General features: G+C 42.9%; 5 protein-coding genes and 1 non-coding gene across 19 annotated transcripts in view; 3 read left to right on the top strand and 3 right to left on the bottom strand.

The window, feature by feature from the left end:
- The window catches only part of LOC118386102 (NGFI-A-binding protein 1-like), a 16,892-nt gene extending 2,849 nt beyond the window's left edge, over positions 1-14,043 (top strand). The window contains exons 2-8 of one of the 2 annotated variants that reach the window (XM_035773523.2): positions 1,496-2,334; positions 2,601-2,734; positions 3,421-3,472; positions 5,599-5,718; positions 6,554-6,737; positions 10,423-10,587; positions 10,794-14,043. In XM_035773523.2, the coding sequence (XP_035629416.1) occupies positions 1,496-2,334; positions 2,601-2,734; positions 3,421-3,472; positions 5,599-5,718; positions 6,554-6,737; positions 10,423-10,587; positions 10,794-10,882 (1,583 nt within the window). In that variant the 3' untranslated portion in view covers positions 10,883-14,043. Of the gene's footprint in view, positions 1-1,495; positions 2,335-2,600; positions 2,735-3,420; positions 3,473-5,598; positions 5,719-6,553; positions 6,738-8,765; positions 9,548-10,422; positions 10,588-10,793 lie in introns of those variants that run through there. The other variant, XM_052522073.1, reaches the window with a different exon arrangement.
- Positions 14,044-36,121: 22,078 nt separating this feature from the next.
- On the top strand, positions 36,122-86,095 carry gpm6bb (glycoprotein M6Bb). 3 transcript variants are annotated; one of them, XM_035773520.2, is made up of 7 exons: positions 36,122-36,281; positions 76,484-76,670; positions 79,201-79,357; positions 79,853-80,021; positions 80,566-80,639; positions 81,061-81,126; positions 83,409-86,095. In XM_035773520.2, exons 1-7 carry the CDS (start codon positions 36,278-36,280, stop codon positions 83,556-83,558), a joined length of 807 nt encoding a protein of 268 aa, XP_035629413.1. In that variant the 5' UTR covers positions 36,122-36,277; the 3' UTR covers positions 83,559-86,095. The 3 variants fall into 3 exon arrangements, with proteins under 3 accessions (XP_035629413.1, XP_035629412.1, XP_035629414.1); XM_035773519.2 differs by lacking the exon at positions 36,122-36,281 and adding an exon at positions 60,808-61,212; XM_035773521.2 differs by lacking the exons at positions 36,122-36,281; positions 83,409-86,095 and adding exons at positions 60,816-61,212; positions 81,763-83,001.
- Positions 86,096-86,214: 119 nt separating this feature from the next.
- On the bottom strand, positions 86,215-98,386 carry ofd1 (OFD1 centriole and centriolar satellite protein). The gene is made up of 22 exons (XM_035773518.2): positions 98,097-98,386; positions 97,813-98,013; positions 97,175-97,243; positions 97,057-97,084; positions 96,860-96,967; positions 96,637-96,773; positions 96,368-96,541; positions 96,113-96,219; positions 95,890-96,009; positions 94,697-94,770; positions 94,503-94,594; positions 93,000-93,189; positions 91,848-91,978; positions 90,699-90,810; positions 89,408-90,175; positions 88,880-89,042; positions 88,694-88,794; positions 87,493-87,618; positions 87,100-87,257; positions 86,803-86,988; positions 86,607-86,680; positions 86,215-86,378 (listed from the first exon to the last, which is right to left on the bottom strand). The coding sequence occupies exons 1-22, from the start codon at positions 98,190-98,192 to the stop codon at positions 86,339-86,341; spliced, it is 3,255 nt and encodes a 1,084-aa protein (XP_035629411.1). The 5' UTR covers positions 98,193-98,386; the 3' UTR covers positions 86,215-86,338.
- Positions 98,387-102,185: 3,799 nt separating this feature from the next.
- Positions 102,186-104,411, top strand: LOC118386101 (uncharacterized). The gene is made up of 2 exons (XR_008139690.1): positions 102,186-102,273; positions 102,364-104,411. It is a non-coding gene; the product is annotated as an uncharacterized LOC118386101 (transcript).
- A 291-nt stretch (positions 104,412-104,702) lies between these two features.
- On the bottom strand, positions 104,703-109,494 carry LOC118386096 (ras-related protein Rab-9A-like). 9 transcript variants are annotated; one of them, XM_035773509.2, is made up of 3 exons: positions 109,381-109,494; positions 107,415-107,499; positions 104,703-107,220 (listed from the first exon to the last, which is right to left on the bottom strand). In XM_035773509.2, the coding sequence occupies exon 3, from the start codon at positions 107,174-107,176 to the stop codon at positions 106,571-106,573; it is 606 nt and encodes a 201-aa protein (XP_035629402.1). In that variant the 5' UTR covers positions 107,177-107,220; positions 107,415-107,499; positions 109,381-109,494; the 3' UTR covers positions 104,703-106,570. The 9 variants fall into 9 exon arrangements, with proteins under 9 accessions (XP_035629402.1, XP_035629406.1, XP_035629408.1 ...); XM_035773513.2 differs by having other exon boundaries at positions 107,415-107,549; positions 109,381-109,473; XM_035773515.2 differs by having other exon boundaries at positions 107,415-107,463; positions 109,381-109,466.
- Positions 109,495-109,871: 377 nt separating this feature from the next.
- Positions 109,872-129,416, bottom strand: LOC118386095 (epidermal growth factor-like protein 6). 3 transcript variants are annotated; one of them, XM_052522069.1, is made up of 13 exons: positions 128,995-129,416; positions 124,572-124,678; positions 124,084-124,176; positions 122,896-123,015; positions 122,602-122,721; positions 122,026-122,160; positions 121,818-121,940; positions 119,606-119,674; positions 117,852-118,106; positions 113,473-113,550; positions 113,285-113,380; positions 112,774-113,036; positions 109,872-110,598 (listed from the first exon to the last, which is right to left on the bottom strand). In XM_052522069.1, the coding sequence occupies exons 1-13, from the start codon at positions 129,066-129,068 to the stop codon at positions 110,491-110,493; spliced, it is 1,641 nt and encodes a 546-aa protein (XP_052378029.1). In that variant the 5' UTR covers positions 129,069-129,416; the 3' UTR covers positions 109,872-110,490. The 3 variants fall into 3 exon arrangements, with proteins under 3 accessions (XP_052378029.1, XP_052378030.1, XP_035629399.1); XM_052522070.1 differs by having other exon boundaries at positions 113,473-113,547; positions 128,995-129,415; XM_035773506.2 differs by lacking the exon at positions 119,606-119,674 and having other exon boundaries at positions 128,995-129,415.
- Positions 129,417-144,179: the final 14,763 nt, after the last annotated feature.

The following is a 144,179-nucleotide window of genomic DNA, read 5'->3' as shown; positions in this document are numbered from 1 at the left end:
GTGAACACTGAAGCCATTTATCACTGTCCACAAACACTTAGTCCACATGAAACAAGGGACTGTTCACCTGTGCCGGTCTCAGTGTTCTGTTTCAAATTCAGCTTCTAAGGAAGGACAGAAAAAAACCTGTCTGTTATTGTAAACTGCAGCGTCCATCCTGTGTGTCTTTGATCGGTAGTGTGCTCGGTAAAGGTGTGTGTGGTGTGGGTAGGTGTGAGGCACGCTCCATCAGGGGTTAAAAAAAAGGAAGCCCCTTTCGGGCACGTGTTTGTCTGGATAAGGCTGACTCGCGGACAGGGAGAAGAAGAGTTACAGAGTGGGGAAGAGAGTAAATGTGTTTTAAAAACAGACTGATAATGGGGGGGTCTGCAGCCAGGTGTTATGCTGACATTAGGCTTGTGCGAGCTGCACTCATCCTCTAGCCTTCACACCCTGCCGACTGGGCAAAACGGGCTGAATCAGTGTTGTTTCCACATCATTTCACCCAAGAAATTCATTGTGATGATGTTGAATCAACGTGGAAAACTGCAAAAAGTAATCAGTTTAAGGGAATTGTATATTTTTGTCACCCAAATGTTCAACTAAATCCAATGGCACGGGGAATTCTTCTGTTGATTTCACGTTAGTTGACAACTCAACGAAATGTAAAGCAATACTAGATGTTGAACTGGCGTCTGTGCCCAGTGGGTGTCCACTTTTTTAATCGAGTTGTCAACAGACTCCATTCAGTACTGGGACACAGCCACAGAGTGTGAGAGGAGGCACAGTGTCACAGTAATGATCTGTTGATGAGTGGGAAAACACTGGCTACTGGGTATAACTAGCAATAACAAACATTATATGGCTGGTCCAAGGGATGGAGCTAATTAGAACTGCACATCGGGATAGGCAGAAGTGTGTGTGCGTGCGTGGAGGGCATAGCTTAAGTGGAGGGTGAGTCAAATCTAAATGGGCCTCTGTGCTAGCCAGCAACCTGCCCTGTATCCCACTGTCACCCTTGCTCTATTTCACTCCCCTCACTGGCTGTGTTAGGTAGCTATAAAATGTACTGGGGACAGGGAGTGGGGGAAGAATGCACACACGCACGCACAGTGGTTGACTCCATGCTGAGAGAGAGAGAGAGAGAGAGAGAGAGACCACCTACGTGTGCTGCAGAGGTGGCGTCTGGTATGTGACTCTCCCTCGTCTCCAGGAGTGTGGCAGGCTGGGCTCTCCTTAAGCTGTGTTCAGATCTGCCCGTCTGACTAATAATGCACCATTATCACAGCTTCACATTCTTTATTCTGCTAATCTAGCGCAACTACTTTATACCTCACACCCGGAAATGCTAATCTACAGTACTTATTGGTTAGGCTGTAGTAGTATGTGTTTTTTAAATATTTTTGCTGTGTTTGTATGTTCATAGACTATTTATGATTTATTTGTATTTCAAGGTTTCAGATCTGAGCTGTGCTTTGTTTCTCTGGAGGTTGATTTGCCTGTGTGTTTCGGTCAGGGATGGCGGCGGCGTTGCCCAGGACCCTGGGGGAGCTCCAGCTCTACAGGATCCTCCAGAGGGCCAACCTGCTGTCCTACTACGAGGCCTTCATCCAGCAGGGCGGCGACGACGTGCAGCAGCTGTGTGAGGCGGCCGAGGAGGAGTTCCTGGAGATCATGGCCCTGGTGGGCATGGCCAGCAAGCCCCTGCATGTGAGGAGGCTCCAGAAGGCCCTGCGAGACTGGGTCACCAACCCGGCCCTGTTCAACCAGCCCCTGGCCTCTCTCCCTGTCTGCAGCATCCCTGTCTACAAGCTAGAAGCTAACGGTAATGCTAACGCTAGCACCCACGTCAAAGTGCCAAAACTTCAGGCGTCAGCGTGTGTGGGTGAGCCCAGGAGAGGCGAAGTGTCGGCGTCAGTGGTGGGGGGCGAGGGGGGAGGGGGTTCGGCCTCAGGGTCTCCACTGCAGAGGGTCAGTGAGCCCCGCTTCTGGGCCTCCTTGTCCTCCCACGGCGGGGGAGGGGGAGCGGAGAGCGAGCGCAGCCTGTCCCCAGCGGAGTTGACCCCGGGTCTGGCTTCCCCCTCGTCCCCCCGCGGCGAGGAGGTACTAGATGCCGCGGCGTTGCGGTCGGTGGTGGAGTGTGTGGAGCGGCTGGCCCAGGCGCTGCCCCGGAGCGATCCGGCCGACGTGAAGGAGGGGCTGCGGGGCAACAAGAAGCTGGCCAAGATGATCTGCCACATCCTGGACATGGACGAGGACGACCCGAGGAGGGCGGAGGAGATACGCAAGTACAGTGCCATCTACGGACGCTTCGACTCCAAGAGGAAGGATGGCAAGCAACTTACGCTGCACGAGGTAGAGGGGGAAGAGGGTGTGTGTTTCTGGCTATCGGAGTACAACATTTTCAGATGTTTGTTCACTGCTGCTCTGCTTTAGATACGTTTGACCACGTGGTGTCAGAGAACCTGCTTTATAACTGCATAGAACAGTATCCTTATACCGCCACTCTCTTCTTCTTCCCTCTTCTCCTCCCCCTCTCTTCCTCCCATACCTCTTATTCCGTCTCTCTCTCTCTCTCGCTCTGTCTCTCTGTCTCTCTCTCTCTATCTCTCTCTGTCTAGCTGACAGTGAATGAGGCAGCAGCTCAGTTGTGTATGAAGGAGGTGTCCCTGCTGACCAGGAGAGATGAGCTGTTTGGTCTGGCTAGACAGGTCTCCCGGGAGGTCACCTACAAATACACCTACAGGACCAGCAAGTGAGAACAGCTACCACACACACACACACACACACACACATCTTGAGGATGAATGGTAATACTTTAATGTAACTTCACTGGGTGAAATGCTTCTCATGAATGGTTGATGAACAAAGTTGAAGTAAAAAATGTCACCTGCTTTATTGAGTATCAGATATGGTGCTCCATCCTCGTAGTTGCCATCCGGGAAGTGTGTTTGCTTGTGTGTTTGCATATGTATTTCTGTGTATGTGCTTGCCACTTCCCTCTCACTGCTTCTAGATGACAGGTTTAATCTGACATGCAGGTGCTTCCTGACTGGCAACCACAAAGATGGAAAATTCCACCCAGCGCCACATGTCTCTCTCACTTGTTCTTGTAATGATGATGTTGCATGTTGATTCATAAATCATTCTTTTGGAATGAGCATTCATTGGTGTTGCATCAGAGGTTAAAGGGAAATGAATAAACATTTTACAATGTTTTACAGGAGTTTACATATTTAAAATTATTTTCTTGAGGCATTACAGATCAAGAAACGGTTATCCTGTACACTATTAGAAGGGTTATGCTCTTTGAAATGTTCATCTTCTGAATTCTCTCTCTCTCACTCTCTCTCCCTCTCCCTCCCGCTCTCCCTCTGTCTTGTTCTCTCTGTCTCTCTTTCTCTCTCTCCCTGTTTGTCTCTACCTCTTTCTCTCCTGTAGGTCCCGATGTGGTGATAGAGATGAGATTTCTCCCAAGAGGATTAAAACAGAGGTGAGCCCATCTCTTTCTCACCGCATGATCCAACGACCACAGAGCTTTCCACAGAGTTTGACCTTATATAAGTTAAAGCTCACTCCTATATACCCAGTTTCCTAACACCTGTGTGCTGTTAGATTAGAAAGGGTAAATCCCTTAACAATCCCGGATTCCCACAGACCGATAGTGCATGGTTCTGGATGGGTGTGTCCAGTGCCTTTTGTTTGCATAGCTGCCTGTCAGCCAGCTTGGCCGTGTATATGGGGCTCGGCGGACAGGGGGCGTGTCCCTCAAGACTACTGGGTGTCATAATGCAGGGGAAAGATCAAAGTTCACCGGAATAAAAACTTCCTCTGTCGAATCGGGTCACCTCCTCCTCCACGCCTTACGTAACGCCCTGAGGACCCACAGTGAGAGATTGACTGACACACCTCGCTGCATCCACTCCTTGTCTTTTGAAGTGCGTTGGATACCGCGAAGTAGAGGGCTTTGTCTGTCAGTGTGTCAATGCTTCTCTAGTTCCGTTCCTCATCGTGTGGTGCAGGTGTTGAGTAAAGAGTTCCCCCAGAAACTCCTCTGAGTTGTTTTTGAGTTGTTCAGTAAAGAGCGTCTTTGTGTAGGGAACTGTTGTGAGCTGAGCTTATGGCAGCTGTCCATTCATCTCCCTCCAGTGGTATGTTTGATGACGGTCCAAATCTCTGATGTGAGTGAGCTTCCCCTACGCCTCCACAGACCAGGGGTGGGCCAGGGTGAGACGAGCTAGCAGGCCCACGCCCCCCCCATCACCTTCCCCCTGTTTCTCAGTCCTCCGGGGCAGCCACATAGCAGACCTTGGTAGAACAAATACAGTTATTTGTTTGAATGAATTAATGTGTTGAAGTGGATTGTTTTCATCGAAAATATATTTCCTGGAATTTATTGGAGACTACTGAAGATATTTGCAACAGATGTAGGATCTTAATTTGATCACTCTTTTGTTGCTGCAAATGTTCCTGCACAGCAGGCAATGTAAACCCATAGTGTATACAAGGTTAAAAAGGCTTCTAAATGTTGTAATTTACACATTAAAATGCCCTAATAAATTAATTATAATCCACATTATAATTCAACATTTCCTGTTGTTGCAGAATTATTTTCCTGCTGTAGAAAATGGCCTCAAGTTAAGATCTGTACATACATGACACACCTTTTCAGTTTTTCAAATATTTTTGTGGCACTTTTCTCTTACTAAAGGCGAATTATTCTCACAACCTGGTTGTTTTCTTTTAACAACATGTTACTATGTGTCCTTGGAGATGAAGTTTTACATATTTATCTCCACAAAGGACTTAACTGGAGTTAACCATGGAGAGTTAGAAAATTAATCCCCACCCACTGTTCTGCCCTACCCCCGTCTCACACACACACACACACACACACACACACACACACACACACACACACACACACACACACACACACACACACACACACACACACACACACACACACACACCACTGCCACCCTCCCATTAAGAGCCAGCCACACGCCCACATGGACAACACAAAAGCCCAAATGAGCTCAGTCACGCCTACCTATAGTCCTGAGGTTTACATGACATCACCGCATGGGCGCGCTCAGAACCACCCACCCCCATGCACTTGCGCAGTTGGGTTGTCCTCACACACGATACTCATGCTCTTTTTCTCTCTGTCTCTCCCTCTCTTTCACATACACACATTCTGACTCCACACCTTCTGTGGGTGCTGTGAAGGTGTGATAAATCATAAGGTGTGGCAGTAGGGTGAGCTCAGATTTATGTCACTTGTAGACATGCGTTAACCTTCCCCCTACATCCTCCACAAACCCTGTACAGAGATGAGGGACAGCCCCCTCAACCCAACCCATACTGGCAACCCACTGTCTCCTTATTCAGACCTCAATTTCAACTTCAGAATCCGATAAACAGATCTAAGGGTAGACATGCTGAAAATATAACAGTTATTTTTCACAGGAGATAAGTGTGACAAGCATCCCCTGGTGAGACTGGGTGACATTATTTCAGCTAGACGGCATCATGAGTAGAGTATAAAATGAGAGAAAATCTGAATGGGACCATGGTCTGATAGTGGCATTCCTCCCTTTCTCTCTCTCGTGTCAGGAGGGCTTCTTTGACCTTCAGGAGGCCCTGCAGGCCATCCACATGAGACAAGAGACCCTGAGGGAGCAGCTGGCCACAGCCAAGTCTAAAGGAGAGGAGACCACAGGACGCAACATCCAGGTGACTACACTACCACTCTCTGAGGGATGGCTGGACAGACTGACGGACAAACAGACATAAAGACTGGCTGGCTAGCAAACTGCTTGGCTGCCTGACCGACTGTATGGCTTGCTGTCTGACTGACTGACTGGCTAGTTGACGTCCAATCTGCGGGTGGTGCATAGGCTGGGTCATACCAATTAGAAGAAATGTGAGAAAGTGAAGATTCACCACTGCATATCACCAGCAGAGTTATTGACAAGCCATTTTGTTTGATAATACAGTTTATATCCTCGTTTCTCATTTATAATTGAGGGAAAAAAACAGAATAAGTAAAGCAGTAGCCCGTCCATTCCCTCTTTGTCTGTTATGACATCATCACCAATACTCACCCAATTATCCCTCATCAAATTGTAGGCTTATTTTCTGTTGTTTTGGAGAAACAGACAAGACCGTGTAGATGCTGGAAATGGCTGACATATTTTTTTATTTAACGAGGCAAGTCAGTTAAGAACACATTCTTATTTACAATGACGGCCTACCGGGGAACAGTGGGTCAACTGCCTTGTTCAGGGGCAGAATGACAGATTTGTACCTTATCAGCTCAGGGATTCAATCCAGCACCCTTTATGGTTACTGTCCCAACGCTCTAACCACTAGGCTACCTACCACTCCAAAAGATACATGGAAACAACGAGTATCTAGACTAGAGAAGGAACTTAAGATTGTGCTGTCCTTTTAGATGGTCTTTGATAGAACTCCAGGCTCAGTTGTTTGTGTGTTATGTGTTTTCTAATGTGTGTGTAACAATAGACATGTATCTTCAACTGATTATATGCATCTGTGTGTGTTGTAGCTGCAGCTGGAGCATCTGCTGGCCAGGCAGATGGAGATCCTCCACGAGGCCAAGGCCCAGGACAGACTTCAGACCCTGGAGTGGAGGGTTCCTATGGGGGGCTTCAAATTTAGACACAGCACAGACCCAGAGCACCGCCACCATACCAACGGAGGCTCCCCTGATAACACCAGTCTACAACCAGGTCAGACATTAGACATTTACAGTTGAAGTCTGAAGTTTACACGCACCGTAGCCAGATATATTTAAACTCAGTTTTTCACAATTCCTGACATTTAAACCTAGTAAAAATGACCTGTCTTAGGTCAGTTACGATCACCACATTCTGAAAAATCAGAATAATAGTTGAGATAATGATTTATTTCAGCTTTTATTTCTTTCATCACATTCCCAGTGGGTCAGAAGGTTACATACACTCAATTAGTATTTGGTAGCATTGCCTTTAAATTGTTTAACTTGGGTCAAACGTTTCAGGTAGCCTTCCACAAGCTTCCCACATAAAGTTAGGTGAAATTTGGCCCATTCCTCCTGACAGAGCTGGTGTAACTGAGTCAGGTTTGTAGGCCTCCTTGCTCGTACATGCTTTTTCAATTCTGCCCACAAAATTTCTATAGGATTGAGGTCAGGGCTTTGTGATGGCCACTCCAGTACCTTGACTTTTGTTGTCCTTAAGCCATTTTGCCACAACTTTGGAAGTATGCTTGGGGTCATTGTCCATTTGGAAGACCCATTTGCTTCAATATATCCACACCATTTTCCCTCCTCATGATGCCATCTTTTTGTGAAGTGCATCAGTCCCTCCTGCAGCAAAGCACCCCCACAACATGATGCTGCCACCCCCGTGCTTCACTGTTGGGATGATGTTCTTCGGCTTGCAAGCCTCCCCCTTTTTCCTCCAAACATGGTGGTCATTATGACCCAACAGTTCTATATTTGTTTCATCAGACCAGAAGACATTTCTCCAAAAAGCATGATCTTTGTCCCCATATGCTGTTGCAAACCGTAGTCTGGCTTTTTTTATGGTGGTTTTAGAGCAGTGGCTTCTTCCTAGCTGAGCGGCCTTTCAGGTTATGTCGATATAGGACTCGTTTTACTGTGGATATAGGTACTTTTGTACCCGTTTCCTCCAGCATCTTCACAAGGACCTTTGCTGTTGTCGTCTGAGACCAGCCACCCAGACAGCTGATTAAACTGTGGTTTTGCACAACCAACAAATTTCTGCACAAACTGTCAGAAACCGTCTCAGGGAAGCTCATCATCTTCACCAGGGTCTTGACCGGACTGCAGTTCGGCATTGTAACAGACTTCAGTGGGCAAATGCTCACCTTTGATAGCCACTGGCGAAGTATGCTCTTCATGGATGAATCCCAGTTTGAACAGATGGCAGACGGTGTGTATGGCATTGTGTGAGAGAGCAGTTTGCTGATGTCAACATTGTGAAAAGTGCCTCACGGTGGTGGTGGGGTTATAGTATGGGCAGGCATAAGCTACATTCAACGAGCACAATTGTATTTCATTGATGGCAATTTGAATGCGCAGAGGTACCGTGACAAGATTTTGAGGCCTATTGTCGTGCCATTCATCCAACGCTATCACCTCATGTTTCAGCATGATAATGCATGGACCCATGTCGCACAGATCTGTACACAATTCCTGGAAGCTGAAAATGTCCCTGTTCTTTCATGGCCTGCATGCATGTAGATTTGACCTAGATAGTTTGGGCTTATCTATTGATATGTAGGCTTCGTGTTCCATTTTTAAATGTCTGTATTTCTAGCCTTGGGCTGTTCCTGTCTACTAATGTTCTGTATTGTCATGTTTCATGTTGTGTGGATCCCAGGAAGGGTAGCTGCTGCTTTCTCAGCAAATCCTGTAGCAACATCAAGGGCGTGGCGTTTCTACGTCACCAAGTGCAATAACAAAACATGCACCAGTAGCACAAAGCGAATGCAAAACGGAAGTTTATTAGGGATTTTGGTACAACGGGGAAAGAAGTGGGAATTCACCAGTCACCTCACAGTCCACAAGCCGTTCTCTTTGTCCATCCCGTTTCCCAGGGGTAATCCTCACACTCGGGTCCTCGGCCAATCCGGTACACAGCAGGAGGGGTGGGGGTTGTCCAACAGTCCAGGTCACACCGGGCAATCACACAGATTTTGCTCTAATTTCTCTTCATACTTCTCTTGTCTCTCACCTCTGCCCTTTTGTGCAGGCTGCTTCCTCCTTTATCCCCAAGCACTCCCTGGCTTAATGACCCACAGCCTTTCCTCGTTGGGGCAGGAAGTCCCTATTAGGCTTGGTGGGTGGATCCAGCTACCTGCAAGATCTCTCTCCTCAATTACCACTCCCCTCACCTCTCCCTGCCGGCTGCCACAATACCAATACCAAATATGAACTGTAACTCAGTAAAGTCTTTGAAATTGTTGCATGTTGCATTTATATTTTTGTTCAGTGTAATCAAGTGTTGAAGTTAGGTTTAGGAACGAGGGTTAGGTTAAGGTTCAGGTTAGGTGTAGTTTCAGTGACGTTTAGGAAAGGAAAATGCATAAAAGTTAATATTGGTTAAGCGTACCACCATCCGACACAATTATTTTTGCACTGGTTAAATATTTTGCCTTTATGTTTAGTTTCTCAGTCAAATTTGTATTTCTTCCATTCATTTGTCAGCTGTTTGTGGAGATTTTGGGGAGTTTCAGGAAGGATCCACTTGTGTGTATGGTCCTCAGATAGGGGAAAACAAACTTATATAACCAAAAATGCTATGAGTTGCTTTAAGCTTGCTTTGAGTAGCATAGGCTGCTATTGTATTGATCTGAAGCCCTCTTAAGAGTGCATGGTGAACACAGAGGATAGAGGGTGACACCTTTCACACCCACAACCTCACGCAGTCAACAGCATGACACTGCTGTGTTAATACTGCTTATTCTCTTTCCCTTCAAGCACACACACACACACACACACACACACACACACACACACACACACACACACACACACACACACACACTGACACACACAGAAATACAAACTGAAACACACACACAGAAATACAAACTGAAACACACACACACACACACACACACACACACACACACACACACACACACACACATACACACTGAAACACACACATAGGCACACACACACACACCAGTGGAGGCTGATGAAGCGAGGATGGCTCATACACACGCACACACACACACATGTACACACACACACACACTGACACACACACACAGAAATACAAACTGAAACACACACACACACACACACACATACACACTGAAACACACACATAGGCACACACACACACACACCAGTGGAGGCTGATGAAGCGAGGATGGCTCATACACACGCACACACACACACATGTACACACACACACACACTGACACACACACACAGAAATACAAACTGAAACACACACACACACACACACACATACACACTGAAACACACACATAGGCACACACACACCAGTGGAGGCTGATGAAGCGAGGATGGCTCATACACACGCACACACATGTACACAGCATGAGTTATCTTCCTTTGTGCTCTACCTCTGGCTGATCTAATGGGTCTTCATTGACAGCATTGACAGCAATGTGGCGTGACTAACACCTTTTTATTTTATACACAGTACACACACCGCTCTTTCATTTAACAGCCTCTATTCATTACAGAGCGAGACATAGATAATGGCATTTTTTTTTTACAGAACAGACACAAATCATTATTTTGAATAACAGTGTTTTAATGGCTTTTTATGAGTTAAATTGAATGCTAGTATAGAATGAAATAGATAAGTACTGTATTGTCATTCTGTTTTTATAAAATGTTTGGCCTTACCTAGCTGTGTGTTCCTATAGGGGAGAGGCCACTGAACCTGCGTGTGGCGGGTCAAAGGTCAGATGGAGACATACCCCTGGGGAAACAGCTAGCCAATGAGCTAAAGAGGCATCACAGCAACGGGGAGGGAAAGACGCCGGCGACGAGTCACCATGGCAATGTCGAGGACAAAACTTTGGCCACAGGTCTGCACCTAGAGCTTCTCTATTGTAGTTAATTCACAATGAATCATTTGATATGGAATCAGCTCAAAGATTCCATCACATTTAACCTTCATTCTGAATCATTTGATACTGAATCAGCTGGTTAATTCTCTGTCATAGTTCACTCATGCTGAATCATCTGATAATAATCCAACTCCTCCTATGTTGTTTTCTCTTTCTCATTCCAGAAAATGGGAACGGGGCCGACTTCTCCCAAGGGGCTCTCAACCTTTCCGACAAGAAGACCATCAAATCAGAGCCAGAGGATTCCAGATAGCACCTCTTCTCCTCCAACTCCTCCTCCTTCCTCATCCCTCTCTCATAACATAGTCGTCATCGGTCAATACTAAAAAAGCACAGCTGCAGTAGAGCCTTAACAACCAATGTTGCCTCAAGTAAAGGGATTTTACTTTTTGTTTATTTTTTGCCAAAGCACCTAGAGAGCCTTTATTTCTTTCCTTGTAGAAGCCCAGTTTTTTGTGTTTTCACTGGCTGTGCTGATTCCCCCACCCCTCTCTCCTTTCTTACTATCAAGACTGATGGCGAGTGGTCTGTAGATGTCGTTTTTGTACATACATAATTCTGACTCTGAAAAGTGTTTGTCGTTAATGTTATTTAAATATGTGCTGTGTATAATAAGGAAACATATTTCTGGTGGACTATAGGATGTCAGTTATGTCCAGATTGGGAAGATGGATGTCCCTGTTGTTACGGGGACAGGTTTGGCTCGGGTTTGTTAAGAGTGTACGAGGACAACACCAGAATATCCTGGTAGTATTCCCTTTCACTTCAAGTCAACCAGGATTTGGCTCAGAAAAGTCTTATTTAATTTGACAATGTGGTCCGATTTGATCAAAGCACAAACAGTAGGGTGTCGGAAAGTATTCAGACCCCTTGACTTTTTCCACATTTTGTTACATTGCAGCCTTATTCGAAAATGGATTACATTTAAAAAAGAATGTCCCTCATCAATCTACACACAGTACCCCATAATGACAAAGCGAAAACAGGTTTTTAGAAATGTTTGCCAATGTATATAAAAAAACAGAAAAAACGTATTTACGTAAGTATTCAGACCCTTTGCTATGAGACTCCAAATTGAGCTTGGATGCATCCTTTTCCCATTGACCCTCCTTGAGATGTTTCTACAACTTGATTGGAGTCCATCTGTGGTAAATTCAATTGATTGGACATGATTTGGAAAGGCACACACATGTCTATATAAGGTCCCACAGTTGACAGTGAGGTCGAAGGAACCTGCTCAAGAGCGCAGAGGACCTCAGACTGGGGCGAAGGTTCACCTTCCAACAGGACAACGACCCTATGCATACAGGCAAGACAACGCAGAAGTGGCTTTGGGACAAGTATCTGAATGTCCTTGAGGGGCCCAGCCAGAGTCCGGACTTGAACCTAATCAAACATCTCTGGAGAGAGCTGAAAAAAAGCTCTGCAGCAACGCTACCCATCCAATCTGACAGCTTGAAAGGAACTGCAGAGAAGAATAGGAGAAACTCCACAAATACAGGTATGCCGAGCTTGTAGCGTCATACCAAAGAAGACTCAAGGCTGTAATCACTGGTAAATCTGCTTCAACAAAGTACTGAGTAAAGGGTCTGAATACTTATGTAAATGTGACATTTGAGTTATTTTATTTTTTGATATTTTCAAAGATTTTGAAAAACCTGTTTTTGCTTTGTCATTATGGGGTATTGTGTGTAGATTGATCAGGAAAAAAAAACAATTTCATACATTTTAGAATAAGGCTGTAATGTAACAAAATGTGGAAAAAGTCAAAAGGCCTGAATACTTTCCAAATGCACTGTATATGGGACGACAACTTCATGTGATAACTTTGGGTGGGTATTATAGCCATCAATAATAAGCACAAGTATTTTCAAATGTAGACGTTGACCTTCTCGATTTTACCAAATGGAGGGAATTTAAAATGGTGTGAACCGTAAACCAGTAATAACTGAATTTGAAAGCAGGGTTTACCATCACACCATCTCACTTTGATTCATACAGTACCAATTGTGTGTTTAGTGGAGCAATACCAACTAGCTGTTGTTGAGGAACCCAGTGCAAATGTCTAGTTGTCCCAGTTTTGGGGATCTTGTTCACTGTACAGTTGTTTAATTTCTTGTTGACTAGCGTTAGCTATAGTCCTAGGTAACACCCATCCTCAAGATGACCTGAAACAGATATGCACTATTGTTTGATTCTAAAATGCATCGTCATGTTTTCAGATTTTCCATCAAAGTATTTTTCTCCCGTGAGAAATTATGTGCTGTACATGTTATGTATAGCAACGTTTGAGTATTGTAGTCAATGACATGCATTTCTGGGGTACTGGGGTCCCTCTATTAACGTGACTTTAGATCAGGCAATTTTAGAGCCACCATCATATGATGTCATTTGTCAGGTTTCCCTCTCAAATTTATATTTTAGTCACGTACCAGTTCAGCTGTCTCACTAATTGTATTGATGTTTAAAATGATTACCTCTTCTTTCAATTACACTGATCGATTGTGTTCTCTATTCTCATGTAATATTTCAAGGGACAATTCACTAAAAATTGAAATTGTATGATTTACCACTAAATGTGTTTAATGTTTTTAGAGCACAGCATTCGACGACAATGCCTACAAAGGTGTGTTTAGCTTTTGGTCAGGGGAGGCTATCCAAAGCATGCTGACACTTACACAATAACTAGGATAAGCCCTGAACAACTGTCGGGTTGATCATTTGCAACACCATGGAGTAATTTAAAAAAAATATTTAGTGAACAACCAAAATGTGAGGATAAAATATACATTTTTACAATCTATTAGATGGATGCATTTTTGTTCAGAACACCAATAATTTTTAGCATGCAAATCTTTGTTCATTTACCTAAGTGGGGATTGCTATTTAATCGCCTATGGGATGTCTACATTCACCCTCATTTTGAAAACCGTATTGTTAAGTAATTCGAATGTCTCAATTAGATTCCCCCTACGTCATGGAAATATTTTGGCAGTATGATTTATTCCGAAATGTTTACCTAATTCTGCACCTGACTGTATCTGTATTCAAAAGAGCGATCTCTAAATAAGTTAAGGCAAGTCACAAGTCTGCTCCAAAAGAAACAGATCAGGTGATCTGAACCACCGTAGCTCCCTGTGAGTTCCTGTTCCTCTGCAACACCTACCTTTGCTCTCACACTCTGTTGAACTTGTAAAGACTTTTGCATTTATACAGTAGAATTATACATTTATAACTGTGGGATGAAACCGTGTTTGTTGTCGATAGAAGGCGTTCTTATCACTGTTGTTGTTGGTAAAAAAAAAAAAAGAAGACGTAATTAGGTTATGCATTATTGTCATGCACCCAATTGTTTTGTAAACACTAATATATTTACTTTGTGATACACGAACATTAAACTTTATTTTTTTTAGATCTGATGGTGGATTACTTTTCACGCGGGTGTCCTTTTTCCAAAAAAATAATAATTGATGTGCTTTATACTGAACTAAGTTGGAACAAAAAAAACGAGTTCTTTGTGGAGAGCCCAGAGTTCTGAGAAGTTCTTAGCTTGACAAGCCAAAACAACTTCTGAGAACTCATTTGAGGTAAAATGGGAGGTAAATGTCCTCTACCCTGTGATATAGGGTTGCGGAGCCTCTCTCTGAATCGAGATAACAACCTGAGTAGATGAGGTTTTGGGCGACCTTTTGTTGTCCTCAGGAAATACCGTGCTAGTTTTTTCCTTCAGAAAACCCCAAAGAGGTGGATGTAAAAGCGTCTACGAGGGTGTACATAGTGAAAAGGCAATTCAGCCTGCACAATTCTCCATCTCTTTCAAGTCCAAAAAACAACCTACAAAAACTACATTTGCATACAAGGTTTGGAAATTCTGCCGCTTGCAGGGCTTCTGAACAGAGTGATTCGGATTCTTCAGCATCCAGCGTATTCCAGCTCAACCTCACAAACCTCTGACTCTCAACACCATCTTAATGTCCTTATTCATGCGTAGCCATTTAAACTCAGTTAGCATTTGGATATTTTTTAAATACTTCAGAGAGGAAAGTTTCAAGTCACTGCTATGTGCTATGTTCTAAGAACCCAGCAGTTATACACAGCATGTATATAGGTCTGATAGGGCCTATCAGATGCCTGGGTGTGGCTGTGTTACACATAGATATAGGACCCTGATATATTGTATATACAGTGCCTTGCAAAAGTATTCAGACCCCTTGGATTTCATCAAATTTGTTGTGTTACGAAGTGGGATTAAAATTGATTTAATTGTCATTTGGTTGGTCCACATCTACACAAAATACTATGTCATGTGAAAGTGGAAGAAACATTAAATGTTATTTTAAGATAAATAAAAATGGTATAACTAAACTATAGTTGTCGTATAAGTTTTCAGCCCCTTTGTTTAGGCAAGCCTAAATGAATTCAGAAATAATTTTCCTTAACAAATCACAGAATAAGTTATACGGACACCCTCTGTGGGAAATAATAGCGGCTGACCAGATTTTTGAATGACTAACCCCTCCCCTGTCCCCCATACATACAACATCTATAAGGTCCCTCAGACAAGTATTGCATTTCAAGGACAGATTCAACTACAAAGACCAGGGAGCTTTTCGAAAGCCTCGTAAAGAAGGGCAGTGATTGGTAGATGGGTAACAATAACAAATCAGACATTGAATATCTCTTTAAGCATGGTCAAGATAATAATTATGCTGTGGATTATGTATTAAACCTGCCCAAACACATCAGAGATAAAGTTGCCCTTTTGAACTAAGCTGCAGGACAGGAATGGAACTGTTCATGGATGTTCCCATGAGGCCATTGGTGATTTTAAAACAGCTACAGAGTTCAATGGCTGTGATGGGAGAAAACTGAGATTGGATCAACAACATTATAGTGACTCCACAATACTGACCTAAATGACAGAGTGAAACGAAGAATACAAATATACAGAATACAAATATTCCAAAACATGCATCTTGCATGCAACAAGGTACTAAAGTAATACTGGGGGGGGGGTGACGACACAGCAAAGGAATACACTGTCTGGCATAAATGTTTGGGGCAATTCCAACACATCACTGAGTAACTGTCTCCTTATTTCCAAGCATGGTGGTGGCTGCATCATAGTATGGGTATGCTTAACATCGGCAAATACTGGGGAGTTGAGCTAAGCACAGGCAAAATTCTAGAGGAAAACCTGTTTCAGTCTGCTTTTACGCCAGAAACTGGGAGAGAAATTCACCTTTAAGCAGGACAATAACCTACAACACAATCCAAATCTACACTGGAGTTGCTTACCAAGAAGACAGTGAATGTTTCTGAGTGGCCAAGTTACAGTTTTGACTTAAACCTGCTTTAAAATCTATGACAAGACTGGTAAATTGCTGTCTAAGCATGAATCCCAACATCTTGACACAGCTTGAATTTTGAAAGGAATAATGGGCAAATATTGCACAATCCAGGTGTGCAAAGCTCTCATAGACTTATCTAAGAAGACTCACAGCTGTAATCAATACCAAAGGTGTTTCTAACATGTATTGACTCAGAGAGCTGAATATTTATGCAACAAACAATATTTGAGTATTACATATGGATTAATATTTGTTTTATTTTTATGAATTATTCTTCCACTTTGACATTACAGAGTATTTTGTGTCGATTTTTTACAAAAAAAATATAATTACCAACAATTTAATCCCACTACAATAAAATGTGTAGAAATCCCAGGGAAATCCCAGGGAAATCCAACGAATAGGATTGCAAGGCACTGTAGTGTTACACAGATATCTAGTAAAGACACTCCTGTCTGTTTGTCTTCCTAAAGTCTTATCAGTCTATCACTTTGGTGTAATGGTGGACTCTATATGTCCAAATTGCATGAACCTTCTATCCTCTGACACATACAGTGGCTTGCGAAAGCATTCACCCCCCTTGGCATTTTTCCTATTTTGTTGCCTGAAATTAAAATGGATTTTGGGGGGTTGTATCATTTGATTTACACAACATGTCTACCACTTTGGAGATGCAAAATATGTTTTATTGTGAAACAAACAAGAAATAAGATTTAAAAAACTGAAAACTTGAGCGTGCATAACTATTCACCCCCCAAAGTCAATACTTGGGGTATGTCTCTAAAAACTGCTCCAACTCCTTCAAGTTGGATGGGTTCTGCTGATGTCCAGCAATGTTTAAGTCATACCACAGATTCTCAATTGGATTGAGGTCTGGGCTTTGACTAGGCCATTCCAAGACATTTAAATGTTTCCCCTTAAACCACCCGAGTGTTGCTTTAGCAGTATGCCTATTGTCATTGTCCTGCTGGAAGGTGAACCTCCGTCCCAGTCTCAAATCTCTGGAAGACTGAAACAGGTTTCCCTCAAGAAGTTCCCTGTATTTAGCACCATCCATCATTCCTTCAATTCTGACCAGTTTCCCAGTCCCTGCCAATGGAAAAACATAGCATGATGCTGCCACCACCATACTTCACTGTAGGGATGGTATTCTCGGGGTGATGAGAGGTGCTGGGTTTGCGCCAGACATAGCGTTTTCCTTGATGGCCAAAAAGCTCAGTTATAGTCTCATCTGACCAGAGTTCCTTCTTCAATATGTTTGGGGAGTCTCCCACATGCCTTTTGGCAAACACCAAACGTGTTTGCTTATTTTTTTCTGGCCACTCTTCCGTAAAGCCCAGCTCTGTGGAGTGTACGGCTTAAAATGGTCTTATGGACAGACACTCCAATCTCCGCTGTGGAGCTTTGCAGCTCCTTCAGGGTTTTCTTTGGTCTCTTTGTTGCCTCTCTAATTAATGCCCTCCTTGCCTGGTCTGGGGGTTTTGGTGGGCGGCCCTCTCTCTCTTGGCAGGTTTGTTGTGGTGCCATATTAGTTCAATTTTTTAATAACGGATTTAATAGTGCTCTGTGGGATGTTGAAAGTTTCTGATATTTTTTTAATAACCATCCCAGATCTGTACTTCTCCACAACTTTGTCCCTGGCCCATTTGTAGAGCTACTTGCCCTTCATAGTGCTGCTTGCTTGGTGGTTCCCCTTGCTTAGTGGTGTTGTAGACTCTGGGGCCTTTCAGAACAGGTGTATATGTACTGAGATCATGTGACACTTAGATTGCACACAGATGGACTTTATTTAACTAATTATGTAACTTCTGAAGGTAATTGGTTGTGCCAGATCTTATTTAGGGGCTTCATAGCAAAGGGGGTGAATACATACAGTAATGCACGCACCACTTAAACAAAAAAAAACATTTTCCCATCACCAATTTGGACTATTTTGTGTATGTCCATTACATAAAATTTCAATAAAAATCCATTTAAATTACAGGTTGTAATGCAACAAAATAGGAAAAACACTAAGGGGGTGAATACTTTTGCAAGGCACTGTACATTTTTACCAAGTCTTCTTAATGCTTCTTAATGTACAACAGCCTCTGTTATTGATAAGGCTATATGGAATTCACATAAAGGGGTCACTGTGCAAAAGCTTGAGTCTTTGTGGTCCTTTGACATGTCACATCATATCATCACATTATGAAACTTCAAAATGACTCATCTCTGACGCACTGACTGTCTCCCTACGCTTCACATGCGCTTGGACTGATAATAGAATAGTCCCCTCCGCCCACTGCAACCCACAGCCCTGTGTCTACATACACACACACACACAAGCCACCATGGCGTGACTCGGGGACACACCGTCGAGCCTAGCAGAACTGAAAAAAGCGGGCACGTCGTCATGCTCATTTAGAAGGCGTTAAACTGACATTCGAGAAAGTATGGGCGGTGGTATATTATCCTGTCCTCTTTAAGAGGACTTTTTTTTTTAACTTATCTGTTACAGATTAACCTGAGCAGTGCAGTTAATGATTGCTCATTAGAAACCTCCACGACCTTTTAATATTAGACATGTGCAGGCAGGCATCTGCAATGTAGTCAGCCCGAAACACAGCCATTGTGTTTGACACGTGTTATTTTCCACAAGATTTTATTTTTGGTCTATTTTTTGATTATTTTAGTGCATAATTCTCCCTCTCTTTTCTCACGATAGGCTATGTTGGCGCCTGCCAAAAGCTCTTTCATTATGGTTGTTGAAATTGATATGAATGCATTTCAAGTGTCAGGGTTTACAATTTCACAAGCAATGTTATAACTTGGTGTAATAGCCTTCTAGTGGAAAGACTGCTGTCATTACATTAATGGATGTACTCTATATGGTTTTGTCCCCCCCCCCCCAAATGCTTCCATAAATGTTATTTTCTCTGAAAGAATCTGAGCTCCAGTCTTACGGTCTTGTTCACAATTATGGTGAACAAGACCAATCAGGACTTGAATTACTATTGAGGACCAATCAGGACTTGAATTACTATTGAGGACCAATCTGGACTTGAATTACTATTGAGGACCAATCAGATACAACCCCGGCAACTATTTTCTTTATTCATTTAGAACGTTTCAGATTAGGTGATCTAATTCTGACATTATTACACATTATTGAGATGTTTTTATTATTTAAAAAGGTATACAAATGTACTATAGTAATGTCCCCATTGTCCTGTATTATTATCACTTATTAGCACAAATGTGTATTTGTCATCAATCATCAATACCACGTCTGTAATTTGCTGTTGTAGGAAAAGATAAGTAATGGGTTTGGGTGTAATTCAATATATTTGATACTTGAATATTAATCCCATTGTCCTTAAACGGACATATGTTTTCAAACTCTCTTCTGTACATCACATGTATTTGTTCATGAGTCACAACAGAGGTTCAGCATCATTACAATGAATGACAAAGCTGACTGACAAAAAATATACAACATAATTAGCAGTATGGAATCAACCACCAGATGGCAGTATAGACTTGTGGACCAAAAATACGTTTTGCCCTCTGAAATGGCTAAATTTATGTCCAGTTAGAATATATATTTTTTCCAGTTAGAATATTATAATGCCTAACGCTTCTCTTCACTCTTTGCAGAAAGGAAAGACATTGCCGAAATAAGAAAAGCCAAATAAATAATTAACATATTCCCGCATTTTCCTTGATCTGGGTTTTAGACTAGGCTGTAGATACACTGCAACCAACACACTCCCACAGACTCCAAAACATTAGCTACTCAATGTTCTCACTATTTAATTGTCCAGTTGCTAACAGATAACTGGTGTAGCTGCCTGCCCCTGTGAAAAACATAACATATCATTGATCTGTTAGAAAGGACTACTTTGTCAGGTTGCCTCTGCCCATGGCCATCTTCGCCAAGTTATAAAGGGTACAACAGTAATGTATTCAGTGTGTGTTTGTTTAAAAACTAGGCCAATCTTTGGGCTTGCCTGAGCAAGCTACCCTCGCTACCCTTGATTGTCTTTCTGGTTGTGGTCCATACTCATTTGGCCGGCATATTTTGTTCCAGGTAATGTCTAAGTTCCAGGGAATGTCTAAGTCAGTACCTCGGCATACCTCCTATATCAGAGTTGATTGATTGATTTTTATTTTGGGTAAAACAATTTGTACAGTTTAAAAACAGTTTTTTACAATAAATCCAGAGGATGACACATGAACGCATAAAACCACTTATTTCCAATGTGATCCCCTGTGTAGGACAAAAACAGGACATAACACACAGAAAAATACAGTTGATCTACTTTTCATTTTGACTAGCCTGATGAGGACATCCAACCAGAAGGACAGTCGTCCTCTATGAGGACTCTACTATACTAGATAAATGCCTCCTTTATTCTGTGTCTCCTCCAATGTCAGCTAGTGAGGTTGGGAGAGTTGCAGTGACCCAATTATCTTTGGAAGCAGAGTCACAAGGGTCCGCTTAGATGCTCTTTGTTTTCCACTTCTCAGAACAAGGCTGTCTGATTCCGTAGAATCTGGCCGCGCCGAGGCTCTTTCCCCCTAGAACTCTGCCACAAATCAGGGGCAGCAGATGCGACAGGACTTACCGCTCGGCTCTTCTCTATTTGAATATGTCTGTCTTTCTCTTTGAATTTGTCAAAATGTACAGAGAGCAACCAATAACTGTAAAGAACTGATACATTGTATTTGTTGTTTGCCTCTAGAGGTCTAAAAAATACCCAAGCAGCCAAAGAAACAATGATTTCCATCATATTCTCATAGTTTGCAAGCCTACTTTTTCTCTTCGCAGCATATTGCTCCTTTTCATCCCCGGGTTTCATAACAAAGGTTTCTTTGCTTCCCCCCTTTGTTCCATGGGCCCTCGAAGAGATAGTTGTAGATATGACTTCAACCTCCCTTCCCTAGCCCCCAACTGTTGAGCTGTTTTCGGAGTGCCCTCTCCCTGGGGCCATAGGGGTGATAAATTACATGAGCTCAGTTCAACACACACATTGGCCACATCCACTGACATCCCTGAGTAGGTCGCAACAGCCGCACAGCCCTCCCCCTCACAACTGTCTGTTTTGATGTTAATGGAAAGTCCGTCTGTTGCGTAGCGATCCGCAATGTAGTGTCCCTCTGTACCCTGTTAAATAAATGACAGAAAACATTCAAATATTCATGATATGTTATTCTTCTTCTCACATCCCTGACTTATTTTTTTACATCTGTATGGCAACTTTGCATAGTGAATCTTTTTCCCTCCGCGTTACAGTGCGTGATGTGTAGTGACTCGTGTATGAGACGAATCACTCTAGTCATTTGTAAGAATATCAAAATGAACATCAGAGGAATCCTTGTTTGGCTGAGGTTAATAACTACCCTTGGCTGCCTCTCCTGGTTCCTAAACTGGAACTGTGATCGCATTACCCCAGTGAACCAATGTGGTCTGCTGTTCTATGTGTTCCCGTGGTGTGATTGTCCTCTGGTTGATCCTCAACCAATCTCCATGTAAGCTACATGGTCCCTACGAAGGTGCAGTGAGGTCCAGTACAGACCATAATCACGTATGTTACACTCTTGTTCCACGCAAAGCAGACAGAGAGTTGACAGACGGACTCTAAAGCGTGAGGTTCAATGAAGCATAAAGACATTTAAATTGAAATTGTTTGAACTGTAGGATTAACTGATGCTTGAGTACAGCAGAGAACAGCTAGTCAAATTCCACAATGCCTGAAGTAGACACACAGCCATGCAGGCAACAGATGTTTTCCTTGGTTTTTATGTCTCATCCTAGTGCAAAATGTAGTTGTACAGGCATTCTTGAAAGGGATAACCAACATGGCAAACTCTTTTGATAGGCGTCTTGTGGTCCGTGGTAAACAATATGGTTCCTGTATATCTGGTTTCAGATGGGAATGTTACCTCCAATTCTATAATGTTAAAACAGACGTCAGTGTTCCATGACTATACCTCACGTTGCTGACTTCAAAAACTAGGTCAAAGGTTTTTGCAGTGACATTTCTGTTGGAATGCAAAATGAACCAACTAATAGTTACATCTCTATATTTCACCATAATTATTCCAACCCTTCTTCATTTTCTATTCAATTATTATTATTGTTATTATTGTTATTTTTTTTTATCCAGATTAGCATTCATGGCCCTTATTGAATTTCAGATTACAATTCATTTAGTTTTTCATAAAATATTGGATTGACGTGATGTAGCATACATTGGAATGAGCTACCCAGCTTCAATTTGCTGAGGTGATTTAACCCCAAATTGAAACCTGTTCCAGAGAGAAAAAGCTGCTATTATATAGTATGCTGTACATGTACTGGGACGACAACATGGTGTAGAACCATTCTAGAGAACAATGTAAATCACTCCAGTGAAGGTCACCTAAGTCATATGTTGGGGTTTCTGCTGGATTCACGACATGACAGTCCAGTTTAGTACGAGTTTCCTCTTTGTTCTCCCTTGGTCAGCCAGTCTTCTTTCCAGATGATCCAACTAAGGGAAAAACAGCGAGCGACAAAATGTAGAATATATTGTTGTGCAAGTATGATATGGCAACTGAATACGTCAGATTCTGAAGCAATTTTGCACTTACTTCACCGTAAACCCTGACTCATTGCAGCACAAAGGGTGTGCAAATGAGAACTAATTGGATCTGTCATATGGTTCATGTTGCAACATCAGCGCCTGTTGGCGCAGCCAAGAAATTCACAAAAAGATCTGAAACATTTCAGAAGAATGAAATTGAAATCCATTGCATTTGAGTCATAGATTAGCACACATATTTTCAGCCTTTGATAATAGAAAGCGAGGGCATCTGTTGTCTCTTTGGGGCTGTATTGAAACTAAATCCTCATCCTTGACAAAGATGTTTGAGTTTACAGTTTTTCTGTAATGTCATGTTATTACCATACCCTTGTCAGAGTCTATAAGCAAATTCATTTTCTTTTTCCTCAATCACTTTTTCACATTTGATGTAAATACTATCAAGTTATGCACTGTCAAGTCTGACTCCAAGGCAAGTAAAATGTGCATCATTAACACCCCCCCCCCCTCGTAATACTTGAATTTGTTTGTTTTAGAGGAATAATACTGGAGGATACCGTGAAAAGGTTTGAAAATGGTTCACTAACCAAGTTTCCATTCAACCTTTTTATGTGAGTAAAGTGCCTTTGGGATAAAAAAAAATGTCATGACAGGCCAGATAGAAACAGAAAATCTAGACAAAACACTAGACACTAGATGTTCTGTTATAATCTTCACCCGGCACAGCCAGAAGAGGACTGACCACCCCTCATAGCCTGGTTCCTCTCCAAGTTTCTTCCTAGGTTCCGGCCTTTCTCTGGAGTTTTTCCTAGCCACCGTGCTTCTACACCTGCATTGCTTGCTGTTTGGGGTTTTAGGCTGGGTTTCTGTACAGCACTTTGAGATATCAGCTGATGTAAAAAGGGCTTTATAAATATATTTGATTTGATTTGAAGGTGGGATCTCTTTGTGCTGGTAAAATGTCATTAATGTTAACTTGTATTCATTATAGGGTACATGGGAATTTAACCGCAAAAGGTATTTTTGTGTACACTACATCATCACGCACAGCTTTTTATACACATCTCTGGTGGGACAATGCACATTGTTGATTTTTGAATATTCGCATGAAAATCTGTCGCCAATTGGATGGAAAACTTGCTATTGACAGACATTGGTAGCAGCATTACGTTTCATAGTTCCTCATAGGAAGGGAAGGGATGGTTATTCTAGGGTTTTTCAGAGACCATGTCACCATTGACGTCTCAACAAATTGGATCATTATTTTGGTCTACTTGTGAATATAAATGGATGTCATTTTTTAAATGATATCTACTGTAGCAACAAAGAGACTTCTGTACAGATGATTTGCATGGATCACCAACTTGGTGAATGAGAAAGAAGTGTTTAAATGGCAACTTGGTCCTTGGCCCCTTCCTTTCAGAAGGTGTGCTGGCCGGCATACTAAGTAGCCTGGATTTATTTATTGTTCATGGAGACGTTTGACAAATGTCTTATTGATGTTGTCCAGGAGCCGTCTCTCTATTTTTGAATGGGAAATCAATTAGAGGTGGCAGAGTCCATGTCCTGAAAACCTCTAGATAACTTGGAGCTTTCAGACCTGCCATCTCTCCTTTGTGTCACCCAAATCCAGAGACTTAGACCTTACACTGTAAAAACCAAGGCATTGTTTTGTGCGAGCGATTAGTACTTTTTGAGGCCGGTTCAGTTTTCGATATCGGTTTCGAATATTTGTCATTTAATTACTTTATTATTTAATTCCATGTCATCATCTTTTCTCCATTGAGCTGCTGCCTATGCTGTCTGACAAGATCACTGTTTTAATAGTTCTTCAAGGTAAATAAGGCATACCTTTATGAAAACCAACTACCAATCACTTAGATCATGTATTTTCACGTAGAGATGCAGTACCTCGCGAAGGAACAGCTTTCTTTCCCTCTTGATTGCGCATTCTCCGTGTCGATCCTCTCTGTGTCAACCTGTTGGAAATTACAACTTCCAAGTACATCGCACAGTTCGGGCTGATCGATTTATCTCTAGAGAAACTACACAATGTGTGCCAATTGAGCTCACAGAAAAATCTAGAAGGTAATAGAATTCAAGTAATTGAACCTATGTCCATCAATTAGTTGTTTAATTACGGTTAATCGCTCAGCACTAGAATTTGTAAAACAAATACTTTTAGTAAGGTGAAGTCAAAGTAATTGTAAAGTAATTATTACTTAAAATTTGTATTTGGTACTGACTACAAAACTAAATGAGAAGTAACAGCAACTCCCTTTTTGGGATTTATGTTAACAAATCAGTTTTTTACCCAGCATGCTATAATGCGGGTTGTTTTTTTGGAATTGTTTTTAATATATGTGTTTTTGTGTATACATTTCTTTGTTTATTTAACCTGGCAAGTCAGTTAAGAACACATTCTTATTTACAATGACTGCCTTGTTCAGGGGCAGAATTACAGATTTTTGACCTTGTCAGCTCAGGGATTTGATCCAGGAACCTTTTGGTTGTTTTGTTAATCTGTTAATCTGTCGGCCCCAGCCTCGAACTCAGGCCCTGTGTGTAGTTAACTGACCCTCTCTGCCCATTCATTGCCATTTTATCAGTTGTTGTTGTCTTAGCTAGCTCTCCCAATCAACACCTGTGATTGCATTATGCCTCGCTTTATCTCTCTCTCTAATGTCAATATGCCTTGTATACTGTTGTTTGGGATAGTTATCATTGGTTTAGTTTACTGCGGAGCCCCTCGTCCCACTCTACTTGCCTCAGATAACTTTTTTGTCCCACCTCCCACACATGCGGTGACCTCACCCAGCATAACTAGTGCGTCCAGAGATGCAACCTCTCTTATCGTCACTCAATGCCTAGGTCTATCTCCACTGTACCCGCACCCTACCATACCCTTGTCTGTACATTATGCCCTGAATCTATCTTACCACGCCCAGAAATCTGCTCCTTTTATTCTCTGTCCCCAACGCACTAGACGACCAGTTTTGATAGCCTTTAGCTATACCCTCATCCTACTCCTCCTCTGTTCCTCGAGTGATGTAGAGGTTAACCCAGAACCTGTACCCAGACGCTCTCATTTGTTGACCGTCAAAAGCCTTGGTTTCATGCATGTTAACATCAGAAGCCTCTTCCCTAAGTTTGTTTTACTCACTGCTTTAGCACACTTCGCCAACCCTGATGTTCTTGCCATGTCTAAATCCTGGCTTAGGAAGGCCACCAAAAATTCGGAGATTTCCATCCCCAACTACAACATTTTTGTCAAGATAGAACTGCCAAAGGGGGAGGAGTTGCAATCTACAGCAGAGATAGCCTGCAAATATCTGTCATACTTTCCAGGTCTATTCCCAAACAGTTCAAGCTTCTAATTTTAAAAATGAATCTCTCCAGAAATAAGTCTCTCACTGATGCCGCCTGTTATAGACCCCCTTCAGCTCCCAACTGTGCCCTGGACACCATATGTGAATTGATTGCCCCCAATCCATCTTCAGAGTTCATTTTGTTTGGTGACCTAAACTGGGAAATGCTTAACACCCCAGCAGTCCTACAATCTAAGCTTGATTCTCTCAATCTCACACAAATCATCAAGGAACCCACCGGGTACAACCCTAAATCCGTAAACATGGGCACCCTCATAGAGGTGGTATCACAGGGTTCAATTCTCGGCTGACTCTTTTCTCTGTATATATCAACGATGTCGCTCTTGCCTTGATCCACCTCTACGCAGACGACATCATTCTGTATACACATGGCCCTTCTTTGGACACTGTGTTAACAAACCTCCAAACGAGCTTCAATGCCATACAACCCTCCTTCCGTGGCCTCGAACTGCTCTTAAACGCTAGTAAAACCAAATGCATGTTTTTCAACCATTCGCTGTGATAGACTGGATGCAGTCTATCACAGTGCCATCCGTTTTGTCACCTACTCTCCAAATACCACCTACCACAGAGACATGTATACTCTCACTGGCTGGCCCTCGCTACATATTCTTCGCCTGACCCACTGGCTCCAGGTCATCTATAAGTCTTTGCGAGGTAAAGCTCCGCCTTATCTTAGCTCACTGGTCACCATAGCAACACCCAACCGTAGCACCCGCTCCAGCAGATATATCTCACTGGTCATCCCCAAAACCAACACCTCTTTGGCCGCCTTTCCTTCCAGTTCTCTGCTGCCAATGACTGGAACAAATTGCAAAAATCACTGAAGTTGGAGACTTATATCTCCCTCACTAACTTTAAGCATCAGCTCTCTTAGCAGCTTCCCGATCACTGCAGATGTACACAGCCCATCTATAAATAGCCCATCCAACTACCTACCTCATCCCCATATTGTTTTTATTAACTTTTTTCTCTCTTTTGCACACCACTATTTATACTTGCACATCATCATCTGCACATCTATCACTCCAGTGTTAATTTGCTAAATTACTTCGCCACTATGGTCTATTTATTGCCTTACCTCCTTACGCCATTTGCACACACTGTATATAGACTTTTCTATTGTGTTATTGACTGTATGTTTGTTTATTCCATGTGTAACTCTGTGTTGATGTTTGTGTCGCACTGCTTTGCTTTATCTTGGCCAGGTCGCAGTTGTAAATGAGAACTTGTTCTCAACTGGCCTACCTGGTTAAATAAAGGTGAAATAAAAAATAAAAAAAATAAACCTGGCCGCCTAACACTAGGCTACTTGCCACATTGAGTGATTGATTGACTAATCTTACGCAACAAAAATATAAATAACATACATTTTTCTAAACAAGATTTATTTTTAAACTGTTACTGAATTGGTTGTTCCAGTTTAAATGGGTTAGGTAGTCTCCTCACACTATTCCAAACCCTGGCAGTTATTATGAATGCAGGTTGTGGGTAAATGAAAAGTCTAACTGTTGGATATCCTAATTCCAATAGGTTTTACACATTGCTTAGCAAGACAGCATAATGTGACTTGCAGGTAGGGTTGTAAAATTCTGGTAAATTTCCCAGGTTTTCCAGAACTCCTGGCTGGAAGATCCCTGGAACCTCCTAACAGGATTTTTTTACTGGAAAGTTATAGAATTTTGCAACCCTAATTGTAGGCCTGATGTGGCCTGTAAAACCATGAGTTTCCGGTCACTGTAAGGGTAAAGCATGGCCTCAAAATAAGGACTAAAAGATATGTAGTGTTGTACAGAGTTTTATTATAATGATAATATTCACCTAGGAACGCACTTGGTGAAGATCCCAGGCTTGAACAAATTCAACAACCATGTCTCTGTCACTAACTAATACAATCATGGGTAGTAACTGCAGTTCACTTGAAAAGGCATAGCACACTGGGAAATTGTATTTGAGGTGTAGCTTACTGGGGGCGTTAGTCAAAAAATGTCAAGCTGATACAACTTAAAACTGGACTCCATATAGGGTCACAGTATCGGTTTGAGTAGTGACTACAAAATCACTTTAAGTAACTGTACTCAGATATATTAAGTGCAACAGGTTTTCTCAAAAGTTTTGAATAATGACAGCCCATTGAGGTTTACAGTGATCAAGTGCTCATTTGGCAAATGCCTAGATTCTTGAGATCTGTGCAGTTGAGAAAGGAATGTTTGGCAGAATTGACTCCTTCCTCATTACTCTGGGTTAAGGGAACCACGGCCAACAACAATAGTTCCATTGGGTAAATTTACGATTATGTTCAGAGAAATTTGGAGATTGGTTTTGAACTATTATTTTTGAATCGTTCTATGATGTAAATACAGATTTTTAATATGAATAGATTTTTACCAAAGTGTATTTTTTCCATGGTAACATATGCATTTAAAATGGAACATCAGATTTGTAACATACCTACACAGAAGACCTTCAGCTAAGGGAAGCTAATTGAAAAATACTCTTGTCATCCCCATAGTGACACTGAAGAGCTAGTCAACTATCCTGCCATGCAAACTAGCTCCCTTAGCTCCTTCTCTCTCTCCTTATTCTCAACAAGCGGCTGATTGTAGTCTTACAAGTCACACAGATTCCCCAATAACACCACAGTCAACAAATGGGTTTTTAACAAACAATTCCACAGGAAGTGAAGGTCTAAGCTGCTACTGTTGAGCAAAGGAAATATTTCTGAACAATTAAATGTGTATGTACCTGTGAAATGGGGCACCCTGCTACCTCTACACAGTGGTGAACCTCTTATGCAGGCCAAAATGGACACCTGTAAAAGGAAATATTACTTCAAAGGTCTGGGATTGATTTAACATAAGTGTTGACTTGCTGTCTATAGACATCACCAGATGAATTTGATGTGTGTGTGTGTCCACTGTTTTAACAGTTGTCTATCTGTCTGCTGTCTGTCTGTCAGCTGCTGTTCTACCTGACCAGCAGGCACTGGAATGCTTCCCTTATTGACTTAGACACATGCAGTAATGTATACAGACATACAGAATCAGGGTGTTACTCACATACTAGCGTGTTCTAGAAGGTTTGCTCATGATTCATGAACTCTGTAGATATCCCTGTTGACTGAGCCTGATGACAATCATTTACTCAGAAACAGCAACTACTCCAAAACACAATATCAATTCCTTTTTTCATTAAATATAGTAAACAGTAGATGTCCCCTCGCTCTCAGTGATACCAAGAAATTCCCTTTTCTATTGGTTGTCCTTGCCATGTTGGGCGGAAGCCCTGCTTGACCATTAAGCGGCCCATTGAGAGTTGGCCATTTGGCCGACAATGAATAGACTGGGCCTGGAGAGCACTGTGGCCTCCTTGGATACCAGATAGCAATGCACTGGATCGATGGTGAATGGCAATGTGTGCTTCCCCACAGCAGCCCCTCTTTATTTTTTATATTTTTCATTTCACCTTTATTTAACCAGGTAGGCAAGTTGAGAACAAGTTCTCATTTACAACTGCGACCTGGCCAAGATAAAGCAAAGCAGTGCGACACTAACAACACAGAGTTACACATGGAATAAACAAGCATACAGTCAATAACACAATAGAAAAAAATTGTCTTTCTACAGTGTGTGCAAATGGTGTGAGGGGGTAGGCAATATATAGGCCATAGTAGCGAAGTAATTACAATTTAGCAGATTAACACTGGAGTGATAAATTAGCAGATGATGATGTGCAAGTAGAGATACTGGTGTGCAAAGGGCAGAAAAGCAAATTAAAACAATATGGGGATGAGGTAGGTAGATTGGGTGGGCAATTTACAGATGGACTATGTACATCTGCAGCAATTGGTTAGCTGCTCAGATAGCTGAGGTTTAAAGTTAGTGAGGGAAATATAAGTCTCCAGTTTCAGTGATTTTTGCAATTCGTTCCAATCACTGGCAGCAGAGAACTGGAAGGAAAGGAGACCAAAGTAGGTGTTAGCTTTGGTGATGACCAGAGAGCTATACCTGCTGGAGCGCGTACTATGGGTGGGTGTTGTTATCGTGACCAGCGAGCTGAGATAAGGCAGAGTTTTACCTAGCAAAGACTTATAAATGACCTGGAGCCAGTGGGTCTGACAACGAATATGTTGTGAGGGCCAGCCGACTAGAGCATACAGGTCGCAGTCACCCCGCTCCTCCGCTCTCTCCACTGGCTTCCAGTTGAAGCTCGCATCCGCTACAAGACCATGGTGCTTGCCTACGGAGCTGTGAGGGGAACGGCACCTCAGTACCTCCAGGCTCTGATCAGGCCCTACACCCAAACAAGGGCACTGCGTTCATCCACCTCTGGCCTGCTCGCCTCCCTACCACTGAGGAAGTACAGTTCCCGCTCAGCCCAGTCAAAACTGTTCGCTGCTCTGGCCCCCCAATGGTGGAACAAACTCCCTCACGACGCCAGGACAGCGGAGTCAATCACCACCTTCCGGAGACACCTGAAACCCCACCTCTTTAAGGAATACCTAGGATAGGATAAAGTAATCCTTCTCACCCCCCCCCCCTTAAAAGATTTAGATGCACTATTGTAAAGTGGCTGTTCCACTTGATGTCATAAGGTGAATGCACCAATTTGTAAGTCGCTCTGGACAAGAGCGTCTGCTAAATGACTTAAATGTAAATGTAAATGCAGTGGTGGGTGGTATAAGGGGCTTTGGTAACAAAACGGATGGCACTGTGATAGACTGCATCCAGTTTGCTGAGTAGAGTATTGGAAGCTATTTTGTAGATGACATCGCCAAAGTCGAGGATCGGTAGGATAGTCAGTTTTATTATTATTATTATATTATTACTAGGGTAAGTTTGGCGGCGTGAGTGAAGGAGGCTTTGTTGCAAAATATAAAGCTGATTCTAGATTTGATTTTGGATTGGAGATGTTTAATATAAGTCTGGAAGGAGAGTTTACAGTCTAACCAGACACCTAGGTATTTGTAGTTGTCCACATATTCTAGGTCAGAATCATCCAGGATAGTGATGCTAGTCGGGAGGGCGGGTGCGGGCAGCGAACGGTTGAAAAACATGCATTTGGTTTTACTAGCGTTTAAGAGCAGTTGGAGGCCACGGAAGGAGGGTTTTATATAGATTATTTTTTTCTACTATGTTATTGACTTGTTTATTGTTTACTCCATGTGTAACTCTGTGTTGTTGTCTGTTCACACTGCTATGCTTTATCTTGGCCAGGCCACAGTTGCAAATGATAACTTATTCTCAACTAGCCTACCTGGTTAAATAAAGGTGAAATTAAAATTAAAATAAATAAGGGAATCACCCGCAGCAAGAGCGACATCATTGATATATACAAAGAAAAGAGTCCGCCCGAGAATTGAACCCTGTGGTACCCCCTTAGAGACTGCCAGAGGTCCGGACAACAGACCCTCCGATTTGACACACTGAACTCTGTCTGCGAAGTAGTTGGTGAACCAGGCGAGGCAATCATTTGAGAAACCAAGGCTATTGAGTCTGCCGATAAGAATGAGGTGATTGACAGAGTAGAAAGCCTTGCCCAGGCCGATGAAGACGGCTGCACAGTACTGTCGTTTATCGATGGCGGTTATGATATCGTTTAGCACCTTGAGTGTGGCTGAGGTGCACCCGTGACCAGCTCGGAAACCAGATTGCACAGTGGAGAAGGTATGGTGGGATTCGAAATAGTCAGTGATCTGTTTGTTAACTTGGCTGCGGAAGACTTTAGAGAGGCAGGGCAGGGTGGATATAGGTCTGTAACAGTTTGGGTCTAGAGTGTCTCCCCCTTTGAAGAGGGGGATGACCGCGGCAGCGTTCCAATCTTTAGGAATCTCGGACGATATGAAATAGAGGTTGAACAGACTGGTAATAGGGGTTGCAACAATGGCGGCAGATAATTTTAGAAAGAGAGTGTCCAGATTGTCTAGCCCAGCTGATTTGTACGGGTCCAGGTTTTGCAGCTTTTTCAGAACATCTGCTATCTGGATATGGGTGAAGGAGAAGCTGGGGAGGCTCGGGCAAGTAGCTGCGGGGGGTTGTTGTCTGGGGTTGGGGTAGCCAGGAGGAAAGCATGGCCAGCCGCAGAGAAATGCTTATTGAAATGTTCAAATATCATGGATTTATCGGTGGTAACCGTGTTACCTAGCCTCAGTGCAGTGGGCAGCTGGGAGGAGGTGCTCTCGTTCTCTATGGACTTTACATTGTCCCAAAACTTTTTGGAGTTAGAGCTATAAGATGCAAATTTCTGTTTGAAAAAGCTAGCCTTTGCTTTCCTGACTGACTGCGTGTATTGGTTCCTGACTTCCCTGAACTGTTGCATATTGCGGGGACTATTCGATGCTATTTCACTCCACCACAGGATGTTTTTGTGCTGGTCAAGGGCAGTCAGGTCTGGAGTGAACCATGGGCTAGAATAGAAGCTGTTCTTAGTTCTACATTTTTTGAAAGGGGCATGCTTAGTTAAGATGGTGAGGAAATTACTTTTAAAGAATGACCAGGCATCTTCGATTGACGGGATGAGGTCAATATCCTTCCAGGATACCCGAGTCAGGTTAGAAAGGCCTGCTCCCAGAAGTGTATTAGGGAGCGTTTGACTGTGATGAGGGGTGATCGTTTGCGGATGCGGATGCAGGCAATGAGGCAGTGATTGCTGAGATCCTGGTTGAAAACAGCAGAGGTGTATTTGGAGGGCAAATTGGTCAGGATGATATATATGATGGTGCCCATGTTTATGGATTCAGGGTTGTACCTGGTGGGTTCCTTTATTATTTGTGTGAGATTGAGGGCATCTAGCTTAGATTGTAGGACTGCTGGGGTGTTAAGTTTTTCCCAGTTTATGTCAACCAACAGAACGAACTCTGAAGATAGATTGGGGGCAATCAATTCACATATGGTGTCCAGGGCACAGCTGGGAGCTGAGGGTGGGTCTATAACAGGTGGCAACAGTGAGATACTTATTTCTGGAGAGATTATTTTTTTAAATTAGAATAATTTGTTTGGGCATAGATCTGGAAAGTATGACATGACTTTGCAAGCTAACTCCCCCCCCCTTTGACAGTTTAATCTTGATGGAAAATGTTGTAGTTGGGGATGGAAATCTCAGAATATTTGGTGGCCTTCCAAAGCCAGGATTCTGACACGGCAAGAACATCAGGTTTGGAGGAGTGTGCTAAAGCAGTGAGTAAAACAAATTTAGGGAAGAGGCTTCTGATGTTAAAATGCATGAAACCAAGGCTTTTTCGATTACGGAAGTCAACAAATGAGACTGCATGTGTCACGTTCGTCATACGAATGAGACCAAGGTGCAGCGTGGTATGCATGCATTCTAATTTATTAAAAAAAGGAACACTGAACAAACGAACAAAACAACAAAACGAACCGTGAAGCTAATATGAATAGTGCAGACAGCCAACTAAACATAGAACAAGAACCCACAAACACCAAAGGGGAAATGGCTACCTAAATATGATCCCCAATCAGAGACAATGATAAACAGCTGCCTCTGATTGGGAACCATATCAGGCCACCATAAACATACAAATACCTAGACCTACAAAACCCTAGACATACAAAAACCCTAGACAATACAAAACCCCTAGACAATACAAAAACTAGCGTATCCACCCTAGTCACACGGTGACCGAACCAAAATATAAAGAAAACAGAGATATCTCAGGTCAGGGTGTGACAGCATGGGGACACACAGAGCCTGGGTTAACCTCCACATCACCCGAGGAACAAAGGAGGGGTAGGATGAGGGTACGGCTAAAGGCTATCAAAACTGGTCGTCTAGTGCGTTGGGGGCAGAGAATTAAAGGAGTAGATTTCTGGGCGTGGTAAAATAGATTCAGGGCATAATGTGCAGACAGGGGTATGGTGGGGTACGTGTACAGTGGAGGTAAGCCCAGGTGCTGAGTGATGATAAGAGAGGTTGCATCTCTGGATGTGCTGGTTATACTGTGTGATGTCACCGCATGTGTGGGGGGTGGGACAAAGGAGGAATCTGAGGCATGTAGAGTGGAACTAGGGACTCCACTGTAAACTAAAACATTGATAACTATCCTAAACAACAGTATACAAGGCATATTGACATTTGAGAGAGACATAAAGCGAGGTATAAAGCAATCACAGGAGTTGATTGGGAGAGCTAGTTAAGACAACAACGGGTAAGACAACAACAGCTAATCAGCTAAGACAACAACAACAAGCAAAATGGCGATGAATGGGCAGAGAGGGTCGATTAACTACACACAGGGCCTGAGTTCGAGGCTAGGGCCGACAGATCAACAATAAAAATAAACAAAATGGAGAACCGTGATAAATGAACAGTCCAGCATGCATCAGCTATGTAGCCAAGTGAATATAGGGTCCCGTGAACAGCAATAGATGGAACAGGTAAGCCGCGGAGTAGTCATTACTACTCTAGTACGCGGGAGACACAGCATTTAAAGGCAGCAGGCCGGGGTAAGTAGAAGCGTCTGCTCCGACGTCTGGCAACGGCTGGTTGAGGGCACAGTGGATGGAATTACATCTGCGGACCAGTCGTGGTGGTATGCCGGCCGCCGTGTCGATAAAGGGTCCGGGCCAGATGGAGAAAGAGGTATTGTAGTTGTAGTAATTTAGTTTGCTAGCCAGGAGATGCGCCTGGCTCACAGCTAACTGGTGTTAGCTTCGGAGCAGGGGAGTTAGCCACTATAGCCACTCGGTAGCAGCTAGCTAGCAGCGATGATCCGCTGTAAAGGTCCAGAGCTTACGGCAAGTACCCGATGGAGTAGTGGATTCTAGCCGTGTCCGGGAGGCTGGGTAGCCGGGTGATCACAGAGTAGGCCGTGCGGTATGCCTGGATCAGGGCTAGCTTTGGGACTAGGTCACTCGGTGGCAGCTAGCTAGCTGTGATGATCAGGAGTAATGGTCCAGGGTTTACGGCAGGAATCCGGCATTGTATTGGAGAAAAACAGTCCGAGGCTGGTAGGTATTATCCAGGTAAAAAAAAACTGTTGGTGCCTGTGCAATAGGTAAAGGCCGCTAGCAGTGGCTAATAATGACTAGATAGCTAGTAGCTAATTAGCTGGTTAGCCTCTGATGGCTAGCTTCTGATGGAGGTTCTGGCTATAAGGTCTAAAAAAAGGTGAGGCGGCGTACCGGAAGGTATATTTAATTTAAAAATAGAAAAGAGATTGAAAATAAATTGAAATATATACAAAAAAAAGATGAAAATTGCAAAAAGTAAACGAGAGGACGACAAACCATGTCTGCACTGCTACGCCATCTTGGGGGGGGGGGGGATGATTAAAGTTAGTGAGGGAGATATAAGACTCCAGCTTCAGGGATTTTTGCAATTCGTTCCAGTCATTGGCAGCAGAGAACTGGAAGGAAAGGCGGCCAAAGGGGGAGTTGGCTTTGGGGATGACCAGTGAAATATACCTGTTGTAACATGTGCTACGGGCTCCAGAAACAGAAGGACTGGAATTTACACCAGTGGACAGCAGGTTGGATTCACTGACACTGCAAGTCGGTGGCTAACCTAATTTAGCAGGCGTAAAAGAAAAGCCTGAGCGGAGTTTCCACTTTGAGTTTTCATAGGAAAAGGAAGCTAGGTTGAAGATAGCTGTATCACTGGTTGGTGGCAAATCGGCTAAGGGTGGTCTGGGGCTAACCTCTGATCTGTCATTGGTTCCTTGTCCTTGTTGTCTTTCTTGCACAGGACAGCCTAGCTGACCTGACAATTTAACACCTTATCCAAAATATTGGATTACTGGGAGTTTCAGGGGTACATCACAGGATACTGCAGCATTGAGAATAAGCCTTGGCTTACCCTGCAGTGCTAAACCTCTCTCACCAGACAAATATAATTTTTGGGGTATAACTTGTTGTGTTATTTCACTGGAATTACACGTTTATTACATTCCCTCAAAACATCTCAGCTAAGGCATTATGTGGATAATTTAACCCAGGTATCATCTTTACTCAGGCAATGGCACATTTTCATTGATCTAAATTTAGACCAGTGGTCTTTTATCTGGACCACCATAAGAATGTTGTGCATGCTGCATAACAGGGCTGAACACAGATAAAGTATCTGGGGTTGAATGAGCAACAAACGTTTCACAGTTGTCCTCTGGAGGGTTAAGGGGCCATTGCACTACGCTGTCCTGTCCTACCCAGACCTACACACTAATCCTCCGGTGGTGACGTCACTCAGCCTGTCTCCAAATGGGACGCGGTGCAGCAACAACTTTGTGGACGAGTTAGGCGTTCGTTGTGCATCTCCCGACGCAACATCACCCGTTAGCTGATCTTTTAACAGACTCCTCAACTTCGGAAACTCTGGGAAACTAAAAATGGGTAGGTTTCAAAATGAAATATAAATAAATGTTTATGTTTGACGTATACGTTTTAGATTGACCACTTTTTCCGTGATTGTTGATTATTTTTGGTCCTCCAAAGTGATCTCTCCGCGCAAACAACATCTAAAAGTGTCATGTTTACAATACTTTCCACCCAATTTATTTTTATCTGACCCGGTTTAGTAGGCTATCAGCATTAGAGTAGTTGACCAACTCGACACAAGACGATTAAAGGGAGATAAGTCTGGAAAGATTTCCCTACTACCAGGCGCAACTCGGCATGGGCTGAGAAGTTCCGACTGGAGTTGATAACCCACATCACTATCAGCTGTCTGAGGAAGTACATTCCTCATATTTCTCTTTGGTTTCTCAACCACTAACTAAATGAGTTATAAATGAGTAAATGAGTTTCACAAATACATGTTTATAATGCCATCTTGTATGAGCAACTTTCCAGTGTAGATTGGTTTTGATTGAAGAGATCATAATGTTTTGACTATATCATTTAGTTGATGGATTGGAAATGCATTCTCCAACAGCTTATATAGAGATGTTTCAGATTGTTATTGAATAATTGATGGTGTAATATCCGTGGAGCTTTATTTGCAGCTACATCTGGGTTTGCAATTCAGTATGAATATATTGAGCTGTTACTAGCGAGTTTGAGAGTTGTGTAGGCGGACAGTGGATGAGTTTCAGTTTTAGTCTATAAACAAAAACCTATATTATGCTATAGCATTTGGGTATCAAAACCAACGTAGAGTCCATAGACTATACACCCTCCATCAAGTTTCGACACTTGTCTCAGGCAGGCTAGGCAAGTGATGCAGTGTCGTGCCTGTGAGGGGCTGGGAGTTGTACTGGGGTGTAATTCCTGTGTCCTACTTGACTCTCTGACTCAGTCCCAAGTGTTGACCATCTGTGTTTCCACCCAGGGGATGCCTGCCTGGCAATAGGGAGCTAGGCGCCAATGCTATGGATATCCAGCAACTTCTTAAAGGCTCGCAGCGGACTTATGGGCTTTGGGGCTCTAAGAGGCTGTCGGCCAGATGGGACAGACAGTATAGATTGAGAAAGAGCACTCTCATTTACCGCCGAATTGCCTATGAGACTGTTAAGCTATAGTCAGTGTCTTTTGTGTTCTTAATATCATATCACACCGTCCTTCAATAATAGGAGTAGAATCATTCTCATTCATGCACAAATAGATTGTTGATGCTCTCCAAGGCAGGCCTATATGTTGCTTTTTTTATTGGGGGAACTGAGCCTTCCCTCTCACAGGATAGATGGATTCTAAGAAAACAAATGGAATAGAGCTCTCACATAAGCCTGTTGATTTGCAGTGGTGCAGCTGAGGCTATGGGGGGACTGGGAGGAGAGAACACTGTCAGTGTGAGAATGTGTATCAGCATTCATTAATTCCCTATGAAGCTCCCACAGTGGCCTCTTTGTGTTCCTAATTTGGCCCTTCTCCTTTGTGTGCGACTTTAGTGGCTGTTGATGCCGAGGGTAGTTCACTGAATTGCAAGTTGCAGAGTAGACTGACCCCCTGTGAAATAGGCCCCTCATCCTCTCTCTCTCTCTCTCTCTCTCTCTCTCTCTCTCTCTCTCTCTCTCTCTCTCTCTCTCTCTCTCTCTCTCTCTCTCTCTCTCTCTCTCTCTCTCTCTCTCTCTCTCTCAGAGGATATTGCCTTGCATTGCAATTGACCATTGTCCACTGCCTCAAGGCTCTGTTCACATTCATATGTCTCTCAGTAGGACATTAAGACAATAGGTCCCCAAGGAGGGATAGGGATGAGAAGTTACCATTGAGTGTAGTAGTGCTGGTGAGCTTCTTATAATGAGGTATTGGCTTTGGTTGTTGAACGTTTCCCGAAGATGTTATCCCTAACGCACGAGAAAGACTAATAAGACGTGATCTAACAGCCTGTAATGTGTTGTTGACTATATTATCACTGTGGAACTGTGGCAAACAAGCACGAGGATCTTTCCAGTGGTTCTGATGGTTGACCTGTTTTGCATAATGAAATGAATGTCTTACAGCTGTTTAGGGATATGTTTTGTTCTACGTGCTTCATGGGAATGCAGGCATGGACTGGTGACTACATCCCAAAAAGTACAGGATGCCTTGAGGACACGGAGAATAGATGATGCCCTTCAGACATTAGACTGTAGGCTACTGGCACTGTCTAAATGGATTCACTGGTGACTTTCTCATGGAGGCGGTGTCACATTTAAAACATTCCCCACTGTTTCTCTGATGCCTCTATGGTGTTAAAGAGGTTTTATAACAGTGGATATATGGACAATGAGGGAGGATGCTTGGCTCTGACTGGGACCTCTGAAGTCCAAGACTTAATTCAGTGAGGAAGCAGCATGGAGTTAGATGTTCCAGATGTTCTGCCAACTTCTACTCAGCTCTATAGTCATGTGACTCTCACCTGTTTACTCAGCATCGGCCTCTGTTGCTATGCATCTCCTCCATGCCAACAGCCCAGAGTAGAGATTGTGGACTCATGCAACACTATTATGGGATCTAAACTATCACGCCTTGGGAAATTACCATGATATAATTGAGGAAGGATAACTGTTTATAGTGCTTGTGAGGATCATGCATGTTTATGCAATACAGCAGCTAAGAACTTACGTTTTTGTTTGCAACACAGGGGCCTACGAGTGGCTTCTAGCTGTTTCATTAGTCAAAGTACTTTACAGATGGGATCATTATGTTTCTGCCATTTCTTGATCTACTGCTGGTTTATAGAAACTCTGAAAGGAGAGAAGGGGCAGATGCGAAAAGGGGAAACTTACAAGCCTGTCATTTTCCATTTTATAGAGACAATTTAATTATATGCTTGTTCACATTTAGGGCTGTCTTGTGACTGCAGGAGTTAAGGCTAATCAAATACAGCGAATTATGGACTTACTTGACTCCGAACAATTCCTCTCTGAGCCAGAACTTGATAGCCAAAAAAATAAAAATAGTTTTTCCTGCATGGAAACTCTCGAACTCCAAAAACTGTTTTGATCTGTACTTAATTGTTCTCTGGAAAGAGTGATTCACCACTGGCGTCAAACCTCAAGATTTAAACATTGCACCATTGTTTATGACTGTAATCGGAGAAAGAGAGAAAAAAATCACTTGATTGCTAACCCAAATCAATAATGTAATTTTAAAAGACTCATTTGATTAAACATCTCATGGGTGCTGTTGTCTGTCATCCGATTGGCTTATCTCTATTACTCATGGTTTACGGGTAGAGTTTAGTGGTGACATAAGTCTTGTGCCAAATGTTGTTAATCTCCCTTAATCCCAAAGTCAGTGTCTCCATTGACTGTAATTTCAGAATGTCATTGTTGACTACATTGACACACCAACAGAGAAAACAGACATATAGTTTTTTTCTGCTTCATGGAAATGATCTATCTCAGATGTTGTCCCTCCTTGGGACTTTTTTTGAACGGCCTGTTTGCCTGGTGTTTGTGCAACCATCTGGGATGTCTGGAAGGTGTCAGATTGTTTTTGTCACACCAAGCAGGGTTACTCTGACATGGTTATATACACAGTGCACACGACTGTGCAGTGACCCTGCATCCTGAGAGGGACGAGAGGAAAGGAGAGGTTCCACATCTTTGAACGTCATGCCACTGGGCGAGTGTTTTTTTTTGCTCTCAGAATCAGCGGCTTGTCAACCGATGCCTGAGCAATAACAGAGGGTGAGATCATTTGTCCCCATGCTCTGATCAGGATTCAAGGTTATCTCTGTGTTGTGGGAGCACAGCTGGTCCATGCCAGGCCCACTCCAGATAATGGATACTGGAACAGGGGACAGCTCATGAATAACGTTTACATCAACATTTTTGTGAAGTCTGCAGAGGCGTAGTTTGGCTTGTTTTCTGTTCAAATACCTGGTATTCTCACATGTGACCGCTGTCATTTTAGCACCTGTGTAGGAATGATGACGTTAGAAAGGATGATGTAATAACACATTTACTCAGACACTGATGCAACCATTTGTTTATTATGTTTCACCAACCACAATTTCACCCCCGTCTCTCCACATACTGTATGTTTTTGTTGTTATTATTTAGACAATTTCATTTTCAGCATTTACCATTTTTCATTACTCTTTATTATGGGTTTGCGGGCATCAAATATGCTTAATATCCATGTTAATGAGGTATTTGTTGAAATAATTTAATGATTTCTGGGCTTCTCTCCATTTGGCAGAGGATCTTACCGAGCATCTTTGGCAATTAAGCAGCAGATGAGGCCCACATATCCTCTCAGACAATCTGAGCTGCTCTGATGTGAAACCACTTAGTCCAACCAAATAAACTCTGCTATTCAATCCCTTTCTCTTTCTCTCCCCTCCTCTTTCTTCTCCCTGTTCCACCTTCCCACCTCTCCTGCTGTCTGTCCTCCTTCTCTTCTTTTCCTTCTCCCCTCTTCACTGCTCATTCTCTCCACTCGTCCACATCTCTTATCCTCTCTTCTCTGTCTTCACTGTGGATGGTTGATTGCCCGGCACCAACATTGCAGCTCCGTCCAAGCGCTCATGTTAATTTGTTGAGCTTAATAAATCCTCCTCCTGTCACAAAGAGGGCCATTGTGTATTGTGATATGAAATGATAGGAACAGAAGTTCCTGAGTGGGAATGCTTGCTCAAGCATGGCCCGTCCCCCTCACTTTTATTAAGGGCCTATTCACTGCTCCACTGTGATGTGTGGGGGCGCGGGGGGGGATTCACTGTGCTAACCTCCAGAGTTCACCCTTGTTAGAGAGTTGTCACATTGGTGCTGGAAACAGGGTGGAATCAGAATGCCTAAAAATATCCAGGATATGTAAATGAGTACATCCTGCCTCCTCCAGAACACTTGTTCCGTTTGACATAGTCGGTCATAATAAAGACATTGACTGTGAGATTTTTTGTTGTTGAGCTTGTTTAAAAAGAAATTAAACTGTGAGTTTTTGTTATTGAACATTACCTCCAGAGTAACAAAAACTTTTTTACAATAGCCTTTTTATTAATAATAATAAAAAATGCATCCTGATAGTATGAAGTACCTTATATAACATGAACAAACCCATGATGGACAAAGTGTCTTCAGATACTCTGTATGCTGGCAGTGGCCCGAGCCTAGCTGAGGGGATATTTGTCATCCCTGTCTGTGGACAAACAGTCTGTATCAGTGTTTTTTTGTACAGCACAGAATGTGTGGTCCACACAAACATTTCCAGAAGGCCTGGGTGAAAGCCGACAGTGGCCACAGACCGACACAAAGCAGACAGTGGGCCACAGACCGACACAAAGCAGACAGTGGACCACAGACCGACACAAAGCAGACAGTGGACCACAGACCGACACAAAGCAGACAGTGGGCCACAGACCGACACAAAAGCAGACAGTGGACCACAGACCGACACAAAGCCGACAGTGGGCCACAGACCGTCACAAAGCAGACAGTGGACCACAGACCGACACAAAGCAGACAGTGGACCACAGACCGACACAAAGCAGACAGTGGGCCACAGACCGACACAAAAGCAGACAGTGGACCACAGACCGACACAAAGCAGACAGTGGACCACAGACCGACATAAAAGCAGACAGTGGACCACAGACCGACACAAAGCAGACAGTGGGCCACAGACCGACACAAAGCAGACAGTGGACCACAGACCGACACAAAGCAGACAGTGGACCACAGACCGACACAAAGCAGACAGTGGGCCACAGACCGACACAAAGCAGACAGTGGACCACAGACCGACACAAAGCAGACAGTGGACCACAGACCGACACAAAGCAGACAGTGGACCACAGACCGACACAAAGCAGACAGTGGGCCACAGACCGACACAAAGCAGACAGTGGACCACAGACCGACACAAAGCAGACAGTGGCCCACAGACCGACACAAAGCAGACAGTGGACCACAGACCGACACAAAGCAGACAGTGGGCCACAGACCGACACAAAGCAGATAGTAGCCACAGACCGATTCAAAGCAGACAGTGGGCCACAGACTGACACAAAGCAGATAGTAGCCACAGACCGATACAAAGCAGACAGTGGGCCACAGACAGACACAAAGCAGACAGTATCCACAGACCGACACAGTGCTGATGTGCATTCACACCCTCATTGAACAGGCCAGCCTACGCTTGGGGACTGTATCGATGCGACGGAAATCAATAACCATTTCCAACATGACCCAGAACTATTGCCAAGCTTCGGTTAAACAAATAGCCTACACAGATCATAAAGTATATAGGCTAGGGCATAACAGTCACTTTGTTTCAGGGTCAGGAATAGTGGCTTGACATAATTGGTATATAGTGATAGACAGCATCATGCCTAGCTACTGATACCAGGGGGCAGAGGTATCTGTAGGTTGTGACATCATTTCCTATACTAGTAACCCAGAGGCCCCAACCCTTCAGTACTCGATCAGGATCTGGGCCAGTAAATTAGCTAGTAGGTCAGAGGGCGAGATGGGGGTTAGTGATTGTGTCGTCAAAAAATGGGGCTGATGCAATTAACAAGACAGACTACTTCCTTTGGATTTGTATCTTAACTTTGTGGGAGCAACAGTATTTTAATGATACGAGTACGAAATCGTACTGTATCTCTGCAGAGAAAGAAAAATAATCAAATCCAATAGGACCGAAGCAGCCCCAATAATCTTTCACCTTCCATTTTATAATGTGCCTGAAATAGACAACTGGCAGACCCTTTGAGGTGTTTTCGCTGTCAACAGCTCAAGTGAAATATTGGAGCCATTCAACACACTTCAACATACTGCGGTCAGTATCTCTCATCGTCTTCTGACCTTGTTCAAGACCACCGCTTGAACTTCTCATGTTGTAGCCTTGATCTGTTTTGTTTGTATTTTAGTTCAGTTTTTTATGGATATATATATTTTTTTAAATAAAAAAATAACTGTTTGACTGTGGATGGCAGTTAGGGTAGCAGCAACAGAGTTCAAGTGAGTCCAAATGATTTGGAGCTTCCAGCTAATGCCCTCCAGGGTCATCTGCAGAGAGCCAGAGAGAAAATACCCCCAGAACACAGTACGCTGTGGGAGACTGGGAATGGATTGTGGTGGTGGAGGACTGTTATATACCTTTCATACCTAGACGTTTTTCCGCTTACTTTATCATGCCACCTACTTTTTGACACCTTTTCTTTATATCTGAAAGGTATTGCAACAAAACCTGTACTTTTATTACTGCCAACCAACCAAGCCATGATTGCGGTAATGTATTTAAAAGTCCCGCCAACCCCTCGCCTTTCATCTTACCGTCTTTGGCACACATTGAATTATGAACATTCTGTTGTTGTCCGACATCAAACTTGTCCTTGTCGACCACAGAAATGCTTTGAATGCATTTTTTTCTCTCCATTTAAATGTATGTAGTTCTGTCCTTGAGCTGTTCTTGTCTATTGTCACAGAAATGCTTTGTAATTTAGCTTGGGGGAATGCACACTGCCATTTCATCTTTTTTCTCTTGACTTTGATGGGTAAATATTTAAAGGCAAGTTTGTGGTCATACGCACATCTTTAAAAACATAGGTGCTGGGCTAATAAAGAATAGTAGTACAGAAAAAGAAGGCCCTCACACTTTTAAAGCTCCCAATTCACCGCTTTTCGATTCTAAACGGATCTTCGTCAAGTATTTAAAGTCTTCATCTCCAGCACCACCCCAACATCAACATACTGTTGGCGGACCTACTGGTTAACGTAGCCTGACTAATCAGCCTAAACACAAAACAGGTGAAACCAATAAACAGAAAGGGGGAAAAGGATCAGTGGCAGCTAGTAGGCCGGTGACGACAACCACCGAGCGCCACCCGAACAGGAAGGGGAGCCACCTTCGGTAGGAGTCATCAACCAATTAGCAGGCAATGCCTACTCATAATTGGTTGAAATCATACGACGCACACCAATGATGTCATTATCTTTCTCTATTTTCTTTACTACAAAACATAGAAGCGCACAATTTTCACTTTGATGTTGGGGTGGTACTGGACATGATGAATATGACATTTCCCTTTAAAGGCCCTTATATTTAGCTAATAGATTCTGGGTTAAATATGCTCTATGTAGAAATCGCTCCGCCATTTCCTGGTTGCAAAAATTCTAATAAATCGCCTAATTTCAGTTTACGTGACAAAACAAGCAAGTATAGTGTATAATCATTGTGCCATTTAAACTGCTGTTAAATATATTTTCCATAACCAAAAATATATTATTTTCAAGTTTGAGGCTTATGATAACTGGAAGTAAAAGACGCAAAAACTAAATTTAAGGACGGGAAGCATAGAAATAGCTCACATAGAACAGATCTACCACTTCTTAGGCTTGCTTTCACAGAGAAGGACAGATCTATAGCACACCTTTCTATGCAAATTTGATTGGGTCGCCCAAAAAGCTACGTATTGCAGCTTAAATACTTAATATGCATAAGTTTCTAATTTAAACTACAAATCGCTAGTAATCGCTAATCTGTCATCAGCCAAAATAGCTGTTGGGGAGTTTGAAAGAAGATTTTGTGATTACATCCAATGTGGCAAAATAATGAAATAAAATCCAATGGGACCGAAGCAGCCCCATTGTGCTTTCTGAAATCATCCTACAGAGTTTCGTCCAGGTCAGAGGTTTTTATTCTGGACATGATCGAACAGAGCAGATTCTAATGCGGTTCCAAATATTATTTCAATTATATTCTGTTATATTCCTTTATATTAATTCTTATCAATAAAGTATAGGCCATATGTGTGTTGATTGTGATCAGGGCAGTGGAATGTAGGCTAAGTGTGTCTCTTGTCTGTTTAAAAAAATAACTATTGATTTCATTTGCATGGCGCAGCAGACCAGTAACATAATAAACTCAAATGCTATGCTATTCTTTTGAAAATACATTTGATTAGTCTTATAATGTTTTTGAGGACCTGCATGAACAAATGAATAATGGATTTCTTTGTCTAGCCTGCTCATATAATTACCAGAACATAGAATGTTTTGAGTGGCCAACTTTATATTCACCATAACAGGAAAATCAAGGTCATTAATTACTAATTATTTACAAGTAGGCTATGACAAGCTGCTAACCTACCGTTGTGAATGTGAAGAAATGAAAGCAGTGGAATGTCAGACTTTAAATAGGGGAATAGAAACTACAGCTGTCAGGTTAACGTATCTTGCTCCTTTCCGGGCGAAAGCAATGGCTATATAAAAAGAGAATGCCCACAAGATAGAGGTAAAAAATAGGGCTGTTTAAAAGAAACATTGACCAGTTGTTTTTACAGGCAACATACTGTGAATCCTATGTGCAAGCAAAATTACAGAAGGAGGCTGTAGGACCAGCCTGTTGGCCAGGTGCCCATGGAGAATATTAAACAACTTCACAGATAGCTCTTTGTGCTCGGCTCCTTTAGCACTGCTGCTAAACAACCCGTAAGACAAAGGCGTTCTGGGGTTCCCCCAGTGCAGCGCTAAGAGGTGTTCACCATATGAAGAGGCATGCTGGCCTGCCCCGGGCCATTCACAGGCAGCCAAAAGGGTACGCTGTATCGAGCAGACTTTTAAATGCAAACTAAATTAACCCTTTCATACTTCCTCTGGGCCTCTTCAGGACAACATGAACAAGAATACTTTTGTGAGATCTGGTTTAACAGCCCTTTAACACGTATCTGGTGGTGTTTACCTGCTGCATAGCTGCGGATGGATACTGCTTCTGGCATTCTGATGGAATTTGCCAATGGCTCGATAGAGTGATATCCTCTTCTTTTGACTCGTTTTATGTGAATAAAGAGAACTCCGTTTAATATTCATCAAATCCAATCAAGCAAATTCCAACCCCCCAAATACTGTACACAAATGTTCAATGTTTACGGAAAGATGTCAAATGAAAAGACACTAATTAGACCAACGTCCTTATAACCAGGTCATAATTGATCACTGCTATTCAAAGATACGTTTAAGAGATAAATCAGTTGAACTATTCCAAAGGTCATCATGTACACACGTTGCCCAACTCTTTTTAATTGAAGAATATTCTTAGCACATCTTAGATGTTACAGAATGTACACATGATGACCCCCCTCCCCCCCAGTGTCTCAGAGGGTTGACCGTGTTAGCCGAATTGTTCTGCTAGGAATGCTTTTCCTGTGGAATGAATGAAGGCTCTGAGTCAAGCTCACATTGTCCACCTGTCATCCTCCTAGGATTATCTTGATAGACATAGAAGACACCTCTGCCCGGCAGATGAAAATATCCAGAATAGCGGAGCATTCTGTCTGGATAAAGCAACAGCTGCAGGAAACCCATTAGCTTGTGTATCCAAGGATCACATTTGCCACTAAGACTGTTTGGGGATTGAAAAATTGGAATAAAGAATGTAGTTTACAGTATCTAGACGCATGACTGAGCCTCATATTCTCTCAACACAAATATGAGAGATGTAGAAAGATATCTGGTGTGTTGGCTGGTAAAGAATGATCAATATTATTGGTAACATTTATATCTTGACCAAACTATACCGGAAGCATTTTTGCTGGTGTCTAGCTAGCATCACTATGGTTCTTTGGTTAATGGGACAGTATTTAAGCTGAGAGGATTTTGTATCCTTCTAGTTCATTTAGGAGGAAATGAGAAGCGAAAACATTGAGAACAGTGTGAGAGCTGCAAAGCCCTGGACTAAGAGAATGTCAATGAGAACGAAGCTTCAGGGCCTGGGAGAGGAAATCCCAGATGTTCCTGTCTGAAAAACAACTTGACCCCCGTAACTGTGTTCAGTGAGCAACACAGACCAAGGGAGACCAGGGGAGAGGAGTTAGCAGTGCTGTATGATATTTAAACTGCTGCTATGTCTCATAATTCATTTCAATGTCGGACATCTGCCCTATAAGAAACTAATGCTGTAACAATAGAGAGGCCACAGCTGAGATGAAAAAAAGAATGCAGTGAAGGAGAGAGAACATCTGGAACATAGGGAGCGACCAGCTTCCTGGTTTACTGTTACCCAAACAGGTTTGGGACCAATTAAAGAGCTTTGTAGAACCGTATTGGGGATACTGGACCTTATTAACCAGATGTGCATGAGAAGTGGGATTCAGTGTTTCCTCTCTCCTCGTGCCAGTGTAACGGATGTGAAACGGCTAGCTTAGTTAGCGGTGCGCGCTAAATAGCGTTTCAATAGGTTACGTCACTTGCTCTGAGACCTTGAAGTAGTAGTTCCCCTTGCTCTGCAAGGGCCGCGGCTTTTGTGGAGCGATGGGTAACGATGCTTCGAGGGTGACTGTTGTCGATGTGTGCAGAAGGTCCCTGGTTCGCGCCCGGGTATGGGCGAGGGGACGGACGTAAAGTTATTCTGTTACACCATACTCACTGCTTTATGAACAGGGTGAGACGTCAGTGTGTGTGTGTGGGGGGGTGTGTGTGTCATCTATTTGACTTGACCAAGCTCAAAGCTGCTGGTTTCATTTAGGCTTAACAAAAGCTGTTTAAGTCGCCTGGCTGGCTTTTCAGCTGTGGTCAGTTTTTTTCTGAACATAAAAAATGGGATGATCATTTGCTATGTTTTTAGACCTGATGTTTGGCTATTGGCACTGGAATTGAGGGATGTCTGTGTTTTTCGTCTGTGGTTCACAATTGGACGGGTGAATCTAATGAGGAACAGCATGGCTTCAGGACATATTGAAGTATGCACTGTCAGATGCATGAGCCGAGCAGTTGGAAATTGGAATTCAGCTTGCAGACTATAGTGTCTATAAAATGATGTCTGTTATTTTTCACATTCAGATATACCAAACAGTTGATTAAAACTGTGTTGTGTCCTTCAGGATAGTTTAATGTACACATTCAGCTACAGCTGAGAGCAGGAGACATTTCGAAGTACACTACAGAGGCTGATGGCATAAATGGGTCATCCACAGTCTGTGTTTTCACTACTGCTCCCTCTACTCTACCAGTGGGTATTTTGGGACCCTACTTGCGGTCCTGTATGAACTGGGGTACAATTATGCACTTATAACTAAAAGTACAAAGGATGACCTTACAGGGTACCACTACAGTGACAAGTGAATGGATGAATGCAACAACCATCTCTCTCACTAACAAATACAGTCATAGGTGTTAACTCTACAATTGACCCGAAAGGCAGGGCACTCCCATATACTCAGTGTTAAGTAATAAAGCCTTATTACTCTAAGTAGTGTGCTCACTTAACACTGAGTATATGGGTCCACCTACTCCTACTCTTTGAAAAAAATAACACTGGAGAATTCTCTGTGTAGAGTAATGTAATGATCCACTTAATAAAATAGATTAGTTTCCATCTTCATCTTACAACCTGTGTGACCCTATATTCACTTAGTCCGAATGAAATAAAGGATAACTGGTCAACGCGTCTCCTGGTTGGTGCCTGAGGCCAGCAGCGGGGTGGGAATGCCAAGTTCAGGTTGCAGCAGGTCTTTGTCCTTCCAGGATCCAACTCCAGGATGCAGATCATAGCTCACATAGCCGGGTTAGGAGGGTTAGGAGTGCTGCGTGGCAGAACAAAGGCATTAAAGCGAGCTGCCCCATCCATTCCTCTGTTGTCATAGCGCTGCTGATGAATCCTGACACTCCTTTAGATGCCTGGCCTGTGGAGATAGAGAGAGAGGGGGGGGGGGGGGCTCTGGCTGGGCTGAATGGAGAAGGAGGTCCCCGTGTTAAAGATGTCTGGGAGCCTCGAGCCCCGGAGTTAGAGTAGGGTAAACTGTTGGGTCAGGGGTGAGAGGTTGGCAGCGTGATGCTGGAGACAATAGGTATGCCGATACGGAGACCGCTGGAAGAGAAAGAGTTCCCAGCAGCTGTGAGAGAAGGAGGGAGGAGGAGGGAGTAGGGGGTGGTCATGGGAAACCCCCAAGATTAGCCTGAGAGTTTTGTCCCTGTGTTTCATTATGTCTCCATGTGTGTGTGTGTGTGTGTGTGTGTGTGTGTGTGTGTGTGTGTGTGTGTGTGTGTGTGTGTGTGTGTGTGTGTGTGTGTGTGTGTGTGTGCGCATGTACTCTTGTGCATGTCCCTACCCCCTGTGTGACAAGTAGCAAAATTAAAGACCTGATCAGAGATAATGTTATGCACAATCATAGCAGCTGCAGCATGGGAACTTCTGGAAAGTGATTATAGTCTCATTGGAAATCATTGGTACACAAGTAAAGCACTTTTCTTTGAGATACTATCTGAACAATAAGTGTATTTTTGCCCTTAATAGAATACAGGCTTATATGAAATTTAGAGCATGAGCAACCTCATGCTTTCATACATGCAAGGAATATTAAATTCATTATAATTCCTTGGCCACGGGCAATGGCCAAACTGTATGATCCATACTAACCTTCTCATAGATAGCGAGGTAGGCCTACTTATCAATTCAATTCCAGCACTTTTATATTGAATTCTATAGGAGCAGCTGTTGTTACTAATGAATATTCATGTACACAGTTGATTTCTCAAGTCTGAGGTTATTCACATGGCTGGCTAACAATGTCAAGTTTGTGTGCCTCTCGTTGCCTGAAGGACATGTTCAGATGTACTGAGACGTGAGAAAGTAGCATAAAGAGGGCAAGAAAACAGTATTCAAGAGTCAAGTAACACAGTATTCTCACGATGGAGATACAGCAGATGGCTGGCAATATTAGTGTTTACTGCTGACTAATTACAGCAATGAGTTTTTGAATTATATATGATACAAGTAGCAGTACCATGAACCTTGTGCTGGGTTAAATATACAAGGCTTATGATGATGAACATTGTATTTAGGAGATTAAGTTCACTGAGGTGAGGTTCTGTTTCGTGCTGTATATGGCTCAGCTCCAATGAACAGCACACACTTCAGATCTGTGCTTATTGAGTCTTCTCTGAAATTATAGATCAGCAGAACAAGTGGGTGCAATTTCAGTTCCATTATCGTTTGTCATCACGGAGACTTAGAGCTTTATTAGCAGGGCTGGGATGTGTCAATGTGCCCCTCTCTTCCCCAGATAGAGAGAGAGAGAGAGAGATACAGTGAGGACGGAGGGGACAGATTGACTCAGATTAGAGGGATTTCATCCACCCGTGCGGCTGCCTGACTAATGCCTTTACCAAATGTGTCTTCAGACACACAGAGCTTACACCTGGAAACAGTTTCTCTGAAAGGGTAGATCTAGCCTGATGATCAGCCTGTTTGTACTTTAGTCAAAGACAATGATAGAAGAATTGTAGCACCAATTTTTTTTATGTACTGCTCAATGTCAAATACAGTTTGTTATTGTCACTTGGTGACAAAGAGGGTTGTGCCAATTGCTTTTTAAGAGTTCTGTTCATGACCTTTTCTCTGTGAAGAGCCTCCCTCCCTCTCCAGTTTAAATAATTCCCAGACCTTTCTGGAGAAGATGGAATGGTTTCTGAGCAGAGAAAGGAACCCATGGCTCGCCTGTGGAGTGGAACATGTAATTCCAAATGCTCCTATTAGTGGCTTCTTCTATTCCAGAATAATTATTGAATGAGCTGCATTTACCCCTGTGAGCCATAGTGATGTGTTTTGTTTTGATTTAAAACCCAAATTGTTCGAGTGGCCCATATTTTCTGGGGTAACGAGAGTGTCTTACTGGTTCGTATTCTTTCAAAACTATAAACATACAGTACATATAGGCCAATGGGACCTATCTATAATTTGTATTTGGTAGTATTGCCTTTAAATTGTTTAACTTGGGTCAAACGTTTTGGGTAGCCTTCCACAAGCTTCCCACAATAAGTTGGGGGAATTTTGGCCCATTCCTCCTTACAGAGCTGGTGTAACTGAGTCGGGTTTGTAAGGCCTTTGCTCGCACATGCTTTTTCAATTTTCTATAGGATTGAGGTCAGGGGTCATTGTCCATTTGGAAGACCCATTTGCGACCAAGCTTTAACTTCCTGACTGATGTCTTGGGATGTTGTTACAATATATCCACATAATTGTCCTCCTCATGATGCCATCTATTTTGTGAAGTGCACCAGTCCCTCCTGCAGTAAAGCACCCCCACAACATTATGCTGCCACCCCCGTGCTTCACGATTGGGATGGTGTTCTTCGGCTTGCAAGCCTCACCCTTTTTCCTCCAAACATAACGATGGTCATTATGGCCAAACAGTTCTATTTTTGTTTTATCAGACCAGAGGACATTTCTCCAAAAAGTACAAACTTTGTCCCCATGTGCAGTTGAAAACCGTAGTCTGGCTTTTTTTATGGCGGTTTTGGAGCAATGGCTTCTTCCTTGCTGAGTGGCCTTTCAGGTTATGTCGATAACCTGTTTTACTGTGGATATAGATATTTTTGTACCTGTTTCCTCCAGCATATTCACAAGGTCATTTGCTGTTGTTCTGGGTATGATTTCCACTTTTCGCACCAAAGTATGTTCATCTCTAGGAGACAGAACGCGTCTCCTTCATGAGTGGTATGACGGCTAGGTGGTCCCATGGTGTTTATACTTGCATACTATTGTTTGTACAGATAAATGTGGTACCTTCAGGAGGGATCCTTAACTTGTGCCTCTGGCCTGGACAAGGCTCTTTGTGGTAAAAGCGACGCTTATCAAGTCAATTAGCAAGTAGCGAGGTATACATGTAGCTCTCCAAGTTCAGGTCCAGATGACATGGACGGACCATACTACTTGAGTGTATGTAAACTTCTGACCCACTGGGAATGTGATTAAAGAAATAAAAGCTGAAATAAATCATTCTCTCTACTATTATTCTGACATTTCAGAATTAAAATAAAGTGGTGATCCTAACTGACCTAAGACAGGACATTTTTACATGGATTAAATGTCAGGAATTGTGAAAAACTGAGTTTAAATGTATTTGGCTAAGGTGTATGTAAACTTCCGACTTCAACGGTACATGTACGCAGTTCTAACCCAGCCTTGTCCTGGTGGCAGCGTTAAAATGAAGACAGGGTCCTGAGGCTTTCATCCTCTTCGCTATCTGCATTCTGCCCAGCCAATGGCTCTTCTAGCCTGATGGCAGTTTCCAAGGTGGAACAGACAGGAAGCACGGGTAATGTGAAACATCTGGTGCTGCTCACCACAGCCAATCCCAAAGGCCCGCTGGAGGTGCCAGCTCTGGGAGTGTAGAGTCACATGAGAGGCGAAACGTGGCTGCCAGGCATCCCCCAGTGTGGCTTCTCCCCTTCTCTTCTTTCCTCCAGACCTAAAACGACAGCAACACAAACATGCAATTTGAGAAGCACTGAGTCAGACGTCCGGGGGATTATTTAGTCAAACACTAGCTTGCAATTACACCAGGCAGAGAATGTCTCCTAGACCAGAGAGAACAACACAACGAGTGGTGTGTCAAACATCAAACTAACTTCAGCAGATATGGGTTTCTAAAGAGAAGCATAGTATCTATGAAGAAGATAGCTAAGGTTAGCTAAGGTGATGAACTTTCAAACACAGCCAACATGTTGACATGGTGTAAACAACGCCTGTCAGGCTACTGGAGTTTTAAAGCACAAATGCCTAATGTGTTGGTATGCATGACGTGATTGTGATTTACCACACAATGACCCTGTGGTTTGTTTGCAAGAGGTTGACAATATATCAAACTGTGGCCCCTGAAGTGTCCCCTCAAGCAGTTGAAGGAGTTTGGACGTATTCCATGTGTTTTTGATCAGCATTCAAAGGCTACCGGCTTGAGGTGTAAACAACATGGTGTTGTGTGAACGGAATTTATTTCCCCAGTTCTTTAGTTGTGGATTTGTGTACATTTGAATTTTACAAAGTTGACTTTATCCAATCAGCTGTTATAGCTAGCATGTCAGTTTCACTGTAAGCTCAAACGTTTTCACGAGTGAAGAGGTAAACAATGCTTTCAAACTATGATTGCATTTCTATTCTGACCATTCAGTCGTGAGTTCCACATTTGTCCTAGCCCGTTGCCTTAATGAGGCTCATTACTGACTGAAAGCCTGTTGTTGTATCCTCCTCCCTACATGAATCTCTCTGTAATGAATGAGGACATATTCTTAAACAGCAGCTTTACAGCCATAAAAGAGAGGTATTTCCCAGAGGAGGCAGGTTCAAGGGCCTCAGACGGTACATCAGAGCATCAGAACAATGACTGGGCAACATTAGCTACACTACTGGGGTTAATTGGACACATACACGTTGAATAATGCTTTCTTAAAGACCTTAGCAAGGTCTCCTTTACATGGACATGCGGGCTGCATTTTGTTATGGGTTTGGTACATACGCTGAGTATACCGAATGTTAGGAACATCTTCCTAATATTGAGTGATTCCCCCCCCTTTATTTGTCGGGGCATAGACTCTGCAGGGAGTCAGAAGCGTTCCACAGGGATGCTGGCCCCGTGTCGACTCCAATATTTCCCACAGTTGTGTCAAGTTGGGTGGATGTCCTTTGGGTGGTGGACCATTCTTGATACACACGGGAAACATGAGCATGAAAAAAACAGCAGTGTTGTAGTTCTTAACACAAACCTATGCGCCTGGCACCTACTACCAATACCCTGTTCAAAGGCAGAAATCTTTTGTCTTGCCCATTCACCCTCTGAATGGCACATATGCACAATCCATGTCTCAATTGTCTAAAGGTTTAAAAATCCATCTTTAACCTGTCTCCCCTTCATCTACGTTGACTGTAGTGGGCAGCAGGTAGTGGTTAGAGCTTTAGACTAGTAACCGAAAGGTTGCAAGATTGAATCCCTAAGGTGAAAATCTGTTGTTCTACCACTGAACAAGGCAGTTAACCCACTGTTCCTAGGCTGTCATTGAAAATAAGAATTTGTTCTTAACTGACTTGCCTAGTTAAATAAATGAATTTGACCTGGTCAGTCTATGTAATGGAAAGAGCATATGTTTTGTAGACTCAATATATGTGTGCGCTGCACACTAGGCTAACTATAAGTGGTAGGTTGAGACTTGTTCAGCTAGATAAACTACAGGGCTCAATGTTACATGTGTTGCATTTGTTCTTGTGGAGCCACTTACATTAAATGGGTCAACAAACAACAGAATGGATATGCAAAACAAATCAATGACATAATGGACGGTGCAGCATGCCAACCATGCCGTCAGAAATATAGAGCATGTTGACTTATGAAGTCCTCCCAAAAAATTAGGTCAACACAGTCTACTGTGGCGTGAAGTTATCTGGGGTTATTGCCAACCGAAGCCTGCCTCATGGTTTCCTGGCATAAAAGTCTACCAGAATGTTTGAATATTTCCACCCTGGCCTGCTACGCATAACTCACAACTCATCAAACTTGATTTTTCTCTGTCCCGTCTGTCATAGACAAGGGACAGGATGTTCACAACTCCCTGCGCCCCACCCCACCCTCCTTGACCCAGTCATCAGTCCCAGTAAAAGGAGATAGTATGTTGAGCCTGAGCCTGTTCTGTTGTTAGTGTGTATGAATGAATGGTGTCGGGGCTGAGGCCATAGGCTTAAGGCTTGGGAACTCCTTGGTCCATGAGAACGCCTTCCTCGGGAACGGGCCAAGCAGGGCGCAGGTCTTTCACGGGTGAGTGAGCACTCAGGGAGCATTCAGGGCCAGTCTCACGCCATAATGACTGAGCCACAATGACCGAGCCATAATGACTGAGCCACAAATGCAGCTCCCTGCATTCTACTGTGCTTCATCAGCGTTCAGATTGTGCCCTTGACAAGGGGGCTGGCACACACTCTTAACACTGGTACTGAGTACGCAGTGACGCCCTGCTTTGTCAAGTATGGCCGACGGATCTTCTCACAGTCATTTAGGCCGTCAAAGTAGTGTCAAAGTAATGTTTCAGGCAGAGATACATATTTGGTAGTGTTGAGATTGTTCTCACGGAAAGCTTTTCCACTGGTGCTTTAAGAAGATAAACACACAGTAGCATTTCAGGCTGATATTATATTTATATCATATCAACTTGTGCACCGCAATAGTTTGGACCCTAATTACGACAACTGTTCACTTTCTGCCTCTGAAATGTCCTGAAGTCCACAAACATGTTTGTGGTGTTGGGGTACAGAAAGGATAGAGACATGTGGTTCGAATGTGGAACGTAAAAGGGAGGGAGTTCATGTTTGGAAGCTGGTACTTACAGAAACGTGCAATGTCCTCACAGTCAGGGTTGCACAGGCCCTCCTTTTGTGTTTTTCTCTTCTCTTCCACGATCTGGCCTCTTTCCTCGACTAATGTTTTCTCTGGTGGAAATAGGAATTGATTTTTCTGCGGCATTACCCTAGGACAGTAACACATGAACTTGAGCAAATGATGTTTCCCTGTTCCGATCTGGTCTTGAGTGAAATTGGCAGTTCTTGGAAAAATAGCATTCTGAGATGTCATTTAGACACTTTAGAATGCGATTGTTTTGAACAGTGGCCAGAGATGTAGCGTTTGTGCATGCAAAAGTAATACAACAATGACGACCTTTGCTGCATAATGTTACATATTGAGGATGATTTATGTTAAAACAACAGTCAACTGCTGATGACCTGATTAAACAAAGCCCTATTTGGCCAGGGGGAGACACACACACACACAGAGAGAGAGAGAGAGAGAGAGAGAGAGAGAGACTGCTTTCACATACGATGGCTGTGTACGAAAAACCATACTAGTTTACTACATATTAAACTGCATACTATGTATTCATCATCGCATACTATTTAACTTGTACCGTTTAGTAAAAAGTATGCTGAATGCCACAGCCACAACGCAGTATTTTACTTTATTTATTGAACCTTTATTTAACTATGGTAGTCAGTTAAGAACTAATTCTTATTAACAATGACGGCCTACACCGGCCAAACCTAGACGAGAGACAACACAACACTACATAAAGAGAGACCTAAAGACAACAACATAGCAAGGCGGCAACACATGAGAACACAGCATGGTAGCAACACAACATGACAATAACATGGTAGCAATACAACACTGTAGCAGCACAAAATATGGTATTGGGCACAGACAACAGCACAAAGAGCAAGAAGGTAGACACAACAATACATCATGCAAAGCAGCCGCCACAACTGTCAGTAAGAGTGTCCATGATTGAGTCTGAATGAAGAGATTGAGATAAAATTGTCCAGTTTGAGTGTTTGTTGCAGCTCGTTCCAGTCGCAAGCTGCAGCGAACTGAAAAGACGAGCGACCCAGGGATGTGTGTGCTTTGGGGACCTTTAACAGAATGTGACTGGCAGAATGGGTGTTGTATGTGGGGGAGTGAGGCCTAAGAGGGTTTTATAAATAAGCATAAACCAGTGGGTCTTGTGACGGGTATACAGAGATGACCAGTTTACAGAGGAGTATAGAGTGCAGTGTTGTGTCCTATAAGGAGCATTGGTGGCAAATCTGAAGTCCGAATGGTAAAGAACATCTAGCTGCTCGAGAGCACCCTTCCCTGCCCATCTATAAATTATGCCTCCGTAATCTAGCATGGGTTGGATGGTCATCTGAATCAGGGTTAGTTTGGCACCTGGGATGAAAGAGGAGCGATTATGATAGAGGACACCAAGTCTAGATTTAAATTTAGCCTGCAGCTTTGATATGTGCTGAGAGAAGGACAGTGTACCACCATCTTACCAGACGACCTCAAGCTCTAAACCCTAGAGGTAGTAATCACACTGGTGGGGAGAGGGGCATTCTTCTTACCAAACCACATGACCTTTGTTTTGGAGGTATTCAGAACAAGGCTAAGGGTAGAGAAAGTGCTGTAACATATATCACTTAAATTAAGTAGCCTAGTATACACACCAAAACTTTTCAAAAGTTCAAATCAAAAGGCTATTGCACAGTCGGATGCATCGCAAATTCAGAACCGCTGGATAGCAACACAATAAACTAAAGAACTTATCATTGGGAGCGAGATCAGAATGACTGCTAAGACTTGATCCATAAATTAAATAATTAAAGGGGTAGCTTAGCCTACAAAACTAAAACAATCCATATGTTCAAATAAAATACTATAAAACTATAATTTTTGTCGCATACTCAAATGGCCTACTATTTACGTTGTTGCCTTTGTTTCACACAGACCTATTTTGACCTCTTTCTTGTGCCGGGAAGGAGCAAGAGGCATTCAACTTTGACCCTGTGGTTGCAACTGTTGTCACGATAACCTGAAAGGTAGCAGCTTGTCATAGCCTACTTGTAAATATTTGTAAATAATGACCTTGTTTTTTCCCGTTGGCTACTCAAAACGTTGTCGGATAGCCTATGTTATGGCAATTATATGAGCCAGTTAGGCAAATAAATCCATCATTCATTTGTCTATACACTATGCAGGTCTTAAGAAACATTATAAGACTAATCAAATGTATTTTCAAAAGAACAGAATAGCATAGCATTTGAGTTTATTATGTTACTGGTCTGCTGCGCCATGCAGACGAGAGACACACTTAGCCTACACTCCACTGCCCTGATCACAATCAACACACATGTGGCCTATATTTTATTGTAAAGAATTAATATAAATTAATATAACAGAATAAAATTGAAATAATGTTTGTTGAACACATTCTAACTTGAACGTCAAGAACATGTGGAACCGTGGTCATTGTGACAAGAAAGTAGTATTTTGAAAGAGAGCCCATGTCCACATCTTTTGGCCCATGTCCTCATTTGTAGGATTATTTCAGAAAGTTGCGTTTTTGATCCACGCTGGATGTGATCACATCGCACACTGTCTCATCTTTGAAACTCCCCAACAGTTTTTTTGGGCTGAAGACGGCCTACTGAGCGATTTGTAGTTTCAGTTAAAAATGTATGCATATTAACCCATCACGTATTTGCTAAATACAAGGGTCTTTAGATATTTACCTGTCAAAGTAATTTAAAAATGAAATGGCAGTGCATTTCCCCAGGCTAAATGCCAAAGCATTTCTGTGACAATTGACACGAACATCTCAAGGACAGAACTGTACATACGTTTAAATGGTGCGGGTAAGAAAATAAATAAGCATTTAAAGCATTTCTGTGAAGCTTTGTGGTTGACAAGGACAAGTAGAATGTTCATACTTCAATGTGTGCCTAAGACGGTGAGATGAAAGGCGACGTTTAGGTTGAGGGGTTGGCGGGACTTTTGAATACATTACCTCAGTCATGACTGTGTCGGTTGGCGGGACTTTTGAATACATTACCTCAGTCATGACTGTGTCGGTTGGCGGGACTTTTGAATACATTACCTCAGTCATGACTGTGTCGGTTGGCGGGACTTTTGAATACATTACCTCAGTCATGACTGTGTCGGTTGGCGGGACTTTTGAATACATTACCTCAGTCATGACTGTGTCGGTTCGGCGGAAATAAAAGTACAGGCTTTGTTGCAATTCCTTTCAGGTATAAAGAAAAGGGGTGAAAACGTTGGCGGCTTGGTGAAGTTGGCGGGAAAAAAACATCTTGGTATGAAAGGTATAAGAGAGAGTGAAGGATAAGAATTCTCATGGGGAGTTCTACTGTATCTCCAAAAGAGAGAGCTGAACTCTTTCTTATCTTTTGGCCAGAGAAAGGAGAGCTGACTGTGGATAGGGTTAGACATGATTGTCATCATCGTTCATTTGTTCGCTCGGCAGTTCTCACATATTTAATTGGATAATTACAAGGTTCGCCATAATGCCAAGCCTCAAGTGAACGACTTATGTCAATTAGCATCAATCACATCCAAATCACCATGGAGCTAAATCTTTGTCATCCTCACATGTAAAATGCAAACCTGCATTTCTATCTTATGAGATTTTGCTCATGAAGAATTAGCTTTAGATGTCGTTAGCCATACTCATGTTCTGACATTTTTTTTTTCTTCTTCAAACGATGATGTAAACTCTTTAGGTTTTATAGGGGAGATAAATGAAAAAGCTTGCAGATCTGTACAGCCTAGCGTTTGTTGTTGTGAGACCCCTGCTAAGTTCACTTCCCTGACCCCTGAGGCTCCCCTCTCCTCTTCTCTCCCGCTGCTCCCCCTCTTCTCTGTGGTGTGGAATCCGTGAGAAGACCCCACTTTACCAGCACTCCAGCAGCAGGGCTCCACACTCAAAGATGACTCTCTCATTAGCATGCCTCAGGACTCTCCCCAGACCCAGACCGATTCAGATAAACAAACACAGCCTCTCTCCAAGACTCCTCTCTCTGTCTCTCTCTGTCTGTGTCTGGATGTCTCTATGTGTCCCTTACTCTGTCTCCGGGCATCTCTCTTGTTGTCTCCTTGTCTCTCTATCTCTGTCCCTGTCTGTCTCTGGTCATCTCTGTTGTTGTCTCCTTGTCTCTCTATCTCTGTCCCTGTCTGTCTCTGGTCATCTCTCTTGTTGTCTCCTTGTCTCTCTATCTCTGTGTCTGGCTGCTGTCACTCTGTTATCTCTCTATCTCTCTGTTCCTATCTCTATCTGTCTTTCTGTTTCTATCTCTATCTGTTTCTATCTATCTGTTTTTCTGTTTCTATCTCTATCTGTTTCTCTGTTTCTATCTCTATCTGTCGTAACTGTTTCTATCTGTCTCTCTGTTTCTATCTCTATCTGTCTTTCTGTTTCTATCTCTATCTGTCTCTCTGTTTCTCTCTCTGTCTTTCTGTTTCTATCTCTATCTATTTCTCTGTTTCTATCTCTATCTGTTTCTCTGTTTCTATCTTTGTTTCTATCTCTATCTGTCGTTCTGTTTCTATCTGTCTCTGTTTCTATGTCTCTGTCTCTCTGTTTCTATCTCTATCTCTATCTGTCTCTCGGTTTCTTTCTCTGTTTCTATCTCTATCTGTCTTTCTGTTTCTATCTCTGTTTTTATCTCTCTGTCTCTCTGTTTCTCTTTCTCCCTCTCACAATTTCAGGCATCCTTTCTCAGCCTCTTCTTCACTTCTCTCTCCTTCTAGTTCCTAATGCCTCTACAGTTCTCATGTTTTTGTCTTTCTCTTTCGCCCATTTTCTCTCTGGCTTTCCTCTTTCACCCGTACAAACATCGGAGATGCTCCTTTTGCTTGTTCGGAAGAGCGGGATCATCCACCTTTTCTTGTGTGCTTTTATGTGGGAGTTAAAAGTTACCAGATGGAGGGGAGACAGCGTTCAGAGGTTGTGAATGTATGCCACGGGAGCAGGGGGCAGGCATATGGTGCAAATCAGTGGCCTGCCCCTCTCCCCCAAACTCCCACTCTCCCCCTTTCCCATCCCCCTTGGTCGGATGGGAAAGAGAGGCTGGAGATTGTGTGCTGACATGCATTCTCCCCCATTCTCTCCCAGCACCACACAAAACAGAATGGGGCTTTCATCCGGTGGAGCCCCCCAACAGCCAAGGGAGGGGGTCCCTACTCTCCCACACACATCTACTCCTGTGATGTAACCAGTCCATTCTTACCAGGCAGGCAGGGCAAGCAGCCCCCTAATTATCATTCATGGTGCGCCTCCCTGAGCCCGAGACGCCTCAGAGGAGGGAGTGTCTATGTGGGTTGAGCGGGGGGGGGTCGATGTGTGTGAGGGTGTGTGTGAGTGAGGTGTATGGTTGATGCGACAAGTGGTTCCATAGCTACCCAGACCGAATGCCTAAGCAGTCAGTGTAAATAAAGCAGACTTCCTGGGAAAGTGGAATCTCAAGAGACGTATGGTGGAGCGTTAGGTTAGCTGGCATAGTTGCTTCTGGACCTGTAAGCTACAACCAAATATCATCCGACAAGACCTCTGCGTCTTGGAAAGGAGCTGTGATATACTAGGAAGCTGTGCTTCAGTCAGGGCAGCACAAGAGAGAGAGCGAGAGCAAGGAGCGAGGGTACGTGCAAGAGAGAGAGAGAACGAGAGTGAGTGGAGGAGAGTGAGCGAGGGAGGGAGAGATAGGAGGAGAACATTCTGCTGAAAGGAAGCATTTTTGGTGGATGGGATAAAACCAACCATGGAAACTACATCAGAAGAGAACCAAGAGCAGAGCCAGGAGAAAAAAGGTACCCGAATGGACAGTAACAAAAGAGATGTTTAACTCTTCTCACCACCTTGTTTACTGGGGCTTTAGCCGACTTGAGGCTGCTTGGGTTCACGCCACACAATAGCAGGGTAGACTGCTCAGCAGGGGGCTCCGTTCACACGCTCGATATCTCATCGCTCCGCTTGAAGCAATTGCAATCTCTCTCCTTCATTCAGTACAGTCGATGATGTGATGGTTGTGTGCGGCGTTGTATTTCCGTGTGTGTACGTCTGTTGGACAATCCACAGTAGATGACCCATGCTGTATATAGGGTATGAAGAATATGTGAGAGGCTGTTGCAAGTGTATTAGTAAGGCGTTGTGGTTTTCTGTGTCGGTGTCTCTGTCTCTCAACGTGTGGTGGATGGTGTATCTTATGTTGCTGTTGTCATTGGCATTATTGAAGGACCTATTATTGAAGGACCTATTATTGAAGGACCCCTTATGAAGGACCTATTTCATGCCTCATCATAAGTGAACATGTATTACTCTACTGGGAGAATTGGATGTTATTGGTGGGTCGATGTTAATGAGGTCGATGAGTGAGTGAGTGAGAGAGAGAGAGAGAGAGAGAGAGAGAGAGAGAGAGAGAGAGAGAGAGAGAGAGAGAGAGAGAGAGAGAGAGAGAGAGAGAGAGAGAGAGAGAGAGAGAGAGAGAGAGAGAGAGAGAGAGAGAGAGAGAGAGAGAGAGAGAGAGAGAGAGAGATGTGGGGATCAAGACAGAGAGACAAGCACATCATCAGTCCCATACACAGCGCTACAGATTAATCACTCCGCTGGGGCTGGCTGATCTGTCGACACCACACACATGCACACACAAACACGCATGCACACAATGGTAGACATTCTCACGCACACGCACCCACACACAATCACGTCTTCAGGAATTAGTTGCAGGACAGGGATATATTGATTTGTCTCCTCTTTCTCCTCTCCTCTCTCTGGTTCTCCCCCAAGAGAAAAGGCTACCGTTTCATATCAAAGCACATTGTATCGAACAGTAATCAAATACAACAAAGGCAGATGGGATGTTGATTTATTGGTCATTATAGTAACCTTTATTTATTGGAATGATTATGTTTTGTTAGTACCAGCTCACATTTCTCTCTGATCAGGTGGACAGATCGAGCAGGATTGTTGCTTTGGTACATTGGCTGTTTTCCAGAGTTAAAGCTTTTGACAAGACCAGAGTGGATTTACCAACGCACTCAGTTTGTCACTACCTTTGTTCACAATGCCTTCGGGAAAGTATTCCGACCCCTTGCCCTTTTCACATTTTGTTACGTTACAGATTTATTCTAACATTTATAAAAAATAAATCCTCATCAATACAATACCCCATAATGACAAAGAAAAAACAGTTTTTTAGACATTTTTGCAAAAACTGAAATATCCCATTTCCATAAATATTCAGACCCTTTACTCAGGACTTTGTTGAAGCACCTTTGGAAGCGATTACAGCCTTGAGTCATATTGGGTATGACACTACAAGCTTGGCACACCAGTATTAGGGGAGTTTATCCCAATCTTCTCTGCAGATCCTCTCAAGCTTTGTCAGTTTGGATGGGGAGGGTCTCAGCACAGCTATTTTCAGGTCTCTCCAGAGATGTTCGATCGGGTTCAAGTGGAGCAGGTTTTCATCAAAGATTTCTCTGTACTTTGCTCAGTTCATCTTTCGTCTTCCTGTCCCTGCGGTTTAAAAACATCCCTGCAGCATGATGCTGCCACAACCATGCTTCACCGTAGGGATGGTGCCAGGTTTCCTCCAGACGTGACGCTTGGCATTCAGGCCAAAGAGTTCAATCTTGGTTTCATCAGACCAGAGAATCTTGTTTCTCATGGTCTGAGAGTCCTTTAGGTGCCTTTTGGAAAACACCAAGCGGGCTGTCATGGGCCTTTTACTGAGGAGTGGCTTCTGTCTGGCCACTCTACCATAATGGCCTGATTGGTGGAGTGCTGCAGAGATATTTGACCTTCTGGAAGATTCTCACATCTCCATAGAGGAACTCTGGAGCTCTGTCAGAGTGATCATCTGGTTCCTGGTCACCTCCCTGACCAAGGCCCTTCTCCCCCGATTGCTCATATTGGCCGGGCAGACAGTTCTAGGAAGAGTCTTGGTGGTTCTAAACTTCTTGCATGTAAGAAGGATTGAGGCCACTGTGTTCTTGGGGACCTTCAATGCTGCAAATATTTGTTGGTACTCTTCCCCAGATCTGCCTCGACACAATTCTGTCTCGGAGCTCTACAGACAATTCCTTCAACCTCATGACCTGGTTTTTGCTCTGACATGCACTGTCAACTGTGGGACCTTATATAAACAGGTGTGTGCCTTTCCAAATCATGTCCAATCTATTCAATTTACCACAGGTGAACGCCAATCACGAAACAGGAGGCACCTAAGCATAATTTCAAAGGATCAGAGCAAAGGGTCTGAATACTTATATAAATAAGGTATTTCTGTTTTTTATTTAGAATAAATTCGCAAACATTTCTGAAAACCTGTTTTTGCTTTGTCAGTATGCAGTATTGTGTGTAGATTGTTGAGACATTTGTTTTATTGAATCCATTTTAGAATAAGTCTGTAACGCAACAACATCTGGAAAAAGGGAAGGGTTCTGAATACTTTCCGAATGCACTGTATACCTGAAGATGTCATATCACACACACACACACACACACACACACACACACACACACACACACACACACACACACACACACACACACGCACAAACGAACAAACAAACACACACAAATCTCAATCTAACATTATGTAATTATGAATTACAGTCAACAGCAGTCTGAATAGGCAACCCCAGTCATGGGCGAGCGTTAGCCAGCATAACATTTCTTTGCTCTGCGACACAAGTAAACAATACGATCCTTTGATGCGTGAGCGAGGTTAGACCTCTTCATCCCCAGAGAATGATCCCTGTTGTCTTTCTAACTGCTGATCTACCTCGTGTCTAGGAAAATCCTTATGTCGCATAAATGGTGTTTTGTCCACGCCTCAGTGAGTGGAACAACAAGCAACGACACTTAGTCCTAGCAGCAACCAGGGCACATCTGTTAATAATGAAGAGAGATGGCAGATTAGGCCTGAGAGTTGTTATTAGCTTCTCAGTGCTGCTCCGTGCTGCCACGCTGACTGGGTTTAGTAACAAAGGTGAGGAGGAGGCTCCATGGACGAATCACACCGGAGCTTTGTGTCCCGTCTACGTGTTTAGCTAGAGGGCTGTGGTGTGTGCGCTCATATAGAACAACAGTTCATTTAAGAGGAAAGAAATCGGAGGATGTCCAACATGCTGTGTTTCTGTTTTTATTTTGTCCTTTGTTTTCTCGGTTGGCAGCTTCTACCTTGATACTGTAGTAGGAAAAACCACCCAACACATGTCAAATGGCATAACTGTCTGGACTGTAAAATCACACCTATTAATAGGGAGCCAGGAAGCTACAAAGCATTTCATATATACTGAACAAAAATATAAATGGAACATGCAACAATTTCAAATATTTTACTGAGTTACAGTTCATATAAGGAAATCAGGCAATTTAAATCAATTCATCAGGCCCTAATCTATGGATTTCACATGACTGGGAATACAGATATGCATCTGTTGGTCACAGATACCTTTAAAAAAAAGGTAGGTGTGTGGATCAGAAAACCAGTCAGTATGTGGCGTGACCACGATTTGCCTCATGCAGCACGACACCGTCTCATTTAGAGTTGATCAGCCTGTTGATTACGGGCTGTGGTATGTTGTCCAACTCCTCTTCAATGGCTGTGCAAAGTTGCTGGATATTAGTGGGAACTGGAACACTCTGTCGTACATGTCGATCAAGAGGATTTCAAACATGCTCAATTGGGGACATGTCTGGGGGGTATGTGGGGCGGGGCCTTGGAATAACTGGGACAATTTCAGCTCCTGGGAATTGTTTACAGATCCTTGCGACATAGGGCCGTGCACTGCTGAAACATGAGGTGAGGCACGACAACGGGCCTGAGGATCTCGTCACGGTATCTTTATGCCACATCTGTCAGGTGGATGGTTTATCTTGGCAAAGCACAAATTTGTTCACAAAATTTCAGAGAAATAAGCTTTTTGTGCTTGAAGAACATTTCTGGGATCTTTTATTTAAGCTCATAAAACATGGAACCAACATGTTGCATTCATATTTTTGTTCAGTGTACAATGGAAGTGTTTTTTCTCATGCAATAGCTACTGTACCTGTCTGCAGTTATAGCATCCCCATACAAGAATGAGAACAGCTGTTATGATCTGCATTGCTCAGCCTAAAGATTAGAGATTTTTCTGATGGGCTTTATTCGGACAGCCTCGGTTCCACGGTTCCCACAGAGGGTCCCAGGCAGCTGTTGGGGATTGAGAGGGTCTGAGTGGGGGCTGTGTGGTGGTGTTGACAGGCTGTGGTGGGTCACGTGACAGCTGGTGTCGAAGGGATGGACGGCCATGAGGAAGCAGCCACAGCAGTGGATGTGGAAGGGAGTGGAATCCATGGAGGGGCCTCGAGCTAGAAACATGGGGATGTGCTACAGCAGCAGGGTTGGAGATCAACCCCCTCCCCCACCCCCACCTTCCATATCACTTTCTCTGTCTTTCGCTCTCTCTTTTACACACAAACGCACATAATGTCTCCCTCCTTCTATTTCTCTCTCTATCTCTAATCCTCGTTTATTTTTCTCTTTTTATCATCTTATCTCTCTCTCTCTCTCTCGCTCTCTCTCTGGACAGTCTGCTCACTCCATGTCTCTCCTAATGAGCCATCTGACACAGGGGATGATTGCTGTTTGTCTTGTCAGATGCCCAGATCAACAGGATGCTTCTGGAGTGTGAAGTGGGCTGCCACCCATCTCCTCCACCGCGCTTTGTGGCCGGCGCAGTGCATGCTGGGCGGACAGGATGGAGCTCTGTGGTTGGCCTGCCCTGTGCTCCAGTCCAAACTAAGAGGCTGGAAGAGCAGGGCCCTGGACCAGAGCTGCTCTGAATGAGCCTTCTCCATTGAGACTGCAGCTTGACGAATAGTCTGGGGCTACACACACTGGCTCTTTGTGTCAGGGCTCTTTTGACTGCCGTCCATACGGCAGTCTCTCTCTCTGTCTCTCTGGCTCAATCTCTCTTTGTGTTCCTGACTCAGTCTCTATAGCATGACCAGAGTAATGAGAGACTCAACAGTTTGGCATGGTGTGTGTGACTGCAGATGGTCACGGTTGTTCTGTTCTCACTTTTCACGTCCCTCCTGTTCTCTCTATTTGTCTGTCTCTCAGAATACTTCTCTCCGTCTCTGTCTCTCGCTCTCTCGCCGACTTAACCTCAGCCTCTGTCCCTCTTTCTGCCTCCCTCTCTCTCCCTTGCCCGTTCTGTCTTTCTCTCTCTCCCTTCGCCCTCCCTCTCTCTCTCTCTGTTTCTGCCTCGTTCTCACTCTCTGTCTCAGTCTCTCTCACTCTTGCTTAGTCTTTCTGTCTCTGTCACTCCCTCCCTCACCCCTCTGTGTCTTTTCAATCAGGGAGGGAGGGGATGAGTCGAGGGAGAGTTTACGGGAGTGGTTTAACCGGGATATCAATCAGGCTTTATGAGCATGTGAAAGTCATCAAAGAGAAGAGGGCCAATTAGATTTTCCTTTGGAACAGTTTTCTATTCGGAATATGCCAGGGGGCTCCATCTTGTGTGTGATTACGTGTGTGTGTTCACCCAGAGAGAGAGAGAGAGTCAACAAATCCCCTTCTCTCTCCCTGAGGAAGACTTTACTACAGAAATTAAGGCCTGTAATATCGTGTCATATTTGGTGTAAGGCCTGGATTTATAGAGAAGAGGTTTTTAGAGAAGAGGTTTATAGAGAAGAGATTTAGAGAGAAAAGGTTTAGAGAGAAGAGGTTTATAGAGAAGAGGTTTAGAGAGAAGAGGTTTATAGAGAAGAGGTTTAGAGAGAAGAGGTTTAGAGAGAAGAGGTTTATAGAGAAGAGGTTTAGAGAGAAGAGGTTTATAGAGAAGAGGTTTAGAGAGAAGAGGTTTATAGAGAAGAGGTTTAGAGAGAAGAGGTTTATAGAGAAGAGGTTTAGAGAGAAGAGGTTTAGAGAGAAGAGGTTTAGAGAGAAGAGGTTTACAGAAAATAGGTTTATAGAGAATCCTCTGATCTGACTTGTGTCTCAGGTCTAAACGCTGCCAATGTCAGCTCAATAGGAAATGACCCTATACATTTTACTGCGCTTTCTGTAACGCTCCAGTAATACAGATTGAATAGAGCCCAGATTGAATAGAGCCCAGATTGAATAGAGCCCAGATTGAATAGAGCCCAGATTGAATAGAGCCCTAGACTGCGATGGCAAAAACAGGGACTGAATATTGTCTAGTTGCCCTGGAGACTTCAGTTATTGTTCTGACGCTACAGTGTTTCTCACAGTCGGATATTTGGACAAGAATAGCTACAGGGCTAACACTGCTCTCGTCCTACAGTGTACTATCTACACTGACACAGAAAGACTACCACACTATGTATGTGTGTGAGAGAGACTGTGCTTTACTGCCCATCACGGTGCTAAATGACTTACCCATAGGGGACCTCCTATCTCACATCCATAATCAGTGCCGGATATTATTACTCCTCTGCACTGAATGAGTCTCTGCAGAGACGAGAAGAGATAAGAAGAGATTAATACCACATAAAGCAAACATGATGCATGATGGTCAATCCAGACAGCCCTCTCTATGGTCCTTTGTGAAGGACCCATTGAGGATCTGCGTAGGCGATAGATTATGTTTTTTCAATTTCCTCCGACTCATGCACCAAAGAATAAGTCCTTTATAGTGGTTCTATGTAAATAGAGTGGTATTATTGTGGTGGTTAAACGCTAAACCATGTCAGTGGGCCTGTCTTGGTGCCAGTGTTGTTTCAGGGTTAGGGTTAGACGTAACACACAATCCAGCCAACAGCATGGCGAATGTTACTCCAGCTGAGAAAACACCAACTCCGATTTATAGAGTAATTAAACACAACACCTTAGGAGAGAGGCACAAAGCTTCTCCGTGGAGAGAAAAGGAGCGTTGTGTGTGTGAGGAGTGGTGCTTAACAGCACTCCAAGGTGTAATAGCATCACAGTCAGTGTTGAGGGGACAGAGAGGTCAGATGACAGCATACTAGAGTACGGTAGAGTACAGTACAATACCTTCCCAGTTTAACTATTGTGTTCTGGGAATTGAAAGCAGGCCAGGTCAGGCCATTGTTGTTAAAGGACCTCTTATCAAATGGATGGTAAATTGATTGGATTTGTGGCCTTTAATCACCGATGCCTCCCCCCGCCTGCCCCTCTTTCTCTCTCTTTGTCTCGCTCTCACAATTAAATTCAATTTCAATTCAAGGGGCTTTATTGGCAAGGGAAACATATGTTTACATTTTTCCTATTTTGTTTCCATAGAACCTGGAACTAAAATTGAGTTTTTGGGGGTTTGTATAATTTGATTTACACAACATGCCTACCACTTTGAAGATGCAAAATATGTTTAATTGTGAAATTAAACAAGAAATAAGACCAAAAAAAATCTAACTTGAGCATGCATAACTATTCACCCCCCAAAGTCAATACTTCGTCAAGCCACCTTTTGCAGTAATTACAGCTGCAAGTCTCCTGGGGTAAGTCTCTATAAGCTTGGCACATCTAGCCACTGGGATTTTTGCCCATTCTTCAAGGCAAAACTGCTCCAGTTCCTTCAGGCTGGATGGGTTCCGCTGGTATACAGTAAAATTTAAGTCATACCACAGATTCTCAATTGGATTGAGGTCTGGGCTTTGACTAGGCCATTCCAAGACATTTAAATGTTTCCCCTTAAACCACTCAAGTGTTGCTTTAGCAGTATGCTTAGGGTCATTATGCTGCTGGAAGGTGAATCCCCCTCCTCAGTCTCAAATCTCTGGAAGACAAACAGGTTTCCCTCAAGAATTTTCCTGTGTTTAGCTCAATCCATCATTCCTTCAATTCTGACCAGTTTCTCAGCCCCTGCTGATGAAAAACATCCCCACAGCACGATGCTGCCACCACCATGGGGATGGTGTTCTCGTGGTGATGAGAGGTGTTGGGTTTGCGCCAGACATAGCATTTTCCTTGAAAGCCAAAAAGCTACATTTTTGTCTCATCTGACCAGAGTACCTTCTTCCCTATGTTTGCGGAGTCTCCCACATGCCTTTTTTATCTTTCAGCAATGGCTTTTTTTCTGGCCACTCTTCCGTAAAGCCCAGCTCTGTGGATGAACGGCTTAAAGTGGTCCTATGGACAGATACTCCAATCTCTGGTGTAGAGCTTTGCAGGGTTATCTTTGGTCTCCTTGTTGCCTCTCTGATTAATGGCCTCCTCGCCTGGTCCATGAGTACAAAAGGGAAAATAAATAAACAAATATAGGTTGTATTTACAATTGTTATTTCTTCACTAGTTGCCCTTTTCTTGTGGCAACAGGTCTCAAATCGTGCTGCTCTCTCTCTCTCTCTCTCTCTCTCTCTCTCTCTCTCTCTCTCTCTCTCTCTCTCTCTCTCTCTCTCTCTCTCTCTCTCTCTCTCTCTCTCTCTCTCTCTCTCTCTCTCTCTCTCTATGGACCTAGTTAGATGTTGATATTGCAGCTTGACCTTCTCTCTCACAGTACAGGACCGGCAACAGGGGATGTAGGCCACTGGGGCAAAGCTGATAGACAGAGTGCCTGACTGCTACTTGGCAGCTTAGGGGCAAAGGTGAATGGATGCTATAGGTTTCCCTTGGTTCAGTCATGTGTTGAAAATTGTGATGGACTGGTGACAAATGTTTCCCTTCATGGTTCGATCCAATAATATCAGGGCATGATATGTACAGTATATGTAAAGTGGAATATGATATCATGAGTGAGTAGGAGCATGTGGCAAATACAATTTGATTTGATTTGATGTGCTCTCTGGTGTTAGCCATTCTGGTGTTAGCCTAATGAGTGATATGATATGGTCAGAGGCTCGTCTTTACAGCAAACAGACACTTATTAAAGCCATCATGTCCGCATTTCAACCAAGATGTGCCACTATTGATTGAGCTCCAGTGATTTCACAATGGGTTAGTTGGAACGTTGCTATTGCTTCTGTCACTCAACTGTCTATTTGACACAATAATGATTTTGTTATGCAGCTCAGTCTTTGTCACGCTCCCCATCAGCAGTGATATTTGTCACTTTATGAGCGGGATTGGATTCACTGGTTGATTGTGTTAATTGGTTGGTTGGTTTTCATGACACATGACCTCCATGACTTGGAGTGAAAGCCAACTTTTTCCCCCCAAGATCAGACATAGGCCTACCTGACAGCAAAGGATGATAGATGACCAACACTGTAGCTGAGCTCTATATCCTGCTGGTCCTGCCTGCCATGTGTGTCTATGTGGGAAATGTGCTCCGCCTCGCCTCGAGCACGCTCACTGGGTTGTGATTAATGCACTGCCATGGCAACTGTTATTCACCAACCCCTGGGACAAAAATGGTTTTATCCCTCTGTGTGACACAAAAGGCTACGGGATGAACTTTCTGTTAACACACAACTATTGAGTGGCTCTGTTCTGGCTTTAATATATCTGTCTCATTTCCTTTGTTGCCAGAGAAAGAGGACAAACACAAACACACTTTCAGGATTCCCACCTCATGGAAGAGGTTTGGATTTCGATCGGCATATTCTACCTCGTCTCTCAGACTTCTGCATTGGAGTCATCTCTAGAACATGCAACAATGGGCTTTTTATGTTCTGCTGAAACATGGCTGGGCATTTATTGAATGCCATGTCCACTGACAGTAAGTCAGCCTCCGTTCAGGCCATATCCAATGGAGGAAACAGTTGTCTGTAACACAATTTTCCACACTTGAACAAATCAATGTGAATCTATGAATCTAATCTATGAATCTATATACAGTTTTATGGAACCCACATTAGTAAGGCCTTCACATATGCAGCTCACTCTCCAACCAGGACCAGGCCATGCTATAAATCTACAGCCTGCTGTTTGAAATACAACATCCTTCAAGACAAACATGTGGATTTTATTGGCGACACATTGTGGTCTGTTTACATACTGTCTGGCTAAGAGGCACTGCGTCTGTACCAAATAGGCTACAGTGCCTGCGGAAAGTTTTCAGAAACCATCCCTTTTTCCACATCTTGTTTTGTTACAGCCTTATTCCAAAATGGATATATAAAAAAAGAAAACTCAGCAATTTACACACAATACCCCATAATGGCAAAGTGCAAACAGGTTTTTAGACATTTTAGCAAATGTATTAACAATAAAAACATAACTACCTTATTTATATAAGTATTCAGACCCTTTGCTATGAGACTCGAAATTGAGCTCAGGTGCATCCTGTTTCCATTGATTACCCTTGAGGTCAAGTCAAGTGATTGGGCATGATTTGGAAAGGCACACAGCTGTCTATATAAGATCCTACAGTTGACAGTGCATGTCAGAGCAAGAACCAAGTCATGAGGTCAAAGGAATTGTCCGTAGAGCTCCGAGACAGAATCGTGTCGAGGCACAAATCTGGGGAAGGGTACCAAAAAATGTCTGCAGCATTGAAGGTCCCCACGAACACAGTGGCCTCCATCATTCTTAAATCGAAAAAGTTTGGAACCACCAAGACTCTTCCTAGAGCTGTCCGCCCGGCCAAAATGAGCAATTGGGAGAGAAGGGTCTTGGTCAGGGAGGTGACCAAGAACCCGATGGTCACTCTGACAGAGCTCTAGAGTTCCTCTATTGAGGAACTCTAGAGTCTTCAATGCTGCAGACATTTTTTGGTACCCTTCTCCAGATTTGTGCTTTGACACAATCCTGTCTCAGAGCTCTACGGACAATTCCTTTGACCTCATGGTTTGGTTTTAACTCTGACATGCACTGTCAAATATCTCTGAAGCACTCCACCAATCAGGCCTTTATGGTAGTGGCCAGACGGAAGCCAATCCTCAGTTAAAGGCACATGACAGTCCGCTTGGAGTTTGCCAAAAGGCAGCTAAAGACTCTCAGACCATGAGAAATAAGATTCTCTGTTCTGATGAAACCAAGATTGAACTCTTTGTCAGGAATGCTAAGCGTCACGTCTGGAGGAAACTTGGCAGGGCTGGTAAAACCCAGGGCTGGTAAAACCCTGGATCATTGTTATTCTAACTTCCGCAACGCATATAAGGCCCGCCCCCGCCCTCCTTTCGGAAAAACTGACCACGACTCCATTTTGTTGCTTCCAGCCTATAGACAGAAACTAAAACAGGAAGCTCCTGCTCTCAGGTCTGTTCAACGATGGTCCGACCAATCTGATTCCACGCTTCAAGATTGCTTCGATCACGTGGATTGGGATATGTTCCGCATTGCGTCAAACAACAACATTGACGAATACGCTGATTCGGTGAGCGAGTTCATTAGCATGTGCATTGGCGATGTCGTACCCACAGCAACTATTAAAACATTCCCCAACCAGAAACCGTGGATTGATGACAGCATTCTCGTGAAACTGAAAGCGCGAAACACTGCCCAGACGGCATCCCCAGCTGCGTCCTCAGAGCATGCGCAGACCAGCTGGCTGGTGTGTTTACGGACATATTCAATCAATCCTTATCCCAGTCTGCTGTTCCCATATGCTTCAAGAGGGCCACCATTGTTCCTGTTCCCAAGAAAGCTAAGGTAACTGAGCTAAATGACTACCGCCCCGTAGCACTCACTTCCGTCATCATGAAATGCTTTGAGAGACTAGTCAAGGACCGTATCACCTCCACCCTACCTGACACCCTAGACCCACTCCAATTTGCTTACCGCCCCAATAGGTCCACAGATGACGCAATCGCAACCCCACTGCACACTGCCCTAACCTATCTGGACAAGAGGAATACCTATGTGAGAATGCTGTTCATCGACTACAGCTCAGCGTTTAACAACATAGTACCCTCCAAACTCGTCATCATGCTCGAGACCCTGGGCCTCGACCCCGCCCTGTGCAACTGGGTACTGGACTTCCTGACGGGCCGCCCCCCAGGTGGTGAGGGTAGGTAACAACACCCCGCTGATCCTCAACACTGGGACCCCACAAGGGTGCATTCTGAGCCCTCTCCTGTACTCCCTGTTTACCCACTACTGCGTGGCCATGCACGCCTCCAACTCGAACATCAGACAACACTCCAGTGGTAGGCTTGATTACCAACAACGACGAGACAGCCTACAGGGAAGAAGTGAGGGCCTCGGAGTGTGGTGTCAGGAAAATAACCTCACACTCAACGTCAACAAAACAAAGGAGATGATCGTGGACTTCAGGAAACAGCAGAGGGAGCACCCCCTATCAACATCGATGGGACAGTAGTGGAGAGGGTAGAAAGTTTTATGTTCCTCGGCGTACACATCACGCACACAACTGAATTGGTGCAGGGTGATGCGGTCTGCCCCATAACCGGGGGCAAACTACCTGCCCTCCAGGCCACCTTCACCACCCGATGTCACAGGAAGGCCATAAAGATCATCAAGGACAACAACCACCCGAGCCTTTGCCTGTTCACCCAGCTATCATCCAGAAGGCGAGGTCAGTACAGGTGCATCAAAGCAGGGACCGAGAGACTGAAAAACAGCTTCTATCTCAAGGCCATCAGACTGTTAAACAGCCGCCACTAACATTGAGTGGCTGCTGCCACACATGTAAAAAATGTATCACTAGCCACTTTAAACAATGCCACAACAATAGAATGTTTACATACCCTACATTACTCATCTCATATGTATATACTGTACTCAATACCATCTACTGCATCTTGCCTATGCCGTTCTGTACCATCACTCATTCATATATCCTTATGTACATATTCTTCATCCCTTTATACTTGTGTGTATAAGGTAACTGTTGTCAAATTGTTAGGTTAGATTACTCGTTGGTTATTACTGCATTGTCGGAACTAGAAGCACAAGCATTTCGCTACACTCGCATTAACATCAAATCAAATCAAATCAAATGTATTTATATAGCCCTTCGTACATCAGCTGATATCTCAAAGTGCTGTACAGAAACCCAGCCTAAAACCCCAAACAACAAGCAATGCAGGTGTAGACGCACGGTGGCTAGGAAAAACTCCCTAGAAAGGCCAAAACCTAGGAAAAACCTAGAGAGGAACCAGGCAGTGGGGTGGCCAGTCCTCTTCTGGCTAGTGAGAGGGTGGAGTTTATAACAGAACATGGCCAAGATGTTCAAATGTTCATAAATGACCAGCATGGTCGAATAACAATAAGGCAGAACAGTTGAAACTGGCCAGCATCAGCACGGTCAGGTGGACTGGGGACATAAAGATCATCATGTCACGTAGTCCTGGGGCATGGCCTGGGCCCAGTCCTCCAGAGAGAGAAATAAAGCAGGGAGGAGAGATTAGAGAAAAACACTTGACTCGAATAGGACTCAGATGTTAAACAAACTGAGTGGCCCTACCCAATGACAACAATGAACTACTGCAGAATATCTCTGGAGGCTGAGACAGGAGGGGTCAATACCATCTACTGTGGCCCCATGCCGAGGACCATCACGGACATTCAAACAGGAAGGATATAACCCCATCCCACTTTGTATAAGGCACAGCCCCCACACAAATAGTTAGGGATATCTTCATTACCACCAATTACCATCCTGAGACAAGGCTGAGTATAGCCCACAAAGATCTCCCCCAACATCTGCTAACCATGTGTATGTGACAAATACAATTTTATTTTATTTTATTTGGTACCATCCCTATGGTGAAGCATGGTGGTGGCAGTATCATGCTGTGGGGATGTTTTTCAGCGGCAGGACCTGGGAGACTAGTCAGGATCGAGGGACAGATCGAGGGACAGATGAACGGAGCAAAGTACAGAGAGATCCTTGATGAAAACCTGCTCCAGAGCACTCAGGACTTCAGACTGGGACGAAGGTTCACCTTCCAACAGGACAACGACCCTAAGCACACAGCCAAGACAACGCAGGAGTGGCTTTGGGGATACGTCTCTGAATGTTCTTGAGTGGCCCAGCGAGATCCCGGACTTGAACCTGGTCGAACATCTCTGGAGAGACCTGAAAATAGCTGTGCTGCAATGCTCCCCATTCACCCTGACAAAGCTTGAGATGATCTGCAGAGAAGAATAGGAGAAACTGGCCAAATGTAGGTGTGCCAAGCTTGTAGCATCATACCCAAGAAGACTTGATCCTGCAATTGCTGCCAAAGGTGCTTCAGCAAAGTACTGAGCAAATGTGCTCCGTTTTTTATTTGTGATAAATACGCAAAAAATTCTAAAAACGTGTTTTTGCTTTTTCATTATGGGGTAGATTGATGAGGGGAAAAAATTATTTATTGCATTTTATAATAAGGCTGTAACGTAACAAAATGTGGAAAAAGTCATGGTGTTTGAATACTTTCCAAAGGCACTGTGTACCTTAATGTAGTAGAGGAGATGGATTCTACTGTACAACTCATCCGGTCACTTAATTCTGCCATTATGAATTGCCATTGATTTCCATTAGGGTTTGGCTGGCTTCCACAGCCCAGTAGTGACCTGTCTGCCTCCCATTAGTGCACTTTAATTCTAGCGATGAATAGTCAGGACAGGCTGCTCTCCCTGGCTGCACAGGCAGACACAGCTAGATGACCCTACTAAGTGGCAACGATAACGTTCAGTCTCATTCTAGCATGATAATCAATGTATGATCAACCGTCACTCATCATAAATCGTCATCAAAATTCCACTCCATTCTCCACTCTATGTCTGATGAGGAGTGTGTTTTGGCAGTGTGTGTTCATTGTTTTGTAGTGTATTGGTAGATGAGGATTCCGTGGTGATGAGTCCTTTGGAGGAGGTTGAGAAAGTCAGTACATGTTCTTATTGAGTTCCGATGAATAATGAATAATTAAATGACCTCTACTGTGCTGTCGTTGGTTATGCAACAGCTCATTTGAATGTTTCAGTGAGTTGAACTTGAAACGTCTCCTAAACTCATTACTGCAAAGATGGCTATGTATATGATTTAAATGCATTGTGCACCAATACTTCAGCTCTTCTGTGTATTATAGAGTGAAACACAACCTCCTTATATGGACGTGTCACTGTTACACTGCAGCGTACAGCAACAAGTTCACCAAAGAATTTAAGGAGAATGTCAGAAAGAAAACAACTTCACTTGAACTAGTCTGTGATGAATGATGATTTCAATAAATGACTGATCTCACACTCTGCTTCTCTCAATCTGTGTCTCCATGTAGGTTGCTTTGAGTGCTGCATCAAGTGTTTAGGTGGGGTGCCGTATGCGTCACTGGTGGCTACGATCCTGTGTTTCTCTGGCGTGGCCCTGTTCTGTGGCTGTGGCCATGTGGCCCTCACCGGCACCATCAGCATCCTGGAGAACCACTTCTCCAAGATCACCTCTGACCACGCCATGCTGACCGACGTGTGAGTAACCGCACCTCTTTATACTGACCCCATGAGTATGGTTAGGATTTGTAGACCATAACCTGACCATGAAACACGATCTAGAAGTAGGGTCTGGCTAACCATAAGTATCCTACTGTATGGTCAGAGTAGAGCAGCAATTAGATACTATTGGATCTCACCTCATCCCGAAACCTATACATCCTGATGCTATCTGCAGTAGCACAGTGACTATATGTCTACAGCGATATCTTGTAACACATTTTATTTCCACTTACACTACCAGTCAAACATTTTGACACACCTATTCATTCAAGGGTTTTTCTTTATTTGTACTATTTTCTACATTGTAGAGTAATAGTGAAGACATCAAAACGATGAAACAACACATATGGAATCATGTAGTAACCAAAAAATGTGTTATATTCAAGATTCTTCAAAGTTGCCACCCTCTGCCTTTTTTTATTTGATTAGGCAAGTCAGTTAAGAACAAATTATTAATTTTGATGACAGCCTAGGAACAGTGAGTTAACTGCCTTGTTCAGGGGTAGAACGACAGTTTTTTTTACATTGTCAGCTCGGGGATTTGCTCTTGCCACCTTTCGGTTACTAGTCCAACGCTCTAACCACTAGGCTACCCTGCTGCCTTGATGACAGCTTTGCACACTCTTGGCATTTTCTCAACCAGCTTCATGAGGTAGTCACCTGAAACACTTTTCAATTAACAGGTGTGCCTTGTTAAAAGTTAATGGAATTTATTTCCTTCTTAATGCATTTGAGTCAATCAGTTGTGTTGTGACAAGGTAGGGGTGGTATACAGAGATGGCCCTATTTGGTAAAATACAAAGTCCTTATTATGGCAAGGACAGCTCAAATAAGCAAAGCGAAACGACAGTCCATCATTACTTTAAGACATGAAGGTCAGTCAATCCAGAAAATTTAGAGAACTTTGAAAGTTTCTTTAAGTGCAGTTGCGAAACCCATCAAGCTCTATGATGAAACTGGCTCTAATGAGGACCGGCACAGGAAAGGAAGACTAAGAGTTACCTCTGCTGCAGAGGATAAGTTAAATTCTTCACAGAGTTCAAGTAAACAGGCACATCTCAACATCAGCTGTTCAGAGGAGACTGCATGAATCAGGCCTTCATGGTCAAATTGCTGCAAAGAAACCACTACTAAAGGACACCAATAATAATAATAAGAAGAGCCAAGAAACACGAGCAATGGACATTAGACAGGGGGAAATTTGTCCTTAGGTCTGATGAGTCCAGATTTGAGATTTTTGTTTCCAACAGCCATGTCTTTGTGAGACACAGAGTAGGTGAATGGATGATCTCCGCATGTGTGGTTCCCACCATGAATTATGGAGGAGAATGTGTGATGGTGTGGGGGGTGCTTTGCAGCTGACACTGTCAGTGATTTATTTATAATTCAAGGCACACTTAACCAGCATGGCTACCACAGCATTCTGCAGTGATACTCCATCCCATCTGGTGTGCGCTTAGTGGGATTATCATTTGTTTTTCAACAGAACAATGACCCAAAACACACCTTCAGGCTGTGTAAGGGCTACTTTACCAAGAAGGAGAGCGATGGAGTGCTGCATCAGATGACCTGGCCTCCACAATCACCTGACCTAAACCCAATTGAGATGGTTTGGGATGACTTGGACCGCAGAGTGAAGGAAAAGCAGCCAACAAGTGCTCAGCATATGTGGGAACTCCTTCAAGACTGTTCACACTCCAGGTGAAGCTGGTTGAGAGAATGCCAAGAGTGTGTAAAGCTGTCATCAAGGCAAAGGCTGGCTACTTTGAAGAATCTAAAATATATTTGGATTTGTTTGATGTCTTCACTATTATTCTATAATGTAGAAAATATTAAAAATAAAGACAAACTCTTGAATGAGTAGGTGTGTCCAAACTTTTGACTTGTACACCAACCCCTTTTATCTAAATAAGCTGAGCCTCCTAGTGTAAGCATAGATAAGCCCAATCCATAAATTACAAGTACTTTTATATAGATATGTTCTTTCTTCAATGAGCTCATCACAACGACTATTTTTAGCTGATTATATCCCCTGTCTGAACCTCATCCTGGAGACAAAGCCTAATATGGAGCTCTTCTTATCTGGATCCATTAGTCTAAGGAGAAAAACAGAGGAGCGAGAGGACAGGACAGAGCATGTGTTTTGTGTTGAGGTTGAAAGGGGAGTCTCTGAGTGCACTGTTTCATTGAAGATGTCTAGCAGGCCGATCGGTCTTTTAGCAGATTATTTCTCCAGGCATGTATCACCTGTCATCTGTCCAGGCTGTGTTAAGGGTTTGGGACTGCTTCTCCTTTTTTGGGGGGGAAACTGAGTCAGTCATCCTCACTCGAAGACATCGGTTTACAGTTCATCAGCCAAAGTTGTTAATGATTTCAAGATTTTCACAGAATGAATGGTATAGGTTGCAGTTTTCCAACCCAAGACTAATGTAAACTAATTCAGCTCTGTGTCTTTGATCACACACGGGACACTGAGGTGGTTTATGTGTGATTTGATCCCATACAGAATACAGCTGATGCAGTATGTCATCTATGGCATCGCCTCCTTCTTCTTCCTCTATGGGATCATCCTGCTGGCCGAGGGCTTCTACACCACCAGCGCTGTCAAGGAGCTGCACAGCGAGTTCAAGACCACCATTTGCGGGCGCTGTATTAGTGGGATGGTACGTCACTATCAACACCACTGGACTGTGGTTTCCATGCGCTGAACTTACACAAATCACAAATAACCAACTCACTGCAGTCTTAACTGGCTATCAAACCCTTTTGTCAACAAGATTGAAAAAACATTTTTTTTTAAGTATTTCCACCAAACCACATGATGTTTTAATCCTGGGCAGATGCGATCAATCAAGCAAGTTGATGAAAACCATAATGAGAAAATATTGTTGCAATTGGACACAAACAGTCCCTCCCTTAAAGACCTACTTGTCAAATAGGCTGCGAAAATGTTTATGTTCTGCCTAATGCTAATATTATGCTGTGTGTGTGTGTGTGTGTGTGTGTGTGTGTGTGTGTGTGTGTGTGTGTGTGTGTGTGTGTGTGTGTGTGTGTGTGTGTGTGTGTGTGTGTGTGTGTGTGTGTGTGTGTGTGTGTGTGTGTGTGTGTGTGTCTGTCTGTGTGTGTGTGTCTGTCTGTCTGTCTGTGTGTTCTCTCAGTTTGTGTTCCTGACCTACATCCTGGGTATTGCCTGGCTGGGAGTGTTTGGTTTCTCCGCCGTGCCCGTCTTCCTCTTCTACAACATGTGGTCCACCTGTGCCGCCATGAGGTCACCAGTCTCCAACTTCACCAACGTGGACTCTATATGCGTGGACGTCCGTCAGTACGGTAAGAGAATGCCTCAGTCACAGTCAGGGTCATCTTCATTAGGCACCATGTGAAAGAAAACAGACTGAAATTACTACCTAAACTTGTCCAATAAGAAACGTGTATTTTTTTCTTTTAAATGTTTTGTTCCGGTGTGCTTTACTGAATATGACCCTTATTTCACCATAGTGGCTGAGAGCCAAGATGCTAGTGGGATAAATAACTAATAGGATAACAAAGCACGTGTGGAATCTTTTCTACAGCTCGATTGCCTCCCTGTCTCCTCTCAGGCAGAGTTTTATGGCAGCGATAAGACATCATAATGTTCAGTGTGTCGCGTTTTGCAGCTTTAATACACTCAACTCTCCAATTATGACAATTTAATGGTGATTTGGAGTTGCAACCATTCTGTAAATTGTAATGTGATATGTGACTGTGGGCCATTAACGATTGAACTCTGATTCATTTACTGCATGACTATCTGAATTATAGGAACATGTTTTATGAATACGCGATGTGAAGACTTTGCTCAGTGTAAATATGAACCTTTAACGACCGTCTGCAGGTATCATCCCATGGAACGCTACACCAGGCAAGGCTTGTGGGTCCACACTAGGAGACATCTGTAATACTAGTGAGGTAAGGCTTCTTCTCATCTAATTCGGAGTCATTCATTCACAGATGACATACTGTCCATTATTTGGTGTCATTACTTTGAGATGCATGCGCTCACAACTATATTAAGTGTTTGGGGGCCACAGAGGCGCAACAAATTGTATTCACAATGAGAAAAACGAAACAAAAAAACACCCCTTCCTTTCTTGAACACACTCGCACTTGTCTTTTTTTACTTGCTGACGGGTACTTTATTGAGGACAAATATACTTACTATGACTGTGATATGTGGTTGTCTCACCAAGCTATTTTACGATAAATGCACCAACTGTACATCGTTCTGGATAAGAGCTTCTGCTAAATTACTCAAATGTAAATGTAAGTTACCGTACTGTGGTACTGTGTTCATTCACATAAATCATTGTTTTTTTCTTGTCTTTTTCAGTTCTACCTGTCCTACCACCTGTACATTGTAGCATGCGCTGGAGCCGGGGCCACCGTCATTGCTCTGGTAAGCTCACCTCTCTCTCTCGCTCTCTCTCTCTCATCCTCCCACTCAGTCTATCCTTGCACGGTTTGTATCTGACTGTAGATCATGAATCCAGTGCTCCTCTCCTCATTTCCCATATGGTTTATGTAACCTCTGTAAAGCAGATTACACATAGGCTTTCCCACATCTCCAATCCCATTCGCTGTAAACCATCTCCGTAGATGCCCCTGGCCCCGGTTTTATTATAGGTAAAAGGACACAGGGTGGAGACTTACCGTGGCAATGTTTATACAGTATCAAGGAGAATCTCTGTAAGGATATAAACATTTGTAGACGAAATCAGAGTGCTTTGAACTAAGGGCACCCCATTTCCAAAGAGTACCATCTTGGGTGTTTTGAAAACAATGAGTATGACAGTCGAGGAAAATTCTCTGTCTCGGCCATGGAGACCATTTTGTTCTCTGATTGCTTCCAAAGACAGTTTCATACGTTTCTACTCAACTCACATCTGAAAGTGATAAACAATCATATTTTACTAATACTTATTTTTTACACGTAAAAAATGTGAACGTAGAAAGATCAGTTGTTGCCAATATGGCAGCCATGCACGTTCCTGGAGTGTTCTCTTACCGCCTGTATTCTGTTCTCTTCCACCAGCTGATCTACATGATGGCTACCACTTATAACTTTGCCGTTTTGAAGTTTAAGAGTCGAGAAGACTGCTGCACTAAGTTTTAACTGGTGTTCAGAGACACAGCACAGCACAGTCTATGACACTACACTGAGTAGAGACAGCAGCCACTTACTACATGAACTAAAAACCAACAGAACATAGACAAAAACATCTTCCCCATTAGTATTCACCTAAAGCGTAAATAGCTGAGTGTATGGGTCCTTTAGCATTTGATATGCAGGGATAGGCCTGTCGGAAGGTTCAACGGTACCTGAGGGGAGTTGTCTTCACAATGGGGTGGTGTATAGTTAGCAGGGTTATGCTTTTCTCCAGGTCATGTTAAGATATTATTAGGACATTAAATCAGTAATAACTCCCTTAATTGAATAGCACTCAGGCTTTTTGTAGAGTAGGCTTGGAGGAGGAAGACAAAACACAATTAATCTGAGGACAATACAGTATTTTGAATGAGTTCTCAGGCTTCAGTCAGTGCTATGACTATCGCTCTTACATTCGGGTTGAAAAAAAAATCTTTGTTTTTTACTAATGGTCAATTTGTCCGAGGACCACCCAGCCTTGGCACAGTGCCCTTTCCCCATTCATGTTTTCGGTTTGATCATGTGTACTTTTGTATTTTCTTGGTGCAAGCCACAAAGTGTTACACAGAGAATTGTCAGTATTACAAGCTTCTGTCACAAACTAGCTCCTAAATCGTTTCACGATATAGACACACTTCATCTGTAAGATGACATAGACAAGATGAACAGTGTTGTACAGTAGTACTTCAAAAATAACTGCGCATATAACTAGTATTTTGAAGAGTAAGGGCAGTACTAGGGGTATATTTTTGCTCAAGGTATATAGCCTCAGTTTATGGCTTCATACATTTTATAAAGGAGGTTTTCCTATTTTAGAGGAGTAATGTGATTTTTTTAATGCAATCTGATGCCTTCCTAGCTTCAGCTGATAGTTTCATGTTTTGTTTAATTATTTTTTCTTTGACTCATCCAGAAACGGCCAATCAGTTGTTTAAAGAGCCGCTGTTTTTTTTTAACACTGAGCCTGCATGCTTACTTGTAGTTTTTTTCTATTACTTAATCTGTTTATGATTACTTATATTCCATATTTCATAAATATTTAATTATTTCCTAAGATTTTTGAAGAATGTAGTTATTATTTTTCTCTTTCTATACAAAATAAACAATCTTTGTGTACAAAATATACCTATTGGTCTATATTATTGTCAAATGAAAGACAGACACTAACTAAGAACAGTACCAGTGACAGAACACAGGTTGATAAGGTTGACTCCATCTCACGTCTCAATCTAATTTCCCACTAACCTCTGACCTTCACTAACCACCATCCTCATCAAGCTTGCACGCAAAACCTCAAAACCCCCACTCCCCTTCCTCTCCCCTTTAAAAGGTCTCTTCTGTAGTATGGTTTGTTCATAGTGTAATAGTAATGTTAGTTCTGTTGATAATAATGATATAACATTACTGTGCAGGTTTGTCTGTTGTCTGCTTAACGTTGTGTTATATGTGTGTGTGACGTAGCTCTGACTCCTGTAGCCTGCTTTGCATCTTGACATGCTCACCGGCCATCCACCCTCACCCTTCTCTTCCAGATCCACTTCCTCATGATTCTCTCAGCAAACTGGGCCTACCTAAAGGACGCCAGTCACATGCATGCCTACCAAGACATCAAAATGAAGGAAGAGCAGGAGCTGCACGACATCACGTCTCGCTCAAAGGAATGTCTCAATTCCTACACATAAGGATTACGTCCTCGTCCACCTCTATGAAAACACACACACACACACACACACACACACACACACACACACACACACACACACACACACACACACACACACACACAGCTCCTGTAACCTGCCAGCTGCCCTCACGCAGCGCAGTAATACAGCTCCTAACAAACTAAAGCATCAATGTCGCTTTCTGCAACTAACCAAGACGTGTCGGAACCTCTGTTTTGTGTTTTGTATGTGAATATATTTTTGTTTTTATTTTTCTAAATTGTCGAATAAGAAAAATATGCAGTTTTGAACAATTCTTTTGATCTGTTCTTTTTTTGCTTTCTTCCTAATCAGTCTTCGCTGGTGAAGCTTGAAACATTGCACTATTCTAACACAAGAACGTAAAGAAATAGTGAAACTTGTTTTAGAGTGTTCTGTTATGATTCTGGCCTGACTGTTGGCCATTTATGAATAAGGGAGAGCAGGAAGTTCTTGTCAGCGAGAAGAGAATCCATTTTTTTTTATTTTATCAAAGATGCAGTTTTGATAACACTTCATAGCACAACATGAAACGCCTTACAACATCAGTTCTATTAAAGTAGTGCAACGTGTTGTTTTTAATTGCACACACGTTTGGTCCTCCTGGCTTTGAATGGAGAGAATATAAGGAAGAGAAATATGAAGGCACAACAACATTCCATTGTAGAACAGAACATGCATTGGTTGGCTTCATTGACAATTTATGTTTACCCCTCTTCCCATTAAAACTGTTAGGTTTAGATTCATTTTCTCTTGATAGTAGTTTTCCTATTTTAGGGCTGACATTTTGTTTTATGCTAATTCTAGTTACATTCGTCACATACATAAATAATGATGCAAAATACTAATTCCCTCAGGTGTACAATAGTGGGCCTACGTAGTTACTTTAGCTACATACACATGTATTTTACTTAACCACGTGCCCATGTGACTGTAAGCGAAACCATAGTGGTTTCAGATTTGAGTTTTAGTCCTTTTTGAAGGGTGGAATCCCTTACACTAAAATACATGCAAAGGTTGTTTTTTCTCTTAGACTTTAATTTTTATTTTTAAACTCTGGCAAGTGAATGGTGCCAATAACAATTCTACTGTTAGACTGACCAAAATATCATCTTAATACATCACCAAAGTGTGATACCATGGGTAATAAATAGTATCATTTTTTAAAATTTTTTAAATGCAGCAATTTAAAATGTCATGGTTAATGTCTTTGTGAGATGAAAAATAAATGTCAAATTTGACAATAGAGCATGAGGATGGTATTACTACCCTGTTGGACAGAGGGGCTTGTATATTCAAAGTATTGTTGGGATGAATAAATGCTTCCTATTGTATAGTGTATGATCTCCCACAGTTCATTCCAAATTCCCAGGTGACTTGAAATTCCCATTTGCGACTGTTACATGTTCATCCCTATAACTGCAAGATACAGGATGCTTCCATTATACTTGGTTGAGAAAAAAAAAAACAGTCTGTAACGAAACATTTGATATAATGTGATGTGCTTTGTTTACCATGGCAGACCTTACAACTTAGACAGTACAAGTGAAATGTGTGAATGTTATCCCTTCTACATCCAGGCTAACTCAGTCTTAGGATGTGGATCTACAAAACAAAATCTGTGCTTGTATGTGTACAATGTAAAGATGTTACAAGTCAGGAATCTTTTGGTGATGTTTCAATCTTTTATTTTATTTTATTGAATATATAACCACTTAAAAAATAAGAAAAAAAAGTTTCAAAACCTCTTGAATTGCATTTCAGCATTGTTTTTGACATGCAATTGTGAAAATACTGACAATTACTGATGTAATCTTTTTCTTTTAGGTAGAGAAGACAGGGATATTGATGTTAATTCATTATTGCATGAAGGAGAAAACTGTTTCTGCAGTGATACAGGTGATGTGTAGTCATATGTACTGACAACTATCGTAGGCAGTGTTTGCCTGTTTCCTTTTATTTTTTCTAACAGAGAACCAATTAATCCATTGTATGTCCATTGTATGTCATCGTAGTCCTAGGTGTTTCCAAGTATGCGAATCCTCTATAGTATTTTGTAACCTAATAGTGTACCCCATTTTTTTCTATGAGTGTCAAGGGCCTCCTTGTGAATTTATTTCAGATGATACTTAATGCATCACAGTATTATGAATATTAATCATCACCATATAATTGAAAATGGCAATCTGACCATGAATACGGTTCAGCCAAAGTTTAAGCCACTAAGTCTTGATTGACAACATCTTGTTTTGTGAACAAAGTGGTCTCAGAAATATTGTAGAACAGACACTAAAGCGGCCTGCAGGAAGATGACTGATGTGAAGTGGATGACTTTGATCATGCAGTCTCATTATACAGCGTTTCCTGTGTATAAAGTACCAACAAATGATAGAAATGGCTACTGATCAATCACCAGGAGGACACCAATCCAACATCCTGTCTGACTGGGATCCCCTCTGACATCTCTCTCAACAAGCCTGTTAACTGTTTTTATGAAAATAAAGAAATACAAAAATGAACCACTCAATTATGTACTGCATTTATTTTCCATGTCAAATGGGCATTGAACCTAATGTCATGGTACACACACAAAAATAATTTGTGAGCAAGTGTCGATAAGTCACTTTGAGGCACTGTGTGATTTATAAATCAAAGTTTTATTTGTGTTAATGAACCAAGACTGACATTTATACAACTTAAACATCTAAAAACAACAAAGTAAAACGTACAGCAGTATTGTACCTTTCACACTCTGTGCCACCTCACCAGAACTCATCTGCATCTTCATGTGAGAAAGCAACGCTAAAGAGGAATAGAATAATGGTTTATTAACAGTAGTCTCCGGATAGGATTGAAAAACACATGTTTTTGATAAATTGGTCTAAAAATCAAAAGACTGGCATGTCAGAGGAGAGGAGGTCCTTTCTTGTGAAGTGAGCCAGGAAACCTCACTGGCAGTCTCTCTGCCATATCTAAAATCCGCCCCGCTCTTCTCCTCTCTCACAAGCACTGTGAAATGTTTAGACTTACCTATCATCTTTCTCATCAGACAAACTCTTGGCTTCGGGGCTCCTGTGTTCTGGCTCCTCTCTCCCAGCAGGGATCTAAAAAAAACAACACAAATTCAAACACTACGCTGGATACACTCGCCTGCTGCTTCCGTTCCACAAGAAAAACGGGGCTTCGCACTTCAGAGGACAGAAAAGTGTGTGAGACTGTGTTGCACCTGTACATGCGGACTCCGTCTTTGCTCCATGATCATCTTCAGGTACTTCTGGAGTGGATCTTTGTCCGAGGACGGGGCTTTCTCCTCAGGCTCTTCTGCCTCCTTCAGTTCTTCCTGCCCTCTTCTCTCCTCCTTCTCTTCATCTCCCCCCACCTCCTCTCCATACTGCTGTACTTCTTCCAATAGCTTAGAAACAGATAAGTCTATCCATCAATGCTAAGGTCAATCCATCAATGTTAAGGTCATTATAGAAGGAGGTGAATGTGTCAATGCAACAGCCTAGAAGTTAATCCCCACCCTTTCTTTCTCCAATCTCTCCAGTTCTCTCAGCTCCTTCTCCTGGGCTTCCTCCTTATCCCGCTGTCGTTTTTCTTCCCTCTCTCTCCTCTCTCGCTCCCACCTCAGCTCCTCTTCTTCCTCCTGTCTGGTAGGTTCATCCAGCGTTTGTTGAACTTCTACAAATCAAAGTGGGTTCACTTGAGTTAAAAGAATGTGCGGAATCGGTGCTCCCTGCACAGTGGTTTTAAAAACGGGGCTACCGTACTGCAGTATAGTGGTAAGCTATCAAACATCAGGTTGGATAAAACATGGGCAGAGTATGGCCATTGCATTGTGGGTGGGGTGACGGATCAGTTAGTCTAAAAGTTGGGTGTGCTCTTCTAGGGAGAGGGGATGTGCTCCCTTACTCACCCCCCTGCAGCTGAGCCTCTGTGAGGTCCCAAGGGGCCCGAGATGGGGGGACAGTCAGGGGCCCGTCAAGGGCCTCCTCCTCATTGCCCGCCGTGTCCAGGAGCAGCTCTGGAATGTGGCTGGGCTCTAGAGAGGGGGGAGTAGAGAGAAAGAAAGTCACAACGAGGCCCTTTATGCTCAGACCAGGAGGACCAACACAGAATACATAATCAGCTGCCCTTCATCCTTACCATTGTACCAGGCCAGCGAGAGGCCACTCTGGAGGCCAGTCACACATTAAAAAGCAGCCATAACTGATTTAGCAGTAGGTGTTGTCGTTACAGTGATTTACAGTGATTTGACCTGTGTAAATATATGGAAAGAGTCATTCCTGATTAAGGCCACCTTAAACTGATATGTATTACTAGATGTCTAGCAGTCATTCTAAATGGGATTCCCCAGTAAAAGTATGGGACTGAATGCGACACATTGGGTTAGGAGGGGCATTTGGTATGGGCAGAAATATGGCATACTGTATGGCCCATACCCTCTGTTAGCTGGTACTGATTCAGCACTGAGAGTCATAGGTGAAACATGCCTGGATTTGCAAACACTCCCAAATCTAATATGGATCAGTCAATCGGCTACATCAGGCGCAGAAAACCTTGGATGCATCATTGATAACGAAATAGGTGAATATTTCAATTCCACTGGTCAACAACACAAACCAATATCCCAACACCATTCCTGCAGTGCTGAAGGTGTTTGCTCTCCCCCCTTGCCCCTCCCAAGGTATGATTCCAGTATTACAGCATTACAGTGGAGAAACGCACAGGTGCTGTATGTTTAGGAAGCAAAGCATGCTGGGAGCACAGAGGGCTGCCTGGCGTCCTATAGAGAAGGCTTCTGCCATCTCAGATATCTCCAAGCCACAGGAGTTATTAATAGACCGACTACAGCATGGCGAACTGCCGACCACAGATTAAGGTGACATTTGAACCATACCGCAGTTCGATGGTTACGGTCAAGAGAGATTATACCGTGGAATGTAATAATAGGACTGGAAACAGACATATCAATCACAATCCGGCTTGGTGTTATTGTGCTTTGTATCACAGTACCCCAGGAATATACCTTGCACCTGTTGTGTCATCTGCTGTATCTTTAAAAACAAGACGGACACCAACACAACACAACGAAACTGATCTGGGATTAAGAGTACCTGGCAAAGGCTCTGTGAGATCTTCAATGGTTATCTTCTCAGGCTGAGGGGAAGACTCTGACTCGGAACTGGAGAAGATGATTTGCTGTACCTGTGGTGGACTACAAACAAACAAACAACTGTAAAACTGAACTGATCGTAGTGTATTGTTATAATGCCGATCATGTGGTGAACCCCCGGTGCTACCTGCATTGGCCTCGTGCAGTGCTCCTGAGCTGAGGGCTGCGAGGTGGGGAGAGATCTGAGGTAAAGTCCCCTGAGCACGCTACCTCTCCGCGTGGCAGGGGGAGGGGGGAGAGCTGCCTCTCAGGAGACAGCACAGGAAACGCCACAGACGATACCTCAGCCTCTGAGAATGAGAGGGGGAGCAACTGTTAGTTACAAAATGCAGCAAACAACAGAAGATACAGCTTCAGCACTGTCACTGTCAGATGGGGTTTCAAAATGCTTGAAGTGGAAGGGCTCAAAGGGGGGAAATATGGAGATGACAAGATGTCGACTAAAACTCAGAATACAATGGTATGGACGGACTCAATGACTCACAAGTTATGAATGGGATATAAAATACTAACTATACACCAAGACAAGCATTGTATTAGTGCAATGACAGTAAATTATTTCCAAAACACATTTACTGTCTTAGCAGTAAAGCGCCTGGGACATTAAATCCATTTGAAGTGAAACAACCCAATAAAACAGATTGCACGCTTCTACCTTCCACAGGCTCTGTGTGAAGCTGGCTCCTGGAGAGGGAGAGGGGTGTGGAAGACAGGCGCCTGTGGGGAGAGGAGGTGCCTTCCAGGGGGTGTCTGTCTCCTGAAAACCGGGCCTCACTGAAGTCCAGAGACTGGAAGTCCCTTCCGCTCCCTGGACCAGGGTACTGATCCTGGGACGGGTCTTCAGCGAAGGTCACTCTGGGTTGGGGAGAGGCGGGGGCTCTGGTACGCTGGGGAGGGGGTTGATGTTGAGGCGAGAGAGGTCTGTGGGAGACTTGTGGATGCTGGGGTGAGTGTGAGCAAGGTTGGGGGGGGACTTGTTGTCTTTGGGGCGAGCGAGGGCGTTGGTGAGAGATATGTTGCCTCTGAGTTGAGTGAGGGCGGGGTGATACCGGTGCTCGTTGGGGTGAGAGGCATCGTGGGGTCAGCATGTGAGACACGGTGGCGTGCACCGCCCTCTGCTGGTAGTTCCTGTAAGCTTCCTCCAGTGTCTCCGCCTCCTTCTCCAGCTCTCTGATCCTGGCCTTGGCGCCAGCCACCAGCTCAGCGTCAGAGTCTGGGGAGCTGCTCCGCCCCCAACGAGACCTGCGCCCTTGAGAGGGCATCACACCTGCTTCACACACGTCATCATAACCAGCCACCCAGGCTCTCAGGACACCTCTGTCCACATAGATATCAGGGGGCACTAGTTTATCAGGATTGAGCTCCAGCACTGAGCGGTCCACTAGGGAGGGCTTAGGGTTACGCAGGACCTCGTTCTCTAGAGCTGCCCACCCCAATCACACAGAACACACGGAACCAAGAGATCGAAGGGGGGGAAGAAATGGGGAGAGAAAGAGGAGAAGATGAGGTCAAAGACAAAATACCAACATTATAAGGTGATAAGATGGAGAAAGTGATTTGTAGACTGATCTCAGAGAAGGCTAAGGGTGCATGTCAATATCATGAAGTGGATTCCTCTCCTTGCCTCCATTCCTTCATCTGCACTGATCTGAGAACAGTGATTAAGCGAAAGTAGTGTATCGAAAGCCTACTGTAGGACTTGCTTTCACCTGTTCAACTTTTGAAGATCAGAGCAGGTGAAGGAACAGGAATGAAGAGTCAGGAAAGGCCACCATTGAGATGCAGACTACTATACAAGCTAAGCTACACAAGCTAGGTTTCATGCAAAATACAGAGATGTGAAGCAGAGCTAGATAAAGGAACTACAATATGCACACATGATTCAGTGTGACTAGCCATGTCTAAAAAATCAAATAAGCCACAGGGACCATGCACAGACAGTGTACCTAGTTGTGTTTGTCGGAGCTGCATCTTGATGTCCTCTGCATGGGTGGTCATCCACTGAGTCCTCTCCTCACAATCTATGAGCTGGGCCTTCAACTGGGCACAGCGCTCCACCTGGTATACACAGGCACAATCAACAAGGGGTTAATACAGACAGAGAACACCTCCAACGGGTGGACAGAGCCAACAAGGGGTTAATACAGACAGAGAACACCTCCAACGGGTGGACAGAGCCAACAAGGGGTTAATACAGACAGAGAACACCTCCAACGGGTGGACAGAGCCAACAAGGGGTTACAGACAGAAAAGAAGACCATCCAACAGGTGGACAGAGCCAACAAGGGGTTACAGACAGAGAAGAAGACCATCCAACGGGTGGACAGAGCCAACAAGGGGTTACAGACAGAAAAGAAGACCATCCAACAGGTGGACAGAGCCAACAAGGGGTTACAGACAGAGAAGAAGAGCATCCAACAGGTGGACAGAGCCAACAAGGGGTTACAGACAGAGAAGAAGAGCATCCAACAGGTGGACAGAGCCAACAAGGGGTTACAGACAGAAAAGAAGAGCATCCAACAGGTGGACAGAGCCAACAAGGGGTTACAGACAGAAAAGAAGACCATCCAACGGGTGGACAGAGCCAACAAGGGGTTACAGACAGAAAAGAAGACTATCCAACAGGTGGACAGAGCCAACAAGGGGTTACAGACAGAGAAGAAGACCATCCAACAGGTGGACAGAGCCAACAAGGGGTTACAGACAGAGAAGAAGAGCATCCAACAGGTGGACAGAGCCAACAAGGGGTTACAGACAGAGAAGAAGAGCATCCAACAGGTGGACAGAGCCAACAAGGGGTTACAGACAGAGAAGAAGAGCATCCAACAGGTGGACAGAGCCAACAAGGGGTTACAGACAGAGAAGAAGAGCATCCAACAGGTGGACAGAGCCAACAAGGGGTTACAGACAGAGAAGAAGACCTTGCAACAGGTGAAAGATGACATGCAGGCTCCCAATTGGACCGGAACTCATATGTAAGGCCTAACCATAAGCACAAAGAACTAAACGTCAGGCCAGATGTGTGTTAAAGACAAGAAGTCTCTCTAGTCTCCACATTATTTCCCACACTATCAGAGAAGCATTGTGTCACTGACCTCATTGTGGAGCTGGGCCTGCAGCACCTGTCTGTGGCTATCAAACTCCTCCTCTGACAGCCTCCTGGCACTCTCCAGCCTCCTCAGCTCCGTCTGCAGCGCCAGCTGCTCCACCGACGGCCTGCCCAGATCTATGGGGAGACAATCGGCTAGGAGAGTCACAACATCCCGGCAAACAGCTTACACATTAGAGCACTCATTGTACAGTATATCCAACTACCAATCTTTAACTTTTCAATTAAGGACAAGTTATAATGGGCCTAGGTTAGGTACTTTTCTTAAAATCACTGTGACAATGCCCCAGAAATGTCAAGAGAGATTTTGTGGCAAAAACGTTAACTTTTGATTTACACCTGACATTATGTGATACACTCCAGTTAATCTCCTCAGCTAGCTACAGTATATTGGTTTGGCTGAGATGGTGCTGGGAGGCTGACATTATCGAGCACATGGTACTAGCCTAACTCGGTGGTTAATGAAGCCTACTGTTAGTGAGGAAGAGAGCGGCCCATTGGTCCCCCATCCACCCTTCTCCTTTGACAGGAAGAACATTGTGTCCCTCAGAGAGGGATGAAGCATTGGCCCTCTGCCCTCTGTTCCTCCGCAGTCGTCTGGACTCTCCACCCCCACATCCCCCCTGCTTTCACCTCACAGAGCAGTCTGTAAAGCCACAAACACTGCAGAGAGGGTCCCGCATTGACAGTCATCTAGAGCACATCCAAAAAGACTGCCACAGTGCCAAGACCAGCTGGGCAGAGTAGACTGAATACTTCCCACTAGAGTCTATACAGACTCCACACAGTCAAACCACAAAGCCTTTGAATGCCTCAAACATGACATACTGTATCCTCTCTGGGTTGGAAAAGAATTTCATGCATTATTTGTATATTTCTCAACACATTCCGTTTGACCAGAAAATGGAGAGCATCTTTAAACTAGGTAACCTCTGAACTAACGACAGTGAAAAAAACAAACGTTTCCCTCTTAGAGAAAAGGACTAGTCAAAGAGAGAGAGATGCTAGAGGCTAAAACAAAAGCAAAGGGAGGAAAGGAAAATTTCACTGGTTCCCCACACGCCCAGACTGAGCCCACCAATGCAAAACTGAAAGAAGGCAGTAGTATATCTCATATGGTAAGGCCACCATTCCTCACCTGCCCGTAGGCGCTGGTTCTCCTCCTGAGCTTCTTCCAGCTGTTTCATCAGCAGCCTGAGCTGGGCCTGCTGCTCCACCCTCTCTCGCCTCAGGGTGGGGTAGTCATTCATGGTCTCCAGCCTCTCTCTCAGCAGCTCATTCTGCTGTGTTAGCAGAGAGTACTGAGACTGGGACGTGTCCAGCTCCATCTAAATGACAGAGAGTAGCATGTGTACAGTTAGGGCCGAATCAGTATGTGAAAATGTTATGTCTGTGTATCTCATAGTACAGTGCCATGCAAAAGTACTCATCCCCCGTGGAGTTTTTCCTATTAAGTTGCATTACAACCTGTAATTTAAATGGATTTTTATTTGGATTTCATGTAATGGAAACACACAAAATAGTCCAAATTGGTGAAGTGAAATGGAAAAAAATAACTTGTTTATGCAGTACATTCCACAGAGCTGGGCTTTATGGAAGAGTGTCCAGAAAAAAGTCATTCCTTAAAAGAAAAAAACAAGCAAACACGTTTGGGGTTCGCCAAAAGGCATGTGGGAGACTCCACAAACATATGGAACGTACTCTGGTCAGATGAGACTAAAATTGAGCTTTTTGGCAAGGAAAACGCTATGTCTGGCACAAACCCAACACCTCTCATCACGCCGAGAATTACATCACCACAGTGAAGCATGGTGGTGGCAGCATCATTATGCCATGGGGAGGTTTTTTTTTTTTTTTTCCCCCATCGGCAGGGACTGGGAAACTGGGCAGAATTGAAGGAAGGAGCTAAATACAGGGACATTCTTGAGGGAAACATGTTTCAGTCTTCCAGAGATTTGAGACTGGAATGGAGTTTCACCTTCCAGCAGGACAATGACCCTACGCATACTACTAAAGCAACACTCGAGTGGTTTAAGGAGAAACATTTAAATGTCTTGGAATGGCGTAGTCAAAGCCCAGACCTCAATCCAATTGAGAATCTGTGATATGACTTAAAGATTGCTGTACACCAGTGGAACCCATCCAACTTGAAGGAGCTGGAGTAGTTTTGCCTTGAAGAATGGGCAAAAATCCCAGTGGCTAGATGTGCCAAGCTTATAGAGACATACCCCAAGAGACTTGCAGCTGTAATTGCTGCAAAAGGTGGCTCTACAAAGTATTGACTTTTTTGGAGAGGGGGTGAATAGTTATGCACGCTCACGTTCAGTTTTTTAAATCTTATTTCTTGTTTGTTTCACAATAAAAAATATTCTGCATCTTCAAAGTGGTAGGTATGTTGTGTAAATCAAATTATACAACCCCCCCCCCCCAAAAAAAAACTGTTTTATTCCAGGTTGTAAGGCAACAAAATAGGAAGAATGCCAAGGGGGTGAATACTTTCGCAAGCCACTGTATGTCTCAGTTGTACACATTAACTTACTCAGCTTAAAACTGTATACCATCCGATGACAATCTGTCTATGGACAATCCTACAAAACAGGGCCTGTCTCTGCCTTACAGTGTTATTGGTTGCCAAGTTTACCTGCAATCGTCTCAACTCAGCACAAGCTCTGCTGTGTTCCTCTAGCTTGGCATCGATTGCAGCCGACTCCTTCTGCATACGAATAGTCTCCACTGAGAGAAAATGAATGTGTGATAAGACATTTGTATAAAATGATACAAAGCACAACAGTTAATACATTGTTTATAACGACGGCCTACAGGAAAAATACAGACCTTTGTTTCTTTTTTCATTCTCTGTGAGTTTTTCAGTCCTTTTGGTGTACTCTTCATTTAACTCAAGCTGATATCTGATAGCCAGAGAGAAATATCAAATAATCACAAATTATTTATACAAGGTAAGCATTGACATAAACAGCATGGAATAATGACTGACAGTAACATAAATGTCATAGGCCTACATGTTAGTAATGTTAGTAATATAAGACAGCAATGTAATAAACTGGGTGGTTCGAGCCCTGAATCCTGATTGGCTGACAGCCATGGTATATTTAAGCATTAAGGCCCGAGGAGGTGCGGTATATGGCCAAAATACCACGGCTAAGGGCTGTTCTTATGCACGACGCAACGCGGAGTGCCTTGACACAGTCCTTAGCCGGGGTTGTGATATATGGCCAATATACCAAGGCTATGGGCTGTGTCCAGGCACTCCGCAATGCATCGTGCCCAAGAACAGCCCTTAGCCGTGGTATATTGGCCATATACACCACACCTCCTCTGGCCTTATTGCTTAAATATAGCATAACGGTAACATAATCGTTTCCTTAAGTGATGCACTGCTTAGCTTACATCAAACTTCTTATACTTAGACTGTAACTATCCCAAAACCATGACATGATAGCACATTATGATACTGGCACTGGGTAGATGCTCTATTCAAGAAGCCATGCATCTGGACTGCTTGTTATACAGCCTCTGTGACCAGTACTCCTGCATGTTACACTAATGCTAACTGACAGCTGGCTATACCAGCCAGATTTACGATCTAAAAACAAGTACTGTGTGGTTTTGGATTTAAGAGGTGATAGATGTAGTGAGTCAAACTTATTAGCATTCAAAGCTACTTAGCCCAATTTTCAAGGCAGTACAATACACTGTATGGTATCATCCCTGCAATCCCTTTTATCAACTGAATCAGAAGGTTAATTAATTGTCTCTGATGAACTGGATCCAAGCACACAGTACATGAACAAAATATGCATAGAGGATATGAAAGTGAATGTCAGAGTATACATATTTTTGCTCTACACAAGAGTGCCACCTTCTGGATGCAGAGAGAAGTAATGGAATGATGGCTTCTGTGCTGGGAGGTGAAGGGAAATCAAACAGATAGAGCAAGCAACGATCATCTTTAAAAAAGTACAGAACAGTCCAAGTAGGCTACATTTAGCAAAATGCCATCATAAGACCTTGAAAGCTCATTCTTCAGCTTTTGGTCATAGGTGTCCTCCGTCGTCTTCACTGAAAGCTCTCTTCTTCTCAGCAGCTCCTCCATGGTCTTGGTCTTCTCTTCCTGTATTTTGCAAGTCCTGTGGTGAATAAGCATTCTGTGAGTAACATGATAAACCAAACCCTGATAACCCCAGTATGACAATGATTCAGCATGAGTATGGCGATATGACTTCATCTTACTTTTCAAAAGCCTCCATCCTTAACCTCAGCTCAGCTTCTCTATTCCGCACGGTTTCTAACTCTTTCAACACAGCTTGTCTTTGCATATAGATGTCTTTTTCCTCAATCTGAAAAACACAAATGAAATACAAAGTCATTCGTAACATCACATAAGCACACAACACCCGAATGCAAAAAGTTTAAGAAAATAGAACGACCCAAATAAAACATGAATTGGCCACTGACTCGATGATTGGAGAACTGAGAATCAACTACCTCTTGTTGTTTCTGTAATCGATCGATGGCATTCTTCTCCCTATTGATCAATGCCCCCAACTTCATCTCATAAGTCCTCTCCATGTCCTGCCTCAGCTGCAAAATCTCTTTGCGAGATTTGTCTTTTTCCTCCATCTTCACTTTGGACATTTCCACATCTTTATAATGTTGCAGCTGAAGAAGCAAAAAGCACCATGTTTCTCAATGCAAACATTTCCAACACTAGAACATCAGAATGCATAAAGAGGCGAAGAGAAATAGAGTCATACCTTTGCATTCATTTCGGCTTGAACCTGTGCTTCAACTTCTGTTCGATATGCAGCAAGCTTAGATTCATAGGACACCCACTTGTCCCCTTTGTAGCGGAGAGCTTCATACTCCTCATCGATCATTTTCATCTTGTCAACTGCACACACAAAAGGTTATTAAAATGTAACGTAACGCAGTATTTTACTCTACTACTGGGTCAACTTGAGAGTGCTTCATGCTTACCAAGAGATTCTCTATAAGCTGGCGTACTGGTGGTCTGAGTATCAGCATCACGCCGTTCTCCATGCAGATGACGGTCTGTCAATTCTATTAAGAGACTCATCAGGAAACCTGGAAGAAACATCAATAAGGGCCATGGCAGGATGCTTGAGCTGACAAGAGGGGGCTTGGCATATGAAAGTAAACATCACGCAACATACCCTTATTCTCTTTCTGTGTACTTGATGCCTGTTGAACAATATACAAATAACCCGTCATTCACATCATTAGGTACAAATTATATAATTTTGTATAATTTTACCAAGATGATGTGATTACCAGAGATTTGTAAAGTGGTGACCGCGGGCTGATTTTCATCATTTGAAGAAGGTCCCCTGAAGTGAAAATCTGGCAGGGTGTAGATGAGAGCATAGTCAACAAAAGAGTATAACGTAGCTGAGAGTTCAGCACAAGCAAAGCTGACCACACATTACTGGAGTGGGGTCATTCAGAGCTTCAACATAATACAATGCATTGTACAGGACCAAACATAAGGTAGTGTGTAGTGATGGGGGGGATCCACAGTTGCATATCGGGATCTTATCATTTTGACAATATATCAATATTATATTTGCTCTAGTTGGCTGTACCTGCACCAAAACGTCATAGCTTGTTCTTCTTTTAAAATAGGGAATCAATTTGTTGTCAGCACTTTTATTTCCATGACTGAACAATACATTTTTTTCCATGGCTCTCTCTTGTCCCTCTGCAGCAGACATATCGTGAACAATATTTTTGGAACATCGAATCGCAATAGAATCACATTACTGAATCACAATACATAAAGAATCGTGAGAATTGCAATACATATCGTATCAGCACCTAAGTATCGTGATAATATCGTATCGTTGATGTCCCTGGAAATTCCCAGCCCTAGTACTGTGTTACTGCTCCAAAGCATAAGTGCAAGCGCTCACCTTATCTTTGCCCATGCCACATTCAGGGTAGAACACAGACAGGGTGTACTCATACCCAGAGTTCCTCAAATGATCTGCCACCAGACTGTTAGAAGCGGTGACCAGGACAGAGTCTGACTTCATAGGGACTGGCTTGGGAACAGTTTCTCCACTCAAGATGGGGTGCTTCAATTCATGGATCAACTGATTACGAAGCTGCGTCTAGAACAAGGAAATAACGTCTGACAAAGGGGGAAACAATGGTCTTTGGTAGTAAAATACTAAATACAAATGTAAATACTTACTTTAAGTGTGTCAAGCACTCCTCGATTCTTAAAGGTTTGGTAAAGCCTCTTCCTCAGCTCATCTGGGGATAAAGCCTCCTCCTTGGCAACAGACATGTTGTCTTCAATTGGGGAACAGAGGATCAATCAACGAATAATTGCTAGCTGATTTTTCTTGCTGGAGACAAGTACCAAATTCTCTGTAACGCGACTAACATGTATATAGCTAGAATTTATGACACGTATTTCAACGTATTCTGGTTTAAATGACCTGCTTAGTGACCAACGGCGTCCTCTCCGCCCACAGCTTTGAATTCAACGTTATCGTTTTAGTTCCGGTCGCACAGTTATGATGCATCAATTCTGTCTTTGAAATCAGAAATAAAAACAAATACATTAGTCAACTAACAGATATATTACTACATATGTATACATCAAATGTAATATAAGATATAAAAAATTACTGAATACCTTTTCATTGCGAATGTATTTTATATTCAACTTTTCAAGTCGTTATCAAACAGCGACGGTATTACGAAAAAGAAAGGCTCGTTTTTAACAGGTAAATTCACATTTGATTTATCACATTAAAACCATTGCTAAGGAGGTAAATGCAAATACCTATGGGATCTTTATGAAAATTAAGACTTGTCGTTTGCTTCAATTTGTTTAGCTTGACGATAATCACGTATTTGCAGCACGCTACCTACATTAACGTTAGCTACAAGCTAACTTAGATAGCTAGTTAAGGATTTAAGTCCAGTGTCCATATTACTACTATCCAATAATGTGTATGTATTTCTATTCACACAGAAAATTGCAGATTGCTGGAAACAAACATGTCTGGGAGCTTCTATTTTGTCATGGTTGGGCATCACGATAATCCTGTCTTTGAAATGGAATTCTTGCCTGCTGGTAAAGCTGAGTCAAAGGAATGTATCGTTATGATTTACTCAACATAATGTATATATTTATATGTGTGTAGTACATACATGCATGCATACACGTGTATATGTGTGTTCCTGATAACTGTCTAAAGGGGCAGCTAGCCTATATAACTATGTATTGCGATATTGGTCCACATCCAGTAAAAAGAAGAGGATACTGTAATGCCCACTCAATTACCATTCTCTTATATGTAAACAGGATGACCACCGGCATCTGAACCAGTTCATTGCGCATGCAGCCCTCGACTTGGTGGATGAAAACATGTGGCTGTCTAACAACATGTACCTGAAAACTGTGGACAAGTTCAACGAGTGGTTCGTCTCTGCCTTTGTCACTGCAGGACATATCTTTTTCTAGCTTTTACCGAATACCCACAGGTACAGTTGAAGTCGGAAGTTTACATACACTTAGGTTGGAGTCATTAAAACTTGTTTTTCAACCACTCCACAAATGTCTTGTTAACAAACTATAGTTTTGGCAAGTCGGTTAGGACATCTACTTTGTGCATGACACAGGTCATTTTTCCAACAATTGTTTACAGACAGATTATTTCACTTCCAGAGGGTCAAAAGTTTACATACACTAAGTTGACTGTGCCTTTAAACAGCTTGGAAAATTACAGATAATGATGTCATGGCTTTAGAAGCTTCTGATAGGCTTATTGGCATAATTTGAGTCAATTGGAGGTGTACCTGGGGATTTATTTCAAGGCCTTACCTTCAAACTCAGTGCCTCTTTGCTTGACATCATGGGGGAAAAAAAAAAAATCAGCCAAGACGTCAGAAAAAGATTGTAGACCTCCACAAGTCTGGTTCATCCTTGGGAGCAATTTCCAAATGCCTGAAGGTACCACGTTCATCTGTACAAACAATAGTCCGCAAGTATAAACACCATGGGACCACGCAGCCTTCATACCTCTCAGGAAGGAGACTCGTTCTGTCTCCTAGAGATGAACATACTTTGGTGTGAAAAGTGCAAATCATTACCAGAACAACCGCAAAGGACCTTGTGAAGATGCTGGAGGAAACGGGTACAAAAGTATCTATAGCCACAGTAAAACGGGTCCTATATCGACAGAACCTGAAGGTCCGCTCAGCAATGAAGAAGCCACTGCTCCAGAACCGCCATTAAAAAAGCCAAACTACGGTTTGCAACTGCACATGGGGACAGAAATATCTTCTGTTCTGATGAAACAAAAATAGAACTGTTTGGCCATAATGACCATCGTTATGTTTGGAGGAAAAGGGGTGAGGCTTGTAAGCCGAAGAACACCCGTCCCAACCATGAAGCACGGGGGTGGCAGCATCATATTGTGGGGGTGCTTTGCTGCAGGAGGGACTGGTGCACTTCACAAAATAGATGGCATCATGAGGGATGATAAATTATGTGGATATATTGAAGCAACATCTCAAGACATCAGTCAGGAAGTTAAAGCGTAGTCACAAATTGGTCTTCCAAATGGACAATGACCCCAAGCATACTTCCAAAGTTATGGCAAAATGGCTTAATGACAACAAAGTCAAGGTATTGGAGTGGTCATCACAGCCCTGACCTCAATCCTATAGATTTGTGGGCAGGAGGCCTACAACACTGACTCAGTTACACCAGCTCTGTCAGGAGGAATGGGCCAAAATTCACCCAATTTATTGTGGAAGGCTACCTGAAACGTTTGACCCAAGTTAAACAATTTAAAGGCAATGCTACCAAATACTAATTGAGTGTATGTAAACTTCTGACCCACTGGGAATGTGATGAAAGAAATAAAAGCTGAAATAAATCATTCTCTCAACTATTATTCTGACATTTCACATTCTTACAATGAAGTGATGATCCTAACTGACCTAAGACAGGGAATTTTAACTAGGATTAAATGTCAGGAATTGTGAAAAACTGAGTTAAAATATATTTGGCTACGGTGTGTGTGAACTTCCGACTTCAACTGTAAGTAAGTAACCTTGCCTGAGCCAGAACAGTCCATAGTGCAGGAGCATATCTCCTGTTTCTGCAGCTTGATTCAACAGCTACAATTCAAATCTACATAGGATGCTAGTCTATCACAGGGACATACTCCCAATATTGAGTGCCAGGCAGAGAACCATTGGATCTTGTTCTTTTGTCTTTGGGATCTGGAAATGAATGGTGTGGCTGTTGAGGAGACTTAATTACTTGGTGTTACCTTAGATTGTAAACTGTCATGGTCAAAACATATTGATTCAATGGTTGTAAAGATAGGGAGAGGTCTGTCTGTGATAAAGAGATGTTCTGCTTTTTTGACACCACACTCTGCAAAGCAGGTCCCGCAGGCTCTAGTTTAATCTTATCTTGATTATTGTTCAGTCATATGGTCAAGTACTGCAAAGAAAGACCTCGTTAAGCTGCAGCTGGCCCAGAACAGAGTGGCATGTTTTGCTCTTCATTGTGATCTGAGGGTGAATAGCAATAGTATGCATGCCAGTTTCTCTTGGCTAAGAGTTGAGGAAAAACTGACTGCATCGTTTCTTGCTTTTATAAGAAATATTAATGTGTTGTCAATTCCAAATAGTTTGCATAGTCAACTTACACACTGCACTGACACACACACTTACCCCATCAGACTTGCCACCTGGTGTCTTCATAGTCCCCAGGTCCAGAACAATTTCAAGCAAACATACAGTATTATACAGAGACATTATTGCATGGAACTCCCTTCCATCTCATATAGAGTTAGTGAACAGCAAACCTGGTTTAAAAAAATAAAACCTCACAATGCCTTTCACCCATTTTACCTACTTTTTGTGTGTATGTACTGACATGTATATGTAACTGAGAGATGCACACACACACTACATGTTAAAATACTTTACATACGTTTAAAAAAATATTGTGTGTAATGTATTTTTCACTATGTGTCGGACCCCAGAAAGACTAGCTGTCGCCATTGGCATCGGCTAATGGGGATCGTAATAAAATCAAGACTTGACTGGGGATTGAACCCACTACCTACAAATTTCATGGCAGACACCAACCACAAATCCACAGAGACCTCTGTAGCCCTCTGGAAACATTGCAACAAAACATAAATATTATGTCTACAGTGTTGAATTCAACAAATCGTCATTGTTACAAAGGGCTCAGACAAATAATTAGTGTGTGTATTCCATAATTCCCTTAACCATCTCCATCACATATGAGATTCATCATGCTTCATGATGTACGACAAGAAGATGGAATCAAAAACTTCTTCAATGACGTGTATGATTTATACATTAAGGTGAGTTATCCTTCCTATATACAGTATGTTCATGTATAATTCATATTCTGATGATTTTATTCTTGTTCATTATTCTGTGCTCTTTTCCAGTTTGCAATGAATCCTTTCTATGAAACCAATGCTCCAATCCGGTCGACGGCATTTGACAGGAAAGTACAGTTCCTTGGAAAGAAGCACCTCTTGAGCTGATGAACTAACCTGGACAACATGGTTGTGTAGCTTTTTTAATGTCTTCATTGTGTGCAGTTTCCAGTTGAAATATGTTTTTTAAGACATATATATATACATAATATACACATAATTTGTCTATGATCACCTGTTGTATGTCTTATAATTTCAGTATGTATTACTGATACTTCCCAACCACTGTATAAAAGCTATTGTAAGCATGGAAGATTATGTTGCATAATGAATGGATGGTACACTATATATACAAAAGTATGTGGACACCCCTTCAAATTTGTCGATTTGGCAATTTCAGCCACACCCATTGCTGACAGGTGTATAAAATCGAGCACACAGCCATGCAATCACCATAGCTAACATTTGCAGTAGAATGGCCTTACTGAAGAGCTCAGTGACTTTCAATGTGGCACCATCATAGGATGCCACCTTTCCAACAAGTCAGTTTGTCAAATTTCTGCCCTGCTAGAGCTGCCCAGGTCAACTGTTCAAGTGATGTTATTGTGAAGTGGGAAAGTCTAGGAGCAACAATGGCTCAGCCGTGAAGTGGTAGGCCACACAAGCTCACTGAAAGGGACTGCCGAGTGCTGAAGCGTGTAAAAATGGTCTCCTAGGTTGCAACACTCACGACCGAGTTCCGAACTGCCTCTGAAAGCAACGTCAGCACACTAACTGTTCGTCGGGAGCTTAATGAAAGGGGTTTTCATGGCTGAGCAGCTGCACACAAGCCTAAGATCACCATGTGCAATGCCAAGCATTGGCTGGAGTGGTGTAAAGCTCGCCGCCATTGGATTCTGGAGCTGTGGAAACGCATTCTCTGGAGTGATGAATCACACTTCAAAATCAGATGGACTATTCTGGGTTTCGCGGATGCCAGGAAAATGCTACCTGCCCAAAATGCATAGTGCCAACTGCAAAGTTTGGTGGATGAGGAATAATGGTTTGGGCTAGGTCCCTTAGTTCCAGGGAAGATAAATCTTAATGCTACAGTATATAATGACATTCTAGACAATTCTGTACTTCCAACTTTGTGGCAACAGTTTGGGATAGGCCATTTCCTGTTTCATCATGACCAACTCCATATTAATGACCATGATTTTGGAACGAGATGTTCGACGATCAGGTGTTCACCTACTTTTGGTAATGTAGTGTATGTGTCACCAGAATTTTGTTTCCAAGTTTGATAATAATGACAAGGTTTGTATGAGGCTTTTCTGAACTTGAATGAGCTTGTTAAATATTATCCCATTCAAAAGACGGTAATGTTAAACATTCACAAAGCTGTCTGCTGCCTTAGGGGAATTCTCTGGCGCTGCCCAAATGCTCTGTGCAAATGCAACTATGCCCTGCACACAATAGTTTTGGAAACATTTGCAACCATACTTTCATATAAGCGAGAAATAATTTTTCAAACACAAAACACACTTAACATATGCAGTTCAGGAAAGTTGCACCCGGCTGTATTTTGTGGAACACTCGAAATCTGGAGTGGCATGTGTCGTAGCCGGCTGCAACTTTGCTAAACTGCGCAAAGTAAGTGTACTTTTTTGGATTTGCAAGATTTTTTCTTGCTTGTATGAAAGTTAAGTTCCAAAGGTTTCCAAAAACGCATTGCAAGTGAGGTGTATTTGCGTTTAAACAGAGCGTCTGGATTGTAGTTCACATGAAGGCAGCTGTGTTCCGTACCATTGGCTGAGAAGCCAAAAGGGTGGCCAACTGTAAGCTGGTTATACACTCCCTTGGGTTATTGAGAGCTAGTTAAATCAATGTAAATGTGGCTAAGTTTACACAGGTAGCCCAATTCTGATGAGATCTGCTCTGATTGGTCAAAAGACCCATTGTTGGCAGAATATCAGAATTAGGCTGCCGGTGTAAACTAAGCCATTCATTCCTGAGGTTTGTGAAATGCTGACTCACTGTCCAGTTCCTCTGATTAAATACTATCATTAACATAATTTGGGGATTTCCTCAGGTGATCTTGTTCCAAATAATTCACTGGTATACATGTTTGTGCCGTACAAAATAATGTTGATTCACCAATCACTTTCTGCTAAACTGAAATCGCATGACAATTGACTGAGGGAATGGTCTGCCTGTAATGGTTATTTTATGAATGCAACAATCACACCAAACATTTCACAATGACTTCCTGCCGAAGTCTTACTCTGATATCAAGTCTTTGTTTTCATAATTTGTAGGGTTTTTTCATAGTGAGGAAGAAATAAACGTTTTTTCAGGGGAAATGATTCATTCATGGAGAGTTTATTCAAATAACATTTTCCATTCAACTTGCATTCCAATAATTCTGGACAACACTGCTGTAGCTAAATAATATGAAAGTGTTCTCAGCACTCTACCTGAATTAGATGAAATATCAATGAGGAAATTGTGATAATGGACAATACTGTAAAATCAATAACGGTTGAAATCCAAAGTCTTAGTATCAAAACTATACTAGCAAGGAAGAAAATGAAATTGAGCTCCATAAATGTAAATAAAATGCATGTAAGATTAGATGTCCATAGAAAAACTGGCAGTGGGTTTTGCTGATGACATGACGGTGGTAGGCCTGATAACTGACAATGAGACTGCCTATAAAGAGGTCAGTGACCTGGTAGTATGGTGCCAGCACAAAAACCTCTCCTCCAATGTCAGAAAGACAAAGGATCTTATCGTGGACTACAGGAAACGGAGGGCTGAGCACGCCCCCATCCACATCGACGGGGCTGTAGTGGAGCGGGTCGAGAGCTTCAAGTTCTTTGGTGTCCACATCACTAAGGAATGAACATGGTTCACACACACCAACACCGGTGTGTGTGGTGAAAGCACGACAGCTCCTCGTTCCCCTCAAGAGGCTGAAAAGATTTGGCATGGGCCTTCAGTTCTACAGCTGCACTAACTCTTGACTAATTACATACAGTGCTGCTAATGTTTGATCTATCCTGTTGCCTAGTCACTTTACCCCTACCTGTATGTACATATCTACCTTGTACCCCTGCACATCGACACAGTACTGGTACCCCGTGTATATAGCCAAATTATTGTTACTCAGATTTAATCAGCATTGTTAGGAACTTAACTTTCACTGTTTACAAAGCATGTGACAAATACAATTTGATTTGAGGTACATACAGCATATTACCTTGTTCAATCATATCCACCTAATTATCACCCATCTTAATTACAATTATCCAAGATATTGGATCACTGAAATTCTGGTATGATAAAAAAAAAACTAAATTATTTACAAACTATTAGTGGTAGTGAGCATAAAATGTCATGCAGTACATACACACAGGATACCAACAACTATTTATTGAACATTCCTCATCTCTTATCCTTCTGTGCAGGCATTAAAACATGTAGTCCATTACATAATGATAACTCATTAATTACGGTATGTTGAGAACAAATATTGCAAGGCCAGCAAGTTGTATAGAATTCTCAGCGCCTATAATAAACAGTAAGAAATCATAAGCCTTAATTTCTGCTTACATTTCTCCCTCTACAATAAAGTCGTGACAGTAAACCTTGATCTTAATCAAATAAAAATACTGCATAAATTAATCTATCAACATTTGTTGTTATAAATATGAATATATTATGTATATTCTAATCCCATTCAGGTCAGTTGATTAAAGTGACTTGCTTTTAAAGTATCACATTTGGGGTCATATCTCTGGATAAGGTCCTGAATACAATTTGAATGCAATCAAATATATTTTCACTGGTAAGGCAGCACATTTGTTTCAGTCACAGTGTAAGAAACCCTTTCTACAACAACATAAAAAAAGGAACTTAGTGTGTAACATGATTTGGAAATTAAACATTATAAATATATTTCTGGCAACCACATTGTTGTAATATGTTTTAAGACTATAATTCAAATACGGCACAGATTGAAATTATAATGCATTTCTTGGAATCTGACAAATAACACCATTCTTCAGTACCCTCTTCACATCAATGAGTCCAGAGACCAACAAGCCCAGTGGATTATCATCCACAGACACTAGCCAGTGCTTGCACATGCTATTTGAGAGAGCATGAGTGTTGATAAGCCTGTGTGTCTTCCTAGCTCCAGTTCTTTATAGGTTGTAGGCCCTACATTATATCAACAGCAGGAAGCACTGGAGCGGGGCTTTCTGTGGAGGTTAACTGTGTCTGTGGGGATGAGGTGGTCTGCCCTCTCCTCCATGGCTAGCACATTCCGCACCGCCTCCTCAAAGGCTATAGCTACGTTGGTGGAATCCTTGGCACTGGTCTCATAGTAAGGGTGATTGCCGTTATCCCGACACCACTGTTGAGCATCCTCAGCAGACACCTGCCTCTCCGTCACATCCACCTTGTTCCCCAGCACCACGAAGGGGAACTTCTCGGGCTCCTTGACATCAGCGTAGTAGATGAACTCCTTCTTCCAGTTGGCCAGGTTGTGGAAGCTCTGGTTGTCATCCACGCTGAAGGTGAGCAGGCAGCAGTCAGAGCCGCGGTAGAAGGGAGTCCTGAGGCTGCGGAAACGCTCCTGTCCAGCCGTATCCCAGATTTGCATGGTGACCAGACGGCTGTCCACTTCCAGGTCCTTGTTGAGAAACTCCACGCCAATGGTGTGGAAGAGGTGTGTGTCAAACTTGTTGGTGACGTAGCGGTTCATGAGGGAGCTCTTCCCCACTCCTCCGTCTCCCAGCAGGATGACTTTCAGCAGGGATGACTTGGCGGTCATGGCTCTTAAACGGCACGTGGACTCTTCCTCTGGAGAATAGGAACCTGGAGGACAGTAATGTGTAACTAACAACTGTAGCACAATAGCCTTTACTTTACTGCTCAGTGTAGATATTCTGAAACCTATGGAAAACACTTGAATGTTATCACTTTATCTTACAACAATTAAACACTAGTCAAATCACACAAATAGGGAGAATTGAAATGTGGTTAACCTTCACCAAAGAGACTTGACTTACCCGTGAATTATTGAAGCCTCCCTCGGTCTCAGCTGGCCCGGATCACGTGCTACAGACAATGGCCGGGGTTCTTAGTCACGTGTGTCTGTTTCGTGTGGGTCATTATAATGTGAAGCATAGTCAACATTCAAACAGCTGGAATGAAATATTTAGCAAGCAATGTATTGACTGAACCTTCAAGTATAGCTACGTAAGATAAACATTCAGTACAGTGACTGCACAGCTGTCTGTATTACCAGCATTTTTACAAAACATACCGACACATAGTTCAACTGACATGTCATAGCTACGGTTTGCTAACAGTAGTTATTAAATTGCCAACTAGTTGGCTAGCTAATGTTAGTTAGTGTTGTATAACTAACGTTAGCTAAATAGCTAGGTAATTATGACACGGAAGAAGAAGAAAAAATCACGGTGAAATATTGTTTGTAACGAACTTAAAATAAAATAGGGCGCAACGCCCTCACAACAGGCTGAAGTTGGATGACAATCAATATTGAGCTAGCTTTGTTATGCTAAGTAGCCTAGCTACTATAGCTATTAAGCATGCTGAAAACGATTTAGCAAACGTTAGCTAGCTAAACCTTCAGACACTTAATTACCTTACCGTTGGCAAGTTTTGAAGAACACATCCAAGGACTGTGGTAGTTAAAAGCTTTTTTTCAAGCTGTCAATTGTTTGGCTTCAATAGGAGTTAGCTAACGTTAACTGGCTGGCTCAACACTGATGGCGGACTAGCCTCTGTTTCCACTCATGTGACCCAAGAAGTCTCGAACTTTTTACAGTACTGTTAAATGTTTTCGAGTCCCATCACTCAGTTCACAATAGCAGATTATTTATAATAAAAAGCCATTTTAAACAAAAGCAACTGTACTGGTGACTGTTTTAGCCATAGAGATTGATAGAGGACTCATCTTTGTATCTGGGCTATTATAGCGTCTGTGCCAGTATTGAGGCTATCTCCATGTTAAAGTAGTACATATTTTTTCATGACTGGCTGATCCTTCCTGATGACCCAGTTAGACATGACTCCAACAGGGTCACCAGGTGGGATCAGCCAATAAAGTTGGAAGTCCCATCCAGTTGGCTACATTAAATGGTGGAAGCCCTCAATGCTAGGGGCCAGGGTTCCTGTTATTAAGAAGCAGGGGCTACAGTTTTGCTTCGGTGCTGCAGTTTAACTGACACCCGGCCCAGAAAAACAATTGCTATACACTCCCACATAGAGAAATCAGATTAGAATATTCCTAATACGACACTTTAGTCATCACCTTTTTTCACAATATATCCATTGAATTATTCAAATAATTGTTGCGAAGGACAACAATGTTACATGTTTTTTCATCCAATGTTTACCATGTTTTTAGGTGACGTGATGTCATTGTCACTGTTCGCACTGCTCCCTGTGCGCACTGAGTGCTACCCGGATATAGACTGTCCATGAATCAGTGTTTGCAAACGTGAGTAGATTACCTTGAAAACAACGGTCAGACATCTTGAACGCAGTTTCCAGTTCTTATTATACCATTGGTGTTGTCCATGCTAAAATTGCCCTTTTGGCCACTAGAGGCCTCTATCATTTTCTATGGTTTTAGCCAGTAAATAGCTAGCTAGCTGCAGTACTCAATCAACACCGCTTCTGATACTTACAGAAACAGAGCCACCAGAGAGCGATAAACACACGGTAGACAGGACTAGCTAGACCAGTACCAAAATCAAGCTACTTTTTCCATAACTTTTGACCAGAGTAGCACTGTAATGCACTTTTGATGAAATCTTCATCAGTGCTCATTGAGTAGAATACTCAGTCCAAAACAACGTTCAAAACAATATTGTGAAAAAACATGCAACCCATGAATAGAGCTGCTGCCTAGACTGTCTGACAAAATCACTATTTTAGTAGTTCATAGTAAATAAGGCATACTTTTATGACTGCTGAATACCAACTATTAGTTGGTAGAAATACCTTGTGAAGCAACTGCTTTCTATCCCTCTGAATCATGCATTCTCTCTTCTCTCCATCTGTGTCTGCTCCACACAGAAGAGACAAGTAGGCGGGCTCAATGGATTATGGTCATTGTAGTTAAATACCATGTTTTCTGTGAGAAACTATGTTGAATATTGGCCAGTTGGAAACTACAACATCGCACAGTTCTAGTTTAATCTGATTTATCTGTAGAGAAACTGTGCATCTAGCTCACAGATTTTTTTTAAAGAACTGGAATTCAAATAACTGAACCAACATCAATAATTAATTGTTTAAAAACCTAATGTTGGTTAATCGCTCACGAATATCTAGCAGTAATGACAGATCAAGCTTGGTGTGTGAGAGGTTGTGACCATTTTAGTATACATGGCCTCATAGACAAGCAGCTGGTGACCACAAGCAAAGACCATTAGAATGAAATATGGACAGAGTCCTTATAAAAACATGTTTTATGTATTACGATATGAAAGCGCAATTTACAGCAGTTTATTCATTGTTACATACACATAATATGATCTTAAAAACCAAGTAACCTTCAAGTGAAGACTTCTTGATTAATCTAATATTCATATTTTGATTTCACATAACTACAAGTCTATATTGCAGCTACCTGCAGTATTTCACTATCACTTAAAAAATGAAAAAGCAACACAATTTAGTTTTTTTGTAGACATTTGAGACATGCCATATTCTCACATACAAAACATGATAGTTAATGTGAAAATAATTGAATAAAATGAAAAGTATTTGTGAACATTGAAATCCGCACTGTATATATGTGTCGGATCATTTATTTGTGGACGTTACTCTTCGTCTTGGTTGCTCAAATTAACAGAACATTTCAAAAGCAGAGCCTTGGAAACGTGCAGAAATCCCTCCACATACCATTGCTCAACCCCTTATGCAACACTTTCCAATGTGGACAGCTGAACAATAATTGTTGCACGTACAGAACAATACACCCTTAGTTTGGGATTATGAAGATTGTTCTCTGAAAGGAGCAGACTAAAGGTAGAGAATTCTGCTCTGCCTCTGAGCTGTGTGTCAAACAAAGTGGACTGATTCTACAGTGTCACTGAGTGGAGCAGTTTAAAAGATGGCAGAGTCTTCCTCTTGACAGGAGCCTGAGGTCAGCACCACGTTGTCCAGCCCAATCTCTCCCCGAACGCCATTCCCACGCTCAGCTTCAAAGATGATCTGCAGGATGAGAGCAAAGATGTTGATGAGGTGTTTTGGAAATTGGGACTTGTATAGTGTATCTTGTTTGCTTCGACAGTGGTCATATTGGCAAGTGTGGTGATTAAATGAACAACCTCTCTAAACATTGTGCTAGTAAATACAGGCAGTCATAGAACATACAGTGGATTGGTAAAGTATTCAGACCCCTTGACTTTTTCCACATTTTGTTACGTCACAGCCTTATTCTAAAATTGATTGAATTGTTTTTTTCCCCTCATCAATCTCACACAATACCCCATAGTGACAAAGCAGAAATATACAATCCAAAATATGCATACTCTTGGCATTCTCTCAACCAACTTAATGAGGAATGATTTTCCAACAGTCTTGAAGGAGTTCCCACATATGCTGAGCACTTGTTGGATGCTTTTCCTTCACTCTGTGGTCCCAACTAATTTCAATTGGGTTGATGTTGGGTAATTGTTGAGGCCAGGTCATCTGATGCAGCACTCCATCCCTCTCCTTGGTCAAATAGCCCTTACACAGACTAGGAGGTGTGTTGGTTCATTGTCCTGTTGAAAAACGGATAGTCCCACTAAGCACAAACCAGATGGAATGGCGTATCGCTGCAGAATGCTGTGGTAGCCATGCTGGTTAAGTGTGCCTTGAATTCTAAATCACAGAGTGTCACCACTAAAGCACCACCACACCTCCTCCTCCATGCTCCACGGTGAGAACCACACACACAGAAATCATCCGTTCACCTTCTCTGCGTCTCACAAAGACACGGCGGTTGGAACCAAAAATCTCAAATTTGGATTGTTCAGACCAAATAACAGATTTCCACTGGTCTAATGTCCATTGCTCATGTTTCTTGGCCCAAGCAAGTCTTCTTATTGGTGTCCTTTAGTAGTGGTTTCTTTGCAGCAATTCGACCACGAAGGCCTGATTCAATGCAGTATCCTCTGAACAGTTGATGTTGAGATGTGTCTGTTACTTGAACTCTGTGAAGCATTTATTTGGGCTGCAATCTGAGGTGCAGTTAACTCTAATGAACTTATCCTCTGCAGCAGAGGTAACTCTGGGTCTTTCTTTCCTGTGGCGGTCCTCATGAGAGCCAGTTTCATCATAGAGCTTGATGGTTTTTACGACCGCACTTCAAGAAAATTCATGACATTTTCCGGATTGACAGACCTTCATGTCTTAAAGTAACAACAGGCTGTTGTTTCTCTTTGCTTATTTGAGCTGTTCTTGCCATAATATGGACTTAGCCCTATTTGGTAAAATACCATCTTCTGTATACCACCACTACATTGTCACAACACAACTGATTGGCTCAAACTCATTAAGAAGGAAAGACATTCCACAAATGAACTTTTAACAAGGCACACCTGTTAATTGAAATGCATTCCAGGTGACTACCTCATGAAGCTGTTTTTATTTATTTATTTTTATTTACCCTTCATTTAACTAGGCAAGTTAGTTAAGAACAAATTCTTATTTACAAAGAATTCTCTGGTTGAGAGAATGCCAAGAGTGTGCAAAGCTGTCATCAAGGCAAAGGGTGGCTATTTTGAAGAATATCAAATATATATACACTTTTTTGGTTAGTACATGATTTTATGTGTTGTTTCATAGTTTTGATGTCTTCCCTATTATTCTACAATCTTTAAAATAGTAAAAAATAAAGAAAAAACATTGAATAAGTAGGTGTGTCCAAACTTTTGACTGGTACTGTATGTAAAATAGGTATTGCTGTTAATTCTTTTAAAATAAATTAGCAAAAATCCTAAACATTTTCGTTAAGGGGTAATGGGTGTAGATGAGGAAAACAATTAATGCAATCAATTTTAGAATATCGCTGTTTTTTTATTTTATTTGACCTTTATTTAACCAGGCAAGTCAGTTAAGAACAAATTCTTATTTTCAATGACGGCCTGGGAACAGTGGGTTAACTGCCTGTTCAGGGGCAGAATGACAGATTTGTACCTTGTCAGCTCGGGGGTTTGAACTCGCAACCTTCCGGTTACTAGTCCAACGCTCTAACCGCTAGCTAGGCTACGCTGCCGCCCCTGTAATGTAAGAAGGGGTCTGAATACTTTCTGAATGCACTGTACCATTATCTGCTGACATAGTCAGCATTCTATATGTGTCCTTCATCACTCTAGGTGTTTGAATGGAATGGTAACTTACAGATTCCGGGGCCTGGTTCTTCCAGGCCACAGTGAGCAGTTCTGTCTGCCAGTCCTGGTCTTGGCTGCGGCTCTGCTCCCACACCGGGTAGGCATTGTTGTTCAGCAGCACTCGCAGCGAGCCCACCTGTTTTCCAGTGACGCGGTAGTTGAAGGTGAGGCAGAAGCTTCCCTGTTTGGCCCGGTCACTAAGGAGCAGCTTTAGCCTAGCCTGGTCCTTCTTCTCCCCCAGAAGACCTCTCATAGCCATGTAATACTCCATACCTGGGGGTTAGGGATCAGGGAGTGGACACAGGTTGATCAGTGATAGTCGTTAACGTATGACTAACAGCTATTTGGGAATGCATAGATTAAGCACAGCAAAGAGCCATTTCTGGAAGATAGATTCAGATGATCATGTGGATAATAAATATATTTACCTTATCGGTCATTGTATAAACCTATATGCATTTACATGGCAAATATAGGAGGCAGAAATACTATTAATGCCCCATTAGCAGTATGATATGTACCGTTTTCATGGTAGGACACGCTCCAGTCGACATTGTCGTCCTTGTCCTGCACCCACTCACAAGCACCCTGATCAAAGTTGCAGTCCATGAAGAACTCTGGAAGGCACAGTCAGATGTCAACGATTCACAGTAATTAGAAAGGTATTATTTCTTACCCACCTTATGTCAACAACTGAACCAAGGATTACCTTCCTGGGCTGGAGTTATTTCAATCTCTTTGACTTCTGTTGGAGGACCAAATACCGACTCAAAGTCCTCTGGATCTGCTTCGGGAAAGAGAGAACTCTGTTATAATATGGTCCATCAAAATATCAAGATAATGTAGTTCACTTCCACTGAAAGCACAAAAAGGCAAGACATAAGACAAGACATATTGAAACAGGATTTTAACCACCTTAATTAGTGTGTAGGTATAACCTTGTCTAAATGAATGAATGCTGAATATAGCTCTATCAAAACATGCCATTTCAGTTCCAAGCATTCTTCTGAAAATATGTGGTCCATGAAGACCATCCAGATGATTATGCTGTGGAAAGATTTCCCATCATAAAACAAAAGCCAGTCAGGGAAGTGGAAGCCTGCAAGTGGAAGCCTGCCCTGTTGACATTTAGGATATTATAACTGAAGCATCTTAAAGCTCTCCCAACAAACGTCCCCCTTCACGGAGTTGCTCTAGACAACCAGATGTACAGAGGCTTTGCTAATTGAACCTGCCCAGCCAGAGAGGGTTGGGGTTTGAGGGGATTTGAGGAGCTGATGACAGACTCTCTCTGTCAGGGAGTCAGGTCTGTTTGCTCAACAGCTGTTCTGGGGGATGATAATAAAAGGCTCGGAGCCTCTGCACCCTCTGCAAGGAGAGCTGAGTGTATCCCAAGGCGCTCACATGGCGGCAGAGTGGAATTCCTCCATGGAGCTGATGAATGTCTTGGGGCCTGTCTCCTCTTGCTATTTGAGACATCCTGACGAAGGCTCAGGCTGCTGTCTTACTTGTTTCCTTAAAGAGATCAACATTAGCCGCGAAAGGCAGCCTTGTTACTGTCTCACTGAGAGGCATACCATCACGTGTGATCCTTTGCCCACACTCATCTTAAAATGAAGAGCCAATAATAATAATAATCCTAGCTATCTAAACCAGATAGCTACAGAGGCAACTTATGTGCATGTGTGTTTTATCCCAAGAGTTACAAGCTCCAGTCTTTGAGGCCATATGTTGTATCTGCACAAAAGGATCGATTTGGCATGAAAGGCATATTTCATTGCTTTTATGCATCCTGGCCTCATTATACTCATCTCTATGCTACGGTGTCTCCTCAGCAGTGGACGGCTCATAATAATGGCTGGAACAGAGCGAATGGAATGGCATCAATACCTGTGTTTGATGTATTTGAAACCATTACACCCATTCCGCTCCAGCAATTAATACCAGCTCGTCCTCCCCAATTAAGATGCCCCCAATCTCCTGTGTTCCTCATGATATGCTGGGGGGGGGCAGGGTAGCTCAGTGGTTAGAGTGTTGGACTAGTAACCGCAAGGTTGCAAGTTCAAATCCACAAGGTACAAATCTGTTGTCATTGAAAATAATAATTTGATCTTAACTGACTTGCCTAGTTAAATACATTTAAAAAATACATATTTCTTTCCCACAAGTCAACTTAAATGACATTCTCTCAAGGGTTTCTACTTGCTTTTCAACATTCAGTTTCAGCCCATGGCCAGAGAAGGTTAGAGAAGTTATTCTGTTTGCCAGTTTGACTGATGGCCTCAGTGCGTCCACCTCTTTCCCAGGCTTGGCTGTGTGGGATTGTCACACCGGTATTCAGCACAGCTGTTTTTCTGGCCTTAGTTTCCTTTCAATGGTCAATGGCAAATGGCAGGGGTGAAACAGAATACTCTTTCAAACACTACGACCAGATGTAGTTTATTACAGCAACCAACATGCGTAGAGCATGTACTGAACTATATGCAGCATTTAACACACAGCATTTAACCAGTGGTGGAAAAAGTACCAAGTTTTAATTCTTGAGTGAAAGTATAGATACCTTTATAGAAAGTTACTCAAGTGTCAGCCAGTAAAATACTACTTGAGTAAAAGTCTATATGTATTCAGTTTTAAATATACTTAAGTATCAAAAGTAAATGTAATTGCTAAAATATACTTAAGTATCAAAGGTAAAAATGTAAATCAATTACAATTCCTTATATTAAGTTAAGCAGATTGCTTAATACCATTTATGTTTTTAGAATTTATGGATAGTCAGGGGAACACTTATTTACAAAATACTAATTTGTGTTTAGTGAGTCTGCCAAGCCAGAGGCAGTAGGGATGACCATGTGTTATCTTGATAAGTGCGTGAATTTTTTTCATTTTCCTGTGCTGCGAAGCATTCAAAATAAATATAAATAGCCCCCCAAAAACTTAAGTAGTACTTTAAAGTATTTTTAATTAAGTACTTTACACTAATGCATTTAACAGTAACTTAGTTAAACTCCATGGTTGAATATATTCACTCTCTGCTACATCTTATTTAGGGTTGGAGGTAACACATAACACTGGAAGAGCTCTTCTAGCGTAAGCTAATGTGTTGTTGTCTTGTCTTCCAACCACATTGGCTATTTATACCTCACATGATGTGTTGTATTTACAACATGTGAATCTAATATGTGAAAGAGGCCATTCTCTGCTTAACAGGGTTGAGCTCAATTAAACATTTTGGATTTGACTCCCATTCAACTCATGAGTTGAAATTCAAATTTAATTGGACATACCCCACAGGATGTAGAATTAGAGTTTGAGTGACAGGAAGTAGAATTTAAGTCAGTGCATTTCAAAGAAATTCCACTCAGCCATAGAACATGACCCTTAAACTGAATCTGACAGGTCACATTGCCAGTTACCAAAGAATATATCACATTTCTCTAAAATCAATGTTCATATACTACTTTAACTTTAGTGCTTAGAATAGCCAATTTTATTTCCACCAACCATTGCATTTATTTGACTTCTTTTTAAAGTAATCTTGAGGGAAATGTTGTATTTCCCTCAAATTTAACATAATTTAAGTGATTAATGAAATATAATTACTTAGAATATTTGCATACAGGTTTTGTTATGTTTTCCTTGACCATTCATTTCAACAGTTTCCCCAAAAATGATATGCATGTATATAACGACATGCTTAATGATTTACAGTATGTAGAATATTTATATTTGTATAGAATAGAATACAGAATAGAAGAGGGATTGGAATTTTATTGAATTTCACTGAATTAAATTTGATTTATTTTAGTTCAAAATGTACTACTTAAATTCAAGAATTGAACTAGAATTTGAGGCATTCTCAATTTAATTTGAGCCCAACCCTGCTGCTTACTGAGAATTAGCTTTTCAATCTAAGCCATAGACCTACTCAGTCCCCAGAACATGAAGCAACAGGCTGAATCCTGACACACACTCAGGTCCAGGGCCTAGAACTGACCTTTTATTGTGGAATGGTAATCCTCAAGCTTACACTGCCTGACAGACTGACATCACATTGCAGCTTTGAGACGTCTTAAACAAGGTTAGAGTCAGAAGGGACTCAATCCATACGTTTAGTCCAGCTAACCGTGGATCTTTAAAGGAATCCAAAGCACTCCCCAGTCCTTGCTGTCTCTGAATAAAACTGTCAAGTGACAGTGGACCATCTGACTCCTATAGATAAAAATAAAAGCTCAGATGATGTTTATACATAGTTTCCTAGACATGTGTGCATGCATATGTGTGTATATCAAGGAGAACTGTGTTTGATAAGCGATATAGATTTTATTGTATACCTCAGGTTTACGTCAAAGACACCTAATAAATAGTACCCTTCATTTTAACAACGGTGATGAGTTTAACTCCCTGGCTGTTGACAAGAGATACATAGGACAGATAGATAAGACTTCCTTCAAGCAAGGCCAAAAAACCTGAGGCCAGCCGGCCAGAGAAATGTAGAGTCAGGTTTGGAAGAAACCTGAGGCCAGCCGGCCAGAGAAATGTGGAGTCAGGTTTGGAAGGGGGGGGCTGTAATTAGGCCAGACCTTAGACTCCATAAATTCCCCCCGTCTTGAGACATCTGTAAAAGGTGCCCAGAGAGGATATACTGTGGGTCTCTGTGAAGGCATGGGGGTAGCTAATAGAAAGAGTAGACAGATGGGCAGCAGGGTCATAGGGTCGTTGTAGGCTACACTAACCCTCACAGAACAGAGCATAGAGCAAAAACCCTATGATCTAACCTAACTTTGACTGGTAGAGATGTGTTTGAGAGCATCCTGTTTAGTGTTCTATGCGGCCATAGAACATGTGTAACCCTAAATATAACTGAGTGAAAAGAAGAGTATACATCACAAAGTTCTTGCCATTCCTATTTAGGTGACGCAACTGGGGGACAGTGTTTCTGAGTAACTATGAGTGCTACACACCATCACAGCAGTAATGGTGTGTGAACATCCATATAATCAGTGTTGGTGTAATCAGATTTGGGACCACCCACGATGGAAATAAATAGGGGGATTAGTGGGGAGGAGTTAGGGAAATGAAGCTTACTGAAAACATCTCCTCTTGGATTGAGTTGGTTGTCCACATCTGCCTCCTCTTCCTCCTCTTCCTCCTCCCCTACATTAGTGAAGTCCACCTGGCCCACCTTCTCTGAGCCACCGATGTAGGTCTCGCCATCGTAGTCGAAGGGCTGCATGCGTATCTGAGGGGGGACGGTCACCTGGGGCTCGGGGATGACGTTCTTGATCTGCTCGTTGTCCAGCTTTCCTGGCAGTCTGGGCCTCACTGGGGAGTCTGGGATAGCTGCAGGAAGAAGAACCAGGTCAGACCTCGAACTACAATCACAGGTGGAATCTGATGCAGTTATACCAGAGTTTAGGCATAAATCCTGTGTTTATACAGCCATTATAGATTATAAAGCCATTATAGTTTTTAAAGCCAAAAGATGTCAGAGAGTATGTCATGGGAATTTTTCTTAATGACTTACCTTGTTGTCTTTATATAATTAATATATTTTTTTAAATTTGTATTGGCCCACCCACCAATGAATGGACAAAAATAAATGTTGTTTTTACATCTTTTAATGAATAATTAATCTATTGATTCTCTCTCTTTGCAGCTAAATCTGCAGAGCTGAGATGGTTGTATTCCCCTTACACATAACATTCTGTTGGTGGCAAGAATTTTGTATAATAATTTAAATAGAAATACTCTTAAGTTTTGAATCAAGCATTGTTTTGAATTTAAATTCATAAACCATGTGATATGGAATCGGCACATCGAAATTTGCAACCTCTATGGCACTGATGTCAACATTTTGGTTCGTAAATGAAACTGGTTTATTTTTCTATTCATGACAATTTTTGTGTGCCAATGTTTGTCTTTAATAAAGGGCAGACAAACAAGTTCCCCTTCCACTAACCTTCTCAATTTTTGCTGCAATCAGTTGGTTGTAAGTTTGGGTAGAACAAACATTTCCATATATTTTTGTTAGCTGCACATGTGACATAACTCCACTTTTCCTATTCATAATATAATTAACAAAGATCATTTAAAAAAAGCGATATTTTGAAAAAGGTTCCATTTTCAGGCCATTTTTTAACAAGGGGTGAGCCATTCTTACCAAGGGGTGAGCCATTCTTACCAAGGGGTGAGCCATTCTTACCAAGGGGTGAGCCATTCTTACCAAGGGGTGAGCCATTCTTACCAAGGGGTGAGCCATTTCAGGTGTATGTATAACTTTTTTTCTGACATGCTTTAAGTGAGGTTTAATGCTGTAATATTGAATAATTTTAACCCCCCGAAACTCATATTCATTATATACATAAGCATGTTTAAGTATTGTTTTTGCTCGCATAATTTAAAAAAACAATAGCTCGGCGTAATCCTAAGTAAATTGGTAAGCTGGGATATGAATAAAGAATTAATTAGACTTACCTTGTTCATTGAAATACATGTGTTTATTTTGTGTAAACGTGTTGTCATAGACATGAAAGATGAGCACATAGAGTAGGACAACAGACAGGAATATCACACTCCATGCATGGGAAGCATGACAGCCAGCTTCAGCCATATACTGTATGTACTTGCAAAGTCTAAAATGGTTTCATGCTGACTTCTACATGGCAGATGAAGCTGTGTGTGGTGCGGATAGGATGTAGCCAGCCTTGAGCCATGAGAGAGGGAAGGAAGGGGGAGTTCACAAAGCAACAGTGGTAGGTAGGAGGGGGGTGGGGGACGCTGCAGGGCGAGGTGCGAACAGAGGAAGTGGAAAGCCTTGTTGCATTCCATACACATCTCACCATTGAGGAAATTATCATCTGCACTGCCTTTGTCTCCCTGGTCCCACAAGCTTTGATAAAAGGGTTTGACTACAAAAACATAAAGGCATCTTTGTTTACACAAAGCCATGGCGCACCTATCATGTCACCAAGGCTACATCAGCTAGTGCCAACTGCCTGGTTCAGAGAGTGCACTGTGGCCCCTCTGCGACACAGACAGACAGACAGACAGACAGACAGACAGACAGACAGACAGACAGACAGACAGACAGACAGACAGACAGACAGACAGACAGACAGACAGACAGACATGCCTCTCCTTTCCTCTGTCCTTCAGATGGCTGGGTTCGGTAGAACAGCAGATATTTACACAGGTGTAATTTGAATCAGGGGCTCTCCCTGAGTAACATCTGTAGAGTGCAGGGGTTGTCTGAAAACAGGAAACTGGCTTTGGCAGTGCTGATGTTTTAAGAGCACAGTTAAAATATGCTATAGTGAAATAACTGTCTGAGAGACTTTTCACTCTTGTATCGGATATAAAAGCTGAATATACAGTTGAAGTCGGCAGTTTACTTACATACCCACCCACCCACCCACCCACCCACCCACCCACCAGGTTGAAGGCATTAAAACACATTTTTCAACCATTCCACAAATTTCTTGTTAACAAACTATAGTTTTGGCAAGTCGGTTAGGCTACTTTGTGCATGACAAGTTATTTTTCCAACAATTGTTTACAGACAGATTATTTCACTTATAATTCAATGTATGACAATTCCAGTGGGTCAGAAGTTTACATACACTAAGTTGAGTGTGCATTTAAACAGCTTGGAAAATTCCAGAAAATTATGTCATGGCTTTAGAAGCTTCTGATAGGCTAATTGACATCAATTGGAGGTGAACCTGTGGATGTATTTCAAGGCCTACCTTCAAACGCAGTGCCTCTTTGCTTGACATCATGGGGAAATCAAAAGAAATCAGCCAAGACCTCAGAAAAAAAATTGTACACCTCCACAAGTCTGGTTCATCCTTGGGAGTAATTTCTGAATGCCTGAAGGTACCACGTTCATATGTACAAGCAATGGTACGCAAGTATGAACACCATGGGACCACGCAGCCGTCATACCGCTCAGGAAGGAGACACGTTCTGGCTCCTAGAGATGAACGTACTTTGGTGCGAAAAGAGCAAATCAATCCCAGAACAACAGAAAAGGACCTTGTGAAGATGCTGGAGGAAACAGATACAAAAGTATCTATATCCACAGTAAAACGAGTCCTATATCGAGATAACCTGGAAGGCCGCTCAGCAAGGAAGAAGCCACTGCTCCAAAGCCGCCATAAAAAAGCCAGACGACAATTTGCAACTGCACACGGAGAAATGTCCTCTGGTCTGATGAAACAAAAATAGAACTGTTCGGCCATAATGACCATTTTGTTTGGGATGCTTGCAACCCAAAGAACACCATCTCAACCGTGAAGAACGGGGGTGGCAGCATCATGTTGTGCTTTGCTGCTGGAGGGACTGGTGCACTTCACAAAATAGATGGCATCATGAGGGATGAAAATGATGTGGATACATTGAAGCAACATCTCAAGACATCAGTCAGAAAGTTAAAGTTTGGTCGCAAAAGGGTCTTCCAAATGGACAATGACCCCAAGCATACTTCCAAAGTTGTGGCAAAGTGGCTTAATGACAACAAAGTCAAGGTATTGGAGTGGCCATCACAAAGCCCTGACCTTAATCCCATTGAAAATGTGTGGGCAGAACTGAGAAAGCGTGTGTGACTCAGTTACACCAGCTCTGTCAGGAGGAATGGGCCAAAATTCACCCAACTTATTGTGGGAAGCTTGTGGAAGGCTACCGGAAACGTTTGACCCAAGTTAAACAATTTAAAGGCAATGCTACCAAATACTAATTGAGTGTATGTAAACTTCTGACCCACTGGGAATGTGATGAAAGAAATTAAAGCTGAAATAAATAATTCTCTCTTCCATTATTCTGACATTTCACATTCTTAAAATAAAGTGGTGATCCTAACTGTTCCAAGACAGGGATTTTTTAAAAGGATTTAATGTCAAGAGTTTTGAAAAACTGAGTTTAAATGTATTTGGCTAAGGTGTATGTAAACTTCCGATTGTGGCCCCCTTGCACATCAACAACTATTCTATCAAATGGTTTTTACTCTAAGAATGTTCTGATGATTGATGAATAGTAAATCTGTTCAGGTCTCACCAGAGCATTCGAAGCCACTGCCACGGAAGCCTTGCTTGCACTTGCACTTGTAGGATCCCTGAGTGTTCAGACAGACTGCATGGTGGCTGCACTTGTGTGTGTTCGCCGCACACTCGTCATTGTCTGAAAAATACATTTACTGATCTGATATCTCCTCACAGATTGTTTTAAAGTAAATTGTTGCATGTGAAATGATTGTATACCTTACCTACACAGTCATATTTCCCACTAACATATGTCAGATCGTAGCCATTCTGGCACTTGCAGTAGTAGCTACCAAATGTGTTGACACACTGTCTGTTGTATGGGCACAGGTTCATCCCAGTTACACATTCATCAATATCTAGGCATAAGGAAGGAAGGGAGGAAGACAGACAGATTTGAATAAACATGGAATGACCAGGTTCTGTTTTCTACATTGAAGCATAGGGTTAAATATTTGGATCAATGTCAACCATCCCTGACTGACACTTTAGTTTAGCACCACAATGGGACAATGGCTCCCAATCCACACAAGTAGTTTTGTGGGAAGAAACACTACCCCATTTTGTCCAACCGGCTGCTACAGATGATTAAGTTCTTATGTGAGAAGCCTTGAGATGGAGCAGGAATGTGAAACCACATAATGGAGGCTTTACAAAGCTCCAACATGTTGACCCCTTCTGATTGTGTTCAGTAGCTGCTAATCTATGAGGTGGAGTGGTCCAGTGAGAACCAGCATGAACTCCTCATGAAGTGATATACTGTAGTGTCAGGGTTGGTTGTCCAAGGTGGTGGTACTCACCCACGCAGGTCCTCTCGTCCGGCCCCAGCTGCAGACCTGCAGACGGGCAGAGACAACGGATCTCCCCCTGTACCTCCTCACAGCCATACTGACAGTGGGCCAGGGAGCACGTCCTGGAGTCTATATACACACACACACACACACACACACACACACACACACACACACACACACACACACACACACACACACACACAGAAAATAGAACTTCTTAAACAGTACTGGTACAATATAAAACACCATTTTTTTGAGTGAATAGAAGCAGGTAAAGTAGGGGTTACAGTGCCCACTCACTGGTACAGGAGCCATCAGGCATTAGGGTGTATCCGTTGAGGCAGTAGCACATGTAGCTGCCATGGGTGTTCATGCAGCGATGCTCACAGGGACGGGGCTTCAGGCCACACTCATTAAGATCTGGACAGAGAGACAGACAGTCGTCCTCAGTTATGTACTTCAGGGATATTTATGGCCATACTATATTAGTTTGTGATCAGAAATAATGCACCTGTGGCTTCTATAAGTCTATGTTGGCTTCACCAGAGACATCAAACTTGAATATTGTCCCATGGACATCATATCTTACGTGGTCCCAGGGGTAACATATTGAATACATTTTAGGTTTCTCCAGATTAAGTATTCTATATAGCAGAAAATGAATAGTTTGGTATTGAAATATTGAGGCATCTTTAAAAGGCATCAACAGGATGATCAAGTGATTTACAGTGCCTTGCGAAAGTATTCACCCACCTTGGCATTTTCCTATTTTGTTGCCTTACAACCTGGAATTAAAATATATTTTTTTGGGGGGGGGGTTGTATCATTTGATTTCCACAACATTCCTACCACTTTCAAGAAGTAAAATATTTTTGTGAAACAAACAAGAAATAACACAAAAAAAAACGTGAGCGTGCATAACTATTCACCCCCCCGTATTTTATAACCCAACCCTGATCTGTACTTCTCCACAACTTTTTGCTTGGTTGTGCCCCTTGCTTAATGGTGTTGCAGACTCTGGGGCCTTTCAGAACAGATGTATATCTACCGAGATCATGTGACAGATCATGTGACACTTAGATTTGACACAGGTGGACTTTATTTAATTAATTATATGACTTCTGAAGGTAATTGGTTGCACCAGATCTTATTTAGGGGCTTTATAGCACATATGCACGCACCACTTTTCCGTTTTTTAACAAGTTATATTTTTAATTTCACTTCTCCAATTTGGACTAGTTTGTGTATGTCCATTACGTTACATAAAAAATAAAAAGTACAGTTTGTAATGCAACAAAATAGGAAAAATGCCAAGGGGGTGAATACTTTTGCAAGGCACTGTATCAGGGGCTTGTGAAGTAGAGAGGGATAACTACAGAGACAGGCTACAAATCTGAGCTGCAAGTTGATCTCCATAAAGAGACCACTTTGGCTCACATTTCTCTGACCTTTGACCCTCATTCTATTGACTCTAGTTACCCCACTGACCTTGATTGCACGTCTTTCCGGTGTATCCCTGGTAACACTTGCATTTGTTGGGGCCAACACACTCTCCGTGCTTGCAGCCATGTTCACACTGAGCTGGTAAAGCATTCAAGGAGAGAAATACCACCAGCGGCAATAAGACAAGTTATGCAGGTTCACTGAGGTTCAAACATGCCAGTTTTACTATCCCAGAGGTAATTTAGTCTATATTTCTTCTGGTGCAAGAAAATACCCAGCCACAAAGAATAACACATGTGAAAATCCATTATTGTGGAGAACAATTTGAGTTCTTAAACTTGAGGTTTCCATTCTTTGAATATCTATTTACAGTATACAATATTTTCATTCAACGAAACAAAGAAAAAGTTAAATTGATGAGCAGAGCTATACAAATACATTTCTATTCACCATACAAACAAGCAACATGACAAGGTCAAATACAGTACATTTTGACTAAACGTAATCACAGCTTGTTTTGTTGAGATGCTTACCTTCACATTGTCCTTTGCTGTTCTTTTTCCAGCCATAGCAACACTCTAGTCTCCTGCCAAAGCGACATACACCTGGTTGGCCACCGGCGGGGACTTGTCTGCGGTGCCTGTGCACATAAAGGACAGGGGAAATAGGTGATACACAGCTCTACCCTGTTAGATCTTTGGTTCCATTCCTTGAGGGCCAGTTGAATCATGATCATAACGTGATAATGGATTGCAGAATAAAAACAAATACCCAAATAAACACAACTTGCAGTAAATATGCATCAAATAGAGAAGAGAATTGGATCACTAAATTAGTGTACCCCCCCAAAGACAAACAACCCTAAACAGGTACTCCAAAGCACCCCAAACAACCCCAGATGCCCCAAAATATACCAAGCAACCTCAAACAACCCCAAACAGGTACCTGAAAGTACCACCAACTTTTATAGATCTGACCCAGGAGAATGCAGTGAAAAGTAGTGAAAATATAGGTGGGAATCAGATAGTTGCGAGAATTTAAGCGTAAATGCATATTTTTTATATTATTTACAGTATACATATTATCTTTGACAGATTCCCTGAGGCTCAAAAGTTGATCAATAAGGCTTTTTTAAATTTCAAGTGCATTGTCCAATAAAATACAATGCACAGGCTTCATCCAGACAATGCTTGCCTTATTTATTTTTAAAAGCTTAGATAAGGTGCCACACAGGGCCCCCCCAGGGGTGTGTGTTTAGTCCCCTTCTGTACTCCCTGTTCAGACACGACTGTGTGACCACGTAGACTCGAACACCATCATCAGGTTTACTGACGACATGGCGGTGGTAAGCCTGATCACCAACAGCGATTAGACAGCCTACAGGGAGAAGGTCAGTAACCTGGCAATGTACCTAAGATACCTTTTTGTGGTACTTTTGGGTACCTGTTTGTTTTTTTGGGGTGGGGTACAGATTTTTGGGGTACAGGTTTGGGGTCCTTTGGGTTACATGTTTGGGCTTGTTTGGCATACTTTGGGGTACCTGTTTGGAGTTGATTTGGGTTACTTTGGGCAGTGTTTTAGTCACTAAACCTCGAGTCAGAGTTGAGTCCCAAGTCCATTGTGCTCAAGTCCGAATCGAGTCACGAGTCCCTATGGCTAAGTCCGAGTCAAATCCAAGTCAGAGTCAAAAATGGTGGAGTCACGAGTTGGGGTACTTTGTGGTACCTGTTTGGGGTTGATTGGGGTGATTAGTACAGTGCATTGTAAAAGTATTCATCCCACTTCGCGTTTTTCCAATTTTCTTGCATTACAACCTGTAATTTTAATGCATTTCTATTTGGATTTCATGTAATGGACATACACAAAATAGTCCAAATTGGTGAAGTGAAATGAAAAAAATATATAACTTGTTTCAAAAAATTCCTAAAAATAAAAACGGAAAGTGGTGCGAGTATATGTATTCACCCCCTTTGCCATGAAGCCCTTAAATAAGATCTGGTGCATCCAATTACCTTCAGAAGTCACATAATTAATTAAATAAAGTCCACCTGTGTGCAATCTAAGTGTCACATGATCTCAGTAGATATACACCTGCTTCTGAAAGGCCCCAGAGTCTGCAACACCACTAAGCAAGAGGCACCACCAATTAAGCGGCACCATGAAGACCAAGGAGCTCTCCAAACAGGTCAGGGACAAAGTTGTGGCGAAGTACAGATCAGGGTTGGGTTATAAAAAAATATCAGAAACTTTCAACATCCCAGGAAGCATCATTAAATCCGTTATTAAAAAATAGAAAGAAAATGGCACCATAACAAACCTGCCAAGAGAGGGCCCCCCACCAAAACTCACGGACCAGGCAAGGAGGGCATTAATCAGAGGCAACAAAGAGACCAGAGATAACCCTGAAAGAGCTGCAAAGCTCCACAGCGGAAATTGGAGTATCTGTCCGTAGGACCAATTTTAGCCGTACACTCCACAGAGCTGGGCTTTATGGAAGAGTGGCCAGAAAAAAAGCCATTGCTTAAGGAAGAAAATAAGCAAACACGTTTGGTGTTCGCCAAAAGGCATGTGGGAGACTGCCCAAACATATGGAAGACGGTACTCTGGTCAGATGAGACTAAAATTGAGCTTTTTTGCTTAAAAAGAAAACCCAACACCTCAAGACCACCATAGTGGCAGTATCATGATGTGGGGATGTTTTCCATTGGCAGGGACTAGGAACCTGGTCAGAGTTGAAGGATGGCACTGAATACAGGAAATTCTTGAGGGAAACCTGTTTCAGTGTTCCAGAGATTTGAGACTGGGACGGAGGTTCACCTTCCAGCAGGAAAATGAAGCTAAGAATACTGCTAAAGCAACACTTTAGTGGTTTAAGGGGAAACATTTAAATGTCTTGGAATGGCCTAGTCAAAGCCCAGACCTCAATCCAATTGAGAATCTGTGGTATGACTTAAGTATTGCTGTACGCCAGTGGAACCCATCCAACTTGAAGGAGCTGGAGTAGTTTTGCTTTGAAGAATGGGCAACAATCCCAGTGGCTAGATGTGCCAAGCTTATAGAGACATATAGAGACTTGCAGCTGTAATTGCTGCAAAATGTGTCTCTGCAAAGTATTGACTTTGGGGGGGTTGAAAAGTTTTGCATGCTCAAGTTCTGTTTTTTTTTTGTCTTATTTCTTGTTTGTTTCACAATAAAAATCGTTCAAAGTGGTTAAATTATTCGACCCCCCCCCAAAAATATATTTTAAATCCCGGTTGTAAGTAAACAAAATCGGGAAATGCCAAGGGGTTGAATACTTTCGCAAGCCACTGTAGGACACATCCCCCGGCTACTTTTTGGTGACATTTGACTTCAACATGTAGTCTAATATAGGCATCTCAAATGCATCTTTGCAGACACCCCAGCTAATTGTGGCCCTAATAGCACCGTGACAGTGGTTTGGAAAACTAACAGGCCAAATCAAACCCCCCCCGGCTCCCTCCTATAGGAAGAAAAAGGGGGCTCTCTATGGAGAGCAGACAGCCTGACAGGATGTAGGTTACAGATTGGGAAAAGAGCATGTTATACTCTCTACTTACACTTAATCAGTCACTCCTTAAAGTCCTTACAGAGTTTCATGAATAACTCAAGCAGGAACCTCATCTGATTACACTTAAAGTGACCGTCATCAAGTCAGCACTTTGGAAATGAATGATATGCATAGTGATTGAATTGCACATATATTTTTACTGTAAATTAAATTGGGATGGGATGTCAATCTGCTGCTTCCCCTGTCATTGCAGGAAGTGCAAGGATCATAAAATAACTTTGACTTTTGAAGCACACACCTGGCTGGGGAAACCTTTTGATCTGAGGAGCCTTCTAACCTCTAGCCCAGTGCCAAACTCAAATGGCCCAGATATTTGGCATTCTGGCCTTCCCCTCATGGCTTCCTAAAAGCAGCCCTGGCTCAAGGGGAGTGGAAGAATCTGAGACCTGGTAGAAAACAACCAGAATAGCCTACAGGAGGAGAGGGCTAGGGGCCCCTAAGTGTGACAGGTGTCCTTCGGTGATTAACAGTGCCATGAGCAACATTTAGCTGACACAGCCCCCATATCTCACATAGTCCCTGGCCAAGGCGCAGACAGCCTGAGAGTGAGGGCATGCATTGCACCAAAACACCACTTTTCCCATTATTACATATTGAAACCAACTGACATGCCTGTGATTGTCATTAGCTAAACTGAGTAACCCTGGATAAAAGTGGCTGCTAAATTACTAAAATGAGCATGTCACATTTCTCATTAGTTAAAATTAGGATCAGGCTACTGGTAATGGCAGTTCAATAAGAGGCGACTTCTACTTGAGCAATAAGGCACAAAGGGGTGTGGTATATGGCCAATATACCATGGCTAAGGGCTGTTCTTATGCACGACACAACGCGAAGTGCCTGGATAACTCCCTCAGCCATGGTATATTGGACATATACCACAAACCCCAGAGGTACCTTTTTGCTATTATTAACGGGTTACCAATGTAATTAGAGCAGTAAAAATACATGTTTTGTCATACACGTGGTGTACGGTCTGATATACCACGGCTGTCAGCCAATCAGCATTCAGGGCTTGAACCACCCAGTTTATAATACTGTATAAGTAATGGAATATAATGCATTTACAACACTTAAAACACACAGCTGTGTCTGCTAGTAGCTGCTAGGAGTGTTAGCTAGGGATGTGACAATTGCTTTTGCAGTGCTGTTCCCTTGACCCTGCAGTGGAATGTCCATACTGAATGCTCTACTATCCAGATGAATCATACCAATAAACACTGAGCTTTACACCTGCTGCAGGCATCAGAGTGAACAGATACAATGACAGCAGCATGAACTATATTATACTGTATGAACATTTATATCTCTCTGACAATCTTTTCCTACAGCAGCACATAGGATTGATTGATTGATTGCTCACTTACCTGTTGGCGCCTGCACTTCCAGAGGAAACATAGAACAGGACGAAGAGTGCACCGATCCAGCTGAGAGTCTGCATGTTTTTCACAGGGTACAGCTCACGTTCTCTCACTATCTCTCTCTGTGTTTCTCACAGAAGCCCTCACTCACTCTGTTTCTTGCTCGGTGGTGCTCTGCTCCTCCCAAGGGCTTGCTATTGCTCCATGCACTAACACAGGGGTCCCAGCCCAAGTCCCAATTGAGTCTAGTGTTTCCCCACCACACACACACTCCCCTCTAGTAAGTAGACTTTTCTCTCTCTCCCTATTCCTCTCTCACTCTTTTTCACTCTCCTGATAGAAGCCTCTGTGATATGTATCCTCCTCTTCCTTCTCTCTTCTCCCTCTCTCTCTGATTCCTCTTCTACCACTCTCTCTCTCCCACTCTCTCCCCTACACTCTTTCTTTCTCTCTCTCTGCTGAAATTCCAGAGGTAGGTTTTCATTACATTGAGTGACACTGGGGTGTGAGCATGGTAAGGAGTCTGGAGTGATAGAGGGAACGGGAAAAGGAATGGAAGGGGGTCAGCCTGTAAGTTGGAGGGTGCACCAGACAGCTATACTGGTAAACCCAATCCAGGGACATATGATTGATGATAGTTTTCCTGAAATATTTCACCAGCAGGGACAGATATGTGATCACCTTTGCGACTATACTTGAAGTACATAAGGAAGTGTAGTATTAAATACCAGATATATGTACAGGAGGTCTGTGAACTTCACCTATATACTTGCCCTGGCCTGGTGTTAAAAACAGTGTTTATATTTTGCTTCATGATGATACAATTCCTATCTTGCATGTTTCATCGATCTTGGCTCTTGATGTCATGCCTTGCTCTGACATTGTCCTGGTTGGAAATTAGCTGGATCTCCTGTGTTAATTGCAGGGCCCAATCGTGACCAGGCCTGTTATTAGGAGCTGCACGGTCCTTTGATGTCCTGCTCATGACCAGCACCCATAAAGCCCTACTCTCACACATGCTAATACCAAGTTCAAGCGAAGCTAATCTCAAGTCATGAAAGCCCTTAATGAGTTAGCATACTTTCAAAGTGAACTCTAACATCTGGTCGAGATCGGGCTATGCCCCCAGTATACACAACAGACAATAGTGTTGTGGGAATGTTTGGGTGTCAGGTTTTGCTTTAAATTCAGTGAAACATGGCAATATTGGATGTCTATGATCCAATTGCTTAAGTTTACAAGGACTTTTGCAACATATTTGGGGTTTAGATTAAATACTGTATTTCTGAACTTGTTAATAAGTTGCCTTTGATACTTCTTAGTGCTCTTTCAAAATTTCAATAAAAACTACACACTCTTAGAAAAAAAAGTGTTTTCTAGAACCTAAAAGGGTTATTCAGTTGTCCCTCTAGGAGAACCCTTTGGGGTTCCAGGTAGAACCCTTTTCACTGAGGGTTCTACATGGAACCCAAAAGGGTTCTACCTGGGTAACCCTTTTTTCTTAAAGTGCATTATCACTATTACATCTGCATTCCCCTCCGTTTTTTTCCCTCTCAACTTATGATTTATGGAGAGTGACATTTTATGTTTGAAAGCTTTGCGGTATTGCCCATATTACGGAACCACACCTTCAAAAGAGTCGGACTACCTCCAAGCTTTCAAACAATGATTTGAGGCACAACAGAAATTGCTTTCACATGAGGAGAAGAAAGCCTTTTCACAGTCAGGTAGTGTAGTTAAAATATGACCCTGTGATTTATCTGCCATTGCAGGATATACCGTACTGTACCTAACCACAACTAAAAGGGGGGTTCTTTTTAACTGCGGAAATCTGAGAAAGTGAAGGCTGGAAAAGTGGTTAATGTTTCCCGACTCATTCAGGAGAAAGGGGTAACAGTAATAACATAGAATCAGATTAAATTGGTATAAAAAATAAAATAAAAAAACATTGTCATATAGAGTACCTGTTCAACTTCATAAAAAACATGTTTTCCCATTTCAAGAGGTTATTAAATACCAATACTATATTAGGTGCCTAGTAGGTGCTTACCAGGGTTGACTAACAGGGTTGAGGATTACATCTTAAATCAGCTTGTGACAGGGGCAATGGAAATGTGTTGTGGGCAACAGGGTAGTTGAATGCAAGCTTCACCAATAACAAAAAAAAAATTAAAACATTTCTAGCCTAACAGAGTTGATGTGTTCTGTCTGACCCGCTCAGTTTTCCACCAGAAAATGTCAGAAAAAGAGTAGAACCAGTTCACCTGCTTTTACAGTATGATTTGACCATTAGATGTTCAATATACTTTTGAAAAAAATATATTTAAAAGGAATAGTTTCTCCATATTAAATCGAGAGTTAAGTTCACATAACAGTGCAGACCTTAAAATGAGGGAGAGACGTAAATGAATCACGAATCACATTAAATAAATACTCATCTTCAGAAGTGACTTTGTCAAGGCAACAAAAAGGCAACAAAAACTTTTTTTAAACTACGGCTTTACAGTGATGGTGAAAACTTGGAGACATTTCGGGTGAAGTGGGTTAACATCTGCCTAGAAGTCACAGAGGATGCAGAGAGGGACACTTTAAAGTGCTGAATTTTGGCACTTTGGCAAGTCTTTATTCATATAAAAGATATGTGACTCATTGAATTATCCTGTGGTCTATATTAAAGGGTACTTAATATAACAGGCTTTTATGTTGGTGCACAATTTCTCCTTTAAAAAAATGAAAGGGATGCTAAAGGCACTCATTTCGTGGAAAGACCCAACTATTTGATCGATATTGGGGTTGAAAAGTTAAAGGTCCAATGCAGCCGTTTTTATCTCAAAATCAAATAATGTCTAGTTAACAATTAACAACATTTAACAATTAAGTGTTTTCAACTTAAAATGATACAAAAAAAGGCTTCTTAGCAAAGAGCAATTTCTCAAGCAAGAATTTTGTGGGGAAGGGAAAACATGGGAAATCATGTGGTTTTGGAACACTTCAAATGTCATGATATTTCACAGGAAGTGGTATTATTCCTGGCGAAAGCCAAACACTGCATTCCACAGTATGAACCTTATACCAACGGTCAAGCATGGTCAAATCATCTCAAATTGTATTTGTCACATGCTCTGAACACAACAAGTGTTAAAGTGAAATGCTTACTTACAAGCCCTTAACCAACAATGCAGTTTTAAGAAAAATAAGTGTTCATGAAAAAATAAGTAAAAAATAAAAGTAAAAAAAGTAAGAGAGAAGAATAACAAATAATTAAAGAGCAGCAGTAAAATAACAATAGTGAGGCTAAATACAGGGGCTACCGTTACAAAGTCAATTTGCGGTGGCACCGGTTAGTTGAGGTAATTGAGGTAATATGTACATGTAGGTAGAGTTAAAGTGACAATGCAAATAGTCTGGGTAGCCATTTGATTATCTGTTCAGTAGTCTTATGGCTTGAGGGTAGAAGCTGTTAAGAAGTTGGCTTGGCGCTCAGTTATCGCTCAGTGCTGTATTTTATGACTAGGGTGGCTGGAGACTATTTTTAGGGCCTTCATCTGACACCGACTGGGAAAGAGTTACTGGATGGCAGAAAGTTTGACCCCATTGATGTACTGGGCCGTACGCACTACCCTCTGTAGTGCCTTGCGGTCAGAGGCCAAGCAGTTACCATACCAGGCAGTGATGCAACCCGCCAGGGTGCTCTCAATGATGCAGCTGCAGAACTTTTTGAGGATCTGAGGGCCCATGCCAAATCTTTTCAGTCTCCTGAAGGGGAATAGACTTTGTCGTGACCTCTCCACGACTGTCATGATGTACTTGGACCATGATAGTTTGTTGGGGAAGTGGACACCAAGGACCTTAACGTTTTCAACCTGCTCCACTACAGCTCCATGAGAATGGGGGCGTGCTCTTTCCTCCTTTCCTTGTCAGTCCACAATCATCTCTTTTGTCTTGATCACATTGAGGGAGAGGTTGTTGCCCTGGCAGCACACGGCCAAGTGTCTGACCTCCTCCCTATAGGCTGTCTCGTCGTTGCCGGTGATCAGATTGTCACCACTGTTGTGTCAACGGCAAACTTGATGATGGTGTTGGAGTAATGCCTGGTCATGAGTGAACAGGGAGTACAGGAGGGGACTGAGCACACACCCCTGAGGGGCCCCCGTGTTGAGGATCAGCGTGTCGGACGTGTTGTTACCTACCCTTACTACCTGGGGGTGGCCCATCAGGAAGTCCAGAATCCAGTTGCAGAGGGAGTTGTTTAGTCCCAAGGTCCTTAGTTTAGTGATGAGCTTTGAGGGCACTATGGTGTTGAGCGCTGAACCGTGCTTCCCTTTGTAATTTGTGCTTCCCTTTGTAGTCTTTAATAGTTTGCAAGCCCTGACATATCTGACGAGCATCTGAGCCAGTGTAGTACGATTCAATCTTAGTCCTGTATTGACGCTTTGCCTACTCGATGGTTCGCTGGAGGCAGTGGTGGAAAAAGTACCCAATTTTCATACTTGAGTAAAAGTATAGATACCTTAATGGAAAGTTACTCAAGTAAAAGTCTCCCAGTAAAATATTACTTGAGTAAAAGTCTAAAAGTATTTGGTTCTAAATATACAAAAGTATCAAAAGTAAATGTAATTGCTAAAATATACTCTCGTATCAAAAGTAAAAGTATAAATAACACAATAGACAAATCTATGTACAGTGTGTGCAAATGTAGAAGAGTAGGGAGGTAGGCAATAAATAGGCCATAGAGGCGAAATAATTACAATTTAGCATTAACACTGGAGTGAAATATGTGCAGATGATAATGGGGTGCAAAAGAGCAAGAGGGTAAGTAATAACATGGGGATGAGGTAGTTGGGTGGGCTATTTACAGATTGGCTGTGTACAGGTACAGTGATCGGTAAGCTGCTATGACAGCTGATGCTTAAAGTTAGATAAGGAGAAATAAGACTCAAGCTTGATTTTTGAAATTCGTTCCAGTCATTGGCAGCAGAGAACTGAAAGGAAAGGCGGCCAAAGGAAGTATTGGCTTTGGGGATGATCAGTGTAATATACCTGCTGGAGCAAGTGCTACGGGTGGGTGTTGGTATGGTGACCAGTGAGCTGAGATAAGGCGGGGCTTTACCTAGCAAAGACTTATAAAGACTTATTGGGCAAGTTGGTGCAGGGTGTGCTGAGATGTTGGACGGGGTAGGAGTAGCCAGGTGCAAAATATGACCAGCCATAGAAAAATGCTTATTGAAATGTTCAATTATCATAGATCTTTCGGTGGTGATAGTCTTTCCTAGCCTAAGTGCAGTGGGTAGCTGGGAGGAGGTGTCCCAAAACATTTTTGGAATTAGTGCGACATGAAGCAAATTTCTGTTCAAAAACCCAAGCCGTAGCTTTCCTAGCTGACTGAGTATATTGCTTCCTGACTTCCCTGAAAAGTTGCATATCGTGGGGGCTATTTGATGCGAAATGCAGAATGCCACAGGATGTTTTGTGCTGGTCAAGGACAGTCGAGTCTGGGGTGAACCAAGGGCTATTTCTGTTCTTAGTTCAACATTTTTCTAATGGGGCATGCTTAATTAAGATTGTGATGAAAGCACGTTTGAAGAGCAACCAGGCATCCTCTATGGACGGGATGAGGTCAAGATCCTTACAGCTGTAATGGTAGCAAAAGGTGGCGCTACAAAGTATTAACTTAAGGGGGCTGAATAATTTTGCACGCCCAATTTTTCAGTTTTTTATTTGTTAAAATTTTTTGAAATATCCAATAAATGTCGTTCCACTTCATGATTGTGTCCCACTTGTTGTTGATTCTTCACAAAAAAATACAGTTTTATATCTTTATGTTTGAAGCCTGAAATGTGGCAAAAGGTCGCAAAGTTCAAGGGGGCCGAATACTTTCGCAAGGCACTGTATCTAGGGTTTAGGGTTGTACCTGGTAGGTTCCTTGATCATTTGTGTGAGATTGAGGGCATCTAGCTTAGATTGCAGGACGGCAGGGGTGTTAAGCATGTCCCAGTTTAGGTCACCTAACAGTATGAACTCTGAAGATAGATGGGGGGTGATCAAATCACATATGGTGTCCAGGGCACAGCCGGGGGCTGAAGGGGGTCTATAACAAGCGTCAACGGTGAGAGGCTTATTTCTGGAAAGGTGTATTTCTAAAAGTAGAAGCTCGAATTGTTTGGACACAGACCTGGTTAGGTCAGAATTCTGCATGCTTTCTTTGCAGTAGATTGCAACTCTGCCCTCTTTGGCAGTTCTACATTTACATTTACATTTAAGTCATTTAGCAGACGCTCTTATCCAGAGCGACTTACAAATTGGTGCATTCACCTTATGACATCCAGTGGAACAGCCACTTTACAATAGTGCATCTAAATCTTTTAAGGGGGGGGGGGGTGAGAAGGATTACTTTATCCTATCCTAGGTATTCCTTAAAGAGGTGGGGTTTCAGGTGTCTCCGGAAGGTGGTGATTGACTCCGCTGTCCTGGCGTCGTGAGGGAGTGTGTTCCACCATTGGGGAGCCAGAGCAGCGAACAGTTTTGACTGGGCTGAGCGGGAACTGTACTTCCTCAGTGGTAGGGAGGCGAGCAGGCCAGAGGTGGATGAACGCAGTGCCCTTGTTTGGGTGTAGGGCCTGATCAGAGCCTGGAGGTACTGAGGTGCCGTTCCCCTCACAGCTCCGTAGGCAAGCACCATGGTCTTGTAGCGGATGCGAGCTTCAACTGGAAGCCAGTGGAGAGAGCGGAGGAGCGGGGTGACGTGAGAGAACTTGGGAAGGTTGAACACCAGACGGGCTGCGGCGTTCTGGATGAGTTGTAGGGGTTTAATGGCACAGGCAGGGAGCCCAGCCAACAGCGAGTTGCAGTAATCCAGACGGGAGATGACAAGTGCCTGGATTAGGACCTGCGCCGCTTCCTGTGTGAGGCAGGGTCATACTCTGCGGATGTTGTAGAGCATGAACCTACAGGAACGGGCCACCGCCTTGATGTTAGTTGAGAACGACAGGGTGTTGTCCAGGATCACGCCAAGGTTCTTAGCGCTCTGGGAGGAGGACACAATGGAGTTGTCAACTGTGATGGCGAGATCATGGAACGGGCAGTCCTTCCCGGGAGGAAGAGCAGCTCTGTCTTGCCGAGGTTCAGCTTGAGGTGGTGATCCGTCATCCACACTGATATGTCTGCCAGACATGCAGAGATGCGATTCGCCACCTGGTCATCAGAAGGGGAAAGGAGAAGATTAATTGTGTGTCGTCTGCATAGCAATGATAGGAGAGACCATGTGAGGTTATGACAGAGCCAAGTGACTTGGTGTATAGCGAGAATAGGAGAGGGCCTAGAACAGAGCCCTGGGGGACACCAGTGGTGAGAGCGCGTGGTGAGGAGACAGATTCTCGCCACGCCACCTGGTAGGAGCGACCTGTCAGGTAGGACGCAATCCAAGCGTGGGCCGCGCCGGAGATGACAACTCGGAGAGGGTGGAGAGGAGGATCTGATGGTTCACAGTATCGAAGGCAGCCGATAGGTCTAGAAGGATGAGAGCAGAGGAGAGAGAGTTAGCTTTAGCAGTGCGGAGCGCCTCCGTGATACAGAGAAGAGCAGTCTCAGTTGAATGACTAGTCTTGAAACCTGACTGATTTGGATCAAGAAGGTCATTCTGAGAGAGATAGCGGGAGAGCTGGCCAAGGACGGCACGTTCAAGAGTTTTGGAGAGAAAATAAAGAAGGGATACTGGTCTGTAGTTGTTGACATCGGAGGGATCGAGTGTAGGTTTTTTCAGAAGGGGTGCAACTCTCGCTCTCTTGAAGACGGAAGGGACGTAGCCAGCGGTCAGGGATGAGTTGATGAGCGAGGTGAGGTAAGGGAGAAGGTCTCCGGAAATGGTCTGGAGAAGAGAGGAGGGGATAGGGTCGAGCGGGCAGGTTGTTGGGCGGCCGGCCGTCACAAGACGCGAGATTTCATCTGGAGAGAGAGGGGAGAAAGAGGTCAGAGCACAGGGTAGGGCAGTGTGAGCAGAACCAGCGGTGTCGTTTGACTTAGCAAACGAGGATCGGATGTCGTCGACCTTATTTTCAAAATTGTTGACGAAGTCATCTGCAGAGAGGTAGGAGGGGGGGAGGGGGAGGAGGATTCAGGAGGGAGGAGAAAGAGCTTCCTAGGGTTAGAGGCAGATGCTTGGAATTTAGAGTGGTAGAAAGTGGCTTTAGCAGCAGAGACAGAGGAGGAAAATGTAGAGAGGAGGGAGTGAAAGGATGCCAGGTCCGCAGGGAGGCGAGTTTTCCTCCATTTCCGCTCGGCTGCCCGGAGCCCTGTTCTGTGAGCTCGCAATGAGTCGTCGAGCAACGGAGCGGGAGGGGAGGACCGAGCCGGCCTGGAAGATAGGGGACATGGAGAGTCAAAGGATGCAGAAAGGGAGGAGAGGAGGGTTGAGGAGGCAGAATCAGGAGAGGAGAGAGTAGCGGGGGAGAGAGAGCGAAGGTTGGGACGGCGCGATACCATCCGAGTAGGGGCAGTGTGGGAAGTGTTGGATGAGAGCGAGAGGGAAAAGGATACAAGGTAGTGGTCGGAGACTTGGAGGGGAGTTGCAATGAGGTTAGTGGAAGAACAGCATCTAGTAAAGATGAGGTCGAGCGTATTGCCTGCCTTGTGAGTAAGGGGGGAAGGTGAGAGGGTGAGGTCAAAAGAGGAGAGGAGTGGAAAGAAGGAGGCAGAGAGGAATGAGTCAAAGTTAGACGTGGGGAGGTTAAAGTCGCCCAGAACTGTGAGAGGTGAGCCGTCCTCGGGAAAGGAGCTTATCAAGACATCAAGCTCATTGATGAACTCTCCGAGGGGACCTGGAGGGCGATAAATGATAAGGATGTTAAGCTTGAAAGGGCTGGTAACTGTGACAGCATGAAATTCAAAGGAGGCGATAGACAGATGGGTAAGGGGAGAAAGAGAGAATGACCACTTGGGAGAGATGAGGATCCCGGTGCCACCACCCCGCTGACCAGAAGCTCTCGGGGTGTGCGAGAACACGTGGGCGGACGAAGAGAGAGCAGTAGGAGTAGCAGTGTTATCTGTGGTGATCCATGTTTCCGTCAGTGCCAAGAAGTCGAGGGACTGGAGGGAGGCATAGGCTGAGATGAACTCTGCCTTGTTGGCCGCAGATCGGCAGTTCCAGAGGCTACCGGAGACCTGGAACTCCACGTGGGTCGTGCGCGCTGGGACCACCAGATTAGGGTGGCCGCGGCCACGCGGTGTGGAGCGTTTGTATGGTCTGTGCAGAGAGGAGAGAACAGGGATAGACAGACACATAGTTGACAGGCTACAGAAGAGGCTACGCTAATGCAAGGAGATTGGAATGACAAGTGGACTACACGTCTCGAATGTTCAGAAAGTTAAGCTTACGTAGCAAGAATCTTATTGACTAAAATGATTAAAATGATACAGTAATGCTGAAGTAGGCTAGCTGGCAGTGGCTGCGTTGTTGACTTTGTAGGCTAGCTGGCAGTGGCTGCGTTGTTGACACTACACTAATCAAGTCGTTCCGTTGAGTGTAATAGTTTCTACAGTGCTGCTATTCGGGGGCTAGCTGGCTAGCTAGCAGTGTTGATTACGTTACGTTGCGTTAAAAGAACGACAATAGCTGGCTAGCTAACCTAGAAAATCGCTCTAGACTACACAATTATCTTTGATACACAGACGGCTATGTAGCTAGCTATGTAGCTAGCTACGATCAAACAAATCAAACCGTTGTGCTGTAATGAAATGAAATGAAAATGTGATACTACCTGTGGAGCGAAGCGGAATGCGACCGGGTTGTTGAGTGCGGAAGTTCTATTCAGTAGACGTTGGCTAGCTGTTGGCTAGCTAGCAGTGTCTCCTACGTTAAGGACGACAAATAGCTGGCTAGCTAACCTCGGTAAATTAAGATAATCACTCTAAGACTACACGCTCTAAACTACACAATTATCTTGGATACGAAGACAGCAAAGACAACTATGTAGCTAGCTAACACTACACTAATCAAGTCGTTCAGTTGAGTGTAATAGTTTCTACAGTGCTGCTATTCGGTAGACGGTGGACGTTTGCTAGCTGGCTAGCTGCTGGGCAGATAGCAGTGTAGACTACGTTAGGACGACGAAATACGAAGTTGCAATAGAAGTGCTGACTGTTTCACTTTGTTGTCCTCTTTCTTTTCCTTTTTCTTCTGTCCTTCTTTTGTCCTTATTTGTCTTCCTTTCTTCTGTTGTTCTATCTTGTCGTGAAATGTTATAGATAGAGATGAAATTTCAGTTTTTTTGGTGGCCTTCCTAACCCTGGATTAAGACACGGCTAGGACATTCGGGTTGATGGAGTGTGCTAAAGCAGTGAATAAAAGAAACGTTTGACCTCTGTCATTGCCAACAAAGGGTGTATAACAACAAAGTATTGAGATACACTTTTGTTATTGACCAAATACTTATTTTCCACCATAATTTGCAAATAAATTAATTAAAAATCCTACAATGTGATTTTCTGGAATTTCTTTTCTCATTTTGTCTGTCATAGTTGAAGTGTACCTTTGATGAAAATTACAGGCCTCTCTCATATTTTTAAGTGGGAAAACTTGCACAATTGGTGGCTGACTAAATACTTTTTTGCCCCACTGTATACGAAGAAAACAATATCTACATGGGACGGGACAAGACAAAACAGGCGTCCGACTGCAGATCCTTACAAGGCACCCAGACCTACGTCCCCGATATCTCCGTCTCTTTCTCCTGCGAATGACGGGGATGAGGGCCTTGTCGGGTGAATGGAGTAAATCCTTTGCGTCCAACTCCGAGTATTCGCTGTCCTGATATCTAGAAGCTCTTTTCAGTCATAAGAGACGGTAGCAGAAACATTATGTACAAAATAAGTTACAAAGAAAGTGAAAAAACCCACAATAGCATAATTGGTTAGGGGACCGTAAAACGGCAGCCATCTCCTCCGGCGTCATTATCTCCGCCATTATGTGGTGGTAGTGGGATGGTTTGGTAATGCCTTGCTGCCTCAGGACCTGGAAGATTTGCCTTAATAGAAGGAACCATGAATTCTGCTCTGTATCCGAGAATTCTACAGGAATTCTGAAGTACAGCTGGGTCATGCAGCAAGACAGTGATCCAAAACACACAATCAAGACTACATGAAAATGTCTAGAAAGCTAAAAAAAAAAAGAGGTTTTGGAAAGGCCTAGTCAAAGGCTAGACCTAATTCCAATTGTGATGTGTTGGCAGGACTTGAAACGAGCAGTTTATGCTTGAAAACCCACAAATGTCGTTGAGTTAAAACAGTTCTGGGTGGAAGAGTGGGACAAAATTCCTCCACAGCTAAGTGAGAGACAGATCAAAAACTACAGGAAGCGTTTGGTTGGAGTCATTGCAGCTAAATGTGGCACAACCAGTTATTGAGCGTAAGGGGGCAATTACTTTTTCACACCGGGGCATTCGGTGTTGCATATCTTTGTTTATGAAATAAGTATGTAATTGTTGTGTTATTTGCTCACTCGGGTTCCCTTTAACTAATATTAGGTTTTGGTTGAAGATCTGATAGCATTCAATATCAAAAATATGCACAAGTAGAAATCATTTTACACAGGACTGTGTAAAACACAGGAAAATCACATGCCTTTAAAGAATCGCTCGAGTCTCCTTTTCACCTAATTTAACACCTGATTGACTTAACAAATGGCACATCTCAATAGGTGGTCCAGTTGAGTCATGACATTGCACAATTTGGGGGTGGGCCTTTCCTCTATTGCTCATCTATTGTCCCTCAAGCAAGCCTCATGCAAGGGGAGGCCGATGACATCACGGATTCCCGTCAGACCAACTGCTTGATGTTTTCAGTAACATGAACCAACATGACACAGTTATTCATGTAGCCCATAACCTTGACTTGACTTGAGCATGAATCTCAGTCTGAGTTAAAAGCAAATGAGGTTTATTCTGTCTCAGAGATATTCTGCAAAAGCAATCCTGGGGCAGTCTACACTGCTAAATGGAGAGACATTGCTTAGAAGTCTGCAGATGGAAAACAAGATGAGACCAGATCTTTACTAGGAATAATAATCGAATCAGACCTCTCAGTATGACTGCCTGTCCTCTGACTGTGAAGGGATAACCTTTCTATGTGTCACGTTCTGACCTTAGTTCCTTTGTTATGTCTTTGTTTTAGTATGGTCAGGGCGTGAGTTGGGTGGGTTGTCTATGTTCCGTTTTCTATGTTGTGTTTTTGTGTTTGGCCTGGTATGGTTCTCAATCAGAGGCAGGTGTCGTTAGTTGTCTCTGATTGAGAATCATACTTAGGTAGCCTTTTTCCACCTGTGTTTCGTGGGTGTTTATTTTCTGTCTAGTGTGTTTTGACACCTTACAGAACTGTTTCGGTTTCGTTTCTTTCTCTTTGTTATTTAGTTTAGTGTTCTGAGTTTAAATATCATCATGAACACATACCACGCTGCGCTTTGGTCCTTACCTCATTCCAACGACGATAGTTACACTATGGAGTCTTAAACATGTATGTAATCTAAGAAGACATTGTTGTAATACAGTAAGTAAAGAAACGGAAGTCAAATATAGCTCATGAAAAATATTTCCTTCAAGTAGACAATACAGTGCATTTGGAAAGTATTCAGTATTTTTTTCACGTTGTTACATTACAGCCTCATTCTAAAATTGATTAAATTAAATGTTTTCCTCATCAATCTACACACAATATCCCATAACATCAAAGCAAAAATAGTTTTAATTTATAAATATTTGCATATTTATGAACAATAAAAAACAGGAACACCTTATTTACATAAGTATTCAGACCATTTGCTATGAAACTTGAAATTGAGCTCAGGTGCATCCTGTTTCCATTTATTATCCTTGAGATGTTTCTGTAACTTGATTGGAGTCCACCTGTGGTAAATTCAATTGATTGTACATGATTTGGAAAGGCACACATCTGTCTATATAAAGTCCCACAGTTGACAGTGCATGTCAGAGAAAAAACCAACCATGAGGTCAAAAGGACTTGTCCGTAGAGCTCTGAGACAGGATTGTGTCGAGGCACAGGTCTGGGGAAGGGTACCACAATGTTTATGCAGCGTTGAATGTCCCCAAGAACAAAGTGGCCTCCATCATTCTTAAATGGAAGAAGTTTGGAACCACAAAGACTCTTTCTAGAGCTGGCTTCCTGGCCAAACTGAACAATCGGGGGAGAAGGGTCCTGGTCAGGGTGGTGACCAAGAACCCGATGGTCACTCTGACAGAGCTCCAGAGTTCCTCTGTGGAGATGGGAAAACCTTCCAGAAGGACAACCATCTTTGCAGCACTCCACCAATCAGGCGTTATGGTAGAGTGGCCAGACGGAAGCCACTCCTCAGTAAAAGACACATGACAGCCCACTTGGAGTTTGCCAAAAGGCACCTAAAGGATTCTCAGTCAAACCAAAATTGAAGTCTTTGGTCTTAATGCCAAGCGTCATGTCTGGAGGAAACCTGGCACCATCCCTACAGTGAAGCAGGGTGGTGGCAGCATCAGCAGCATGTGGGGATGTTTTTCGGTGGCAGGGATTGGGAGACTAATCAGGATCGAGGGAAATATGAACGGAGCAGAGACATCCTTGATGAAAACCTGCACAAGAGCACTCAGGACCTCAGACTGGAGTGAAGGTTCACCTTTCAACAGGACAACACCCCTAAGCACACAGCCAAGACAACGCAGGAGTGGCTTCGGGACAAGTCTCTGAATGTCCTTGAGTGGCCCAGCCAGAGCCCGGACTTGAACCTGATCAAACATCTTTGGAGAGATCTGAAAAAACTTGACAGAGCTTGAGAGGCTCTGCAGAGAAGAATGGGAGAAACTCCCTAAATACGGGTGTGCCAAGCTTGTAGCGTCATACCCAAGAAGACTCGAGGCTGTAATCGCTGCCAAAGGTGCTTCAACAAAGTACTGAGTAAAGGTTCTGAATCCTTATGGAAATGTGATATTTAAATGTATTTTTCTATTTTATTATTTTCAAAATTAAAAAATATATTTTTGCTTTGTCATTCAAATCCAATCAATTCAAATACAACAGGTCAAGGACCAGTGAAATGCTTACCTTACAAGCCCTTAACCAACAATGCAGTTTTATGAAAATACCTAAAAAAAAGTAAGAGAGAAGAATAACAAATTAAATATCAGCAGTAAATAACAATAGTGAGGCTATATACAGGGGGTACTGGTACAGAGTCAATGTGCGGGGGCACCGGTGTCGAGGTTATTGAGGTAATATGTACATGTAGGTAGAGTTATTATTAAAGTGACTATGATGCATAGATAATAACAGAGAGTAGCAGCAACATAGAAGTGCAAATAGTCTGGGTAGCCATTTGATTAGATGTTCAGGAGTCTTATGGCTTGGGGGTAGAAGCTGTTTAGAAGCCTCTTGGACCTAGACTTGGCGTTCCGGTACTACTTGTCGTGTGGTAGCAGAAAGAACAGTCTATGACTAGGGTGGCTGGAGTCTTTGACAATTTTGAGGGCCATCCTCTGACACTGCCTGGTATAGAGGTCCTGGATCTGAGGACCCATGCCAAATAGTCATGGTCTCCTGAGTGGGAATAGGTTATGTTGTGCCCTCTTCACGACAGTCTTGGTGTGCTTTTACCATAGTTTGTTGGTGATGTGGATGCTCTCAACCTGCTCCACTACAGCCCCGTAGATGAGAATGGGGGCATGCTCGGTCCTCCTTTTCCTGTAGTCCACTTTCATCTCCTTTGTCTTCATTATGGGGTATTGTGTGTACATTGATGATGGGAAAAAACGATTTCATCCATTTTAGAATAAGGCAGTAACGTAAACATGTGGAAAAAGTTAAGGTGACAGTACTTTCCAAATGCTCTGAACATGTAAAGATTGGAAGTTTCTTTGTTGGGAGTAGAAATTTTGGCAAGCGTCTTTTGTTTTTACATTTTCCTATGACACATCCTCTTATTCCTGTCATCGCTGAGAAGGGATGAAAGTGAGATCGCTAATCTGACACCTTTCAGCAGATACTGCCTTGTTTCACCCAGGTGTTTCTTACAAACACTCTCATCTTTCACAAGTCTGCCTCTATCTCTGGAATGTTTGGCTGATGACATGTATTTGATATATGACGTAATAATAATCTAAGGGATAGATCAAATTGGGATACTTGAAGGGGACCCCACACATTACAAAATACCACAGCAC

The sequence above is a fragment of the Oncorhynchus keta genome, chromosome 7, assembly GCF_023373465.1.
Source record: "Oncorhynchus keta strain PuntledgeMale-10-30-2019 chromosome 7, Oket_V2, whole genome shotgun sequence".
Taxonomy (NCBI): domain Eukaryota; kingdom Metazoa; phylum Chordata; class Actinopteri; order Salmoniformes; family Salmonidae; genus Oncorhynchus; species Oncorhynchus keta.
The sequence above is the reverse complement of the archived record's forward strand: the minus strand, read 5'-3'. Positions and strand labels throughout refer to the sequence as shown.

Coding starts and splice junctions, on each gene's coding strand:
- ofd1 (XM_035773518.2), bottom strand. CDS start 98,192: ATGTCTGTTGCCAAGGAGGAGGCTTTATCCCCAGATGAGCTGAGGAAG. Junction 98,014..98,096: donor GAGTGCTTGACACACTTAAA/GTAAGTATTTAC, acceptor TCCTTGTTCTAG/ACGCAGCTTCGTAATCAGTT. Junction 86,379..86,606: donor TCTGATGAGAAAGATGATAG/GTAAGTCTAAAC, acceptor ATTCCTCTTTAG/CGTTGCTTTCTCACATGAAG.
- LOC118386096 (XM_035773509.2), bottom strand. CDS start 107,176: ATGACCGCCAAGTCATCCCTGCTGAAAGTCATCCTGCTGGGAGACGGA.
- gpm6bb (XM_035773519.2), top strand. CDS start 61,164: ATGGAAACTACATCAGAAGAGAACCAAGAGCAGAGCCAGGAGAAAAAA. Junction 76,671..79,200: donor CACGCCATGCTGACCGACGT/GTGAGTAACCGC, acceptor GATCCCATACAG/AATACAGCTGATGCAGTATG. Junction 80,022..80,565: donor CGTGGACGTCCGTCAGTACG/GTAAGAGAATGC, acceptor GACCGTCTGCAG/GTATCATCCCATGGAACGCT.
- LOC118386095 (XM_052522069.1), bottom strand. CDS start 129,068: ATGCAGACTCTCAGCTGGATCGGTGCACTCTTCGTCCTGTTCTATGTT. Junction 124,679..128,994: donor GGAAGTGCAGGCGCCAACAG/GTAAGTGAGCAA, acceptor TTATGTGCACAG/GCACCGCAGACAAGTCCCCG. Junction 113,551..117,851: donor TCCAAGAGGAGATGTTTTCA/GTAAGCTTCATT, acceptor TCTTTCCCGAAG/CAGATCCAGAGGACTTTGAG.